General features: G+C 34.2%; 11 protein-coding genes and 1 long non-coding RNA gene across 22 annotated transcripts; 6 read left to right on the top strand and 6 right to left on the bottom strand.

Annotated features, from left to right (window-relative positions):
- Positions 1-18,732: 18,732 nt before the first annotated feature.
- Positions 18,733-21,060, bottom strand: LOC112273163 (uncharacterized). Its single transcript, XR_002966930.3, has 2 exons — positions 20,219-21,060; positions 18,733-19,947 (listed from the first exon to the last, which is right to left on the bottom strand). It is a non-coding gene; the product is annotated as an uncharacterized LOC112273163 (long non-coding RNA).
- Positions 21,061-50,373: 29,313 nt separating this feature from the next.
- LOC112273292 (uncharacterized) lies at positions 50,374-53,203 on the bottom strand. Of its 4 annotated transcripts, none has more exons than XM_073529379.2 (3): positions 52,215-53,203; positions 51,712-51,863; positions 50,374-50,871 (listed from the first exon to the last, which is right to left on the bottom strand). In XM_073529379.2, exon 1 carries the CDS (start codon positions 52,726-52,728, stop codon positions 52,393-52,395), a length of 336 nt encoding a protein of 111 aa, XP_073385480.1. In that variant the 5' UTR covers positions 52,729-53,203; the 3' UTR covers positions 50,374-50,871; positions 51,712-51,863; positions 52,215-52,392. The 4 variants fall into 4 exon arrangements, with proteins under 4 accessions (XP_073385480.1, XP_073385482.1, XP_073385481.1 ...); XM_073529381.2 differs by having other exon boundaries at positions 50,374-50,868; XM_073529380.2 differs by lacking the exon at positions 50,374-50,871 and adding an exon at positions 50,891-51,579.
- A 5,348-nt stretch (positions 53,204-58,551) lies between these two features.
- On the top strand, positions 58,552-62,156 carry LOC112273291 (uncharacterized). The gene is made up of 2 exons (XM_024501892.3): positions 58,552-59,292; positions 59,573-62,156. Exon 2 carries the CDS (start codon positions 60,054-60,056, stop codon positions 61,434-61,436), a length of 1,383 nt encoding a protein of 460 aa, XP_024357660.1. The 5' UTR covers positions 58,552-59,292; positions 59,573-60,053; the 3' UTR covers positions 61,437-62,156.
- An 8,095-nt stretch (positions 62,157-70,251) lies between these two features.
- LOC112273002 (GATA transcription factor 26) lies at positions 70,252-73,712 on the bottom strand. Of its 4 annotated transcripts, none has more exons than XM_090245255.1 (6): positions 73,577-73,712; positions 72,347-72,532; positions 71,844-72,191; positions 71,529-71,696; positions 70,913-71,294; positions 70,252-70,799 (listed from the first exon to the last, which is right to left on the bottom strand). In XM_090245255.1, the coding sequence occupies exons 2-5, from the start codon at positions 72,384-72,386 to the stop codon at positions 71,281-71,283; spliced, it is 570 nt and encodes a 189-aa protein (XP_090101381.1). In that variant the 5' UTR covers positions 72,387-72,532; positions 73,577-73,712; the 3' UTR covers positions 70,252-70,799; positions 70,913-71,280. The 4 variants fall into 4 exon arrangements, with proteins under 4 accessions (XP_090101381.1, XP_090101382.1, XP_024357053.1 ...); XM_090245256.1 differs by having other exon boundaries at positions 71,529-71,693; positions 73,577-73,707; XM_024501285.3 differs by having other exon boundaries at positions 73,449-73,703.
- Positions 73,713-76,256: 2,544 nt separating this feature from the next.
- Positions 76,257-82,004, top strand: LOC112273055 (uncharacterized). 3 transcript variants are annotated; one of them, XR_016499128.1, is made up of 3 exons: positions 76,257-76,394; positions 77,902-80,708; positions 81,661-82,004. XR_016499128.1 is itself a non-coding variant. In XM_024501398.3 (2 exons), the coding sequence occupies exon 2, from the start codon at positions 78,019-78,021 to the stop codon at positions 80,572-80,574; it is 2,556 nt and encodes an 851-aa protein (XP_024357166.1). In that variant the 5' UTR covers positions 76,318-76,946; positions 77,902-78,018; the 3' UTR covers positions 80,575-81,227. The 3 variants fall into 3 exon arrangements, 1 of the variants encoding a protein (XP_024357166.1); XR_002966874.3 differs by lacking the exon at positions 81,661-82,004 and adding an exon at positions 80,936-80,993; XM_024501398.3 differs by lacking the exon at positions 81,661-82,004 and having other exon boundaries at positions 76,318-76,946; positions 77,902-81,227.
- Positions 81,916-83,651, bottom strand: LOC112273056 (uncharacterized). Its single transcript, XM_024501399.3, has 4 exons — positions 83,396-83,651; positions 83,069-83,174; positions 82,765-82,891; positions 81,916-82,411 (listed from the first exon to the last, which is right to left on the bottom strand). The coding sequence occupies exons 1-4, from the start codon at positions 83,503-83,505 to the stop codon at positions 82,116-82,118; spliced, it is 639 nt and encodes a 212-aa protein (XP_024357167.1). The 5' UTR covers positions 83,506-83,651; the 3' UTR covers positions 81,916-82,115.
- A 7,025-nt stretch (positions 83,652-90,676) lies between these two features.
- LOC112272945 (putative methyltransferase PMT23) lies at positions 90,677-96,076 on the bottom strand. 3 transcript variants are annotated; one of them, XM_090245470.1, is made up of 10 exons: positions 95,911-96,076; positions 94,886-94,982; positions 93,820-94,661; positions 93,512-93,673; positions 93,043-93,313; positions 92,642-92,752; positions 92,257-92,431; positions 91,825-92,097; positions 91,348-91,542; positions 90,677-91,232 (listed from the first exon to the last, which is right to left on the bottom strand). In XM_090245470.1, exons 3-10 carry the CDS (start codon positions 94,639-94,641, stop codon positions 91,025-91,027), a joined length of 2,217 nt encoding a protein of 738 aa, XP_090101596.1. In that variant the 5' UTR covers positions 94,642-94,661; positions 94,886-94,982; positions 95,911-96,076; the 3' UTR covers positions 90,677-91,024. The 3 variants fall into 3 exon arrangements, with proteins under 3 accessions (XP_090101596.1, XP_024356918.1, XP_024356919.1); XM_024501150.3 differs by having other exon boundaries at positions 95,984-96,076; XM_024501151.3 differs by lacking the exon at positions 94,886-94,982 and having other exon boundaries at positions 95,984-96,076.
- Positions 96,077-99,128: 3,052 nt separating this feature from the next.
- On the top strand, positions 99,129-100,863 carry LOC112273190 (small ribosomal subunit protein uS10c). Its single transcript, XM_073529541.2, has 3 exons — positions 99,129-99,326; positions 100,096-100,242; positions 100,363-100,863. Exons 1-3 carry the CDS (start codon positions 99,207-99,209, stop codon positions 100,675-100,677), a joined length of 582 nt encoding a protein of 193 aa, XP_073385642.1. The 5' UTR covers positions 99,129-99,206; the 3' UTR covers positions 100,678-100,863.
- A 1,196-nt stretch (positions 100,864-102,059) lies between these two features.
- LOC112272946 (NADH dehydrogenase [ubiquinone] 1 beta subcomplex subunit 8, mitochondrial) lies at positions 102,060-103,739 on the bottom strand. The gene is made up of 4 exons (XM_024501153.3): positions 103,536-103,739; positions 103,047-103,133; positions 102,552-102,647; positions 102,060-102,380 (listed from the first exon to the last, which is right to left on the bottom strand). The coding sequence occupies exons 1-4, from the start codon at positions 103,665-103,667 to the stop codon at positions 102,327-102,329; spliced, it is 369 nt and encodes a 122-aa protein (XP_024356921.1). The 5' UTR covers positions 103,668-103,739; the 3' UTR covers positions 102,060-102,326.
- An 11,716-nt stretch (positions 103,740-115,455) lies between these two features.
- LOC112273498 (fruit protein pKIWI502) lies at positions 115,456-117,767 on the top strand. Its single transcript, XM_024502389.3, has 4 exons — positions 115,456-116,037; positions 116,306-116,558; positions 116,682-116,914; positions 117,116-117,767. Exons 1-4 carry the CDS (start codon positions 115,603-115,605, stop codon positions 117,359-117,361), a joined length of 1,167 nt encoding a protein of 388 aa, XP_024358157.1. The 5' UTR covers positions 115,456-115,602; the 3' UTR covers positions 117,362-117,767.
- A 14,706-nt stretch (positions 117,768-132,473) lies between these two features.
- Positions 132,474-136,260, top strand: LOC112273025 (vacuolar lysine transporter YPQ1). Its single transcript, XM_024501338.3, has 9 exons — positions 132,474-133,472; positions 133,696-133,738; positions 133,908-133,934; positions 134,101-134,387; positions 134,509-134,683; positions 134,828-135,046; positions 135,245-135,324; positions 135,459-135,549; positions 135,698-136,260. Exons 1-9 carry the CDS (start codon positions 133,237-133,239, stop codon positions 135,791-135,793), a joined length of 1,254 nt encoding a protein of 417 aa, XP_024357106.1. The 5' UTR covers positions 132,474-133,236; the 3' UTR covers positions 135,794-136,260.
- Positions 136,261-139,191: 2,931 nt separating this feature from the next.
- Positions 139,192-140,152, top strand: LOC149987277 (uncharacterized). Its single transcript, XM_090245088.1, has 3 exons — positions 139,192-139,279; positions 139,510-139,654; positions 139,933-140,152. Exons 1-3 carry the CDS (start codon positions 139,192-139,194, stop codon positions 140,012-140,014), a joined length of 315 nt encoding a protein of 104 aa, XP_090101214.1. The 3' UTR covers positions 140,015-140,152.
- Positions 140,153-144,179: the final 4,027 nt, after the last annotated feature.

Raw genomic sequence — 144,179 nt, 5'->3', positions numbered from 1 at the left:
ATATACCCGTCGAATTCAAAAATCTATGCTAAAGTTAGTATTGTTTGGATGACCAAGTATGATGTGTACTATGTGAGTGCCCTGGACACAAGATTCAATACTTCACATATGTTGGACTTAGCGACTGATTTGAAACAGAATATCGTCGTTATACCTTTATGTCAAACTATCAACTTGGCAACCACAGCATAGCCTCGGACAATTAAGGTCTACGAAGGTATTAAGGAACAAGAATTGACCTGTGAGACAAAAATTTTCTTGCATCATAAATCTACTTTTGCTTGGACTTATGATGATCTAAAAGGTATCTCCATTGAAGTCTGTGAGCATCGTATCATTTTAGAGGAGAACGCTAAAACTTAATGCGGCGACCAAGAAAGATTACTTCCTATTACCTTTCACGGATAGTATATTGGATGTCATAGTAGGTCACGAATGTTATTCATTCCTCAATGGATTTCTTGGATATAATCAAGTTCAAATTGTACAAGAAGTCCAGTTGAAGACAACCTTTACTACAAATTGGGGCACATTTGCTTATCGTGTGATGTCTTTTGAGTTATGCAATGTCCCAGCCATATTTTAGAGAGTGATGACTCAGGCTTTTTAAGACTATCTCCAGATGTTTATGGAGATCTTTTTAGATGACTTTTGTGCATTCAGTAGAAAACAAGATCATCTTAATTGTCTGGGCAAATGTTTGGCTTGGTGCATTAAGTTTGGAATATCGTTGAATTCGAAGAAGTGTTAATTTGGTATTCCATCCAAAAAATTACAGGGACATATTATCTCCAGCTATGGTATTGCTATGAATCCTGACAAAGTGCAGTATATAATGAACTTGCCCAAACCAGAGATGGTCTCCAGTATTCGAGGGTTTGTCGGCAATGTCAGTTATTATCACCGCTTTATTCGTTTCTTTGTATTTATTTGTCAACCTTTAATGAAATTACTGAAGAAACCTCCGTTAGATGGATCTAGTCTCCTTTGGACTATGGAGTGTACTATGGCCTTTGAGGCATTAAAGTCAAAATTGGTCTCTGCACCAATATTGGTGGCACCTCCTTGGATAGAGCATTTTCATGTTTATATTGATGCATCCAATGTGGCTATTAGATCGGTGCTAAGTTAGAAGAATGACTAGGGTCTGGATCATTCTATCTATTATACCAATCGATAATTGGTGGCTGGCGAACATAATTATACTACTACTAAATGCAAAGCGTTGGGCATGTTATACTTGGTTCAAAAGTTTTGATATTATTTGCTTGGATATCTGTTTGTATTTTATGTGGATCATGATGCCCTCAAATACATGATTAATAAGCCTCAATTGAGTGGGCGCATTGCCTGATGGATATTACTTCTACAAGAATTCAATTTTACGATTGTTGTACAACCTAAGAAAAAAACATGCAAATGTTGATCATTTATCTCGGTTGTCTAATATTCTTGGCAACGAGCATGTCCCTAATGCTCTATCCAATGCCGAATTATTTGTAGTGGATGTGATTTCCTCCGAGTATAGTAAAATCATTCAGTTTTTGACCTTCCACACTTTTCCACCAACTTTCATCGAGAAGCTTAAGAAGCGACTCATTCTGAAGAGTGTCCCGTACACGATGATTTGTGATGCTTTGTATAAACAAGGCAAAGATGGCATTTTAAGACGTTGTATCTTTCAAAGTGAAGTATAGTCGATACTAGAGGGTTGCCATTTGGATAGTTGTGGTGGTCATTTCGTGAGCGACAACACTGCTTGCAAGGCTTTAATGGCAGGATATTGGTGGTCCACTATGTTTTTTGATGCATACCAATTTGTTCGTCGTTGTGATCCCTATCAATGAATTGGTCAACCCATGAGCACTTCTGCCATGCCGTTAGTACCAATCTTGGGACATGCACCGTTTAAAAAATGGGGTATTGATTTTGTCGGTCCCATCGTACTAGCATCAAAACCTGTCCAGAAGCGATATATTTTAGTTGCCACGGACTATGTAACAAAATGGGCAGAGGCTATTGCTACCTGCCATAATAATGCCAGTACGATGGCCACTTTTTTTTATGAGAATATTATAACTCGATTTGGATGTTCAAAAGAATTGGTTAGTGATTCCGGCACCCATTTCATAAATGCTACTATAGCTGCCTTGACGAACACATATGAGATTAAGCATCAAAAAGCTACTCCATATTATCCTCATACAAATAGACAAACAAAAAAGACCAACAAAATTTTGTGCAAGGTCTTGACTAAGATAATTTTGGGGGTGGGTATCGATTGGGAGATCAAACTCTTTGCGGCTTTGTAGGCGTATCATACTGCATATAAAGTAACTACCAATACTACTCCGTTTCAACTAGTTTATGGATGAGAGGCAATTTTACCTATCGAGTTGGAGGTTCAAAGTTTGTGGATTGCCTTAGATGAACATCTCAGTGACAACAAGTCGTTATACTCTCAATTGGTAAAATTGGAGGAATTGGATAAAATACAAGCTACTACTCTTTTCTACATGGAAGCAAGTCAAAAACAGAGGAAGAGTTACTATGATAGTAAACTGCGTCCGAAGAATTTTATGCCCAATGATTGGTATTATTGTATGATAGCCGGTTTAATCATTTTTTGGGTAAATTTTAAATTCGCTGGCATGGGCCGTATCAAGTGATTGAAGGTTTTTCCAATGGGTTTGTTTAATTGGAGGATTTCATGGGCCATCGATTCAGTATCCGCATTAATGGAAATCGATTACGGTTATTTAATATATAAAAACCTGGACGGTTTTTCATTATTTTTGGAAAGAAATAGACAATACGGGTAACGTCTTGTCATTATCACCAGGTAGTAAAAGAATAGGAGTAATGTACCAGTTAAAGTCATTCTGTGGTGTTGTTTTGGATTGCTTGCAATGCCATTTCTTGTGTTCCTTGTGTATTTGAGAGTAGTAGTTTCAGTTAAGAGTTAACAGTGAAGAGTTAACAGTGAAGAGTCGGTCACATGTATCAATTGAAGATATTGCAAAATGGATGAGTTAGTAGCAACATCAGTTAGAACTTTGAGATGTCCAGATCTTGAAACTAGAGGCTCAAGTCAGTGAATTGGGAGAGTATAATGAAGATCTATCAAACCAGTTGAAAAAGGAGTGGATGGAAGGATTGAACAAGGAGGAAGATTTGCATTTAGAACCAAATTCGGTGGAACCTACATTTGATAATGCAGCAAATGATCAATTGGGTGGATTAGAGGAAATAGTAACTTTGTAGAATTTTATTAAGTAGTTTTTAGATAGAAATCAATTGAGTGTTTGCGACGATGTTGCACAAATAGGAGTGGGGCTATGTAGAATAGATATCAGTTTGTTTCTGTAAGATATTGATAAAATAGACTAATAATCCATAGAATAGTCAGTTCAGAAAGATGGATGATTGATTTAGTTATTAAAAGCGGTTAATTACAAGATTGCGATTAAAATCTAGAAATCAGGAGCAATTATATAGGAGTTGTAGAAGTTTGTTGGAGTACTAGACTGTGATTGTTATGAGCCAGGATAAGCTTGGTGCTACCTCTTTGTCTCTTTGTTTTTTTTCTTTGTTGTTGAAAAGTAATAGATAGTTTCTAAATACTAAGAAGTGAGTCTGTGGAATAAATCAGAGATTGATTTATGAGTTATTGATTATGTAATTGGAGTATTGAGTGATTGAATTATATTAGGAGTTATTAGAAGATTATGATTGTTCTTTATTGAGAGCTGTGTGTGTTTTGGACAAAGGGAGATGGTGATTACAGAAATTCTGTGAATTCAAATTGGTTGGAGTGAAGTCTGTCATTTTTGGTGTTGGATGGAAATTATGTGTTTTGAGCGGTCTTTTGAGAGTGCAAGGTTGCACACTGCTGTTATCAATTGATGAAGGAATATTGTTACTGGAAGAAAGCATTGCAGTGTTTCTTAGTATTTTAGTGGTTCGGAATACGGTTAGTTGTAAGATCCTAACAAGTAAAACTCATGCACTTAGTCTTTCCCTGTGTTCGAATTCCTCTATATAAGTTTATTCTGAAAGGAATTATAGAATAAGTAAAATGACAATCACACCTTTATTAAATTAATATTTGGTTTTATGTTATAGGAGAGATAATCAAGAGGCATACCTTGATTTGTATGGATAGGAATGCAATTAATAAGTTGCATAGCAATATAAGCTGCTTTAATCTAGAAAAATAAAGGTATGCTTTTATTTATGAATATACTTATAATTTTATTTTATATATATATATATATATATATATATATATATATACATAAATATATATTTAATACTTCATTATATTAGAGTGTATAAAAAATAGATAATAATTGACAAGTGATGCTATATTTTTGTAAATACTTGCTAAAAACTTGTAACATGAACTCACCACCTTAATCATATTGGTTAAAGAATATAGTTAGAGGTTTGCCTTCAACCATGATATAAAATTTCTTAAATATATTAAAAGATTGATCTTTGAAGATCATGAAGTAAATCAATGATTTTTTTAGAAATATCATCAATAAACAAAATAAAGTAATATGAATGAGCCAAAGATTTAATTAGAAAGGGCTTGTATATATCTATGTATATAATTTCTATCAATTTTATAGGTCTAGTCTCAGCTTATTTAAGAATTATATTTATGATTTGTTTATCCTAGTAGCAGTGACTACAAATTTAAGTTTGAATAAGAAAAGAATGGAGTTTTAAAACTACATGGTGTGTTTATAAGTGTTTAAGGCTCTTATAGTTTAAGTGCCTCAAATGTAAGTGCTAGACGTAAGTAAGGAAATCTGTAATTTTGGTAGGAGTTTTTAATTTAAGAAGTTCTATGTTCCACTTAGATAGTGATGTTGTCCTAATGTTAATGTTAAAGTTGTGTGTAGATAATTATTCTAATTTGTATAGTCTGGTTTTAGGATCCTATTGATCTTTTCTTACAATTCTATTTGGCTTTGTGGTAAAGATGATAACACACTATTCAAGTCCAAAAATACAAAAATTGCTAATATTTGTGATTTGATTAATAGATAGTATGTTTCTTTCTAAACTAGAAATGTACCAAAATTCTTTGAAATTTTGCTATGAGAGTGGTCTATTTGATTAAAGACAAATTAATTGCTAATAAAGTGCTTTGAAGCACCAAAATCTAAAATGCTAGTAGATAAAAGATTTCTAAGATAGCTGCATCATTTAATAGATGAAATAGGTTAAGATCACTATAATATTTTTTAGTAACATTAATTCTATGAGTGTTATATATTGGTGATATAGAAGAGAACCTACTTGAGTCTCTAATGAATAAATGATTGTTAGTATAGCCTTTGTGAAGAATCATATTTGCGAATTCATGGGAAATATTTGAGATGTGCCCTTCTTTGTCACATTATCAATAAATAAGTGGACTTTGTCATGGTTATTAGTAATGATAGTAAGGTCCTTGGAGGCCATTTGTTACATTACAATTCCATTATAGATGATACAAAGAATCTATGTGAAGTCTGCTGTGGTAGATGTTTTGAATCTATATAAGAAAGGCTTTGATTAGTAGGTTCCTAAGATTTTTTGAAGACTATGTTAGTTTCTTCTATATGTAATTGATTCCATAATTTATCTAAAGATAGTAATTTTTTATTTTATATGTATATTACAAGTTTTTAGAAATATTTTAATAAATAATTTAGTATGCTATGAATTATGAATTTTAAAGATTTCTTTAGATTGTCAACTTTTACATGTCTAATAACATCATTTACATATTGCATAAAAAAAAAATAAAAAATAAAAAATAAAAAACATCTTGGTTTTCACTCATTTTCAGATGTTCCTAGTAATTGAATGTAATCATGATGTCAAATATAATATTAATATGGAATTTTTTCTTGAGGTGATTACAAGCAGCTCTAAGAACTTGAATGTTGACAATGGTAAGGCAAAAATTTAAAACAAAGAAGATTTAGAAGAAGGCCATAGTGCATCTTTTGTATTTATAATTGATGCCAAAGATTCTAGATATTGCAGTAGTATCCTTTATTGCTATTCCATTGCCTTTCTTGTCTTGGTCTAGAGAAGAATTATTAGATTTAATGCAATTCCATAAATTTTCTTTTTAGGAAATGATCTATATCATCATAGTCCAATATTTGTAATTTTTTGGATCTTGTTAAAAATTATTTCTTACAACATATACTTTTTTAAGTACTTATAGTAAGTTTTATTTTTGTAAGTATTGAGATACACTATATGATATACAAAGAAGACAATGAAGTAGAAGAAAAAGATAAAATATTATTGTATCATAACAAATATGTAATTTGAAGGAAAGAAAAACATGTATATATAGAAGCTTCGTATTGCATATATTTTAAATAAATAAATAAATAAATACACTAAAAAAAAAAAAAAAAAAAAAAAAAAAAAAAACAATATTTGTAGATGCTAGTTTATTATAAAATGAGATCTAGATGGATAATTTAGAAAAAATACCATTATAATGTTAATATTGCAAAAGAAAAAAAATGAAGGAGAAAAAAAAATTGATAAAAAAAACTTTTAAAAAAAATATCAATATTTTAAAAGAAAACTATGCAAGGAATTTTTTTTAAATACCATGAGAAAATAAACACAAGATGAACAAACTATAAGAAATCAAAATAGCAATTCAAAAAACCAAAGAATAACCTATATATTCAACATAAATCCATTGTGGTACTACAAGGTATAAATGCAAGGATTAAGATTCAATACTTTTAAATCTCAATGGTTACAATATGATGTGGACCAATTATATTCTTTGTCTATGAATGAATGGTAGATAAGAAAAAAATTGAAATCATTATTCTAATTAAATGCAAAGCATGTGATCCGCCACCTAGGTAGAATAGTATTTGGGGATCAAGTAATTGAGAAAGAGCAGTTTAATTGTAAAAGCTCAACCAATTATTGGATTAAATTGCTATAAAAGTAAATGTTTGTGCTCCTGAAGCTACTTTAAATTTAGTTATAATTAAAAAAAAAATTGAGATTGAACTATTGAGATAATTAGAACAAATATAAGAGCAAAGAGAAGATGTTAAGTATGACAGAAGTGCTATAAAACTAGTTGAATTTAGGAAAAAAAAAATAAGAAGAAATAAATATTTAATTTTTTAAAATGAGTTGGTAAGGTGATTTAGCTTAAGATTGTGGAATTTTTTTATTTTCTTTTTTATTTTTAATAATATTTTCAAGAAGTAATTAAGATTATAATTTAAAAAATTAAGGTATTTTAGAATTAAAATTAGAAATATTATTTTAAATTAATTCAAGTTAGTTTAGATTTAAAGTTAAAGTTTTTTATTTTTAGGTTTATAAACTATATATTTATAATTTAATAGTTTTTAGAATTAACTCAAGATTTTTATCTTAGAAAATAGAACAAATTTAGTACAGAATCGAAAAAATATATTTTAAAAATTAGATTGTAATGTAGAATTTGGTAGATATTCTAATCTTTATTTTCATATAATTTTACAATTAGTAAATACCTTTAATTATATTTAACATATTTATATCTTATTAATGTATTATTTAAGATGTACATTAAATTTTTTAGGATAGTGGTTTTTTAAGTTTTATGCTACAATACACAATGAGTTAGGAATAGAGTCATATTTATAATATTAGTAATATTTGTATTATTATGATAGATTTAGATTAAGTCATTAAAATATATATATGATAATTAAATAATAGTTTTAAGATTATTTAGGATTAAAGGTATATTTTGATATGTGTAGTATGCATGATATGAAAGCATATACTTTTCTATTATATATATTTTTTTAACATATATTTGAAGATAATGCTTTGTAAGCATATCTCTTGTTATCTCACAAAAATACTTTGAATTCCAAAATAAATCTCTAAAATCTTTTTATTCTTCAATTGGATCATTGTTTTTTTATACTAATTTTTTTTCCACAATTCTTTATCAGTAAATAAGCTTTATTCAATGTAATATCTTACTCAATACAAGCTTATACTTCAATCCATCTTTATTGAAAGTCATTAAGTAGTAACATACCTTTATGACATATTTAATATTCTTGCATAGATTTGTACATTAGTTGTTATTTAATATATTTTTTAAAAAATAAAATCTTCAATACTATAGCATAGGCTTAATATTCTTCTTTTCTATTATATATTTATTTGAAAGATTAGAAGGTAAAATTACTCTTGAAATAAAAAAATATTTTTAAAAATGTAGATTAGTGAAGTGTGAGTCACTGAATTGACTCACTAGGGTATTTAGTATAAAAATACACTTATCTTGTTTATAATCACAAATTTTATGAATAAGTAGTAGAATTCTTTAGAAAAAATAATAAAATAATAATAAAATAATAATAAAAAAATAGCAGATATACAGTCTAGGATAGAATTTATTAAGACAAATTTCTATGGTGGATATGTTTTTTGTAGCTCACATTGGATGATGGCTCAATGGGAGTAGCCTCATTCTCAAAACAAAATAGAACTTTAGTATTAGTGGTTAAAAAGATATATATATATATATATATATATATATATATAATTAATAGAAAAATAAATGAAGAGAACTGTAAGTTAGAAATAAATCAAGGAATAGGAAAAATATATATATGATAGAAAAGAAGAAGAAGAAGAAGAAAAGGAGGAGAGAAAGAGTAGGAGAGAAGATAAAGAAAAGAACAAAAGAAAAGAAAAAAGAAGTTACCTCACATTCCCGTAAATTTCGGAGGGAGGTCTGATCCAGTTTCTTGGGAAGGATTCGCTGAGGTCCTGTGAAGTGCGCATGTTGCCTCATGGTTCCCTTCTTTTTCTTTTCTTTTATGTTTGTGGTAGTGCTCCGTGAATTTTACTGTGACCAGGCTCGGAGAGCTGGGCCATTGTAGTAGCATTAGTAGAAACTAATTTTTTTTTCTTCCTCCTGTGTCACTCTTAACGCACTGTAGAAGTGCGACAGTTTTTTATCCGTTTAGACTGTTGTATGTGTTCTGTTGGCGGCTTGGCATGCCTAAGCGAGGCAGCTGGAGCCATTATGTGTTTCCGTTACAACGGCGTGGCGACTGAAGGTGCATTGTGGAGCTCGTCGATGCAGCCAAGGGTGGTCGACTTCCGTGTTGTTTTCTTTTTTCTTTCTAGTGGGCTGAGTTGATATTGGTTCTGGTTTTAGCCGCTGAAGATCAACGATAACCGGTAGTGGTTTTTTGCTTCTTTGGTGGTGCAACAACATTCTTAAATCAGTGCTTCATGTTCTCGTGGACTGTGGAGTGGCGGTGCTGCGGTGCAACTCAAGGTCTCTTTGACGTCGTTTCCGAGCGTGGAGTGGAGGTGCTGTGGGATCTAGCAACGGCTCAGCTTGTCTTTTCCTTGTGGTCCTAGTTGTTCTCTGCTCTGTCGGTGGCGAAGCGGATGTAGTGGATTGCGATATTACAAGGAGTGCAGGAGTTTTGGCCAGTAGTCGGCGACACGGCTAAATTCGGAACCAAGGTTCACCTCGTGGAAGTCGCAGGGCTCTCCCCTACAAGCCGTCTTCGCGTTTTCCTGGTCGATTTGCTGCACTCTGTTCGGAAGGGCCAACAATCTGATCACAATTGTCGTGAACGAGTTTTGATCCTCCTCTTCCTATTGGTGGTGCCACGTTGAGGGTAGAACTTCTGTTCTCATCTGACCAACATAATTCTCCTCGTGAAGTTTCTCGCACTGCAAATCAAAATTTCGAGGGATTTTCCTTGTCGGCATCTTGTGCTCTCCATCGAACCATCGCCGTGGAATTGTTGTCTATAACCTTGGCTTCTTGATCACCGCATTGATAGCCGCAATTATCGTCGGTTTTATGATACGACAAGTTGCTGATCAAGAACTGTTCATCATCAACATCGACTGTTAATTCCTGTCGACATCTCCAAATTGCCGGCTCCTAAGCGGTGTTTGTCTCATGTCATTGGGATCCGATTGTGACTTACTAGGGCTATAGCCATCGTCAAGATCAAGTTCCGATTTCCGTAGAGAGTTTTGAATGCGTTACAGTAGCAAGTAGGAGCACGGTCCATTGTACTAGGTTAGGTTGCATGCTCATTGTTGGATAATTGGCCTTACTTTCAGTTATTAGCTCCTTCATGCACTGGAAGGGAAGTCCATTCACAAGCTGAGCAATTGGGAAGGCCACTCTTCACATGGGAGGCTGTTGCAAATTGCCATTCCGAAAAGTTTTAATTGAAGGAGGACCAACAATCAAGCAAGGGAGCGTCGGGTGAATCCAAGTTGGAGTTTTTGCGAGTAATCTTCTGTGGTCGTGCATGTTTTCACCGACATAACCAATGTGGTTGGTTCAAGAGGGAAAATCATTGCTAGACGCCCAGCATCATCAGTAAGGAGGGTGAAGGACTAGAGCTGCGAATTGGGAGGGAGTGAGTCCTCCTACTATACACAGCGAATTGTTTTTTTTTTTTTTTTTCGATCCTTCTTAGCCGTTGTAAATATATATCTATATATATATATATATATATATGCCAAATTATTTATATACAATCAAAAATTATCAAGCGATGCCTTGAAAGTGGTGTATGAATTAGGTTTAAGTTTGACGAATTTAGGGTTTAATTAGATGATAAAAAATAGATGAATTTTCATTCATGAATGATTTTTTTGTTAATGGATGAACTTGATTAAAATAAAATAATAATAATAATAATAATAATAATATAAAATTAAATTTTAATTAAAAAACATAAAGAAAATTAACTAAAAGATGGAAATTTTATTGCATTAAATTGTTGAGTGATGTATTATTATAAAGATAAATTAGTTGTAGTATTTTGGTTTGATTGCTTGGATTATTTAAGAAGAATAAAGAGTGATTGATTAGAATCTAATTAATAGCTATAACTACTATAATTTCCAAAGTTAATTCACTTCTTGTGAACTAGAATAAACTTTCAACTAGTGGAGGTTTATTTTAGCTTACATGAAGCATCTATTACAAAGGATGGAAGACTTATGTTAGAAAGAAGATGGAGAATTGGATAATTTGAAACTATTGTTAAGCACCAAAAGTCTTAAATTTATGTAACACATATACAATGGATTCCATAAAGAAATATATGAATCAAAGTGGTAGGAACTTATATATGCAACAAAAATGATGAATATATAGCATGACAAAGCTTTTATTAAAGAAATGATCATTTTAGAAGATGTAAGCCATGTCAACATAATAACATATTATTTTGCAATTAGAAGTAAACTAAAAGAAAGTTGTAAATCTTCTACATCTAAAAGTGAAGTAAGATGTTTGTACTTAGGAATAGAATTGATGCAATTAAATTGAAGGTATTTATAGAAAATCAATAAAGAAGTATCTTATATATTGTTTATTAATATGATGTATTAAATTACAAAAAGAATGTGCTACTTACATCACATATACATTTCACATTGTAATTTGAATCTTAATAAAATTTTGCAAAATGTTGTGGAAACAAAAATCATAAATTAGATTATTCAATATGCTATTATAAAACTTATTGGCTTTAGAATATCTAAGATTGAAGTTAGAACTAATCCAAAAAGCAACAAAAAAAAAATTATATTTATGATAGTACTACTTGTCTATCTCTTGAAGTATGGAAGAATAAACATCAAAGAATGACAATGTGTCCTTTTAAAATGGATTTATATTCATTTGCAATAGTATGTTTTAAGATTCTTAAAAGAGATCGATATGAAGTTTGTAAGAAGTATGAAATAATGGAAATAATAGAAAATGTGAGAGATCAAAATTACCTTCAAATTGTAATAAATTGATTAAGCTTATCAAAGAGTATTGGAACTTAAATCCTTTACATTGATCAAAGTTTGCAAATATTTGTGAAAGATTACTTTTGTTAAAATAAAAAATATATATAGGAATATTATAAAAAAAATATTATATTTTTATATATCAAAGAATAAAAATTTTCAACATAAATAACTAATATAATTACATTCAAGATTATTAATACTATAATTTCTATTTAAAAATATAGAATATATTGATTTGATTTTTTATTTTATAATTTCTATTTTTAGAATATTTTTAATCCATTATATAAAAAAATTAATGTTACATTTAATGAATAGTCAAATCTATCAGTGGTAGAATTTTATAATACTATACTAAATTAGATCAATATTGACTTCATTATGATATACATTAGATAATTTATTTGTTATCACTAGTTTACAAGTAGGAGTGCATATAGAGGTTTCTTTAATTAAATTTATATAATCAATTCTTTTATAAAACAAATTAAATCATTTATAAGAGATAGTAGTTCTAATATTATTACAATTATTAGATACTTTTTATCTTAATAGAATAAAAATGATAATCCTATCATAAAATATAATGAATTCTTTTGAAATATTTATATATATATATATATATATATATATAGATATCTTCAAATTTTATTATTAGTTAATTTGGTAATAAATGAATAAATAAATGAAGATTCTAAATAATTTGTACCAGCAAAGTAAAACAAACTATATAGAGTTGTTTTATTCAAAGTTCCTTTAAAATAATTAGAAAACTTTCATGCTTTGATTTATTAAATAGATAGTATTTAATTTATATCATGTGCAAGAAAATTATTTCCCATCTCAATTATTAGATGTAATATTTAGCTACTAGTAATGTGTTAATATATTATTTATTTATTTATTTATTTTTTTTTACTACTATGATAAAAAATGATATAAGATATATGTAATTCTTTAAAAATACTAGCAAAACTTTTTGATAATTGTTTTGCTATTATTGTGTTGTAACACTACCATTAGGTGAAAAAAAAATGAAAGATTATCTTATAGAAGAGTTTAAATGAAAATATTTTAAAAAATTGTCTTAAAAATATAGATAATAGACAAGGAGGTAGTAAAGATTAATAAGTGTTAATACTACCTTCTTATAAAAGAGGCTTCTACTTACTTTGTAAGATCATAAATAAAGTAAAATAAAGTAGATTAAGAAAAAAAAATTATACAAGCATCTTTAGAAAAGAATTAAAAATAGGTTTCAGTAAAAATTACTCCAAAATACTAAGAATTAATACCTAGAGAGGATTGATTGTGAATATGGATCAAAATCAGACCTTGAGACACAAAATTGGACACCTACACTGATTTTGGAAATCTTTGGATGATTAGAAAGTAGATTTCAAGAAGAGAGTAGTGAGAGGTTTTTTAAGAATTGGTTTCATATGATTTGAAGACATATTCAGTTTTTGAGGGATTTTCAAAAAGAGCGATGTACTCAACAGTTTTGGATTTTGAAAAATAAAGAGATTTTTATAAATTTTAAGTATTTTGTTTGTAGTAGTACATTTATAGATGAAATTTTTGGGTGTTTGTTATTTTTCTTGTTTTCAATACATTTAAGAAATTTGATGTCAATCAAAAGATTAGATTGAAGGATATGAAAGTTTTATTGGATTAGAATCTTGGATATTTGAAATTTAGGATCTTTGAGGGTTTTTATGATCTTAAAAAATACTCTAGTTTAATTGAAGAAAAAATTAGTGAGAGCAATCTGGACTTAAAAATCTACACAACAACAAATTTTTAAAGTAATTAAAAGGTTCAACAAAGAAAAATTGTTGCTGAAAGATCAACACTAAATTGAAGAAGGAGGGCAAAAAACATCTAAGAAATTTAGGAGTTATTTCTTTTAATTAGTGAATTTAATTTTTTTCAAGTTTTGTGGATGAAATTTAAGTTGAGATTGACATTTTGATTAGTATTTATTGAGATTTTGAAACAATTGTAGGAATTAGTTATGATTTTTTTTGAATTTTTTTGAATTTATTTAGGATTTATTTAGGATCTTTAGGATTTTATTAGGCTTTGATTAGGATTTGATTTGGATTTTAGTAGGATTTGATTATGATTGAGGATCTTATTAGGATTGATTTAGAATTATATTAGAATTTGATTAGAATTTAGAAACTTTTTAAGATTGGTTTAAAATTATATTCGAATTTGGCTAGGATTGGTTTGGGATTTCATTAGGATATGGTTAGGATTTGGTTAGGTTTTGGTTAGAATTGGTTTAAGATTTCATTAGAATTTGGTTAGAAGTTATTTAGGATTATATTAGAATTTGGTTAGAATTTATTTAAAGTCTATATTTTTAATATTTAAAAAAATGATATTTTTTTAGGATTTTTTTCTTATATATATTTCTTTAAGGATAATTTATAATTTTATTATGTTTCTTTTGAAATTTCTTTAAGACTTCTTTTAAATTGATTAAAGATTAATTATCATTGTTAAAATTGAATTAGAGCTTATTTAAAATTGTGTTAGAGTTGTTAGGACTTTCTTGTTGGAAATTCTATTTTACCTTCCATAATCAAGTACCTGGTGCATTTTCAAGCAAACTTCATAGAATATGATACTATTGTATGGTATTCAACATTGACATGTGTCATTGTAAATAAAAATAAAACTAAGTAATATTACAAGGTTATTTTTGTTGAGACCCATAAGAATAATGTATTTAAATAGAAACATATTGAATACTATATTTTCATTGATAATATGATATTTATTTTAAATAATTTATATATATATATATATATATATATATATATATGTAATACAAACCTCAATATCTACAAATAATTGACTTTATTGAGAATTTTTATCTTCTTTGCTATCAACCATTAAGTTAGAATTTAGTAACAAATAAGTATGTTATAAATGATTAAATTTCTTTTAAGATTGAGATTTGAGCACTAAATATTTTATCATTACAATCAACTAACAATTTACATCAAATAGCCATTATTTGTAAGTTATTAGATGAATTCTATTAAAAAAAATTCACCAAGCCAAAATAATCAACATTATTTTTTAATAGATCAATTGCCAAAATATAAATTCTTTGTTATTTTAATCTACAATAGGTTACATACAGATCTATATTATATTAATTCTACCTAAAATATTTACTAATAATATAAAATATTTTATAATTTATAGCAACTTTAAAAAAAGAATTTTTTAATTTTTAATTTATACTTTTTAATAATTAAGAATTTAAATTAAACTTAATATAAATGTAATATACATTGTGAAGATTGCAAAGATAGAAATTTATGAGTTTAATAATTAAACTATACATGATGATGTCATCACATGATTTTCTATAAAAAAAATACTATTATTGAGATAAATAATTAAAAAAATCATTGCAAAATGCTATAGATAATTACATATATTTGCACCAAAAAGACAATTTTTAGTTTTCTTTATAAAGTTGTATTGGAGAGAATCTTGTTTAATTGATTTTATTTTATTTATTTTTATATAGAACTGTATAATTTGGTTATGATTTGAATATGTTTAATATAAAATTATATGGTTTAATTTGGACTTAATTTCAAAAATCTATTCTTAATTTGATTTGATTAGGTTTAATTTGATAGTAGCTTTAAACAAATCGAAATAAATCACATAAATCAAATTATTTCAATTTCAATCATAAGTGTAATCTTTGGTTAAACTTGGTTTAATGGTTGATTAAATTATTAGCTATGTTTTTTTCTTAAATTTGTACAATAAATTCTTTCAAATAAAAAGGATATTGTATCTTTATATATATATTTAGATAGCTTACAATTACAATTGTGTCTAATATTTTTCTTTCTATCTTAATATAATTCATTAACCTCATTGTTCTTAAAACAAAAGTATTGTAGCCCTTCATTTTTACCAATTAGCTAGGTATATATTGAATGATATTTTTTTAAATTAAGATAAGTTCTTATGGTGAATTATTTTTTTTAAGTATTTTGTAGTTAGATTGATTATTTTATAAAATTATTGTATATTTTTATAATAAAATAATTATTTATTGTGGTTTTTATTTTTTGTTTGTATTCAAGGCTTAAAAAATTATAAAAATATAATGGAATATTTTCACCTAGTCTATCAAAATTTGTCTAATTTTGTATATATACATTTGGTTGCATATCAGGCAATAGATTCTAATTTCATAATTTTATACAACATGGTTTTTATTCTTGGTGGTGATAATATTATATTCATTAACTTTAATTTTGTGTATTAATAGAGCTTAAAAATTAAGAAGTCAATTATGGCCCAAAAAAATAATATTTTTATTTTAAAAATTCAATCACAATAAAATTTGTGCCCATTGCATTAATTATATTATAGTTTATACATATCTCTCAATTAAATTTTATGTTATTTCTAGCAAAAATAACTAGTCTAATAGAATAGATCTAGCAACCTTAGTCTTTTTTTAATCTTTTTTATTATTTTTATTTCTTATGGTATTATAATTACACAAATCAATAATCATCTATTATGTTATTTTTTAAATGTAAAGTTTAGGTTCTATCTTTATTTGTACTTTATATTGGTCCAACATTATAATTCAATGGCATATTATATTGTTGGCTATTGTAAATAGGCTTTGAATATTTAGAAAGTGTTTCAATTTGGTTTTTCTTGAAATTAACTATTCTTAATCTTATAGTTTGAGTCTTGGCAAAAACAGCACCATACTAGGATGTTGTTACATTCAATAAAAACACTCTTTATTTTCATTATAGAGTTGGTCACCACTATTTATATTACTATTCTGCAACAAATATCAAAGCCACACATATTAAGGTTTTCAAATTTTATTAATTTTTTAGAATTTATTTTAAATATGCCCCAAATTAGATATATTCCATGTAAATATTTTTAAATATTCATCTAGTAAATCCTTTAGAATTATCTATACTACTATTTATAATATTTTTTATTCTTTTTTTAATTTTAAAATTTTATGTAAAATCAAAAATAAAATCTAGATTTTTAACTTAGAATGTAAATAACATTAAAAGTATAAAATGAAGTGAAATAAATAATGTCTTATATTTAACATCTTCAAAGATAAATTTGAGATAGAAATAATCTTTATCTATATTCTTTTCTTACTAGTTACTACTACCCACAACTTTTAAGAGTTTAACCAGCCATAATGCGATTTTTTTGTACAAAAAATTCTTTTCATAAAATAGAGAAATTTAACATATTTTATAAAATATCCTATTTTTTTAAAATAAAATTTGAAAGTGTAGTTTCTTAAAGTTAAATACCTCATTTACTTCATTTCATACTATTAAATTTTTATTATCAATTATCTTTACAATTTTAATTTGTATTACTATAAGAATTATGAGTTTTAAAATTATACTTAAAGATAATAAATCAATACTAAAAATATCTTCTAACTAACTAAATATTATACTTAAAGATAATAAATTAATACTAAAAATATCTTTTAACTAACTAAATATTTAAAAAATATTATTACTATATATATATATATATATTTTAGCAATAGAGTCTATAAACCAATCTTATTGACTATGTTCTAATTTAATGATGTTTTCTTTTATATTTTTATTTAATTTCTACAAATCATATTCATCTTTATACTTGTTGTTTCAAACTTAATTTTCAATTCAATAAATCTAAAGACTTCTTATATACAAATTGATAATTCACGATTGCATATATTCAATGTCTTTATTAAGCTCTTTCATGTCAATTTTTTTTTCCTAATGGTTGGTTTTTTTGCAATAATTACATATTGCTGCACAAAAACCATATCTAACACTATTGTTTTTATTGTTAGATTGTAGTGAATAAAAAATTTGAAACATATATCTAAATACTGAGTATAAATCCAATCTATATAATATATTTTATTTGTATATATTTACAAGCTCACTTCTACAACCACTACCATGTCCAAAGAATTGCCTTTAGACTAGCATCGCTTTTTCTTTCATCCCATTATTGCCTCTTTACTTCTACGAATCTTCAATATGCATTTGTAGATCAATGTTGGCATATGTAGATAGGAAGTATATTTATAAGATCAATGCTAAAGATTGAGATAAAAATAGACAAGCTTGAAGGCAATCTATCCAAAATAATGTACATCAACTTCATTTCATCAACCATTGCATTGAATCTACCTAACATAGTATTTTTAGATTACACATCATATAGATAATTATCTATTTTATGTCTTTTTTCAAATACATCATTTATTTTTCTATCTAAAACAATCATGTGCTAAAATATATCTCTTATACAATGTAGCTTAAAGTAATTTCAACACTCTACAATATCTAAGTCAAATATATTAATACTAGTGGAAAAAAACTCTTTTTTATTATAGACATCAAGTGAAACTTTTCTTTTATCTTCAATTAATTGACTTATTTAGCAATAAGTGGTAGCTTTGCTTCCTCAATAGCTCAATTAAGATTGCTTTCTTCATTTGAAAGCTCTAGTTTAAACTTCAACTTGTCTCACATCTCATCTCTTTAAAAAAGTGCCTTAATTTAAATTTAGAAAAGTGTCTTAATTTAAATTGACCATGATACATATTTGCACCCTCTATCTAATTGTTTTATCATAAAAAAAAAAAAATGCTTCACCAAATATAGTGATATTTTTATACTATTTCCTTTTCTTTTTTTTAAATTATCTCTCTCACGACATGGAGTTCTATAATAATCTACAGAACTCAAATGCATGTAGGAATCTCACTCATGCCCAATTGATGCTTTGGGCTCATTCGATTGCATTGCTCTAATATCATAAAAAGCGACATCATCTCACCTTTATTTATTGAGAAATGAACTGCAGGAAATAGTGGCAACATCGCCTAAGTAGAGCTTAAGTGAGACCGACTAAGTAGAACTTGATCCTAGCTTTACCCTAAGTAATGTAAGCGTCGGATGAGTGAACTAAACAGAGGAAGAGCGCATGTGTGCTTCCGACACAAACATGTTTAAAGTCTTCGCATTAAGACATGCGCATCCAGGATACAAATCTTTCACAGCTCATAACTACTCATACCAGAACGTCGGAATGCAAGCCAACAAAAGCAGTACCCAGGCCACGAATCCTCGAGGTTAAGTTGTTAGAGAGTACCTTTGCCTGCTACTACAGATCGACACTGACGTGTGAAGTTGTCAGCCGAAGGTGATACCAGAGGCGCTGCGGGCTTGTAAATGTTTAGAAGAATGCCTGGGTAGGGGTCGATGCAATGAATTACTAGAAGAAGAATTATGACGGTGCGTAGCGGAAATATTAGCGAAGTGAGGAAAGTGGCCATAACAAGGACGCCAAACCAAACCTAATCATCAAGTTCTCCTGAGCAGATGCTTAGGTACACGGTGATCTCATATGAGCCACGCGCTCTTGAAGGATGAAATGTCTCCTCGACGAAATGAATCGAATTGTAACGGTGCAGAGGTTCCCTTCAACTTTTAAAGTCATCTCGGTACCGTATGCAATGCTTTGAGAGCTTAGCAGGAATTGAAATATTAGAGTTGCGCATGCTAACCTCTCATGTTGTTGACGTTTGTGAAACGATTGCAAGAGCTGCTCATCATGAACTATCTATCACCCTAAATCTATCGCAAGTACCGACGAGAAGGACGAAGAGTAAAAGTATCAGGGACGATTGAGTCTAAGAAGCAGGAGAAGTCACCGACGAAGTCAAATCAAGTGGCGTCAGCATCAACCACACGAACACAGGATGAAGTACTACGAGTAGTATGTCATAATCGTCTTCATTACTCAATCAATTACAACCGACAATTTTAAATTCCGTCTGGATAACTATTCACAAAAGAATTCTAACCAAGGCATAGTCTCATCGTATGCTTAATTCTTAGAAACCTCTAGAATGTAGGTGTACAACCGATGGTCCAGACACATTCCCCTTCACCGTGCCATCATACCATGAAATCTAACGATGAATCTGTTTGAAAGAAACGTCTCCCACTGTATGCACACGTGAAAGATCTGCCATAAATGAAAGGGAAAACGGGTAAGTAATCAAAGCTCGGAGCAAACGAGAAAGGGCCTAATAGCAGCCTTAGAAATTCCGAGATTTCGGCGCAGTGGCTATGCCCAGAGGGATGGCCGACAAGTTGGAGGGTAATCTGGCATAAAACCATTCCGTTAATTACGGTCGTGAAGTCACGGGGACACCAATGTGCTGCAAATGTGGATCGCTGACGCGAATAGCAATTCCTTCAAAGGCAGTTCAATCAAAGCCCCGCCTAATTTGTACCTGGCATTGAAGGCGCACTCTCGTGCAGAGCATACTTTCCACCTCCTAGATATGACAGCGAACGTCGATTGTTGACAGTGGATGAAATGCACCGTTACAATTTCGAACCCATGTTGATCATCAGAGTTAGAGTTTTCAACAATTGTTGTTAGATTGTTGAATAGGAATCCTGATTCGTACTTTTTGCTGCAAAAAAATCATTCGCACGCAGACCACCGCACGCTTCAAGCTCACGGAATGCTGCAAACTTTAGTCTCCGCACATTCGACAAGCTGATCACCATGGAATCGAATTTCGAACACAGAGTATCAGACATCCGATGAGAAGCTGAGCTTGAAATCAATGTAGAGCAATCTCGATGCGCGTAATCGAACATGTAAACGACAAGCGAAGCTCACCGATGGGAAGCATCGCACAAGAAGACCTTACATAGAAACGAGCTTCGGCGCAAGAAACTCGTGAATCGATATTTCGCCGCGTGCGACCAATTTCTCCGCAACAAATAAAATTATGAGGGTCCAAAGCTGGATAGCCACGGCCAAGACCACGAATAGGCGTGCAGAAACGCCGAAGCTGTGAGGGAGCGTTTGCAACGATCGATCGAGCTCTTCCATGAAATGACCTCGGAGATGAAGGCACAAATCCCACAAACAAACAAAACAAAGTCAAGCAAAACAAATTACAAAAAACAACAAAAAAAATTGTGGCAAATCAGCAAAAATGTGCATTCAACTAACTAAGTTTTTCGAAGAAGTTATAATAAGGTGTATGCACATACACAAATAAATGATTATATAAACACATATATATAAATATATATATTTTTAAGTTTGTAACATCTAAAATAGAATAAAAAAATACACATCATAAAATTTTAAATTAGCAAAAGTTAGTCTCAATAATGATTTGTCATATATATATATATATATATATATCTTATACAGTTATGTATAAAATATTAATATTAAAATATATTGATTTTCTTACATTGATTTTTTGATACCTTACTGAACTTACTTATTTGCATCAAAAATTCTAATATGAAAAAATTTAAGAACTTAAAATGTTATGTGTTGAATGAACAAAAACGTTCTATTGAAAAATTACTTTTAATCACAAAGAAAATTAAGCCTCTTTCTTTTTCACATAAACTCAATAATTTAAATGTAAGTCTTAGAATCTATTAGAATATCACTTATAATCTAAGTTTGGTGATGATGTTGAATAAACAAACATGATTGAATGTTAGTTTGAAATAGTGATTATACACTTAATTACCATAATTTTTCTACTACACCCTATATTTGGTAATAACAAAACAAAACCAAAATATGATTCTATATAATAAAGCTTAGAGAGAATGGCAAAGTGGGAGTTGATGTATTCCTATTTCTTCTCTTGGTTTTTATTTCATCTTTCTAAAACACATAGAATTTGTGAGAACTTTTTTGGATGTTTTTAATGTCAAAATAAGAGTTCAGAAAAAAAAAAAAAAAAAAAAAAAAAAAAAAAAGATTACATCTAGACTTATTGCACATAAGTGTAAGTTGAATCTCTGTCATATGTGCAACAATTGTTCAACACAAGTAATACATTTGAAATATTAGGTTTTAACTATAAAAGTATGTGTAATTTAAACAGAATATTTCAAAATATAACAAACTTATAATTGTTGAATAAATATTTATCAATACTCTTGTGCTTGATTGATTGATATACATAATACTTATGTCGATGTTGTATTATTCATAACTAGTCATTTATGTCTAAAAGATTTAGCTCAATGCATTAAAAATGTAATTTCTCTACATTTATCTTCATTATGCTGAAACACAATAATATAATATGATACATCCGTGCATATACATAGAACATGTAGTGTTATTTGATGTACAACTTTATTGTGAATATTTGACTACAAATAAAGCAATTCAGAAATCAATTAAAATTATATTAAATTAAATTAATTTTTTTGTGGTAGAAGCGTTTTATAAACTATAATTTAAAATATCAATATTAATAAATTTCTACTTAATTAACATGTTTAGATTATAAAAGGTATGTTGCAATCTTAATTGTCTAATATCAATGTACTCACCTTTAATAAATTGACTATACTAATATTTTCATGTTTTGTAAAATCTATCATAGAAATTAAAATGGTTTTTTTTTTTTAATTTTTTTTAATTTTTTTTTGCTTTTGATTTTAAAATTTTACACAATTATCTTTTGAGTTTATAAGAATGGTTGTACCAGAAGAAAAATATTTCAAAATACAAAATAAATGAATTGATGGATAAACATGCTAGCTAAGAAGTATTATGAAGTTATTTTTTTTGCAATTTACTGTACCTCAAATTTTGTTTCTTCTGAACCTACAAAGTTTATTGTTGTAAATAATTTAAATTTTCATAATAATAATGCATGCAATGTAAATGCATTTTTTAATTTTTTATTTATTTATTTGTATGAATTTATTTATTTAATTAAAAAATATCAATTTATGATTTGGGATTAAAGATTTTAGTAGACTTGAAAGAGTTGATTTAAGTACCATATTTATAAATCCATCTCTTATTTTGTACTTTTCTTAATCATTGAAACATATCACATTAGTTGTAAACTTATTTCTTGGTATATACAAAATATTAAAATATCTAATTATTATCATATTGAAATAAAATCAAATCAAATAAAGTATATTTTTAATAGAATAGTTAACTTCTTAAATTGTGACTTTGACATAAAATATCATGGATTTTATAACAACAACTTCTTATCATGGACATACATACTTATTGTAATATTTATCCATATTTAATTTATCCATATTTAATTTATTTATATTTAATTTATTTATATTTAATTTATCCATATTTAATTATCCATATTTAATTATCCATATTTAATTTATCCATATATAATTTTAGATTTATTTCATTATATTTTCTAGATAAACTTCCTAGAAGCTTCATAGACACTACTTTGACTTTACATGTGTTTGTAGTCGATTGATAGGTTAGATCTTGGTCAACAAGTTAACTATGGGTAAGTAGCTTACAAAACAAGCTAACTATATGGCACATATATAGAAAACTTGCCTTGCAAGCTAAGATATGTATCTTGTAAAGTCAACACATTTTGGAGGTTTTATAGGACATTATTACATAGCTCCTAGTAAAGAATATATATAGAGGCAAGAATGAAGCCTTCTTCATTTTTCTCAATGTCTTTCTAGTCCTTAGTCTAGTCTCAAGAATTTCTAATCTTCTTGTCTTTAAAAATAACTATTCTACTTCAATATGTTTCCATCTTTGAGTAATTTTCTAGTCTTTCTAAGTGACACAAGAGTGTATTAAAGATTTTTTTTTTTTCAAGATTCATATCTTTGATAGTTTGATAAGATTGCTAACTTATTATTCTTGTCTTGTTTTTAAAATGAATAGATTATCTTATTTATATTATTATATTTTGAAGCTTGTAGATTATCCACCTTTAAACAAATTGTTTGATTTTCTAACACCAATTTTTTTCCTTGAATGGAATAGACTACCTCTTTTTGTGGAAATTTTCATTCAATATTAAAGGTTACAAATTACCTTCTTCTAATTTGACTTGTGGATTTGTTAAGTTGTTTGAAATAGAAAGAAAAATCATGGATGCTAAATTTGATAAAAGTGAGAATGAATTTGTAACTATTTTAGATCTTCATGAATTTATTAATATTTTTAGAGTGGAAATTTTACACATCATTAGTACCAACTACAAAATTACTAATCCTATGCCTATGGAAGAAGATAAGAATCTACATCAAGAATTTGTATAGTAGAAAGAAGAAAGTAGATTGATCTTACAACCAAATCTAGGAAGTTTTGCTTCTATAAGTACCATGGAATACAAATAATTATGCCCAAGAAGTTTGATGGAATGAGATCAAAATTTTGAGGATTTTTGCAATAAGATAAATTCTATTTAAGATTATATTTCTTCTAATATTGTCATGGATTTACTCAAGTTGGATTGATAAGTGTACTTCTATCTAGAAGTGCTCTTTCTTAGTTTGCACTTTTGATGGAAAATAATTCATAATTCTTTTATGATATGAATTCATTCTTAAAAGTATTTAAGGCCACATTTAGAAAAAGTGATCAAAAAATAATAGCAAAAATAAAGCTCTTGTATTTGTGACAAAGATCATAGTCAGCCATAATATATGCAGTTAAATTTTAAAAACTTTCTTGCAATGTAGACTAGAATGATAAAGTCCTTATTAATCAATTTTGATATGGATTGAATAATAACATTAAAGATTTATTATTTACAATGACAAAAGTAAATTTTTTAAAATAATTTTTACTTAAGCCACTACATGCAACAATTGAGTATTTGAAAGATGTTAAGAGAAAAGACTTGGTTGAAGAGGAACAAGTTAAGTATTAAAGATAGCTCTTAAGTTTTCAAAAACTTATTCATCAAAGCCAAAACCAAATCAAATTGATATAGTACATTTTAAATCTTTCATTGATTAAGAAAAGTTTTGACATTATCAAGAAAATTTGTGATTATATTATGGAAAAGCTAAGCATATAATTTAATATTATTCAAAGAAGCAATAAAATCACAAAATGAGAAGCATGATTACTAAAGAAGTTAAGATATCAAAAAACAAGTTTTTTCAGCTACCATAGGAATCATGTGGCTAAGATCTTATGTTATTCCTAGTAAAGGTCTTATTCTCTTCTCAGATCTCTCATCTTGTTTTATAATAGAAGTTTATTTAGGACCAAAATATCACAAAGTCTTGGCCTTGTTAGATTCAAAAATCTTAGCATGTTTTATAGACAAAGACTTTATCAAAAAAAAAGAAATAGTATTAATCAAAAAAACTAAATTTGTACATATTGAAGTCCTAGATGGTCATTTGTTATCTTTTAGAGATGTTACCCATAAGACTATTTCTTTAGATGTAGTAATTAAAAATTATAATAGTGTAGTAATATTTAATATTATAAGATTTTCCTCTAATTTAGTTATTTTAGGATTATCGTGGTTAAAAAAGTATAATCTTTAAATAAATTGGATTTCTTATAACCTTAATTTTTTTGATAATTTAATCCAAAAATTTAATATTGAAGTAAAAATAGATAAGCTCAATACATCCAAATCCTTATTGATAGGTGTAAGAGTTTTTATGCATGTAGCAAAAGAAGTATCATCTTTTGTTATACCACACTTATTTTTGATGGTCAAAAGATGTTAAGTGGTATTCTTAGCCAATATCAAGATTTCTAGGATGTTTTTAAAAAAGAAAAATACAGGTATTCTTTCATGCCATCAATCCTATGATTGTTCAATTGATATACAAGAAAGAGCTCAACTACCATTTAGACCAATCTACATCTTATTTTAAAATAAGTTGATTTCACTAAAAGAATATATTGACAAAAACTTGGCTAAGAACTTTATATACTATTCAAAATCTTTCATAGGAGCTTCTATCTTATTTGTGAAGAAAAATAATAGATTTTTGCAAATGTACAAAGACTATCAAGGATTTAATAAGATCACTATTAAGAATAGATATCTCCTACCTTTGATTTCAAGAATTTTTTACCAACTCAATCAAATAAAGACCTACTTAAAAATTGATCTACAATGAGTATACAACCTGATTCATATCAAAGAAGATGACTGGAAGACTATTTTCTGAAATAAGTATGGACATTTCAAATATAATGTCATGCCTTTTGGACTCACAAATGTACTAATTACTTTTCAACATCTCATGAATGGTGTCTTTTGTGAGTTTCTTAATGATTTTTTTGTTTGTTATTTAAACAACATTGTCATCTACTCTAACAATACAGAAGAATGTGAACTTCATGTTTGTTGCATATTACAAAAACTTAAAGATATAGGATTATATTCTAAGATGGAAAAGTGTATATTTTACACTACTCAAGTTGATTTTTTTAGATACATCATTTTCAACAAAAGATTAATGATGAATCTAAAGAAAGTCTAAACTTTCATAGATTGAAAGATTCCAAAATAATTAGAGATGTGTAATATTTTTTGGAATTCACTAATGTCAACGATATGAATTAAAAGTAGATGCATAAATAAGAGGAATCTATATCAAAAGAAAAGTAAAAAAAATAAAAATAAAGAAGTATGTATTTTAAAAAGAAATAAGAATAGCTATTGCTAAAAGACAAAGAAATTAGGGACTCTTAAAACTAAGCTAGAAATAAGAAAGGAATTGAAAAGTGTGAAGAAAGCTTCACTCTTACTTCTATATATACTATCTACCTAAGATCTATATGGTGACAGTCTATAAGACCTCCAAAAATATGTTGACTTTGCATGACACATATTCTGACTTGCAAAGTAAGTTTCCGATATAGAAGCCACATAGTTAACTTCTACTATAAGCTACCAACACATGTAGTATATGGATAGCTTTTTGATCAAGTTTCTAATCTATCAATCACCTAAAAACATATGTAAAGTCAAAATAATGTCTGAAAAGCTTTTCTAAAAGGTATTATAAAATTATCCTATTTTTATTAAATTCTACCTATTCATGTTATTTAGGTAACAATTACAGTAGATATATATCCATGACATTACCTCTCTTTTAGGAGACGAATTCTACAAGGAGTAGTGATCATATATTGAGGAAGTCTAAGATACAACAAATTCTATTTGCCACGTACTTTGATCTTTATTTTTTTAAAAGGTAGTTGATAGGTCCTCTCAACCATCGATAATGTCTCATTCCAAGGTGGAAAGACTACCCTGTGATTTGATCATTATTGAAATCTTTGTAACTTCTTTCAAACAAAGCATTTGTAATACGATCACGAGTCATGTCTACTTCCAATAAAATCACCAAACATTGAAAGTCTTTTCTTAAGTCATGATACTAAACTTGTTGTATCTTGCCATCTATTTTAGAGAAAACGTGTTGTTCTTGCAGGTCTTCATTCTTATTATATTATCTTGAAGGTTGTGATAATTACAATGTCTTGTTTGAAAAGTCAATAAATGATGGCTCTTGAGTTGAATTTGTTGACTGTTAGTTCTCCATCTCCTTAATGTCACAATTATATAAAAATTAAAAACAAGAATAGAAGGTAGAATGTAATCTTTTCTAGACCTTGTTTCTTTTATAGCAAAGACTTACTATTCTTCATCTTAATTTTGATAAATATTGTCGATGAAAAGCCTCTATCACCTTTGCTACATTTGCAAGATAATTTGCAAGTCATGGATGATAATTATAATTGATAAAAAAATAAAAAATAAATAAAATAAATAAAAAAAATAAAAATAAAAAAATGTTTGTTGTGTAGAAGAATACTTTGTATTATTAAAAACAAACTTTGCCAATAGAAGAAGGTTGTCCAATCATCTTGTTCATAATTGATGGTATACCTTAAGTATTACTCCAAAATTTGTTTATGTGCTCTATCTATCTATCAATTTAAGGATAAAAGATCAAAGAAAGCTTTATGACTACCTTTAGAATCTTTAAAAAGAATTGTCTAAAATCTTCATACAAATTGAGTACTCCTATTCAATATAATATCTTTTGGCAATCCATGATACTAATAGATATTATCAAGGAAAAGATTGACATTTTCATTACTTATAATAGATTTTGTATATGATACAAAATGTATTTTTTGGTGAAACAATCTACTATCACAAATATAGAATCCCACAAACTTGAGATTGAATAATCTATAATAAAATCCATAGAAACAAAAGTTCATGGTTGTTTTGACATAGGTAATGGCTAAAGAAGTCCATAAGGTTGATAACTAAGAGTTCTTGACCTTGAACAAATGTCACATGATTGAACAAAGTCTTTTACATCCTTCTATATTTGTGGCCACTAAAAATCATTGCATATTATCTCCAAAGTCTTGTTGTATCCAAAATGTCTTGCTGCTAGAAAGTCATGATGTGCTTGAAGAATATCTAATTGTGCTTCTCCTTTTGGAACATATATGTGCTCTTCAAATTAAAGTAGGTTGTTCTTGAACTCAAACTTAGAAGTATCACAAAACTTACAAAAAATTATTCTTAATATCATGAACAAGAGAATCAGAGGATATATTTGATTGAATTTACTTGAAAAAATTTAAATCAACAATCAATGTTGATTTCACTATTTGAACATGAAATTATTTTAGCTTCAATAAAATTTACCTTTGTTGATCAAAAACTGTATTTTTTTCTTTTGATACAAGATTAGAAATATCTAAAAAAGATATTAAATAAATTTTATTATTTTCTTAGCCAATAAATAATATTCAAATTGAATCTTGATAAATACATACTCTAACAAGCTTCATTATTCAAAATACATATTAACATGAAATATTCAAGATTCTTGTGATCTATATATACATTAATTAAACTAAAAGCGCCTTCTAGATAATGATGCCATTCTTAAAAAGAATCCACAATTATAAGAAGTTCTTTGTCATAGGTTTCATAGTTAATCTCAGTTGCTGAGAATTCCCTAGAATGAAAAGCTATTGGGTGGAGCTTGTCATCTTTTCCTATTTGTGACAAAATAGCATCCATAGATATATCTAATACATTTGTTTCTATAAAAAATGCCTTCAAAAATTTGACGTTGTCGTACTGTAATTACTTACAGTATGTAAAAATTAGTGAAAACATGTAATATGTTTATAAGTCTTAATGTGAGTTAGAATAGTTAGTATGTTAATTTAAAATGAATTGAAATAAGAAAAATTATTTGGAAGTTAATCTAGTTTGATCATAGAGTTTATATTATATAGGATTTAGATAGTTAGTATAAAGATTAAGGGAAGGGAGGAGTTAAAAGATGAAAATATAACTACAAGGAGGCTTATTGGAAAGGATGAAAGTAAGGCATGGTTGGATGAAGGCAAGGGGTGAAGAACTTCATCCCTATTGGTCGAATACCATGCCCAATGGGCTTTGAGGAGGTTGCCCGAGGCCATATTAGGAATTAGGGTTCCTCTTTCGAGGCCATTCGAGCTTTTGAGGCTAGGGTCAAAAGGTTTAGAGTTTTGGGTATAATTTGGATGAAGATTTTGTGTGATTTCGAGTTTTTATGGAAAAGATATGAATGTTCAAAGATAAGGTGTCAATTTCGTACCTACTGTCACTTCTTTTGGACATCACATACGAATACGGAGAGCAACGGAAGATCGGCGACTAGATTTGGAGGGAGCATTTTCTCGGCTACACATTCTACTTACTGTATAGTGAATTCTAAGATTGGATGAAGGAGTTATGAGGCGTTGAAGACAGCACTTGTAATTTGAAGGCAGTAAGTATATCGTTTTGTTGCTAGTTATGGGTGAAGCCATATCTTAAGTTTCTGGATGAATTTTTGGCTCAAAATTTCCACAAGTGTGTGTAATTGGGTTAAGAAGCTTTAGATCAAAGTTTCATAGTATTTGAATGATTGCTTTGTGAGATATGAAGGAAGTTGTATATGGGTGTAAAAAAGCTAGGGTTTGATGCTACAGTTAGGGTTTTCAAGATATCACAAGATCCAAGATGAATTTACAATTGAATTTTGGTGTGGTAGTTGCTAAAGATATATCAATACTCCATGTAAAATTTGGAGTTGTTTAGACGGTTAGATCGTAAGTTATGAGCTGTTGAACTTCGGGAAAAATTCCTCACAAGGATATATAAGTTTTTTATAACACCTTATCAAGTATTTTGGTGTTCTTTGGATTTTAAGGCTTGTATATTGATGTAATTGCTCCAAAGGAGAGGAGTTTATATATATATAATTTTTACCCTTATATTTCAAACTTAATTGAGTATTTAGTGACAGCCAGAAGCCCAGCACTTTCTTGAGGCAAACTCTCTCTACCCCGACAACGTGATACAAGATTGGTCTAGAAATAAAAGTTGATTTTAAGGCTTCAAAAGATGTTTCAGCTTCTTTGTTGAAATCAAGTTTGACTTTGCATATCAGACTTGTAAGAGAAATTGCAACTTGAGAAAAATTCTTGATGAAGATTCAAAAATAATTAATAAAGCTCAAAAAGCATTGCACATCTTTTATTGTACTTCAAATCTTCTAATCAATAATAATTTGAACCTTCTTTGTATCCATCATAAGTCCTTTATTGGAAATGATATAATCTAAGAAGTCAACTTCAGTTGTGTAGAATACACACTTTTTCAATTTGGTATATTATCCCGCATCTCTAAATTTTTATAACATATGACAAATATGAATTTTATGCTCTTTTATATTTTTAGAATAGATTAAAAGATTATTTAAATAATAAACAACAAAATTATCTAGAAGCTCAAAAAAATATCATTTAAAAGATGTTGAAAAGCAGCTGATACATTTGTGACGTCAAAAGGCATGATATAATATTCAAAGTATCCATATACTATTCAAAATATAGTCTTCCATTTACCTCCTTCTTTAATATTGACCAAGTTATATGCTTCTCATAGATCTATTTTTATATAGATCTTAGCTTAATTTATTTGATCAAAAAATCTAAATATTAAAGATAAAGGATATTTATTCTTGATGGTAATCTTGATGAGTCTTCAATAATCTATGCACATTTGCAATGATCCAGCTTTTTTCTTCACAAATAAGATAGGAGGTTTAGTAGGTGATTTCGAATTGAATATGAAATTCTTGGCCAAGTTCTTGTTAATGTATTTCTTGAATTCAGTCAACTCATTTTGTGATAAACTATAGATAGGAATAAATGGTGGCTAACTTCCATCTATAAGGTCGTTTTAGCAATCATATGAATGATGCTCAAGGAAAATATCTATATTTTTTATTTCAAAAATATCTTAAAAATCTGTCATAGACATACTCATATAAGCTAATAATTACATATACAAGTAAGTAAAAGTAAGTTAATTCTATGGTATTTAATATGCAAGCTTCCTAGAAGCTTTATAGATGCTACTTTGACTTCATAGGTGTCTTTAATTGATTTTTTGGATTAGAAACGTGGTCAATAAGTTGGCCATGTGCCACATATATTGTTGGCTTGAAGATCAAGCTAACTATGTGGCCCACACATAGAAAAACTTGCCTTATAAGTCAAGGCATGTGTCCTACAAAGTCAACACATATTGGAGGTCTTATAGAATGTCGCCGCGTAGCCCCTAGTTAGATAGTATATATAGAGATAAGAGTGAAGCCTTCTTCACTCTTGTCAACTCCTTTCTTGCTTCCAGTCTAGTTTCAAGGGTCTCTTATTTTCTTGTCTTCTGGCAATAGCCATTCTAGTTTCTCTTTTAATATACATATTTATTTATTTATATTTTTTTATCTTTCTTTGAGTGAAGGCTTACTTCTCTGAATTACTTTTTCATCGAGTTCTTTTCCTTGACAGATTGACAAGAGTACACCTATAATATCAAAGCTTTGTCTAATCTTGATTAAGAGTGGATTACCCCTTTTTCTTGATAAAATATAAGCATATTAGAAGTTGCGGATTACCTTCTTCTAAATTGATATTGTCCTTAGTATTTTCTTTGTTCCCAAGTCCTCTCTTCTATTTGTCTTAAGCGATATTAGACATCTTCTCTTTCCTAAGTGTTATCATGGCAAAACTTGTTGAAATGAAGAGTGCAATAGCACAAATGTAAGAGCAATTGAGGGAGTTAATGCTTGCGATGCATCAACTCAATTTACCACTACAAAGAGCAACAAGATTGGCAGAAAGTAAAGATGTAGAAATGGTTGGAGTTGCTTCAACATCTGCACCAAACCATGTCCTTTCTCTTATGGTGGAACGCCCTTCAAATGTTAGAGAACCAAGAATTGCCCTACCCGAGAAGTTTGATGGCATCAGATCCAAGTTTCGAGGATTTATCAATCAAGTGCAACTTGTGATTGAACTTCAACCCCAAAGCTATCCAATTCTAGGATCACAAGTTAGATTGATTGGTATGCTTCTTTCAGATTCGGCACTATCATGGTTTTCATCTTGTTTTGAACAACGAGATCCAATATTGGATAATCTAGAGGCTTTTTTGGCGGAGTTTCGATCCATGTATGGAGAACATGATGCAATTCATGTTGCAACCAATAAGATCTATATTTTACGACAAGGCAATCAATCAATAACATTGTACGCTTCACAATTTTGACAACTTGCAACTGATATCAAGTGGGATGATGCTGCACTTATTATAGCCAATTTCTCTACGGATTATAATATGAGATAAAAAAATTAATGCTCAACTTACCAAATCTTTAAACATTAAGTCAAGCAATTGACTTTGCTTTGAAGTGCGACAATCGCCTTTTTGAATTTCGATGTGAGAACCGCACAAGTAGACCTCAATATTACCATAATTCAATGGCAACACCAACACCTCTTCAATACATACATTCGAAAGTAGAGGATATGCAAATTGATGCAGTATGTTTCAAATCTCTTACTGAGCAAGAAAAGACTCGTCGTCGTCAAGAAGGATTATGTTTATATTATGGAGAACCAAAGCACACTGCTCAACATTGTCCAAAGAAATGATGCAATCACAAAATGAGGAGTATGGCTGTGAAAGAAGACAATATGTCAGAAAACGAGTTTGTCCAGCTACAATAGAGACCGTGCGGCTAGAACCTTGCACAATATCTAGTAAAGGTCCTATTCTCTCCTCAGAACCCTCTCCCTGTTTTACATTAAATGTTATTTTAGGACCTAAACATTACAAAGTCTCTGCCTTGTTAGATTCAGGAGCCTCAACGAGTTTTTTAGATGAAAAATTTACTAAAAGACATAGCATATCTTTAGTAAAGAAAACTAAACTTATTCATGTAGAAGTCATAGATAGTTGTCCATTGTCTTCTAGAGATATTACTCACGAAATCCTTCCTATAGAAGTAATAATCAATGGTCATAATAGTTTTGTAGTATTTAATATCATTAGATCTCCCTCTAATCCAGTCATTTTAGATTTATCGTGGTTAGAAAAATACAACCTTCAAATAGATTGGATTTCTTAAACTCTTACTTTCTCTAAAAGTATAACTAGCATTGTAGTTAATCAAGTAGAGAGTAATAAGTCCAGTTCAATTAAATTCGTATTTATAGGTGCAAAAGCTTTCTTACATGCTGCTATGAAAGAATCACCATATATTATTTATGCCACACCTATTTCTACTAGTGAAAAGACTTCAAGTGGTATTCTAAGCCAATATCAAGAATTTCAAGATATATTCGAAAAAAAAGAATGTGGATACACTCTCGGAACATCATCCCTATGATTGCTCAATTGACCTTCAAGAAGGAGCACAACCGCCATTTGGACCAATCTACAGTTTATCACAAAATGAGTTGACTGAACTCAAGGAGTATATTGAAGAAAATCTAGCCAAGAATTTCATACGTCATTTAAAATCTCCGGCAGGAGCTCCAATTTTATTTGTGAAGAAAAAAGATGGATCATTGCGGATGTGTGTTGATTATCGAGGACTCAACAAGATTACCATTAAGAACAGGTATCCACTACCTTTAATATCAGGACTTCTTGATCAACTGAATCAAGCTAAGATCTATACAAAAATAGATCTTCGGGGAGCATACAATCTAGTACGCATCAAAGAACGAGATGAATGACAATATCTATCGCTATCATGGATTACCCAAGGATATTATATCAGATAGAGAAACTCAATTTGTATCAAGATTTTGGCGGACTCTTTTCAAGATTCTTAAAGTGGATATAAAATTATCTTTGGCATTCCATCCTCAAATTGATGGACAAACGGAGCATGTTAATCAAGTTTTGGAGCAATATTTAAGATGTACCATTAACTACCAACAAGATGATTGGACAACTCTTTTGCCATTGGTAGAGTTTGCTTACAATACCACGGTACATTCTTCTACAAAACAAACACCTTTCTCTATTAATTATGGTTATCATCCACGACTTGATACTTTTGACTTTTCAAAAGTTGATAATTCTATTGTGAAAGATTTGGTGATTCATTTATCAAAGCTACATCCAACGATGAAGGTGCAGTTAAAAGAGGCTGAAGAATAACAAAAGGTCAATGTGGATGTCTATCAAAAGAAACAACCACCATTCCTCTTGGGTGATAAGGTATGGCTACTTTGTCGCAATATCAAGATCACTCGTCCTTGTGACAAGTTGGACTATCGAAGGCTGGGACCATTTTCTATTTCTACACAAATAAATCCAGTTACCTATCGTTTACATCTACCAAAGTCAATGAAAATCCATCCAGTATTCCACGTGTCTCCTCTTGAACCATACAAGATAGTGGACATACCAAGAAGACGACATGCTCTACCTCATCCTATAGAAGTGAACAATAATGAAGAGTTTGAAGTAGAAGAAGTCTTAGATTCAAGGCGGCGCCAAAATAAATTGAAATATCTTGTCCATTGGCACAGATATGATATTAGTGAACGCACATGGGAGCCAATAAAGAATCTTGTAAATGCAACAAAGGCAGTGGAGGCTTTTCATCGACGACATCCATCAAGATTAAGATAAAAACCTTCTTTATAAAAAAAACAACATCTACGCAAGATAACATTCTACTTTCAATCCTTGTTTGTAGCTTCTTTGTAGTTGTGACGCTCAAAAGATGGAGAACCAACAACCAGCAGATTCGACTCAAGAGCCTTCATTTACTGACCTACCGACGAGAAATAACGATAGTCACAACCTTCAAGATGACGTAATCGAGATAAAGATCTTCAAGAACAACATGTTCTTCCTTGAATAGATGGTGAGATACAACGCGTTTGGTATCACAATTTGGGAAGGGACTCCCGATGTTTGGTGATTTTGTTAGAGATAGGAACAACTCCTGATGGTGTTGAAAATTTTCTATTCGAAGGAAGTTATGAAGGCCTCAACAATGATCAAATAATTGGGTGGTCTTCCCGCCCTGGTATGGAATACTACTGATGGTTGAGAGGCCCTATCAATCATCTTCGAAAAGAATAAAGATTAGAATATGTGGCAAATACAATTCATCGCATCATAGATTTCCTCAAAATATGATGACTGTTCCTCGTGGAACTCGTCCCTAGAAGGAGGGGTAATGTCATGGACATACTCATGTAAGCTAGTAATTACATATACAAGTAGGTAAAAGTAATTTAATTCTATAGTATTTAATATGCAAGCTTTCTAGAAGCTTCATAGACGCTACTTTGACTTCATATGTATCTTTAATTGACTTTTTGGATTAAAAACGTGGTCAATAAGTTAGCCATGTGCCACACATGTTGTTAACTTGGAGATCAAGCTAACTAGTGGCCCACACGTAGAAAAACTTGCCTTGTAAATCAAGGCATGTATCCTACAAAGTCAACACATATTGGAGGCCCTATCGAATGTCGCCACGTAGTCCCTAGTTAGATAGTATATATAGAGACAAGAGTGAAGCTTTCTTCACTCTTGTCAACTCTTTTCTTGCTTCCAGTCTAGTTTCAAGGGTCTCTAGTTTTCTTGTCTTTTGGCAATAGCCATTCTAGTTTCTCTTTCAATATACATATTTATTTATTTATATTTTGTTACCTTTCTTTGAATGAAAGCTCACTTATCTGAATTGCTTTTTCATCAAGTTCTTGTCCTTGACAAAATCTTAATATTGACTTGGAATACCACTTGACGTCTTTTCATTATTAAAAATGGGTGTGGTATAAATATCAAAAAATAATCCTTCTTTTGCAACATGTATGAAAGCTTTTGCATCTATAAGTATGAATTTGGCTATACTATATTCATGGCTTTTTACAAATCTCTTAATAATATTCTAAAGGAAGTTAAGTTTACAAGAAATCCAATGTATCATAGGATTATATTTTTCTAGCAATGATAAACCTAAAATAACCAGATTAGAAGGAGATCTAATTATATTAAAAATTATGTAACTCTTATGAGCATTTATTGCTACATCTGTAGGAAATGTTTCTTGAATAGTATCTCCAGAAGATAATAGATGGCCATTTGTGACTTCTATATATACGGGTTTAGTTTTTTATACTAAAAATATTCAATTTTTATTCATAAATTCTTCATCTAAAAAATAAGCTAATATTCCTAAATCTTTAAAAGAAAAGGCTTTGTGATTATTAGATCCTAAATGCACATCTTTTGTTTAATAAAGAAAGGATTTTGATAAGAAATAGTACATTTATTTGTACAAGATTTCAACCGCATGATCCTAATTATAGCTCGATAAATTTATTTTTTAACATTTTTACATCTTTGATAATTATACTCCTCATTTTATAATTGTATTATTTATTTGGATAATGTTGAGCAACGTGCTAAGCTTCTCCTAAATATAAACATAATCCTTTTTGATAACAATGAGATTTTTCTTGTTCAATAACAAGTTTAAAATGTACCACATCAATTTATATGTCTTCTACTTCTAAATGTTTAGATTGAGAAGTCATTGGTGTTGTTATTGAATTGTAATAATATGGAGGTTCTCTTGCACAATTTTCATATTAAAACTCAAAAAGCTAATTGTCACACTTCACAGTATAGTCAATTGTTTGATTTACTATATAAAGATCATGTAAGCTAAGCATCAATTTCTTTACCTCATATTATAAGCCATAGAAAAATTAGCTAATAAAGGCAATACCATCTCACTTGACATTAATTGCTAGTTATCAAAATTGTGAAGTATATGATATTGTTGATCAATTGCCTTGTCCCAAGATACGGATCTTATTAGTTGTAATATATATTACATCATGTTTTCCATACATAGATCAAAACTCTGCCAAAGAAGCCTCTAAATTATCTAATATTGAATCTCATCATTTAAAAAAACATGAAAATCATGATAATACCAAATCTGAAGAAATGTATCAATGAATCTAACTTATGATTCCAAAGTTGGATAGCTTTGAGGTTAAAGTTCAATCACAAGTTGTATTTGGTTGATAAATCCTTAAAACTTAAATCTTGTGCGATCAAACTTCTCAAGTAAGGCAACTTTGGATTTTTTAACATTAGATAGATGTTCTATTATAGGAAAAGGGATGTGATTCAATATAGATATTAAAGTAGCTCCAATCATGTCTATATCTTCATTTCTTGTCATTTTTGTTTCTTTTTGTTGAGATAAACTGAGTTAATGCATCGCAAGCATCATCTCTCTCAATTGCTCTTACATTTGTGCCATTGCACTCTTTATATCAAGAAACTCTGCAATGATAATACTTTTAAAAAAATATCTAATATTGCTTAAGACAAGTAAGAGATAAGACTTGAGAACAAAGAAAATATTAAAAATAATATTAGTTTAGAAGAAGATAATCTTGTAAAATATTTGGTAAATTATTTATTAGAATTACATATAATAATAAAGGTTCAATTAAAAAGAGTTGAAGAACAACAAAAATTCAATGTGGATGCATATCACAAAGAACAACCACAATTCAACATAGATAATAAGGTATAGTAACTCCATTGTAATATGAAGACTATTTGTCTTTGCCACAAGTCGGACTATCTTAGGCTTGCACTTTTTTTTATTTATGAATAAATCAATCTTATTGCAAATCAATTACTGTCAAGGACATGAATCTCGAAGAAAGGAAATCCTCAATACACTCTTCTATTATTGAAGAGAACTAGAAAGTCACTCAAAAGGTGATGTAATATTAACTAGAATGGCTATTGCAAAAAAAATAAGAAGACTAAAAAGTCTTGAAATAAGACTAAGACTAGAAAGGCCTTGACAAGAGTGAAGAAGGCTTAACTCTTGCCTCCATATATACTATCTAACTAAGAGCCACGTTGTGATGTCCTGTAGGACATCCAACATGTGTTGACTTTGTTAACCACATGTCTTATCTTATAAGGCAAGTTATTTATGTATGCACCATGTAGTTGGCTTGTTCCACAAGCTACTACACGGAGGTAACTTGTTCCACAAGCTACCAATATATGGTTAGCTTTTTGGCCAAGTCTCTAACCTACAAACACATCTAAAGTCAAAACCGCGTTTACAAAGCTTTTAGGAAGCTTCTCTAGAAGACTTTATGAAATTATTTTATTTTACCTATTTCTACTTAATCATATAAGTAACTATTGAGGTAAATATATATATTCGTGATATTATCTCCTCTTCTAGGAATGATCTCCATGAGGAGCGGTCTTCATATCTTGAAGAAGTCCAAGATGCGATGAATTATATTTGTTACATACTTTGATCTTTGCTTTCTTCAAAGATGGTTGATAGGTCCTCTCAACCATCTATAGTATCTCATAGGAGGGCAAGAAGACTACCCTATTATTTGAACATTGTTGAGGCCTTCATAACTTCTTCCAAATAAAATATTTGGAATATTGTCAGTAGTAGTTTCTATCTCTAATAAAATCACTAAACATTGGCATTCTCTTTTAAGGTCGTGATACCAAACACATTGTATCTCGCCATCTACTCGAGGAAGAACATGTCATTCTTGAAGATCTTCATCTTGATTCTATCATCTTGAAGGTTGAGACATCGCAATGTCTCGTCTGATAAGTCCGTAAATAAAAGCTCTTGAGTTGAATCTACAGGTTGTTGGTGTTCCATCTCATCACAAATATACAGAAGCTACAATGAAAGATAGAAGGTAGATTTTCTTTTGATCTTGTTTCTTTTATAGCAAAGGTTTGCTATTCTTCATCTTGATTTTGATAGATGTTGTTGATGAAAGACTTTAACTTTTTTTGCTTCATTTGTAAGATTCTTTGATGGCTCCCATGTGCATTCACTAATATCATATCCGCACCAATGAACAAGTTATTTCAACCTATTTTGGCGCCACCTTCAGTCTAAGACTTCTTCCACCTCAAACTCTTAGTTATTATCCACTTCTATAGGAGGAGGTGATATTTGTCTTCTTCCCAAGATATTCACTGTCTTACACGGCGCCAGAAGAGACACGTGAAATACAAGGTGGATCTTCATAGACTCCGGTAGATATAATCGATAGACAACAGAATTTATTTGTTCACAAATAGGAAAAGGTCTGAGCCTACAATAATCTAATTTATCACAAGGACGAATAGTCTTGATATTATGATCAAGTAACCATACCTTGTCGGCCATATTATATTGTGGTTGCTCCTTGCGATAGGCATGTGCGTTGGTCTTTTGTCATTCTTGAGCTTCCTTTAATTGTATCTTCATTATTGTATGTAGCTCTAACAAGCGATTTGCTAAATCTTCCGCCGTAGGATTATCAACTTTTGAAAAGTCAAAAGTATCAAGACATGGGTGATGACCATAATTGCCAAAGAAAGGTGTTTTTTGAGTCAAAGAATGTACCGAATTATTATATACAAACTCTGCCAATGGTAAAAGAGTTGTCCAATCATCTTGATGATAGCTGATGGTACATCTCAAATACTGCTCCAAAACTTGATTTATTTGTTCTATTTATCCATTGGTTTGAGGATGAAAAGCTGAAGAAAGCTTTATAACCACCTTTAGACTCTTGAATAGGATTCTTCAAAATCTTGATACAAATTGAGTCCCACTATCCGATATAATATCCTTTGAGAATCCATGATAGCGATAGATATTGTTAATGAAAAGCTTAGTTGTTTCTTCACCTGTGATAGATTTTGTACATAGTACAAAATGTGCCATCTTGGTAAAACGATCTACTATCATGAATATAAAGTCATAAGAATCTAAGATTGGAAGATCCGTGATGAAATCCATAGAAACAGAAGACCATGGTTGTTATAGAATAAGTAACGGCTGAAGAAGTCCATAATGTCGATGACAAGGTGTCACGGCCATAATCATGTAAGCTAATAATTACATATAGAAATAGGTAGAAGTAAGTAAAAGTAGATAAAAGTAAGTTAATTCTATAATATTTAATATAGAAGCTTCCTAGAAACTTCCTAGACGCTGCTTTGACTTCATAGGTGTCTTTAATTGACTTTTTAGATTAGAAACGTGGTCAACAACTAGGCCATGTGCCACACATGTTGTTAGCTTGAAGATCAAGCTAACTATGTGGCCCACACATAGAAAAACTTGTCTTGTAAGTCAAGGCATGTGTCCTACAAAGTCAACACACATTGGAGGTCCTATAGAACGTCGCCACATAGCCCCTAGTTAGATAGTATATATAGAGACAAGAGTGAAGGCTTCTTCTCTCTTGTGAACTCCTTTCTTGCTCCTAATCCAGGTTCAAGAGTCTTTAGTTTCTTGTCTTGTGGCAATAGCCATTCCAGTTTCTTTTTAATATACATACTTGTTTATATTTTGACTTATTATATCGAGATAGCCTTTTTGTGTATATTTTTCCTCATCGAGTCTTTGTCCTTGACACAAGGAGTTTTTGATCTTAAGCAAACATCACAAGATTGTACAAAATCTTTCACTACCTTCCACATTTGCAGCCACCAAAAATCCTTGCATATTAATTCCAAAGTTTTATTGTATCCAAAGTATCCTTTTGCTGAAAAGTCATGAGAAGCTTGAAGAACACGTAATGAGGCTTCACCTTTTGGAACATATAGGCGTCCTTCAAAATATAATAGATTATTCTTGAATTCAAACTTGGAAGTATCATGGGACTTAGAAGAAGTATCCTTGATATCTTGAACAAGAAGATCAGATGACATCCTTGATTGAATTTACTTCACAGATATTGAATCAACAGTCAATGTTGATTTTATAGCTCGAAGATGAAAATACTCGGGCTTCAAGAGAACTGATCTTTGTTGATCAAAAGATGCATCTCCTTCTTTTGGTGCAAGATAAGAATGTTTAGAAAGAGCATCTGATAGACCTTGTTATTTTTTAGGTCAATAAGTGATCTTGAAATTGAATCTAGATAAAGACATGCTCCAATGGGCTTGACGACGATTTAAGACACGTGCTGACATGAAGCACTCTAGGTTCTTATGTTTGTATATATGGTAACTGGACTTGAGGTGCCTTCTAGATAATGACGCCATTCTTAAAATGAATCCACGATTGCAAAGAGCTCTTTATCATGGATGTCATAATTAATCTCGACTCTTGAAAATTTCCTCAAATGAAAAGCTATTGGACGGAGTTTGTCATCCATTCTCATTTGTGACAACACGGCACCTATAGCAAAATCTGATGCATCTATTTCCATAAAAAATGCCTTGAAGAAGTCAACGGAATATAAGATTGGTGCAGAAATAAATTCTTTCTTTAAAACATCAAATGATGCTTCTATTTCTTTATTCTACTCAAGTTTGTCTTTAGAAGTCAAACGTATAAGTGTAGCTGCAATTTGAGAAAAATTCTTGATAAAGACTCGATAGTAATTAGCCAAGCCCAAAAAACATTGCACATCTCGTACTGTTCTTGGAATCTTCCAATTTATGATAGTTTAAACCTTCTTGGGATCCATCATAAGGCCATCGTTAGAAATGATGTATCTTAAGAAATCAATTTGAGTAGTGTAGAATACACACTTTTCTAATTTGGCATATAATCTTGCATCTCTAAGTTTCTGTAACACGCGACGAACATGAAGTTCATATTCTTCTAAATTCTTAGAGTAGATTAGAATGTCTTCTAAATAGCAAACAACGAAATCATCTAAAAACTCATGAAAAACATCATTCATAAGATGTTGAAAAGCGGTCAGTGCATTCATGAGTCCAAAAGGCATGACATTATATTCAAAATATCCAAAGCTAGTTTGAAAAGCAGTCTTTCATTCATGTCCTTCTTTGATACGAACTAAATTATATGTTCCTCGTAGATCTATTTTGGTATAGATCTTTGCTTAATTGAGTTGGTCAAGAAGTCTTGAAATCAAAGACAAATGATACCTATTTTTGATGGTGATCTTGTTGAGTCCTCGATAATCCACACACATTCGTAGAGATTCGTCTTTATTCTTCACAAATAAGATAAGAGCCTTGGTTGGAGATTTAGAATGGCGTATGAAGTTTTTTGCCAAATTTTCATTAATAAACTTCTTTAATGGATCCAATTCATTTTGCAATAAGCTATAGATTAGTCCGAATGGTGGTTGAGCTCCTTCTTGCAAATCAATTGAACAATCATAAAATTGATGCTCGAGAAGAATATATACATTCTTCTTTTCAAAAACGTCTTGGAATTTTTGATATTGCTTAGGAATACCACTTGACATTGTTTCACCAATAGAAATGGGTGTAGCATATATAGCAAAAGATGATCCTTCTTTTCCAATATGATTGAAAGCTTTTGCACCTATTAGTAAAGATTTGGACGTACTGGACTTACATACTTTTACTTTACTAATGCAATCTTAGATTATACTATTAGGAAAGTTAAGATTATGAGAAATCCAATTTATTTGAGGGTTATATTTTTCTAGCCATGATAATCCTAAAATAATCAGATTAGAGGGAGATTTTATTACATTAAATACTACTACATTGTTATGATCTTTAATTGCTATATCTAAAGGAATAGTTTCATGGATAACATTTTCTAAAGACAACGAACGACCATCTATGACTTCTACATGTACGGATTTAACTTTCTTCACTAAAGATATTTTTTTATTTTTGGCAAAAGCTTCGTCTATAAAACATGATGAGGCTCCAGAATCTAACAAAGCAAAGACTTTGTGATTATTAGGTCCTAAATATACTTCTATTATAAAATAAGGTTAAGGGTCTGAGGAGAGGATAAGACCTTCACTAGGTGTTGCACATGATTCCAGCCACACGATGCCTATTGTAGCTGGAGAAACTCGTTTTTTGACACGCTATCTTCTTTGGTAAATGTGCTCTTCATTTTGTAATTGTGTTGCTTCTTTGGACAATATTAAGTAGTGTGCTTAGCTTCTCCACAATATAAACATAATCCCTCTTGGTGACGTTGAGTCTTTTTCTCCTTTGTGAGAGGTTTAAAACGTATCATATCAATTTCCATTGCTTTTGGCTTTGACAAATACGTTTCAAAAAACTTGGGAGTTGCCGCCATTACTTGACTTGTTCCTCATTATTGTTAATTACAAATCTTTGATACTATCCTTCAATCTATATCGAAATTGGTTGATAAGTGGTTTATCATTCTAATCCACATTGTAAGCAAGATTTTAGAATTCGGCACCATATGTAGTAGCTAATCGTGATCCTTGCCATAAGGATAGAAGCTTAGTTTTTGCTACTTATTCTCGATCACTTTCTCTGAATGTGGCCGTAAATACTTCTAAAAATGAATCCAAATCGTAAAGGAGTCATGAATCTTTTTCCATTAAAAGTACAAACCAAGAGAGAGCACTTTCTCATAGTAGTGTGCCTATAAATCCATCAAGATATTGGAAAGGATGCAATCTTAGATAGAGCTTGACTTCTTACAAAAATCCTCAAAATTTTGATTTTATTCCATCAAACTTCTCAGGCGTACTAATCCTTGTCCTTGTCATACTTGTAATAACAAAATTCCTTAGATTTGGTTGTGACATTGATCTACTTGCTTCTTTCAAGTGCATGATGTCTTGTCGCAAACTCTCAACTTCTTCCATAGGCGTAGGCATAGTACTTCCATGATTCACGTTGAAAATACATGAGATTTACACTCTTAGAGTGTTGACAAGCTCAAGAAGATCTCCTATAATTACAAATCTATTCTCACTTCCATTGAGAGTAGCATCGATAATCTTTCCTTCTATAAACAACTCAAGCAAATTCAAAAGTTAAATTAGAGGAAGGTAATCTACAACCTCTAAAAACAAATCCCACAAAGAAGGATAATCGACTCTCTTTAAGGAAAAGATCAATATTAAAAAACAAGATTTTTTGTTTAAAGGTACATAGTCGACAATCTTCAAAATACAATAATAGAAGTAGAGTAATCCACTCACTTTTAGAATAAGACAGAAAGAATATATTAGTACTCTTGTCAAACTATCAAAGACATGAATCTCGAAGAAAAGAAATCCTCAATACACTCTTCTATTATTGAAGAGAACTAGAAAGTCACTCAAAAGGTGATGTAATATTAACTAGAATGGCTATTGCCAAAAAATAAGAAGACTAGAAAGTCTTGAAATAAGACTAAGACTAGAAAGGCCTTGACAAGAGTGAAGAAGGCTTCACTCTTGCCTCCATATATACTATCTAACTAAGAGCCATGTTGCGATGTTCTATAGGACCTCCAACATGTGTTGACTTTGCTAGCCACATGTCTTATCTTGTAAGGCAAGTTATCTATATATATGCCACATAGTTGGCTTGTTCTACAAGCTATTACACAGAGGTAACTTATTCCATAAGCTACGAATACATGGTTAGCTTTTTGGCTAAGTTTCTAAACTACGAACACATCTAAAGTCAAAACCCCATCTATGAAGTTTTTAGAAAGCTTCTCTAGAAGACTTTATTAAATTATTCTATTTTACCTACTTCTATTTAATCATATAAGTAACTATTGAGGTAAATATATATGTCCATGATAATTATATCTACTAGAATCTATGAAAATCCATCTTATATTCTAGATATCTCTTTTTGAGCCATATAAGATAATGAATATCTTGAGAAGAAGATAAATGCCACCTCTTCCGATAGAAGTGGATAATAATCAAGAATTTGAGGTAGAAGAAGTCTTAGATCTAAGGTAGTGCCAAAATATGTTAGAACATCTTATTCATTGGTATGGATATGATATTAGTGAACACACATTGGACCTAACAAAAAATACATGGAGGCAAGAATGAAGCCTTTTTCACTCTTTTCAATGTCTTTTTAGTCTTAAGTCTACTCTCAAGACTTTTTAGTCTTCTTGTCTTTGGCAATAGCCATTCTACTTCAATATATTACCATTTCGAGTAATTTTCTAGTCTTTTCGAGTGATACAAGAGTATATTAAGGATTTCTTTTTTTGAGATTCATATCCTAGATACTTCTATTGCTACCAAAATCAATTTTGTATTCTTTTATTTATTAATATTTTAAGAAATTAGTCAAAAATATTATATTCTATTGATTGCCATACTATTAAATTTATATACAATAATTATATCTTAATATATTAGTTTTATGAAACAATACAACAAGAAATATCAAGTTTATTTAATTGAATTGCATAGTAATTTACTTAGCTATGTAAGAATTTATTTTGTTTATATTTTTAATATTTCTAATGGAAAATTAAGCCAATAAAAAAAATGAATTTGAATTATTAAAAAATAATAATAATTCAAAAAAATATTATTTCTTTTTAAATCACTAAGCTTGCTGCCACAAATTAAACAATTACTTTTTTTTTAGCTTGCACAAAATCAACAGTTTAAAATCTTTTAGATTTTAAATATAAATTTTAAATATATATATATATTATGTTAAAAAAATGAATAGGTAACTTATCCTTTTATCTTCAATATTTTTATTTTATATTTATAGCTTATAATGACTTTAAGTACAAACCAATAATTTTTATAACTAATTACAAGTTTCAAGTAACATAATGAATCAAACAAATCCTATTATACAAAATGAGGCCTTAGTTGTGTTAGTTCATACAAATGACATTTTTCTTTTACCATACGATAGAGTTTTTTTCAAAACAAAAAATCAGAATATCAAGTTACAGTTCATTTGTATAACTGATACAATACTAAATATACAATACATGATTGCAATTTATTCCATATATCTTTTGTTGACATAATAATCTTATTTTTTTAGTATTATTACTAAGATATTAAAATTAATATTGAAATTTAAAATTCTTGGTAAAAGAATGATGTCAATAATAATAAATACTTTAAATAACTTCTATAAATGTCGTTATATTTACACAAAATTAATTGCCTCATATAAAAATCATAGAAGCTTAATGTTTAAACTATCTTACATTCCATAAGTAGAAACAATGGTGTTTATAATATAATAATAAAATACACAATGTCTAAACCATTGTTCTACATGAATCATTCAAAATTCTTTATCAACTTATAAAAATCTTGATTTACATACAAACACTAATAATTAATCAAAATCCTTTAGTATATCATTGATATACCAATCAGCACTTTGATACAATTTTTGGCATGTTCTTGTACATTTTGTGATTCAAATGTGCTTTTATACTTTGCACAACAAGGCAAACTACTTAGTCAAACTTTTGGGCAATTTCATAATCCAAACTTAAGTTATAATTATAATATAATAATTTATTCATTAAAATATTTTAAAATAATAAATTATTCATTTTTCATTAAGTAATTATGAAGTAAAAAAAAAAAAAAAAAAAAAAAAAAAAACTTGAGCTTAGTATCCAATCTACTTGCTCCAAATTTCCTACTATATCTTATTCAAAACAACTTATTCTAATTAATAAAAATCTCATTCAGCAAAAACTCTAATATAGACGAATCCTACCTTGGATCCAATATATATATATATATATATATATAACTATGATAATAATTTAAGAAATTAAGAACTACTATTTTAGTTACAAAAAGAAAGTATACAAATTTAAGGCATACTTAAGAGGTATAAAGATGTTGCTGCATATTTATAATCTGAAGTTTGAACCGTTTTATGCACTCAACTATGCATACAATCGACCCTAACCTAATAGTCTAATTAATTCATTAAATGTAATACAACATAATTAACCTTAAACTTATTGTCTGTTCCAATGAACATTAAATATAATACAAGTTGAATGGAAAACAAGCAAAAAAATAACAAGATGATACCAGCCAAATTCTTTGAATAAACTTAATAAACAAGGCAACCAAGCTACAATTTCATTGCTAAATATTATTTATTTCAAATATTATGGTTTTACACCTTATGCTTATCAAAATTATGTAAAATGTTACTATGTTCATTTAATTTTACAAATGAAATTTGCTTAATGAACGCCCATATTTTTTGACTCTACCTTCCTACAATATTTTGAATTTTATTGTTTATCTTGACAACAAATAATTTTTTTTATCTCAACCAACATAGCTCAAAAGAAAAGTTGTTTCAAACTTTGTTTACAATTAATTGTCACTGTTATAGTCTAACACCTACAACGTGTCTTGTATTTTATGTCCATTGATCCTTTTCACATATTTATTCCTACACTAAAACTCATGTTTGTAACCCACTTCATGCTAGAATGATTTGCAATACCTAAAACATTCAAATGCAGCTGTCTATATCTTTCAAATTATCTCTTTAGCATTCTATTCATCAAGTAATTATTAGTTCAAAAATAGGTTCAAATTACATCACTCTATTATTATTGGGTGCTAAACCAAATCACTAGCAACAGTTTATGAACAAATTGCACAACTTTTTGCTTTTCGAATTTTGAATTTTCGTGTAAAAGTTTCAAAATTTGATAGTAAAGAACTAAGCTACAAACAACTTACTTAGGTTTCTATTACAGACTATCAACAACAATGCATACTTGAAGATGATACAAACAACGTGTCCATTCATTATATATATATATATATATATATATACATTGATTGCAAGCATTTCTGCAACAATTACTAGCTCCGGGCCAACTTCACAAACGATCCAGTATCATTCAAAAAACATTTAAATTTGACCTTGAAGACTGGAAAGAGAATGCAAATTAGGTTTAGCAGTACAAATTCTAACCAAAAGTTTTGGGGTTCAAATACACTTCTCAGAAGTTTAGCGTGAAACAGGATGCACTGTTCCACAACAATCGATAAAGATCAAAGAATTAATACATGAAAAGTTCTAAAATGTAAATACATTAGTTAATAGCATTTTAGATTAAGATTAGTATTATTATTCAGAATGTATAAGAATGAAGAGAGGTCATACCGGCATCCATCAGAACATTCATCCATAAAGTTCATTCATCCGCATGTGTAACTGTGCACGTGTTCACATTGGCAGCGGCAAAAATCGCCGTCGTTTTCCTTTTATCGGAAATAGTGAAACAAACAAACCAAAAAAAAAGGTTCCGTTATGGTTCACCCGCGTTACTCCGAACCCGGCCCCGCCCGACCCGACCCGGTCAGAATCGGAAACCACAAGGAGATATCGTCTGTTGTTCTATTCTTAATAATATTAGTATTAATAATATTCGCATAGCTGCTTCATTTATAAATGTGGATAGGAACAGAGTTTAGGGGATGGATATGCTTCCGGATTTTGGGAACGCGGTTGGGCTTCTACCCCCAATGTTTTTGTTCTCCGTTCCATTCCTTGCTGGGGGGTCTCCTTGACTCTGTTCCCCGTTCCCTACATTGGGCACAACCCGACCCTAAACTCACTCACTCCATTTGCTTTGTCCATGCTTTGAAAAAGTTTTGAATTGAAGTTTATTATTAATTTGTAGGCTTACAAAAGATGGATCTCCAAGCATTTGAATTGAATTGGAAAGGAAAGCTGAAGAGGAACAAACCCTAGAAGAAGGGATACTTGGTTTTGAGTAGTAATGAATGGATGGATGGTTGGGAGAATATCATTCATTCATGTTGAGTCTCCAGATTACATACAGACATGCATACGTAGGTTTATAAAAGATAGTATATAGTACGAAGTATATAGAGGTATTAAAAAATAGGCTATTTATATATATATATATCAAATGTTCCATGGATAAATCAAACTTATCACGTTTTTGTTTTTTATAAAGACCCACATAAGATTTAATGTATATATATATATAGAGAGAGAGAGAGAGAGAGAGAGAGAGGATATCATGAATATAATTGTACCTTAGTGGTGGTAGTTGTGGAAGTTCATAAGTATAATGGCGAAATGATTTAAGTACCACATTCATGAAATGATTGTACAAGTTTATTGATAGTGTTTGCATTTAAGACTAACCAAATTCCTGTCAAATAAGCTGCAATGTTGCATTAAATATATAAATGCTCATCGACAAATAAATTGATTAAGTTTTAGGTCTTAGAAAACTGGTTTCAGTTCACATCGAAAGTTCTTCAATTAAGTGGAGTTTAATAAAATTTAATTATTTTCACTATTTATCTAACAAAAACAGGAAAACATTTATTTAACCAAGATTTGACGAGTCTCAATTTTTTTGTAAATAATACTTGTGAGTGTAACTCCAATGGTGTCATAGAAGATTTACTGGATTTTTTACCATTAATGATAGTGAATATTCCAATATATTTCTTTGTTTATATTACAAAATCTAATTCTTTAATACCATAATTGCATAAAAACTGTGAATTATCTCTAAATACATGTAAACTATGCATTTATGTTGTAATGATTTTATGCAAAAGAACAGACAATAAAATAAAATAAAATAAAATAAAAAGTCAATCCAGAATTCTTTGAAGTTGCCAGAAGATATTTATTTTAATTATATGTTTGTAATCTGATATATATATATATATATATATAGAAATGCATGTTAACCAGGATCTTTCATCCAATTGCTCTGATATGATGGGTGCTAAACTTGTATTAAATAATACTTGGATTAATGTTTATACATTTATAATCATACATGGGATGGCATTTCTAGTAGAGGGTGTTGTCCATGTCTACTACCCTCTTGCCAAGATACATACAAAATTCTTTTTTTGTTTATGTACTTCAATTTTTTCAAGACATTGATATGTAATAGAGTATGGTGGTTGTGATATGTTGGAAGTGTAACTTAGTCCATTATGTTTGAGTTTGTTTCCTTATGCTAGCATTTAATTATTTACTTACTTGATCTATATTGTAATCAAGGGTGGTTTATTATAAGAGTAGGGAGATTCTTATACTAAATAGACAAGGTGAGAAGCTGCAACTTTTTTAATCTTTCGATTGTTTCAAAATAAGAAGTTTCACTTAGTTGGCTTTATATTTGGAAATCGAATATAAAAAACCTTAAGGAAAAAATAAATTTGAGATATAATGTGTTTTCTTTTCACATGGCATGAATATTCTTGTTCCACAAATTCCATTCAATTGGCCTCAAAAGATGGTTTTTGGAAGAAAAAAAAAGAAGTAGAAAACAATGTTTAAAAGGATTTTTATAATACATGAAATTACAATACAATTACTTATAAAAATTATTGGAATTAGGATGTGAACTAACATATTCAAACTTGTAATAAAACAGTGATTTAGGTCCTTTCATTGCTTCTTCCTAGTATATATATATATATATCACAAGGCAAGACTTCCATTTTTATTTTATTTTATTATTATTTTTTTTCTCCAAACAAGGGACCTTTTAGTAAGGATTTTAAACCATAGTCTTTCAAAATGGACATCTATAAATCAAGACTCATGAGTATCCTCATTCACTCTCATCATCTTTGGGCAAGTAGGCTAACATGGCGTGCTTGAATCCTTGAGTTGGATGAATAGCAATGTGAAAAGGGTCCTTATTGAACTCCTCAACTATATAAAAGCTTTACGAAACGTTTACTTTTAGGGCAAGTTGGTACACTCTGGTCGGCAGGAACAGCATCTCGAGAACCCCCCAACTTCTGCGCCAAACTGGGCTTTGTTCCATGTTCCCATTGAAAATAGAAATGGCCTTTGTGGGGGGGGGGAGGGGGGCTAAATATTGAAGGAAAGAGCGAAACTGTCTTCCACATTTATGTCCATAAATAAACATATATTCCTTTTTCTTATTCTTCATCTTCTTCCTTCATTTGCTGCTGCAAGAATAAGAAAGAAGAATCTGAACTTTGGGCAGAATAAGGGGGAAAATCGTCCACAAAAGTCTGGAGGTTACGGGCAAGCTTTTAATATCCAAAAAAAAAAAAAAAAAAAAAAAAAAAACTCATGGAAACTTGGGATCTGTTTAGATTTGGGTGCTGTTTAAAGATATGGTTATAACAAACTTCTGGAAAGAGATACAAAGCCCTACAGCCTACCCACTGCTAAATTTCCCTGGCTGTTAGGAAACTTAACAACATGAAGTAACAGTAATTGGAACACTTATCAGTAGGTGGCAAAGAGGTGGAACATAAACATAGAGCAAATATATAAAGATGTGGACACAATTGGCCCAGTCTTTGTGTGGTGAATTCTAGTTTCACCAACACCGAAAATGTAAACAGTTGGGGAGTACTGGCAGATTGGTGTGCAGCACTTGGAAGAATGTTATCCTCCCCAAGCTAACAAGCCAATCAAACTCTACTATATCCTCTGGATAGGAGAGAGAAGAGAGAGAGAGAGGCTATTATTTAGCCGCCTGCCACAAATTAAAAAATTCTCCTTTGGTGACTGCCTGCATGAAATAATAACACCCCTCTTTCCTTCACCCACCCATCTTCACCCTTTTTCCAGCTCATATTTAATGGTGCATGACATTCATGTTTGAAACTTTCTGGTACAAACAGCACAGCTGCCTACAAAGAAACCTGAATAGTAAGTAGAATACCGTTCTTCAGATTGCTCATTCACATGTTGCCCGCTTTATAAAAAAAATCGAATGCTCGAAACTAAAAGTTGTGGAAGAAGCTCAATCATGGAGTGGGTCTGATTGGCCATACCTGCTTGTGTGAAACAGACAACTCAGGAAGGAGATCAATTTTATTGGTTCTAGAGAGGTCCTAGTCAGCTTGCACGCCTTCTTCAGAGTTGTTTTTTAATTTATTTTAACAACCTTTCAACTGCCTTCTGCCTTTATAAAGATTCCTCAGGACTGCAAACCACACGAGTATAAAGAGAAAAAAAGTTAGGGATTCCTCCTTTTTTCCATTCAACAACTGAGGCTGGCTTACTACCAATGATTTCACAGAACCAAAACAACATTAATGGAAACTAAAGCTGTTCAGAATGCTTGCTCATTTATCATGAGAGAGGTGGCAGAAGCACACAGTTGTATTGCTGTCCTGCTCATACCGAATCTCAACACTTCTCTTAATGAGACATATTAGTAATATGTCACATTCTACTTAGAATTTAACACTCTCTTATTAACATGCAATACGAACTCAAGTTTAGCCACCCCACACACGTCGAGAAACCAATTTTTAGAGAGCCGAAGTCATACCTCCTCTGTCTTAGGGTTTCCTTCTGAAGCCCCTAAAACTGGGGAAGCTGAAGTGAATATTCCCGACATTTTCAAGTGTGTATCGATTGATTTAAGAACAATGCAGTTGTGAGAGTTGACATTGATAGCAGAATCTGCAGATCACCCCGGACGAGGGCGGGCCTGAAAGCCACTAATCTTACTCTCTTCTCCCCAAAAAGCCCATGAGGGTGGGGTTCGGTGCCAGCTTCGGAGCGCTTACGGTGAAGCAAAGCGCAAGTGAGGCGGTTGGCCAGGAATGGAAGGCGTGTACCGCTTGTCCGGAAACCCAAGTGGGACGCGCCGTTGTTCGACGAGGCAGTTGGATTAGCTTCGTCCTCTGGCCAGCCTGGCTTTCCGTACAATCCCTCTTTCCCCCAAATTGTCGCTCAGCTCCACTTGGGCCACTCAAACGGAACCAACCGTTGCCTGCGCCCATGCTCCTACCTCTGCGCCATCTCCGACAGATGCTCTCCTCCTGCTCCGCAACGACCATCCGCACACTACTCACGAGTAGATGACTGGCTATTTCCAGAAGCAGGAGATTTCCCCGTCCTCTGACAATCAATCGTCGCTGCAACGGGTGCTCTCTCCTAGCCTTCTCTCAAACAGAAAAAGAAAATAAAAGTAGAAGATTTGATGGACAGAATTCCGTCCTCTCCGCATTTGCGAGCAGGATCTATCGCCCTCCTGCGAGCATCCGCACGGCGTCGCTCTCAGCATTCACCCATGCTTGCCGTCAAGAAGTAGCACATTACTTAGCAGGTCCCAAGTAGCACCATGAGTTAGCTAGTGTTGGACCAAAGGCAATGTTATCCCAATTGAGCAATAAACTGGTCATTGACGTTTTTCCCGATCATTGTGTGTGCCTTGTCTCATACTTGCTAGTAACATCAAAATCTCACTTATATATATATATATATATATATATGAATGTGTATATATATGAGAATATAAAATAGACCTAGGTTTTTATTAGATTAATCCACCTATCATAAAAAGAAAAGAAAAAATGATAACTAAAACCAATAAAAATCAACCATATTCATTATGATTATCATATTCTTCATCATGGGTCGGTCAATTTAGCAAAAACCTAGGTTTATTTAACACATTCATATATATATATATATATATATATTTTCATAGAGAGGTGTGTGAATGTCTTCAAGTTGTTCTTCAAGAATTGATTTTAAGAAAGTTAGTAATCATCCTAGAGCACTTTGTTTTAAGTGTCAAGTCTCAACTTCTATATAACTACATACAAATTTAAAAAATAAAAAATAAAAAAATAAAAAAAATCTATTTGACTTTCTTAGCTTGCCTTTGAATAGATCCTTTGAGCACAGAAGTTCAATTTAAAATCGAAAAGCAGATGAAATCAACTTATCAGTATTTGAAGTTATTTTTTTCATATTACATGATTTGAATCCTTTTATCATATGATATTACTGGTTTCTTTAGTGTTTATAAGTGTCTATGAGTGTTTTAAGATTTTGTAACTAGATTAAATTCTTTGTTCTAAAAGTGCAAGCTTTATAATATCTTTTTATGTTTACTATTTTATGATCAAAGGAAATTTTGTATTCTTGTATATTTTTGAAGCACATTTAAAAGATACCTTGACAATGCTAACTCATGATTTGACTTGGTTGAAAGTAAAGTTTATAATTGCATGTATTTTGTAATAACTGGTTCATTTGTATTCAAATCAATCAAAGTCAAATATGAATTGCAATATAATGAAGAAGCCTTTGCTAGCAATTTTTAAAAAATTAGAAAAAAATAACATTGTTGAGCATAGAAATAATTAATGGAGGCACTACTAAATTCAAACATTGAGATAAGAAATTTCATCATAACATCTATAGGCATTCATGATTTAATTATTATTTTCTCAAACTTAAAACATCTCTTGTAAATCCAACCAAACACTAATATTGATGCAAAAAATAAACCAAATAAACAAACACTTACTTTTTCCTTCTATGTTTTGTTTTATTTGTTTGTTATTTTGTTTGTTTGTTTTTGTTTGTTTGTTTTTGTTTGTTTGTTTGTTTTTTTTTTTTTTTTTTACCTAAATGTATAAACTTTTTCAATCCTCTGTCATTGTCTTTGTTGTTTGTCTTCCACACAATACTTATAAAAATCTTCCAAGACCTCAATAGAGAGAGAAAGAGAGAGAGAGAGGGGCTGTGTTCATGATCAGAATGGAATCAAGCTGGTTTGGTGAATCAAACAGAGATGGGGAATGGATCACCACCCTGAGCCAGCCTTTCCACATGCTTCTCCATTAGTAAGAAAGCTCAGTTCACCAAACCAAACCAAGTGTGTAATGATTTTTGCATTCTGCACTGCAAATTGTGTGGAACTGTGTCTTCTCCAGATGGAACTGACCTACACTACTAGACAACACATGGGTCCAAACAACCCAAATCCCAATACAAAGATAAAAAAGAGGAGCAAGGCAAGGTCCACACCACCCCTGGTACTGCTGCATGCATTGCCCCTTTCCTTGACTTTGGGCTCAGGTTTGGGTTGGGTTTGGGATTAGGTTTGGGTTTGGGATTGGGATTGGTCCCTTGTGGAGCTCTCACAATCAGCAAACTCCCACTTCCAGGTCCAGAAAAAAAAAACATTCCTCCTACTCCTCCTTTTTGTGCCTTTTTGGCACTCTAGCTCTCCACCATGCAAATGGACCAACATACATTTATTCATCCTTTATTTTACATCCGTCTTCAGCTGAGTTGGATGGGATGGATCTTTGTTTTTTCAGATGGCAATATCTTTCCAAACTATTGTAAAGTCTATGGGAACATAACACAAGGGGATGTGGTTTTACAATGAATGGGGGGGGGGGAGGGGGTATGGAAAGTTTGTAGGGGGGGTGAATGTGGGGTCAACTCTCCACAGCCCATGTTTTAGGGGAGACATGCCTCCTGTTGAGCTTTAGAATGGGAAGAAAGCACATTGCTTGCATTCCCTCACTAATATTGGATCAATGTAAAGAAATAAAAAAAATTTAAAAAATGGGTACTTTAAACACAAATAAAATAAACAAAACCCACAATTTGAGTTCCAATGCATTGGGTGTAGTCACATGGGAAGAAGGGGCTATGTACCTGGCATTCCATGCCAGTTCCAAGCTCCAATTCCATAGCCCTTCCCTCCCCCCTCCCCCAGTTTCTATCTCTCTCTGTAGAATTTATAAAACTATACCTGGAGGTTGCAGAGATTGCCATTTCCATCTGTAATTGTCACCCTGCAAGCCCCAGACATAACATGTGGCACAACAAGGTGGTGACCATATATATGGTTTCTTCCTTCAAATTCTTCTTGCTCCTTCCCTTGTCCCCATCTCTCTCCTCTGGAAGAGGAAATTTGAAAAAATAAGAATGAAAACAAAACAAAAGACCCCGGAGCAACTCCCAAGGTGCTTTAGGGCACAGAAGATGAGGGATACACGGCCATGAAAGTGTGAGCTGATTGGGGGTGTTTCAGTGGCAGTTACTTTCTGGGTTTTCAAACTTTGGTGATGACTCAGATATCTTAGCTTCTAGGCTTCTGAGTGAGTGAGTGTGTGCCTTTGTTTGTTTGTTTGTTTGTTTGTGGGTAGGTGAGTAGGAGTGGAGAAAAAAAGGGGTTGGAAGAAATGATGAAGATTGAAGCATATTTGCTTTCTCTGGCTTGACCATTTGGGTGCAGCAACAACTAGTTTTTATTTCATTTTTCTATTCTCATCACCCACAGGATAAGACCATCACTTTGCACTGTACATGACTTCTGGAGAGGACAAGAGTTATTGATATTTTAAAAAATCTGAATAAAATATAGGGTCTGCAAAAATAAAACATTTGTGGACAGATTTAGCAATCACCATGGTGAATTATGGCTGTAGTGGAATAGGTTAACAATGTTGCAATAAATAATAATAATCATAGTAAGTGTGCATGCATTGTTTCAGGAAAATACCACACTGATGAACAAATTTTTGACAGTAAAAGTAGCTGGGTGGGGGGGGGGTCACCATGTCATTGAAAAATTTGTCAAGAAGAATTCTTATGTGAAAGCACAGCATGCACTTTGTACATATACACATGGTGGTAACAGTAATATTAATAAACTTCTTCTGTCTAGGAAGCCTTTGTAAGGCCAGTGAACTAATTAGTTTAAAATAGTGAAGCTTTCTTAAGCTGCCCTTCACAACATTTACAAATTTTCCCCAACTACAGCAATTACTGATACCATGAACAACTTGTTTGAGGGATGGGTCATGCTAATTCTGGTTTCTGATTAGTATTAGTTCAGCAACTCCAGGGAGAATTATATATATATATATATATATATATATATGAATCAACCTCTTCTTCAACTTCTACAGTAAAGAATATCACAAAAAAATAAATAAATAAATAAATAAATACATAATGAAAAATATTACCAGTGTGTAAGCTTACAACACATGTCTTGTGTCTTACCAATTGATTTTTCTAAGATGGATTGTATTGAAATGAAAGTTAAAAAAAAAAAAAACTACTGGTCATTTCACGAAGTCAAGCTTGGACTAACTCGCTGAGAACTCATCCAAGAGAATTGAACGATGGATATTCATTAAACTCTGTGCATTTGGGCAAATTGTTTCCTAAATATAAGACCTTTCCTCATTTTTAGAATACCCGCGACTTCATGGATATTTAGGGTGCGTGAGAATATAGTAGAAGGGGTAGTATTACTGTTTAATTTGCTTTTATGAAGCAAGGAATCTGAAGAGAGGACAACTACAGAGGATTATTAGTATCTTTTTAGGGCATCATATTCTACAAAATCCTCCTCCTCACTAAACATAGATAGAAGGGAGTGCTGGAAAGGAGGGTTGTGAATAGGCTTTGCCCAGCCACAAATCCTCACAAGGTAAGCTCAGCTTCAGCAACAGCAGATGTTCATTTGTATTGATGAACGGTTAAAATAGTGACGAAAAATATTAAGATTAATAACTATACTGATAAACACCAAGGCACGAGAAATGAATGAATAAAAAATGGAACCCATGATGTCAAATCTGCTCTTCATCATAATTATGCTTACAGTGCATAAGTGAGATCTATAGGTGAATCACAGTGTTAGAATTCTTAATTTGCCACAGGATTTCTTAAGGGTGACTTCAAGATTACTAATGAATCAATGGCAAATGCATCAAATTTACTTGCTTGCAGGAAAAATGATGTTTAGAGGAGACATGTACAAATCAAAGATTTTTGCATAAATTTCAGTTGAAATTTGATTACTATGCATCATTTTTACCACATTCAATGTTTGTTTAACTTTTAGACGAAGGCAAGAAAAAAAAAAAACAAAACAAAACAAAACAAATCTCACACATTCATTGGTACGTTTTAATGCATCCCTACCAAACATACTAATTATTTGTTTTTTCGAAGGAGATAAAAGAAGGGAGAAATTGTTGTAATTCCTGAGAATTGAATTCAACAGAGTAGAAACATACACAGTTTCACAATGATGGATTTGGATAGTACAAATGGACCTTTAACTCATTAGGGTTCTCCGTTTTGTGAGTGAGTAGAAGTCACGCCCAGCACTGTCTCCTTTATTCCCTCATCATTAATGTTCATTTGTAAGTGAATTATGGCTTAATCAACACGTACGCCTTTAATTATGGTTCCCTAAAGGCTTTGAAATGTCAAAGAATGAGTCACCTATTCAAAAATATTGAAAAAATAGAGTATATATATATATATATATATATATACTTATGTATGAGAGAATTGAAAAGGATTCGCTTGGTGATCAGTGAGGAGCGAAGGTTTTGGGGTCAGTGACGTGAATGAGTGAACAAGGATGACTGATTTCACAAATGAAAAATCTTCCCCTTCACACACACACACACGGAGAAAGATGAAGAGATACTGCGAAGAAGATATTTCATTGCACACTATTATATCAAACTCCAGGTGGACATGTGGTGGAGAGTAAGATAAGGAAGTTATCCCCCCCCCCCCCATAACCAGACTTTTGAAAGGGGAGGCCGCCCGTGTTCTAATATATTATATCAAATATTATATGACATTACATCATCCCTTCTATTTGTGGTATGTAAGGCCTAAATAATGGCCGGTCCTCCAGTTGGAGGTAGCTTCTCAAAGTGTCCTTCGTTTTGATCTTTCCCCTCTACTTCGGGATGTGTGCAAACCACCGTTCACACGTACCCGGACCTCACTGTAACGTCGACCAAGGAATCTGGAGGGTATAGGACGTGTTTATCAGGGTATCAACATGTGGGGTGTGTCGTCGTCTTCCCCCTCGCAGCGTCTCCACAATAGCTAGCCCGTGGAAAGGAGCCCCTGGCAGTGTGTTTCTGATACCGGGGTTTCATTCTTCGTCCTCCTCCCCGCCCCTCACTCGGCCCCGATCGCCTCTTTCTTCCCTCCCGCATCCATCTCCTCGGTGACCTTCGATGCGGCCGTTTTGGTTCCTAGGGTCGTTTCTCTGAGTCGTTCCACTCGTGTGTGTGTATCGAGAGCTTGTGCAGATTTCGTCTCTCTTTTTTTTTTTTTTTTTTTTTTTTTTTTTTTGTTTGTGTTATTTTGATTCTTTTTCCCCATTTTATTCAAAAACAGCATTTCCGACGTTCGTTTTGCCGGGGGGGCTGTGTTCGCGTTGTCATTGTTCCTTGTTTATATGGTTCGTGAGTCTCGAGTGGAGTGTATGGTGTCAAGGGAAGGCGTGGCGAGAGAGAGAGCGACGGCGAGGGTCAAGGTTCGGGGTTTTGGGGTGGGGACATGTGGTGGTGGATACCTGCGGAGATATAAAGGAGGTGTGTGTGTATGCACCGTTAATCGGATTCGATGCGTTTGCTTTCTAGGATGTCAGCGGATGTGTGACGGAATCAACCGCGGTTGAAATCGCGAGTCGGACTGCAACTCGGCCGCGAGTTTCTTCGCTTATGAGCAAAATTGGAACGGATTCTCGTGCCCGTGACAGTCTCCATACCTCGCCCCTCAGTTTCATACCAACACACTCGTTAATCTCGACCGCCTCTATGGTAATTTTCATTAGTGCGCGCGTGGCTTAATTAATCTCATTTTACACATCTTGTATGTAAGTCATCTGCTTCCTGTAGCATGTTAATGTCGATTGAGGTTTGTCATTTGGTCCTGTTCGAAAAACCATCTTTTTCAACTGCACATTGAGGATCGATCAAGTGGAATGCACTAGGTTGCATCCGTAGTTGATAATCGGGGTTACCGGAGTGGAAGCCCAGTTGACGATGTGACATGTTATGCTGACTTCCCCTCTGTGTGCCTGTCACTTGATGCTTACAGGGTCGCTGGATCGGTGGATAACGCTGGGTTCTCGATTTTGCTTCTTCGATTCGCCCACGACTCTGGATTCCATAAGATCTGTTCCCGAGGTAGATCTGAGTTGCCTGTGTGTTTTTAGCCACGCACGTCCTAATACAGAGTGGGTTCTGTTCATACGAGTGTAAATCTCCGAAACGATAATATTCTCGCTGCCCCTTGTAGTTATCGAGCACAAGTCAGTTTCCCTCACATCTCAACCATATTAGTTACTACGATTTGTGGCTTCAACGTGTTGCCCCAGTTAAAGTTAACATCTCTGTACAATCTTTCCCGACGGTGGTCCCGTTTGATTCTTTCATTTTTATCATCGACTCCACATATTGGACGGCTCCTGCACCAACCGCCGTGTCTATTTGCCACTGCGAAACCAAGTTAGTTTGTCGGTCTGACGTTTTTGGAGGTTCGAGATTGTATATGAAGCAGTGGTTGGACCGTGGCGGAAATGGCAATGGGGACTGCACAGCGATGTCATGTGAGCGAGGAGGTCGACCGGATAAAAGGCCCGTGGAGTCCGGAGGAAGATTCTGCTCTGCAGCAGCTTGTGGACAAGTATGGCCCCAGGAACTGGTCCCTGATTGGCAAGGGTATCCCGGGAAGATCGGGAAAGTCTTGCAGGCTTCGCTGGTGCAACCAACTGAGCCCTCAAGTTCAGCATCGTCCTTTTACGACAGTTGAAGACGAAACGATTATAGCAGCTCACAGTCAGCATGGGAACAAGTGGGCTACAATCGCTCGCCTTCTTCCTGGGCGAACTGACAATGCGATCAAAAATCATTGGAATTCAACCTTGCGTCGTCGTCACATGGCGGAGCGACCATCTCGTACCGAATGCGATGACCATCACAACTGCCATGCCGGGCACTTAGGGACATGCGATGATGACGACTCAGGCATCGCCGATGGACGAAAACGTAACAGCAAGGAGATATCTTCTGACGGGAGTGTGCAAGATAAGGGTGGGTGGGAAGTGGATTCTCACAAGGTGAAACGTCTGCATATTGACGGCGATTCCCCTCGAGAACTTCCTGTCGGTTTTGTCGAAGTCCCTCCGGTGTTTCGACCCGTTGCCCGCTCGTTCGCATCTTACTGTCCTAACGCTGCCTACGCGCCCCCGTTGTCCGAGCGCTCTGACACTTCCGAGGTGAATGACCCTCCGACGTCGCTGAGTCTCTCACTTCCTGGGTCAAGCCCAACGAGGAAAGAGCAGTCCTCTTCCGAAGACAGTGCCCTTCGTCGTCAGTTATCTACCTCCTCTCACGCGCCTTGCCTTCCTAATCAGCCCGATTCGCCAGAACTTCCGGCCCACGGACGTTGGGAGAGCGGTACTGCTGTGGATCAGTCGTTAAAAGACAAGTTTTCCGTGTCCTCTTTCCCTGCTCATACTTCCCCTATGGCTACGCAGATTCCTGGACTCTCGAACCCCTCATCCTCTCCCTTGACACCTCCTCACAGCGGGTATGGTTTGCCTGATAACTCCCAAACAGCAGAATTGATGAGTGCTGCGGTAAGAACTGTTGTTGCGCAAGCCTTTGATCCGGTTCTTCAAGCACAGGGGGCAGGAGGCGCTAAGAGTTGGAAAGCTCCACCTGCACCTTTGAGTTATGGTTTAGATGCAGCTGTATACGCAGGTCTTGTGGCACTGATGCGAGAGATGGTTCGAAGTGAAGTTCAAAAGTATATGAAGGCCGTGCAGAGCCCCACTTGCGCTCCAGTATATCCTAGTTATGGATCGGACCATCTTTCCGTGGGGTCTCACAGTAAATTTTCCAACCAATCTGACTTCTTGGGATCCATCGCCACCAACGCCCCTCGCAAGGCAGGGTGAGCGTGAGATTGGAGAGATATTGACTGCCTTCCGCCTTATCTCTCGAGATTCTTTCTCTTTAGTCTCTTCTTGTCTTCTCGTTTTTTGTTTGTTTTCTTGTTTCGTTTTGTTTTTTTTTGTTTTTTCTATCTTTTCTCTCTTCTTCTGCCATTATGTGGACTTTGTGAATTTTTGCTAGTTTTGACGAGTCAATTTGTTTTCATCGTTTTCCATCTGATTCGGATTTCTTCATTACTCTTCTTCGCAATTTTCGGGTGGCCTGTTTTTTAGGTCTTAGCGGATGCCCAAACAGCAAGGGGCAGGCATCTGAGGTCTTTCTTAGTGAGGAGGACACCGGCGGTTTCGTTAGTAGTGTACAGCAGTGGCTGCTCAAGCACCGTGTGTGGAAAGTAGATCTGTGAATATTTAGATCCTGTGAAGAACTTCCAGTTTCTCTGTCAACCAGCACCGAAACTTAACGGAAACAGCGAGAGTCCGGGTGGAGCCTTGCTATTGTATATTTCATTCGAAGAGGAGCAGACCCGGACATTTTCTGAATCGCACTGGAGATGCGTGGGGTGGCAGATGCACCGAGATTAGTTTGTACAGTTATCATGGAAGCTTCTATGCAGATGGCACTTGGAGGTGTCGATTGTTTTCATCGTCAGATGGGGCGGCAGCCGGTTTTGTAGATTCAAAGTGAGAAATAAGAATTTTGTATACATTGATTCTGACTCGCAACCACAATCTCTGTGTCGCTGCTCTTCTTTTGAACGTGGTGTGCCTTTCCTTTCAATGTTACGTTTTTCTCGCATTTGTTACATGGGTTTTAAGTGTGATGGTTTTGTTGTCTAAGACGTCTGATAGAATTTTCTTGAATGACGTCATTGCATAAGCAGAACACTTGTGGCTCTTAAGTCTGATGAGTTATCCACGCCCCTGCTATCAATAGAAACAAATGGTGATGAACCCACTATAAATTATTGAATTTTAATCTATTATCTGAAGCAACCCATCTCTCGTAGAGAGACAACAAAACCAGATGGTAAATGTTTGGCAACTCATCTCTTCTAGTCTTCTACCCTCGTTTCAGAACCCTCTTAATTATCGAAGTGTGACTGTGTTCTCTTGATTTGGTTCTATTCGTCGTAGGTCTTGAGCTGGGAAAAACGTAGAACTTGAACTAAGAAAAAGTTCTAACATACGGCCCTTAAGAACTGTGGATGTGAATTTACGATCTCTTGCATATATAGATTTTTTGTATTTGTTTGTATTGAGGAACTTAGACATAAAATGTTTTATTTCGTTTGAAATGTCCATGTGAGATAAATTTTATTCACTTACATAGAGAAGCAATTACCGCTCACACTAATTATCTGGAAACTGTCCGTTTGTAACAAATTACTGGAAGCGACAGTACACACCTCAACTGCTCCAAAATCAGAACGACTTAGCATATCTTGATTTGAAAATAAACATGTCCATTGGAACAATGACATGTACAGTCCTTGGATATTCAAGTCAATTTTAAGTAGTTTTAATTTTAATTTTAATTTTTTGAAACGAATGAAAGAAACTTCATTGTCATGAAGAACCATAATACAACCAACCCAGCTGCATGTGGCCTGGGTGGAAACAATGTTACGAGTGAAACAACAAAAACAATTGGCACAGCAAAAAAATCCGACCGGACTGATGCTGAGTGGCCTTGGGCTATCCCCGAAGCACTATTATCTACCTCAAAGTTGGTCTTGACAGATCCGCCCATGGAAGTTGAAACACAGAACCTGCAATAGGACCAGAGAGGACCCACTGTGGGTTACCGTTGACCATGGAAGAAAAAAGACCTTGCCAACACCGGCGTTTCTCGCAACGTTGAATTAGCGTGGTCCTTGTTACTGCTCGTGTTTTCCTGGTATTCCATGCTACTGACCACTCAACTCTACCATAGTCAACTAACTCGAGCCATATGCACTGAAGCAATTTGCTAGCGGACCAAGTGATGTTAAAAACAGCATTGTTCCTTTCCTTTCATACCGTCCAAAGAACCACGGTTCTTATCTGGGACCACAAGAGGCTGAATTGATCAAACTTCCGAGGGATGCGATCCAAAAAAAATCCTTGCCTCCATGAGAGTGGCTGCCATGGGCCTCGCGCATCCGAGCCGTGGATTAGCAAGTTGAGGATTTGTGTATCCCACTGCTATCCATGTTGGGCTGAGGAGCATTCCCCAAAGTGGTGAAGCAGCGTTTCATAAAATCTTCGTGGGCAGACCGGGCAATGGAGAGTAACCGCATGATTAATGTGACTGCGCCACACATTGATAGCTATTGCTCAGTGCCACAACAATCATAGAAGGCTCGATTTCTAACTCGTTCGAGTTTTTGTCCATACCGTTTTCCACCGAAGGCGATAGTCTCCCGGAAGTACTCCCTCCCACTTCTTTAACATCGGATTAGGGCCTACATGCTTTCTCTACAAGAGCTCTCTACCGAATTAGGCGATATATGCCATGATTGGTACCACACAATGAAGCACCCCTCTTTTCTTATATCCCGAACACACATCAGACTTGCTCTGTGTAACAAGGAGGCTCGCATTTTTGAAAACCCGGCTTCAATGAAGAACAAAGACGAGGACTACCACAAAGATTTGCTGGCCACTTCCTCCACTATTTGGGGACTTACTGGTTGCAATTTCTTGACAAGGCTCCTCCAAGAGACTCCAATACGTGACCAAACTTTTGATCCTTTCCTGGCTTGGAAGTGGGGGAGGGTGAAGTATTCCAAAATCAGAGCCCATCTCCCATGAGAGTAGGGTTGGAAATTTCTAAGCTGGAATCTCAATAGAACCTGCAGATTGGACATTCTAGGATGACATGCCTTCAGTATCCACTTAGTCATGAGAGCTACCAAAGCATCCGTGGGATTAATCATTCCAATGCCACCATTCTCTCTTGGTTGGCATCATTATAACTATGAGACCTTCATGCAGGTTCTTTACAAGGAACCAGACCACATATAATTATGTACCTAGGATTGAACTTTAGCCATGCCTACTTTGATATCCCCCCATAATGTAGCAAAGAAAAAAATAGATGATAGTAAGATCCTATTAGCAATCACAGATCTCCATGTGGTATTTATATTAGTTGTATTCCAATATTTGAGTTTCTTATCAATTTTGGCTTTCAACAATTCATCTGTAGCTAAAGATGACATCTTCAGCTCAAAGGAATTGCCTAACAACTTGCTGATTTTCCCATCATCAACCAAGGTGATCTTCAATGCATTTGTCCATGCTGGTCAAGGGTCTTCAGCTTGCTAGTAACCGCAAGGCTTGTGCCATTTTAAAATTAGACTTGAGTTTAAACAATGGTTGTTAAGTAAGTGAAACAATCCTTGTACCCAACTTTCTACTCCTCTTAAAGTGAAAGAGGTTTCATTTGCAAATTGTGCAATAACATGTTGTTTATTTTCTACTAAGATGAATGCCAAAGGAGTGATAATTGTATGTAATGCTGCATAAAAGTATGTACAAACTTGTTCCAAATTGTCTTAATTAGTGTGCAAAATTCCATGTTTGTCCTTTAATTCCAAGATCATTGCCTCCCTCAAGCATTCTTTTGTTGCTCTAAAAAATTCTCTTGAATTAGAATTGTCCACATGCATCTACTTAATTCTACTTCAAATCCTTATGCCTTTGGTTTTCCAACTTTTGAGGTCTTGCAACTTGCTAGTCACAACTTCCAAACAACCTTGCAATAACAAATTAAATGGGTTGGATTGTAAGATGGCATTAGTATTCAAAAAGAATTATGTCTACTGAGTTTTTTTCTTACAAAAATATTGAACTTTCTAGATGCAATAACCATAGTAGAATTTTATCGTCTTTTATAATTTATTAAAGAATCAAAGGTGAAGGTGGATAAATTGCATCAGCTCTATCTATTAACAAATTGTGGTACCATTGAGATATGTTGTATTTATCTTAAAAGAAAATTATTAGAGTTGTTGTATTTTGACCTACATTGTGCATTCTACTAGTAAGTAGAAATCAAAAATATAATTACCTTAGATAAGATAATCCACTACTGAATATACTTCAACATCTTCTATCTTCAATGAATAGATTATGTCTAGCTGAGCCATGATACATGCTCTATCCTTTTGACAATTGTTTTATAAACATTTGATTTTATCATTTAGCAGAAACCAATCTTCAACCTAAAGCATCGCCATGAGGGTAGCAAAAGCCTATTTCATTATTTCTTGAATCAACATATTTTTCCTCTTTTCTACAAAGTTCTATTTTTTGCAAAAGATCCATTGGTATCCACAAAGAAAAAAGATGCAAATTTCTCTTTTAACATACCACTTTGAACAGAGAATAGAGATATAGATATTTAGTATTATTACATTGCTTTCTAAAACTCTGTTTAGCCACATTCAGATAGTGCATCCACACCAAGAATGTTCCAAGTCCAAAATCAACAAAAGGAGGTGGAGTGCTACTTATATACATATCTTACTTTTCTCTGCTCCTACATCTATGATGTCTTGATTGTAGTCCATAGATGGTTTTCTCTCTACAAAATTATTTGAGGCTATATTTAATCTTTTAAATATATTAATTTCAATCCATATACTCTATATTCTTATAAATACATAATATCAATGCTTAAGAATAAAATTATATAATAACTTTTTACTTAATCAAATTTTTAAGAATCATTGAGTTCTTCGAGGTTATTGATGATTTTTGTAATTTTCATAGTGGAGGTGGAGGAGGAGAGAGAGAAGAAAAAAGAGTTTAGTAATCCTTAGGCTGACTATTAATATACCTCCTAGTGTTCTTCACCTTTAAAGTACTAGATCATGTTTTTTATTTGAAAATGCTAAATATCTTATTAACAAAGCAATTGATGTTCTATAAGTTGTTGAGGCTAAGGCGTTAGGAATCCACAGTTAGGTTTTAAGATATTCATATTGTTTAACTAATAGTAGAATTGAGCATGAAAAAGCTCAAGGATTCCTTCCGCTACCTTAGCTAACATTCTTGATGTCATTATGTTTTAATAAAGAATTAAAAAGATCTCTATATTAATATGTAACTTTATTAGATAGATATTGCATATATTCTATATACTAGCAATATTTATTGAGTGAGATTGAAAAGCTATTCTATTTTTATCAATATTCAATCTTTATAAGTTGTCCAAAGTATTAGTTATTATTATTGGATAACTATTAATATAATAGGCTATATGAAGTATCAATTTTTTTGTATTAAATGGAATGATGTTAGTGTAGTTGGGAAATGCATAATTATGACTAAATCCATTTGTAATGTGAATAAGAAGGAGGTATGATCAAACTTCATTTTCTTTGCTTCGATTCTCATCTATTGTGGTTTTAAGCTAAATGCCAATAATAGTCTAAGATAAAGTTTCTTAGAGGAACAACCTCAATTCTTTTACTGATAGATTAAAATCTCTAAAATTATCAACAATAGGTATTCCACCTTTTGTGTCAATTTCTTAAATATCTACTCTCTTCATTGCAATAGAAGGCCTTTTGGTTGTTTTTCATGTAAGCTCTATAGGATCTTCATGTATTGATGCTCTATTTAGAACAGTCAAAAAATGAATTATTACAACTTTATTTGTCTCTCTTTGCAATATAAGAAACCATATCATGGTGTTTCTTTCTTTATTTTGAGTTGGAAAAAAAACTCGTAGACTAATCTATATAGGGATCAAAGATGTTGCTACTTTAGTCAATGTGAATAATTAGAGCAGTGTAGATTAGTGGAGTATGGTGTCTTTTATATTGAGGATGGAGGTGGAAAAATTATTCTACTAAGATCTATTATTGGCTTCCTTGACCGTCCTTTGGATGATGGAAGATAGCCCACATTGTATCTTGGTTCAAAGGATCTATACTACACTTCAGTTTCTTTGCGAAAGGACCAAACAATCTCATCAAAATAGTCTAATTTTGTCTAACAACAATTGAGAGAGGAATAAGTAACTTTTCATTGGTAGCAAGAGCATGTGAATGTGGTATTGGTGCTTGCTCTAAAGTTGAGGCAATTGAGTACTCACTTATTGATACAACCTCTTTTGCCTCTATACTTCTTTTAATCCTAGTTGCTTTGCATTCCTTTATCAAATGTTTTGTATTCAAATCAAAATGACAATTAAAGAATAGGTTACAATAATCAATTGTTATTATTGAATTTTTTTTGTTATTTTATTATTGAATGAGACAAGTATATGCTAACAAATTCTTGCTTCTATACTAATACAGAAGCATTGATATGCTATAGTTATATTGTGCATATTACTTCAAAATATTATATCCAATCCTCTTATAATCTATGAAGCAACTTTCATAAATTTGTATGGATCTTTCATAGTATTATATATATAAAAATCTTAAGGTCTTGTCGCTATCTTGAGTCAAATCCATAAGTTTATGTTTACATAATATAGGTCTTTAAATAAAATCATGGTGAGAATAGTGATATAAATAATTTTTCTATAATAGTATTATGTTTGCTGATGAATTTAAAAAAAAAAAAAAAAAAAAAAAAAAAACTTAATTGAGATCCAATCTAGAGTCACTGCTTCATTTCCATGTTTTTTTTAAGTATATTAATTTTTTTAGCAAGAATTTAAGAAATTTGCTTACATCCCATAAAGAAGGCTATTATTGCATTATCATATGGCTTAATTTGTAATTTGAAAATACACTGGATACCTAGCTATAGAGAATTTATCTTTGGCTTACATATGATGTCTTAGCTCTCAAAAACCCCTTTATTTTGTACAAAAGCTCAAATTATAACAAAATTCTTCAAAACATTTCCTTCCCTCAAAGGATATTTTTACTCTAAACTTTGGAAATTCATATCTTAGCATTCAATGGTACAATATGCAAATATTTATGTCTATATTTTATTTATTGATGTAGTAAGATGAAATTGTATTGTAACATTGTGACATATTTACTGTCAAGTAAATAAAGTCTTTTGATATTGTGAAGTGAAAATACATGCAAGCATTCATTTTTTGCATCATCTTACTATCACGGTTTAAAGATGGTAGAATTCTTTGCCTTATGATGTAAAAGCATTGGACACTTTTGCTCAATACATCCTTGTGAAAACAAATACTTTATATATTATGAAAGTATTCATAAGATACAATAATACAATTAGATGTACTCTTATATATGTGCTATCAACAACATGACTGTTTTCATATATAACCAAGCATTTTTGCATTTTATTGTTACTAGTGATTCATTCTCTATTTTGGAATTTTTTCAATCATTCTTTATTATTTTTATATTTTTTTACTTTCCTTCTATTATTTATTTTTAAAATATAATTGCACTTCACAAGAAGAAAGGAGATGTTAGAAGCACACATGCACACTTTCTCTATTCAATACATTCACTCTATTAGTACTTAGATTAAAACTAGAATTAGGCTCTACTTGGCTAGTGTTGCCACTAATTTATGTTAGTCACTTTGTAGTAATTAAAATTGCAATAATGTTGTAATTTAATTTAGAGTTGTTTTAGTTCTTTTAATTTTGTGTATCAACCTTTATCAACTCAAAATTTACTTATGGGTTCCAAAGACACAATTACAACTATATACAATTTCCATAGTCTTTAATTCTTTTAGGAATGATTTGATTTAAATTGTAATATTCAACAATCAAGAAATTATTTGTATTAGTCAAGGGTACACAACATCCATGATTATAACAAATACTTTAAGAACATATGTGTGTGCATATATATATATATATATATATATACAACTAATATATATTGTTTTAGAATATAACTTTAGAAATAATAGTAAATTGAAAAAACGTTTTTGATGGAAAATATATTTAAGTCATAATATTACTAATTATAAATTTTATTTAAAAAGTAAAAATATTAAATGTATATACACAAACTTCTGTATGTATATTTTAATGCAAAAATTAAAACAAATCAATAAATATGATTTGCAGCACAATAATAGTTTAAATACATATTAGAGAAAAAGATTAATAATATTAATAACTTACAAAAGTAAGATATTTTTGCACCTAAAAATCTATCTTAGAAGGTTGGAGTGCTTTAGTCATAAGAGATAAGATAAAGTGAAAATAGCCATAATATGGATCAATTGATTATATTACTACAATTCTAAAATTTTCAACTTATATCTTGGATTTTTAAAAATAAATTAATTGTAACTAATGTATATATTCTTTCTATCATTTGGATTGATTTTTTTCATTGAAAAGTCAACAATGAGACAATCCACAAATATATCTAATTAAAGGATTTAAGGGTAGTGGCCATTCACCTTCTCTACTAAGACTGAATATTATCAAGGATTGTCAAGAACAAAAATCTACCTACAAATACGAGCTTTACTTTAAATTCACTGATAGTAACGAATATAATTAACTTGAATGAACTAACAAAGTATCGAGACATACAAAATCTTTACAGAAACTTTTTAAATATGGTAATTGAAAAGTTAAAATTTTTAATAAACAGCTGCTTCCGGGTATCAAAACATGCTGTCTTAATCTTTAATGAAAATTTCGTTCTGTTATAGGCTATCAAATACCCTAATACTTATAAACATCTCTTTAGAAAGCACACGTCCTTTAAACACAACACTAAAAGTTAAAGAGAAAATGTTCCCGTACATTACGTTTACAGAAAATATTATTGTTATGTAGTTGATTACTTGATTCAATCGTTAATAATGATCCAAAAGATTCATTTTTCCTCATTTGGATTCAGAAGACACCTTTTGGAAAATGCTCTATGACCAGGCAGGCAATTTCACCCTCTCCGAATTCTGGAGATTTTGTCCAAGGTGCAGCTGGAGCACAAAACTTAAGCCATTGAGAACGAACAGAAAACTAGGTCCTGGAGTACAAATGGACTGAAAATTCTTCAGAAAATATAGCAAAAAACGTGGAAGATGTTATGCTCCGAGGACAACATTCTGTATCCCAGATGGAACGGAAACATCTCAGTTTCTAAAATACGATGTAGTTATCATGGTACACTCTGGACAAGAAAAATTGAAACCATCTCCTCATGTAGTAGGGGACTTGGAAAGGATTAGAAGGTTGGAGATAAAGAGATTTGATACGAAACCCACAAAACGATCCGATCATTAATTATTACCCAACGCCAATGAGCACCTCCTCAATTGAACATCCAACCAGGATTCAGTACAGCTCCATTAGGAAGGAGCCTGGTCAGGTCAACCACAAATAAGATCCCAAATCAGTTCCGTGGGGTTGCTTTCTGTGTGTCAAATATCTCTCAGAAGGGTAGTTGTTTCAACCTGCAAAACGCACACGACTAAAACAAGCTTAGAATGTGAACACTAAAAGGACAAGTTTGCATGAAAGCGTAATTGGTAGGGCAAGCAAGGAGGTAAACAGAGAGTTTGCTTACCTCCACATCCAAATCCTTCTTGTCGTTCTGCCATTTGGAATTTTGGGCAAGTCCATTGTCCCGTAACATAATACTCGTTGGATTGTCCAAAAGCAAATTGGCATGTGGTGTGTCATCATATTCAACTAGGACCATTCTACGCGTTCGTTCAGTAGGAAGCAGGCCACTGTATCCATAACAAAGACAGCCGTGCTCCTGTAATCATTAGAGCTCCCCGTGTCCAAAATCTCAGGCTCTGATAAATTTTCTGCTGTTGCACCCCTATCAAAGATAAGTAATTGTCGATGCCTCTGTTTTGATCGACTATACCAGCGAACCTGGGAATTGTTAAGCACAGTGGAGATAAGCACCCCTTCAGTTTCGCCTTGTCAAGTCTCTTGATCTGCAGATCGGCATTGATCACATAACGTTTGAGCATCGCCTGAACTTCTGAAGGCGGTAAATGCATAAATTAACAGGATAAGGTTGAGAAGACATCAGGATAGCCAAGTGTTCAGAGGCATAGGCAATTCTGCATCTATCATGCTATTGATCATACACTTCTGTAACGTAGATTGCCAATAGAAAAAAAATCCAAGACATCTTTCGTCTTTACTGCTGAGGGATTGCTATTTACCAATATCCCCTTTTTCTGATTCACTGGTCAGTGAAGAGCGAACTGGTGAGTCCTCGTACACTAGGTCTTGAAATTGCCTGATAAGCTTATCAACTGAAGTGCATGCCCGAGGCATGGATGAGCGCTTCCTACAAGGAACACGGCCTTCCCATGGAGGGCTGGAGTCTACTGCATAAAAACATCAAAGGGGCTCAAACATAACTCTAACAGTAGAAACAGAGAGCACCACTTCACTCAGCACAACTGTAAGTAAAATCACCATCCAGGCATACTCAACAACAAGCAGAATCAAGTTTTTGAGGCAGATTAGCCAACCTGCAGTATCACTTCGAACTGGTGAGCTCAGGCCATTAGCATCTTCATCAGAATCTGATATATAAGAGCTTAGGCTTGATGCTGAGGTAGAGTCATTTCCAGCAAACTTGCGGATGGGACCTAATTGCAGATGTCCCCCAGATGGTTCCTTTCGCTTGGAAGATCGATATTCAGAAGAACAACTGTTCCCATGTCCTAAAGCGGACACTTCAGGGCTTGCCCACCCTTCGGATCCACCAGAATGCATTGGCGTATGATTGGGAAGGGTCCCCTTGGTACGCCATCTAGAGCCGCAGGCATTGCATAGAACTTCTTTATCTGGAGGTCCATTTGGGCACAAGGGAGTTGCTGCAACAGCAGATATAAGCTCAAATATAAGCATAGATCATTGAATTTCAATTGAGCTGACAATGTTGTAGCACAATAAAAGATTGATGTGAGATACATTGTGTGTAAGTTACGGACACCGTGCACATAACGAAACCGGGACAGAGAGGACATACTGGCAATGCCACAATGGCTACAAGGCCCTTGTTTTCCCATGCGCCTTAAGTACTAGTATCAGGGCGAGCCTCAATATGGAACCCTCCCGCGTTCTTTGAACATCAACCAACAGAATTTTCTTCACTCGATCCTCCTCTTGTACGGCTTTCTAACTGATTCCAGCGTCATTACATGGTTTAAATTAACTGAAAAGGCACAGACACTGTCAATGTAATGGGAACAATTACACAAACAAACGTTCAATCAATTCTGCCTTACGATGCGATTAAAAGTTTCAACGCACTGCATATAATAGCAGAGAGGAAACACAGCGATATGGCAAGTTAGCATTCCTAGAACATTTAGAAAGATCGATATCGTGAAGTACACGAGGTTGCAAACTGGTTTAAACCTAGCAGAAGGAACCACTAAAATTGTAGTAAAACGAAACCCAAGCTTTGTAACTTGGCAAGCTTCTTCTTACAACTGTTATTACTGCTATTGATGCTATTAGCACAGCAAATTGTCACAACATTCACAGACCCAAAACCAGCGCAAGCTATAATGTTAGCAACTCAACGTTGAACACTTTTGCATGTGAACCAAGTGAACTCCAATGCACAGACAGATGAAATTGCTCAAAAATTGCATTAAAAACTCTTCGTAATCTTGTGGTCAAGAAACCCTCCCCTCCCCCCCCCCCCTCCAAAACTAACGCGGTCGATGAGATCATCAAAACGACCACATGACCAAATCTGACGAGGGTTTAGCAACCAGCAAGCGCAACTTGCGATCGGAACTCGGTTAAAAGCATCTCAAAATCTCTACAAGCTGCAAATCACTCTGCCACAACTGTAAAACCTTGTCGGTGTCCTCTCAAACTCTCAACACAGAGAAAGAAGTCAAGAACCAAACCCAGAAACACTGAGAACTAATCCACGGGTTTATTCATCCACCATGGCACCTGCAAGACTCGGAAAGACCCGGACACCACAACAACGACAACAAACCCCACTACAACAGTCTTTTCAAACTCCCAAACCACCCAACACTCTTCTTCAAAAAACTACAAATCGTCAATTCCGACGAAGTGAGTTCCAGCTTCAGTCATCATGAACCCACCTCGTAAATGAATCTCCAACACTGTCAACAAACACCCAACGGCAGATCTTCCCGTCCGCTTGGGGTCCCCAAATCGAGCGCAGATTTAAAAGGACAAAGGACGATGTCAGTTATCAGATAGAACTCACACGCTCTCGATTCGCCGTTGGACTAATCCGGAGGCATCCGTCGACGTCCTGCGGAATGTGTGCGTGAATTGAATGGGTTTGTGTGCAAATCGGGCTCACTCTCGTCTGTTGCGAAGGGTACCCAACCAGAGTTGGCGCAGAAGAAGCGCGAAGGCATGCGAAGCCCAGGAGGAAGACGACGACGACGATGGCAGACGGAGACGTCGCATCCGACCACGAAACCCCTTCGTCAGGACTCCTCGTCCGCTTTCGGACGAACGCCCTTTGCCTTTCTCGACTCTCGTCTGTTTCCAACCTTTCACTTTAAACTGGGCGTTACTTTTCTTTTCTCCCGCCAGGCTGGACGAATCCACGATGGCGCGGCACTTGTTGGCAACAAGGAACCCATGCGGTCTTCATCACCACGTTATTTTTAATTGTGTTGTTAATTAAATCAATAATTTGATAAAAGTAGATAAGGATTTTTTTTATTTATTACCTCGAGATTTGAAGGAGTTGTGAGGTTCACTTTCAAAGGCCATGATATAATAATCTTACAAAGGTTCTTATTTGAAGAAGAAATTTTATTTTTATTTTTCTTATAAGTCTTTATTTTTGGAGATAGTATCAAACAAGAAGATGCAATTAAAGATGCAAAATTATTTATATATTTATGAATTTAATTATTTTATTATTTATGTAATTATAAATGCTATAAAATTTATTTTTATTTGATAATTTATAATAAATATAGAATATTTAATTGAATATTTTTAATGAATGTTTTTACTACTCTTTTAAACTATTTTTAGATAATTAATAATAATAAAATAATGATTTTTGTATTAAAGCTCTCAAATAATATTCATTTTAAGCTTTAAGTACAATAATATATATGCTATAGTAGATCTTATAGTATTAAGGAAATTAAATAAATAATAAAGTAACAAATTTCTATAATACAAGATTAAAAGAGATTAATAAATATTTCCTAACATGGCATATGAACATGATATAGAATGGATCAAACAAAGAGATGGCATTGGATTGGTCTCATTCTTTTGGATTGTCAAGGAACTGAATATACAAAAATATATCACACATCTCTAAGCTTTAAAATTGTAGTATTTTTAGTTCAAATAAAAGTCTTTAAACTCTCAATTGATGATCTCACCACAATATTTGAAAACATTTTAATGCATTTTAATGCAATATTTGAAAACATTTTAATGCTACATCATACACATGGTTATAGAAACTAAGTGAAAACATTGAAAAATAATTTAAAAAAAAAAGAAGCATAACACAAGACATATTTTTTATTATAAAAAATTACAATATTAATATTTAATAGAAAATTTCTTGGTAAAAATGGCTAGAAGTCTGGAATAACGTGTATCTATTGCTACAAGGAGGTTCAAAATTTTAAATGTGACAACAAGTTTGCTGCAATGAAGTTTACACTATTTAATATATAATGAGCAAAAGAAAAAAACGATGCTAGTATATTACAATGATTTTGTTCAAATCCATTTGATTGTTTTTGATTTATTTCACTTTATTAAATATATTTTTTAAATGTTCCAAAAATTATTTATATGCAAACATACATACCCACATTCAATGCTATGTATTTATATATATATATATATATATATATATATATAAAAATTTTAAATGATGTTTATAATTAGATTAAACATAAAATTAAAAACAAATAAAAAAGTCAAATAAAATCATGTTTACAAATATTTCTTAATTCCAAGTAAAAAACTAAAACATAATAAGATAAAATGTATTAAGGTTATATATATATATATATATATATAAGCAAGATTGATTTTCCCTATCTTTCATAACTACTCCACAATTTGCTTGGCAAAATTTATGCCTTTTGCAAGATAGTATCTTTCAACCCACATGCAATACACAACTATATCCAAAAGTGTCAACTACAGTTTTGTGTATCCAAAGGTGAATATCTTTTGAGAACAATATGAAAAACAATTTGTTGCATAACACTTGTATCTATTGCAATACAATATTAGAAGATACAATATCATGTGATTAAATAAAGGGGGCATGTGGTCGATGGGCATGAACACTAGGAAAAAATTGTGTTGGCATTGACAATATATATACATATATATAGATACATACATACATAGGAGAATGTGAAATAGATCCAAGTTTTTATTGAATCAGTCTACCTATGATGAAGAATATGGTAATCATGATGAATGTGGTTGGTTTTCATTTGGTTTTGGATCTGATAGTGGAGAAATGAATCTAGAAGTTTTTTTTTTTTTTTTTTTTTTTTTTTCTCACCTTGGATGGGTCAATTTAATAAAAATCTGGGTCTATTTATCATTCTCCTATATATATTCTCCTATATATATACACGCGGGGGAAGCAAAGTCCGAGGAGGAGGAGAATGTTGTCGCCGACGTGCGGCAGGATGACGCAAACGCGCGGCCTGGCGGTGACGCAAACGTGGACAGAGCAGGGGAGCCAGCGGCAGCCAGTACAAGAGGTACAAGTTTCGCAAGCTGATCCGATCCGTTCCGAGAGAGGGGCAGGCGAGGGAACGAGGGAGGGAGCCAATCCGAGGCAGCCTCCCAGTGTGAAAAGGGACTGAGCGGGCATGGGGCCTCAAAGAACCTTCGGAGCGCATCTTCCTCTTCGTGCTCCGTGTTCCGTCCCCGAGCTTCGGCGATACAGATTTCCAAGTGCTGCCCCATGCTCATCACCAATTTGCATCCCCCTTGCTGTTAGCCTTCACACCACCCTTGAACAGAGCGGACCGGAGCGGACGGACTGACGGAGCGGACACATGCACGTCAGTGTTTCCTCCTCCTGATCACTTGTGTTTGTCTTCAATCGTTTTCTTCGGTCATGCCCCGGGATATGGCGTCTCTTCGGCTTCATTGACATTACGCTTTCGCGGCCTTGGTGGTGGTGGGATTTGGATGTATCTGGTTTTGGTTTTGGGGTTTGGAATTGTGGTTGGATTATTGCATGGTTAGGCGCGAGTGGGATTTGAAAGGTTGGTGTGAATGTTGGTGTTGGTGTTGGTGTTAAGAGGGAAGGAGGAAGAGGAGGTTTTAACGGGGCAGGTTGGTAGAGCAGGGGCTAGGGATGGATCGAGTGAAGGGAGAGTCTGAGTCGGGGGTAAAGGATTGTGGCTTGAGGACGCGTTTTTTTGGTTTTTTGAGGATTGAGGGTATCGGGGGGAGGGGGAGAGAAGGTAGCGCGCGGGTTTGCGTTTCCTAGGGTTCTGGTAGTGGTTATAGAGGGTTTGGTTGGTCGCGATTGGTGAGGTCTGCGGTGGCGCGTTCATGAAGGAGGTCATAGTGGGTGCTTCAGAGGTTTGATTGCGGCTGAAAAAAACGTGAGTGTTCATCTTTACTCAAGGTCCTGAAATTTTTCCACAGTTCTGGAACTGGGTTCGTGGAATCAGTACAGGAGGAGTTCTTGTGTGATTTTTCTGCCGTTTTTGGTGATTTTCACAGAGCTTGAAATTTTTATCAGAAAATTGGCGCAATGACATATTGACTTGATGCACTTTGGTTACTTGTTGCGACCAGTAGGTTTGTCGATCCCTTGTGTGCATATATATATATATATATATATATATATATATATGTGTGTGTGTGTGTGTGTGTGTGTGTACATATATACATGGATTTCCTACCAGGTTAAGACGTTTGCGCTTAGGTTTAAGTTTCATCTTGAAGTGCCTCACAGTGATATTACTTTACTGGATCATGGGATGGATATTCGTGTGTCGTTAATGTATCGTCACATATTCACTTTTAAGTGGATGACAAGCTACATGAATTATTAAAGGTGGTCATAATCCTCTTTTGCGGGGAAGGGCCACTAGTCTCGATGAATGATTGTTTATTTTATTTTTAGAGCCCTTGTTTTCATGTTCTCCTCCTGCTTTCTACAGCCAGTGAAGTCTCACTCGAATATGTACGTCACTGATCTCATCGCTGAAATTACTTATTTATCTTTAAATTGTCTGACTTTTTAGTTGGATTGAAATTATTGGCAGTCTCATGGACGATCGAGCTATGTAGTTGTATTATCTATCCATTTCGAAATCAGCAATTATGTTTTGAATATAGACAGGCCTCCAATGCAATTGCGTTTCTGTTCTTTTCATTACTCCTACTTCCTTAGGATTGAAAAAAATGGTTGCTTCTGATATTTGAAAGTCCGCTGGCATCCTTTGAGAGGAGCTCTTAAGTTTAGCCTGATCACAACTCTGATAATTCCACTTACCGTGAATTTTGCTTCATTTTTGTGACGGGAAATAGTTGTACTCTGTAATGTTTCAGGGCTTTGTTGGAGTTGGTCTTTATTTGTAGGGGCTCGAAATCAAGTTGTACGTCAGCAGTCGTGGGGTAGTGGTGGAGGAGCGCACCTCGACGGCCCCAGGTACTTTTCAAGTTTTCATGTCCAGCTCGTCTGCCTCTGTAGCACCATCGTCTGCGCCACGAGAACAATTCAGAGACACGTCCTTGCGACATGGAGCTGCAGGAGGCAGTGGCCACTTTCATGGGAGTAAAGACAATGAAACTGATGTTGCGAAGGAACAAATTCCAAAGCTCAACCCATATGCCAAAGAGTTTGTGCCAATTCCTGCAGCCTCGGATTCATTTTTCCATGTCGGAGAGCCAATTGACCAAGACATGTTTTCTGGAAACAGCCTCAATTCTGGATCGGGGTCTGGATCGGGACCAGAACCAGGGCGAAAGGGTCGTCATGAAACAGTTCATGCAAGTGTGAGTAGGCCCATAAACGTTAATGGAAAGCCACGTCCATCTTCCAAGTCAATCACTTCTCCAGCCAGAAATGGATCAGGAAAGTCTTGGCAGCACAGTGGCAACGCAGGCACCACTCCCCCTGGCAGTAAAAAGAGCCAAACTTTGAGGGCTGCCAATCATCTTTTGAATTTTCAATATGACCCTATCCAAAGGCCCCCCCCACGATCCCACCACCAGCCTCCTCCTCGACGGCAAAAGCGGATACAACCTTACAACAAGGAGTTGTTTCTGCAGGCGAACTTCAGATTTTTGGTTTCTGATTTGGCCGACTATTCTCTCAATGCAAGTGATCCTGACAAGATGTTGCAGTGGGAAGATGTTGTTGCAGTCAATGTGACAGCTCCAATTCCAGTGCAGTGTCCCATTTGTCTTGATACTCCCCCCTTATGTCCCCAGATCACGTCATGTGGCCACATATTCTGCTTCCCCTGCATCTTACATTACATGATGCTGGGAGATCAGCTCAGGGACCCTTGGAAAAAGTGCCCTCTTTGCTTCGCCATGATCTCTGTGAAGGAAATGCGCACTGTGATCATCAGTTCAGTGCGGCATTATAGTTCGGGGAATTCTATAAGGTTCAACCTGCTCACCCGTGCTAAGAATTCTATAACCCCTTTCGAGAAAAACAAAGGCTCTTTAGGTGCTCTGGCATACAGTGATGAAGGCGAATTTCATCTGTTTTCAAAGTTTACCCTTACTTCTGAAGCTGAGAGTATTACCGACAAGGCTGTAGCGGAGCTTACCGAGTGGGCTAGACGTGCTGAGGTACAGGGTGGTGAAGATCTAGGCGTGGTCCCATTCGTATTTGGAGCTATAGATCAGCTCCATGAACGGAAGCAAGCTTGGATAGAACACCGTAATCTGGACTTTTTATCCAGCAGTCATCCAGTGCGACAGCGTATTCTTTCGCAGCCAAAGGCGGGGCTCTCTAAGTCTCTTGAAGGCAATTCAGTCCATTCACTGAACGGTACGGATGGTGGTGGAAATAGGGTAGGAGTTGTGGGATCTGTTTCAGTGAATGTCGATATAGTAAAGGATGTATTGTCGAAACGGTATCCAGGTGGGAATAAGGGGGTTGACTTAGTAGCTGAAACTGAAGCTGCTATGAGCAAGTTGAAAGAGGAAGCTGGATGGGTTTATGAGAGTGCTTTTGCAGATGATGCAGATATAGTTATCTCAAAAGGAAAAGAGCCAGAGTCTGAGAAAGCTGTTTCAGTACTAGAAGAATACGTTGCTGTAGAGATGGACGGTGATTCAGGCGTGCAGCCAGATTGGGAGGATATTGTTGTGGAGTCTCCAGAAATTACGGATCCCGTGGCAGTTGTCTCCGATGTTGATAAGAAACATAAGGATGTAAAACGAGACCAAGAAGAGTCGGATACGTACACATTTTATCAGTCTGCAGATGGGCAATTCTTGATCCTACATCCCCTCAACATGAAAGTTTTGCTTCAACATTATGGAGACTATGAGTCTTTGCCTTCGAGTATAGAGGCAGATATTGTAGAATTGGAACCTGTAACACAGACGGAGGGAACTCGGAAGCGATATCGCTATCTTAGTCACCTGCCATTAACGGCCAACTTTCAATTATGCGAGGTGGATTTGAATGGGATGCTACCTCCTGAGGCGTTCTCCCCTTTCTCAGAAGAGATTCGCGTTCGTCAGCAGAGACGTCGTCGAGCCATTAAGCTGGAAAAGAACGAGAGGGCTAGAGAGGAGCGTCTGGCAGCTTTCACGGCATCACAACCAAGGGCTCCGACTCCTGCTGACTTTGCAGCATACATGGGATCTTTGCAGATTGAAGAGCCTGTGAGCAGTGGCTTCGATCTTGGTGAACCAACGGTTGTAACCGCAAGTCCACCAAGTGACAGCCGATCGTTGTTTTCCAATGTCGCAAAAATGGGATTTGCCTCTGGCTACGACGCGCCGCAACTTGTTCCTTTAGAGTCGGTTCTTTCTACTCCGTGGGGCTCATCTGCAGCATCCTCAAGCTCAAGCCTCTCTAAAGGGGAGGCAGGTGGTCATGGATCATCTAGTTTGTCATTTGCAGACAAAATTAAAGCACAGGCCCCTGCAAAACCAACTGCCGAAGAGGGTAATGGTTCAGTAGGGAAGAATAGCAAAAAGAATAAGAAAGGTTCCATGGTTTTACTTTCCACCGCAGGCGGCAGGCGATATTGATAAAACCTAAGAGCATTTCTTTCCTAATGAAGAGCACATGCAACTGAAATCAAAAGTTCTGTATCATCATCCTCTGTAGGTGAAGTCCAACCAGACGTGTAGTAATCAGCTGAAGCAGAGAAGAAGATTTAAAGGTAAGATAGTGGTAAGAGTTGGTGTGTTGTGTTTTTTTTTAATTGTCAAGTTCATAATGTTGGCGCTAAAGTAGAAGGGTCTTTTCCAGCCTTTGTAGTTACTTAATAGAAGTATCTATTCCTTGCTGTTTTTCTTAATGTAGGCGACTCAGTTCCTGGCATTGTGCAGTGTAACATGTGTCATCTGTTTGATAACCCTTTAATTGGTTTTTATGTAAAAAATTTAGGGTGTTCGAAGGTCAGACGACAATGAACTTGAGATGCCTGTTATTTGAGGGTATAAAACTGGAGTATAATGTGGACGTATGGTCTGTCGTGACAGTTGGTGACAAAAAATTATCTGTAAGTTAGTTGCCCGTACTCTGGAAAGCTGAGGGTTTTGATTGGTTCGACCTCAACCTCTTGTTCTGCCTTAATATCTTATTTTCCAAGTTTCACAACACAATACGGGAGACTGAATCTTCAGTTAAATTTTGTTGCAAAATCTTGTGGAGTAACTCTACAAGAAAGTACTCACTACACCTTGGGTCCTACGTGAGAGGATTTGAATTCTCGAAATATCTTATATGAATGAGTTATACTTTTGATCCAACGTATCAAACTACTAATCTAGAAGTTGCGCAATTAATATGACATGATTAAAGGAGTCTGAATTCCAAAATTTTGGATTTCTGCAGAACCTCTGTAGTTTCTTGACTCTAGAATTATTATTCACAATGAACAGTGGAAATCTTATTATTGTTTTTTTAACTCTTCTAAGTTCAGGAGTGTACTTTAATCCGAAGATCCCGAAAAGACTAATTTCAATTCGTACACACCGAGTAGCAAGTAATTTTGTAAACAATCAATTGACCAACAAATGCTATTTTATCTCAATGCTTCTCTACTCAAATCAATATGTGTAATTGACATAGAGTATCATGATTGATGATGGCAATGCTTTTCCCTACAGTGTAATGGGAGATAACCAACACATCAAGTACAGATGGTTGGAGTTCATGAATGCGATGGGTTGCGAACAAACTGTAGAAGTATCAAGTTCCTGCGCATCATTGTGGATATGCATGAAGGTTGTACTAAAATCAAGTAGTCTTAAGGAGCATTAAGAATTGTAGGTAAGATAGTTTGCCAGTTAGTGCTACCACAGAGCCTCAATTCCCCATAGTGTTGCCGTCAGCCATTCAGATCCAAATATAAGTGGTGCAAATTATTAGAACTTGATCTCCAATTACAAAGTACATATCATATGGAACATAATACATTAATGTCAACACTCAAAAATGTTCTAGCAGCAAACTAATTGACCTAGGAAGAAGATATTCCGTTATAATCTGTGCCAAATAATACTTGAAACCTTTCTCTTGAAAGCACGAGTGTGTTTGCATGCTATATGTAAATTAAAGCCAATTACTTCTTTTTCCTTTTTCCACCCTTCTTTGCTCTCTGATTCTTCGGCACTGACTTCTCTCGCCTAGTAAGCTTCTTTGTTCGTTTTTCGGATAAAACCTTTTTAGGTTTATTCACTGACTTCGCCTTCTTCGGCTGAGTAGCGCCTAGTGGCACAGACGCTCTCTTACCTAATAAGGTCTTAGGCTTTTGGGTGGATTTCCGTGTAACCTCAAGTTTCTCAAGATCATCCTCAGGATCTAAGCTACAAGTCGTCACCACTATGGTCGAATCCCCATCGTCATACGTGGTTGTCTCTGCAATATTAAACCAATACCAACTTTTTTAGCTTATAGAAAACGATTTGCATGAAAAATCTTGCAAATAAGATTATGTAGACTACCATGACGCCTCCAAAATTACTTGCGCAAATAGGAAAACATTCGGCGTACCTAATCACTAAATTTATATAGAGAGAGATTTCAAATAAAGTTGGTAGATCTAATGCTTACTACTACCACGGAACCCTGGACAAAGACCAACAAATGTCACCAAACTAAGAGACGTATGTGCGATGATAAAAAAGACAGGGATCATGAACTAGAAGGGTAGCCAACATGACGACAGCCCTAAGGCTTCCAGACAAATACAGGAATGACAGCGAACACACCAGCAATTCTTATGGTTCCATTTTCTGCAATCTCAGATTCTTCGGCTTCCGTTTCATTCCCCTCTTCGGCATTTCCATCTGGATTTGGCTTCTGCTCTAATAAAGCCGCTTTCTTTGCTTCTCTCATCTGTAATGCAAGATATCACTCAGTCTAAGACATATACAACATGTCGAATTATGCAATTATGTATTTCAACCAATTCTTAAGCATATGATTAAGAAACCAAAATGACTCCAAAAAACGCAGAATTAAAATTTAAGTTCTATTTTACAAACTATAAACTAGTACACAAAACGAACTTACTTCTTTCCTCTCCTGAAGCCGCCGCTGCCTTTCCTTTATTTCATTCTGCTGAGCTGCTACTTTCCGCCTCTTGTTCTTCCTCTTACGGAACCCAGTCAGGTAGTCCCTACTCACAACAACACTATAGCCTGAGCAATTTCACAGTCCAAAAACGTACTCCACTCAACAGCATGCTGTACTTCCCCAATGCAGCAAAAACAAAACCTCTAATTCGTTCCTGAAACTTCGACCTACTTCTGTCACAAAGCATTCTTCATTCGAGACCGCTGTTCACCCAGAATTAAAGTTCAAACGACAGAGACAGCGCAAGAGGGAGGGGCTACGTACTGGCGAGCTTTCTCATCAAATACCGCAACTGCAAACTTGTTCTTGCGGTACCGCTTGGTGATGTGATGCCCTGTATTTCCAGGCTCAGCTTGAACATCCTCCTCCTCCATGCCAATTTTCTATTGAAATCAAGCCTCTCGACACTCAACTACTCTTAACTCCTCCTCCTCCGTCAACGCTCAACCGAAGAAAGTCTTATAACTACGTACTCAACGACTCAATTTCTCATATTCCAATTAATCGTGCTTCGCTCGTCGCGCACACAGATCGCATCGCAGGACTAGAGGTCTTGCTTTGTGAAGAGGAGCACTAAACCCTAAAACGAAAAACCCTGATCTCTGGGTATCAATTCTCTTATACCCGGGTCGTGTAGGGTAAGGTTGATGCAGCTCTCAACCTTGCTCTCGGCGTCAAAAGGGTAGAGGCTACGCAATACAGAGAAAATGAATCCTTCGTATTGATCTCCGAGGCTTTTTTTTGCTTGCCTTACTGGAGCAAATTGTCAAGTGAAGACCAACTGCCACAGAATCGCGTCGAAATAAACAGAACCAGCATGTCGTGGAGGATCGTGGTGTGCCAGTAATGCGTCCATGACAACGGCCAAATTTTTTTCTTCGCAGAATTTCATTTTGCTGGCATTTTTGTGGCTGATGTCGAATGAGCTGTGAAGTTTGAGACGTTCGGAGAGAGTTGCGTTTTTTTTGTTGTAAAGGTTTCACGAAACTGGTGTGATTCGCCAACAATAAATTGTCAGAAGATTTTGAATCTGGGAGGATTGGGATTGCATGTTGAGTATGAGGCTATTTGCCTCGGTTCTTTGTCGAGATTTTGGTTCATTCACGTTGACGTCAAATTGAGGTGCTTACATGAATGTGTCTGGGGAGATGTAGAGTTTCGTTTTAAGTTATACTCGGAGTGTTTGAATTCACTAAGAGTGCAGGTTGAAGTGCCATTCTCTGTGCGAAGTTAGACGGTGTGAACAGGACGAGAGGAATACGAAAAGTTGGCCGGAATTCTACGTTTGACGCAGATGGACCTCAGATATGATAGTGACGATGGCGATAAAGTCATGAAAGTAGGACGGCATCTGTAATGAAGTGCTTTGATAACAAATCTATTACCTCATGTCATGCTGAAGGTCCACATTGCTCGATTGCTGGTCATTTTTTTTTTCAACTTATCCCCTGTTCTGCAATTCTATGATCACTCTGGCAGTGAATCCTGGAGGGAGAAAGATGAGTGATGAGGTACTATTATTGTTGGACGATACGCCCCCCTCGGTAGGAACATAAAGAACTTAGATATCAATAGGAGGTACAGGAACATAACCCTTGACTAGGTATCTACCCATTGGGGTAAAACTTTTGTATAAGACTCTAATCTTGGACCTTAATTGACAGTTAGTTTGGCGCCTATGGTGGTGTTACCTTTTGCTAATCTCTTGAGTTGTTTTTGCTTGAGTGTGACGTTTGCTTAATGAATGACACTGTGCATCTCAGATACTTATTGCAGTGCTTTATTTTTGGTCATAGAAATTGCTTAGCCTTTTATTGTTGTTGAATGTATCATGGTATCAGAGCAGGAAAATGTGAGTTAGAAACATCAAGTCACGAGAGTTGTGACATGGGCACTATGTACTCTATCATTGCACATTTTAAAATGCTGGTAGGACCAGAAAATTACAAGGCGTGGAAAAGTACGATACAGAGCGTACACGAAAGAGAGGATTTGTGGGACACGGTAGTACCAACTAAGAGCTCACTGAAGAAACCGCACGCAGAGACAACATCATCAAGCAGTGGGACTGCATCAACAATGGAAATCAAAGAGGAAGAAATGAGCAAAGGAGGAACTGAAGGTATTGGAAGCCAAAACTCGAAGATTGCACAACCAACACCATAGGAGTAAAAGAAACTCCGCAGGCGAAAAACACGAGCGACAGAATTTTTCTATCTTTCAATAACAAAAATAGTAAAACCTTATATCTTAAATGCTTTTGATCCTGCAATAGCTTGGGAGATCTTAGCAAAAGTGTATTCCACACAGACTATTCCAAATGTGATGAAAATTCTAGATAGGTGGGAGAATCCTAAAATGTCAGAGGACATGTCGGTACCCACATTTATGCACCATGTTTGCGATCTGTTAAACGATCTGAGAGAGATTGATGAGATGCCCTTTGATATTGTGGTGGTACACAAAATTTTCAAAAACCTTTTGGTAAAGTATGTAACGTTTGTAAGGATTCTGTGAACGGAAAAGGTTACACCTTCCCTCTAGTCATATTTATACTAAATCTTCTCCTATCTATAAAATCATTATCCAACATGAGACAATAGACACCACCAACAAGAAACTAGACTATCTTTATAGTGAATCATTATCTATATCAATATAACAAAGGAAAAAATAATACATCTATTTTGAGCTATATCCTAAGAATAGAAGTTAATAAATGATTTAGCATTAAAACTCAAAATGATGTTTTATTGGTTAAACAAATATATTCTTCAAATTTGGAAACCAATCAAAATTTTCCATTATCAATAATTACACAAGCATGTCAACAAATAAAAACACTAAGATGGATAAGAGATCATTCTATTGGAATAATGACTAAGTCCAACTTAGAACCAAGAATTTATTATAAAGCAACAAATCATCAAAGATGGAAACAAGCTATGGAACACAAAATGAATTTTATATACAAAAATGGAACTTGGACTATTACAAATCTACTTCCAAGTAAATTTGCTATATCTACCAAATAGATCTATTAAATCAAATCGAACATAAATAAACCACTTCAAAAATACAAGGTAATATTAGTCACAAGAGATTTTGAACAAAAAGAAGGAATTGACTAAAAAAAAAACCTTTGCACTAGTAGTAAAATGGATAACAATTAGAACAATGATCTTTATTGCAGTTCAAAAAAATTGGAAATTATATTATATGGATGTCAAAATTGCCTTTCTTCATGGAGATCTAAAAGAAGAGGTATATGTTACAATGCTTTAGGAATTTGAAATACATAGTGAAGAGCACATGGTTTGCAAATTGGGAAAGGCATTGTATAGGTTTAAATAAGCACCTCAGTATGAAAGGATAGATTCATATTAAAAGAAGCTAATTTTTGACTAGTTACATGTGATCATAATTTATATTTAAGATCAAAAGATAAAATCTTCATCTCATTATATGTTGATAATCTTTTTATAATAGATAGTTGCACAAAAAATATGACACAATTCAAAAGAGAATTATATGACCAATTTGAAATGTCTATGCTATCAAGAGGCAAAGTTTCACTCCATATGAAAGTTGAATGCATTCAAATAAAAGAAGGGATTTTAATGACACAAAAGGCCTATACACAAAATATACTACTTACTTTTGGTATGAAAAATTGTGAACTTGCAATAACCATAATAGATGAAAAATTAAAGCTCAAAGCTGATATGAGCAAAAAAGAAGTGGACTCCATCCAATATTGTAATATTGTAGGTAAATGTCTATGCTTAATCCATAATCAACCTGACATTCAATTTGCCATAGGAATTATTAGTAGGTTCATGGCAAGACCTCAAAAATCACACCTACTTATATCAAAAAGAATTTTATGCTATATCAAGTATACTCAAGATTATGGCATATTATATAGAAATAACAATCAATCTTATTTATCATAATATGTAGATTTTGACTAAAGAGGAGACTTAGAACAAGTACAATTAACAATTGGATTTTTTTTACCTTTGGTAATAGACTTATTTCATGGTCATCAAAAAAACAACCAACCATAGCTCTATCATCTTTTGAAGCAAGGTACAAAGGACTTGTAGATGTTTTTAGAGAAGCCACATGGTTATCAATACTATTAAAAGTTTTGTAAGTCCAAATAAGACATTCAATTATCATACATTATAACAACACTAAAAGCATAAGCTTTATAACAAATCTAGGAGTCAATCTACAAACAAGACATATTATAGCACATTATCATTTTACTTGAAAAAAAATCCAATGAGAGAAAATCAATCTTCAATATGTACCAACCATAGAATAAGTAGCAAATATTTTTACAAAGCTGCTAGGATTATCACTATTTAAAAAATTCAGAGAAAGATTGAATGTAACGACCACACTTAACCTAACTTGATAGTAAAAAATAATATTAAAAAAATAAAATAAAAATTTTAAAAAATCTATATATCTACTCCAAAACATATTTCTCTATCTCCGACCTATTTCAAAAGGCTTTGAATTTTGCCCCCTTAAATCCTTTAACCTCAACTTTGCATGCTACCTAAGAATTGTAGACTCTAAGGTAAAATCCATATTTTATTACGTAATACTTACAAGGCATCAAATCTTCTTCAAGTAATTGAGTGGTACTAGAAGTATATTAAGAAGAAAACATTGAACTCCAAAAATGAGAAGGAATCAAAACATTGGTAGTATGATCCAAAGTAGAATCCACTCCAACTTCACTCTAACCACAAACTTCGATTGGATCAAAAAAAACAACCAATTTTCTAATAGCTTCAAAAACCACTTGCAAACACTTGCTGTGAAAGAAAGAAGCCCCCAAATGACAACAAAGAAGGACAAAATCTGAAAATGTCCAAGCAACTCATTATCAAAAGAGAACCAAAACAAAAAAACAACTTGAATCATGAAGGATGACAATAAAATTACCTGCAAGCTATGGCGACAATCCAATCCTTACACCATTACATCACATCATGGATTCCTTGTGAATAGGAAGCAATTCAAGAGAAGAAACTCTTGCAAAGAAATAAAAACTCTACCGTAGATTTAAAGTTAGAAACCTAGGAGGCAAGGGAGGGATATTGGACAATTTGCCCCCTCGGACAAAACACAAAGAACCTAGATATCAATAGGAGGTACAGGAACATAACCCTTGACTAGGTATCTACCCATTGAGGTAAAACTTTTGTATAAGACTCTAATCTTGGACCTTAATCAACAGTTAGCCCGGAGCTTGTAGTGGTGTTACCTTTTGCTAAACTCTCGAGCTATTTTTGCTTAATGAGTGACACTGCATCTCAGATACTTATTGCAGTGTTTTATTGCTGGTCATAGAAATTGCTTAGCCTTGTACTGTTCTTGAACGTATCAATTATAACTGTCAACGAACTCCAACTCCAGCCTTGACCCCAGCCTGTCGCTAAAATAAATGGTCTACTCGGAGGCATCGACGATTTGTAAGGCACCCCCACTGTCTCCTCAGACCCCCATTGCTGTCTGTCCATGACGCCACTACAACATCGTTCTCAAGCCATTCCGACGTCGATGTAATCTTCATCTGCTGCTTCACAAGGATTCTGAGGACCAAATTGATCTCCGCAGAAATTAACAGTCTGCAGTCGCAGGTTTGCTCTGTAGAAGAGTTTGCCAATGCTAACAGTACCATTGAACGGTTTGAGAAGATGTTTTGGCTAGTACTTTTAGCGGTTCAATAATATTACTGCCAGGAGTTCGTCCTGGAAATGATTTTACAAGTTAAGTCCTACCTTTAACCACATATTTGCGATTCAAATAGCTGAGTAAGTTGGTAGTTTCGATTTTTTCACAGGACGTAAAAGAATGGACGAATGAGGAACATCAGCGGGGGCTAAAGGTATGGATGCCTTGCTTGTGTAAGTGAACACATACCGCATCTCATTCATCACGATATATTGGCATTGTGGAATTCCGGGTCAAGCTTGATAAGCATGGAATTCTTTTTACCGAGTTTGTATTCTACTTTCTTACATTGAACCTCCTTTACTTCCTGAGGGTGGAAATACTGTTGTGATTTCAGACGATTTAGGTGGTTTCAGATCTACTTGTTTAGTTGACCGCAGTCGAGTGGCAAGAGTCCCCCACCAAAGGAAGCTTTAACTCTGGTACATAATTGCTGACAGAAGAGGAGAGTGGAGGAAACCCTGCGATGTTGTGGTCAGATGTGTTGGCTGTCGAGGAGTACCGATTCCTCTACTAGGCTTTTAGCGATAGAGAAAGAAAAAAGCAAAAAAAAGAAAAACCTTCATGATTTGCTACATCTTCAACTCCGATCGAGTTCGGTCACGTCGATCTGTGTCTACGGTTCATACTTCACCCTTCTAGTATCTGGAAAGGCCATGTAGTTAAAACATGCCGCACAACTAAGAATTCTCTAGATAGGCCAATGCCACACAATACATTCATCATAAATAGCACACAATAACAGCTGCACACAAATGTGGTATATTACTGTCAACAATCACTATGTCATAATTTATAATTCTTGGGCATAGATTGTGTAACATAAACAACCTTCTTGCAAAGTAAATGATTTTTTATTTCACGCATGAAACAATAGATTTCAGCTGCAGTTGTTAGAATCCGGTTGGCATCTTAAGCTATGTCAATGAACTTCAGATTTAAGATATTTTCCCGGCGACAAAATTTTATTTCACCAATTTTATTGGTTTTATATATTATCTATCATACTTCCCAAAGTAAGTCGAATAATCACAACTTGTGGTCGATCTTCTTTGAACTCCACAATTATTTGGTCATCGCATAGACATTACAAACACCAATAATCACTATACGTATATGAATTCAGGATGAAAATCGAGTTATCTTCGGTCACGAATGCCCACCTGATAGATCGTTTAGTGCGGAGAAGTGCAGATGATGATGACTCGTGGAGCCTACTTGCTGTCACACGTCTGGAAGAACTCGGCACCGACAGTGAGAATTGGGTCCGATAAGGGTACTGACTGCATCAGACAACGAATTTCATTGGCAGATTCGGAGTAGTTGCTTCTAGCCACCGAAGTTGGGGAGTTGTGGCTACTCGCATCTTCGTAACATGCGAGCAACTGATTGGAGATGACGACTTTGTTGAAAACCGATTAGAAGGAATGAAGTCGAGGCAAAGGATTCCTTAAGATGCACAGAAATCAAGTAGATGGTGTACACGTTGGAGCATTCTCTGAGGTCTCCCACAACCAAATCCATCATCTGGGTCGGAAAATGCCGTTTCTACTCAATAGAAAGGATTCGAGTACAGCCACCCCAAACTACGCGACTGAGCGACCTTCAATGAGTGGTTTTGGACGCATTGCAGAAGATTAAGTACTATATTGGTCTTGCGTGATTTCTCAAGTTGCGGTAATGAACATTGATAAAGATGGATGTCAACATTGAAAGAGCTCACAAGGAACCAAGGTATGGAACAAAACCAAATTCGCTCAACAGAACAGAAGATAAAGAGAAAGAATGTAAGGCAATTAAAAAAATAAAAAAAACGCTTAAAATCCGCAATAGCACCTACAATTGCACCAGGTGCAACACCATATTCATCATGCAGATGCATGAAGTGTATCTACAAGTCAAATAACATTGTCTATCTCTTTGTTTCCAACTACGGTCGATCAATTAACTCGCTCATTGTCTCACCTCATGCCTATTTCCAACCGCTTCACTACCGAAATCGAACTACCACATGATAAAGTATGTTGCAGTTGAATTGTCAACCAGCCTGAGTACAACAAGCAAACGAAAACTACGTTAACAATGTCCGGCAGATTTCAAATTTAGTGATTGACAGATTTCGCATCTCATGGGCAATTACAGAGTAGACTCAGGCCGCCAGAACTTCTTCTGTGCAACCAAGAGTGTGGAACCTTCCTCTGAAGAATTGAGGACAATATCCCAATGCAACGACTTTACGATTGCTTCTACTTTGGTCATGATCTCGGCAGTGTCACGGAAAATGGCCCATCCATCTGGCCTCAAGATACGATCCATCTCCATAAGTATGTTCACAGTCTTGCATCTACAAGATTCACACGTTTGAAGTTCTTAGAAAGTTTCGGGGCATTTAAAACATTTGACACTTGCAGAAGGGAAGATAAAACAAAATTATTGAGAGAAAGGATTCACTTATATACCTCTCTGAGAGTGAGCTCAGCAAGCGATCCGAGTGCATCAGGTCGTATGAGCGAGGGTAAGTGCTGTGTGGCTCGCACCAGTCGTGGTACATTCCTATCAATCCACGGTCGAATATGATGGGCAATGTGTCCGGCTCTGTAATTGGGATGATGTTCATTACCCACAGTGGGTAACTAACAAGTGCCGCAGCAAACCTGCATTATCAACAACGCATATTCACACGGGTGAAATCGGAAGCTAAACTTGAGCACTGCTGTCTCTACAGTAGTTGACATTACAGAATTCGAAAATAAGACAAGTTCCTTGTCAACCATTCCCGACTACTGAGAGTAGATACCTTCCAGTATTTTGAACTAAGGCGACTTTTTAAGCCTGGGCAAGGAAAAAAATTGAAATAAAGAGACCGTAAGAAATAAGGCATGAAATTAATATACAGATTGTTACCAATGTACGTCCACAATGGAGCGCGCACTTACCCTCCATATCCAGCCTTCATATCCATAACCTTCCGAATAGAATTCCAGTCAATGCCTAATCCTTTCATGTATGATTTCTCCACCACACGCTTCCAGTGCTTAGCGTCTGCTTCGAAGTCCTCAACTTGTGGCTTTCCAAAGATTCCCTTTTCAGTAGAACTCAACCAGGCTGGTGTAGCGTCCACACGAAGCGGCCATTCTACTGGCCAACTAGCTGCTCGAGAGCCTTTTCCAACGGGAATCCTGTGCATGCACGCCTTCATTGGTACATACCTGCAGCCGAAATATCCCAAAGAATGTTAGTCGATCGTTGGAGAAGAAACTGACAATTGTTACAAACCCAGAATGTGGCAACGCTGAAAAAGAACTTCAAAAGGACGAAGACTCTCATTTTCCAACGTTGCAACGCTAGAAAAGAAATGACAGTATTACCAAGCAGCATCTGGATTGTCCGCAGCAGCACACATTGGTGGAGTTGTATCCCCACGAGAGTCATAAAGGGCATTGTCTGTTGGTTTCTGAAATATGGCAACTCCAACTTTGGTGTCTGGGTCAATTGATCTTGTTATCATCTTCCATTGCATTCTTTTAAGGAGACCGGATACATCTGCAACCAGAAGCATACCACAATCGGGTCAAGAAATTGCTGCAGACTACCACTCTGTGTTAAAAAAAACATAATCGTCGCCTTGTAGCTTATTAGGGGGAATAAAATGTGGAAGTAAATAAGCTTCAAATTAAAAGTAATCAATAATGATATAACATACCAATCACAATAATGTACAACGAGAAGGACACAAATGCCAAAATATCGTACCCTTCCAGATTTGCACATCTTCTTCATTATCCCAATATACAGGTGTTGCAGACCACACGAAGAAACCTCCTGGTCTTAAAAGGCGGTTCAACTCGAGCATAAGCATTCCACCTGTCACCAAATTCAGTCAGCAATGAATACGACGTACCGTTTAGCAGTCTAAAAAGTTCGGTGGGCAGTCAAGATTTCGTAATACAATCTGCAGAAAAATAGTAGGATGTCTTATTCAATGCACAACGTAATGTTATACTTTCTACACCATTAAAATGCCCCTATGGGTGCGCGACGACACTTTTTTTTTTAATCTTGAACACATGCTTTTAGTTGGGCTACTGAATGTACGATATCATGGGACCTAGCTTGTCATAGGGGTATATGACATTGCAGGTGACGATGCCTACCTTCTTTCTCCCAAGGAACACGGCACCTAGCACAATGTACAACATCGTACACATGACTGGGAAAGACGAGGCGCTGGGTGCCCATCACACTATTAATAGCCGGAATGCCTCTCTCCAATGCAAATTGGATCTGAGCTTCATGTTCATCCTTTGGGGCCAATGACATTGCGAGCACGTCCTTATCAAACAAGTACCCTCCAAAGCTGGCAACGCCACAGCCAACGTCCAGAAGAGTTCGGATGTGTTTTCCCCAGGATATTTCAGGGACAATCTGGCGTAACAAAAGGGGGTCAAAATTGTCGAAAAACCAGTTCTGATTACCTAGCATTCCCAAGATATAAACCAGGGATTAACTGCATACAATAAAGACAAGAGATTTTCCAGGTACATCGGTCATACAGAAGAAATTTACAACAATGCAACAATGTCAAAGTCACCTCAAACCTAGAAGTGAAGTGAACATCCGTACCTTCTGGATATATTCTATGTAATGCGCTGCTCCATGTTCTGTCTTAAATTGAGTACCACCACCTGGGAATATAAGCTTCTGTTTGTTGTCGGATAACTTCACCCAGTTCTGATCGGATTTGTATGAAGCCAGTTCTGTGTGTGGAACATTGCTGAACCAGACCTGCAGGGATGACATAACAAGAGGGGGAAGAAATTAAGGCCCTTGAAGGAAAACCCCAATTCCACAAACTTAAGCTTTTGTTTCAAAAAATCAAAATCGAACTCAATTTTTTATAAATCATGGGAATCTCTGTACAGCGCCTATACCGCATCCCTGCTCTCGGGCCACTTGATTGGAACTTTGTAGTTTAAGGGCAGAGGGAGGAGACATTTGGGAAGCTCTTCTTCAGATGGACAATGACGCTCCCTGTGCTCATAATGCGCAGTAGTAGGAAGTTGTTTGATGGCCTTCTGGTTGTCAAGGCAAGGAATATAATCCTGAGCACCTTCGAAGTTACACAATTTCCAGTCTGGAATATCTTCCGACACAGTTTCTTTCAAAGCTGGAGTCGACTCTGCGGGGGTGGTGGATTCTGACTTATCCCCTCCCTCTTGTAACGTCTTCTCGTCCTTCGACTCCTCCACCTGAGTCCCGAAATTCGTCGAGTTCGTCACCTGAGTCTCAGTTGTCAGTTCAGCTTCAGTGCCCGATGTAATATCATCTGGAAGGTTCCCATCGCCTGCCCCTAGTGATTTCTTCACCTCCGTTGGGGTTGGCTCAGACTTCCCCACGGGTGGCGTTGGCTCAGACCTCTCCTCAGTTGGGGTCGGCTCGGGCTCATCCACAGTGGGGGTCGCCGTCTCAGTCGTCGAAGAAGGCTCGGAATCGTCCACTACAGGAGACTTGGTAGCGTCCGCTTCATCTTCTGTTGGGGTAGTCTCGGAGGTTGTCTCTGGGGTGGTGTCAAACTCCTCTGTGGGCTTCCTACTGTTGTCCGTGTTGAGGGACGTTCCGCCCTCGGGAATGGCAGCTGGGGCACTTAAAACCCAGACGGCAATCAAGAGGAACCCAATCACTGCCGAGCCCGTGATGATAAGCGTAACTGAGGGGCCCTGCGACCCCTGCCGGGAATTCCTCGGCAGTGCCATTAGGTTCTACAATGTCCTTCCTGCACAAATTCAGGCACAATTTCCTGCACAGTGATCAACACCTTTCTGGGATCCAACTGAAAGTTATATTTCTCAAACCACGCCACATAAAAAAGTTTGATGAGATCTAACAAGCAAGTACATAGCGGACTGGGTCAACAGATCCTGTTGGTTTTATGAAAATAGAATCTAAGTGAAACAAGCATTGATGCTAAGATACACATTTAGTATTGAACTAATTCACCTGCCACTGTTAACGGAGTTGACGGTTGAACTGTACTGAATCCTTTATTGAGAAGTCAATGTAAAATTCATTGGAACAACACTCGCACGTTTTTTACCTGATTAAAACAATTGCAACGCAGCAGATCAGCGTAGGGCTACTGACTAAAAAGGATTGTAATCTATCACAGTATAATTAAAATTCCCCGGTATTTGTAAGAGGTTCCCCGTAATCTGAACAAGATGGCGAGACTCTATAAGCCTTCTCGCAGCACTTCGCTCAAGCGTTTCTAGGAGACATAAATGACGTCTCATTGTCAAATAATGGAAGGATGTTCATTGTAGAGAATTCCCTCTTTTTTACTCCTCCAGATCTGCCGTATTCACAAACTACAAACCCCAGCAGAAGCCAGCACATAAAACCACTCTAGACACTACCACGAGATACTCAGAAAAATTTCGATCACATCCGAGAAGCCGCGATTCAAGGCTCGGCATTTCCAAAGACCCAGCTCAGGCTTCCTCCAGAAAGCACAAGTACAACCCTACACCAGAACTGCAGAGTCTAAACCACACCATCCCTAGAAATTAACCTAAACAACAATGTATTCTTCAAACCATGGAAACCCCCCACCAGAACCTTGCAGAAACGACAAGGCAATCGCTTCTGCACAAAATGCCAGTACAACACCAAAAAGATACCGAGGGGCACAGGAAGAGGCCAGCAACGTTCGCACCCCCACACCCCACCTCGCAAGACGAACTCAAATGCGAACTGCAGCGGTGACATGCAGTGCCCCCCCCCCCCCCCCCAAAAAAAACGACAGGCCTCAACGATATTGCCACCTCGAATCCAGGACTCGACATTTTCCAGCAAACTCCTCCATCAAAAGCAACGAAACTGAGTAAATCCAGGTGTGGGTATGGAGGGGAGATAGATAGGAAGAGGTAGAGGTAGCGGCTGCGAGAGCAAAACAGCGAGAGACAGATAAGCACTACCTCGAACGCCACCGAGTGACAAACCAAACCAAGAGGTAACTAACTTACAAATTTCCATGAGTCACCGTCAATGCAAAAAACCTCAAACAACAGCACCCCGCAGCGCTCCAGCAGCACTCACCTCAAGCTCGCAGGAAGAAGCAAAACAAAAACGGGACCCAACTCAGCGCCAGTGTAAAGTAACTCAGATCTGAGCCACCATGGCGACGATGCTCGAAGAAGGAATGGCGATCTCGATTCGGGGCGGGTCTCAAGAGCCCATGAAAGCTACGGCCATGCGTGGGGGCACGAGACGGTCGCTTCGGCGTCCTCGTCTCCGAAGCTCCCCACTCCCCACCATGCCGTTCCCCTCAGCGTTCCTTATGTCGTTCCTTATGAGCGTTCCCGTCACCTTCTTCGGAGATCCAGTGCTATGGTTGGCTGGTTCGGAAGCCTCAGGTGCCACTTGGACCCCCCACCTCCAATCATTCTTTGACCCAAACTTCGCCTACGGTTTGTTTAAAAAAGAAAATTGTGTCTACTACTTGACTTTGGAGACGTGAAAAAACAAAAAACCGTTGAAGAGTCTCACCGCGTGATATCACACACTGGATTTCAGTGCTGTATGTTACCATTGGGGTGCACTCAGCTGTGGCATTGATTCTCGGGTTGTAAGCATCAGAAGGATTCTCAGTGTCCAATGCAACGAAATAGATGGGGGCGAACTGTGGGCTCCACGTTCGGACGAGCGAATAACTTCAGAGGAACATGCACCTCATGCGCAACTAGTCCCCGTTTCTACTTTTAATAGCGCGCACGGGTAAAACAGCGAATTCTAGATCGAGGTTTGTGAGTACTCACCCAACTTGTGATGCGACGTCAAAAACCCATCTCCACTTGGGGACTTTGTGTCGATCCCACCTGATGTTTGTTTTCCACCGTGGAGTCGAAGAAGCACAACACAGACAGACAGACAGACAGACAGACAACCAGTGTGGGTGGTTTGAGGGCCGAGTTGATTTGGGCCCCACCTCGGGGAGTCCGCCGCAAGTGGGCCTGCGGCGTGCAACTTCCTGCCCTGGTTGCGCGCCTGGTTGTGCGCCTGCTTGACCACAGTTTCCTGCGTGGTCCTCTGACCCCGTTTCTCTTCAAGCTCGGTCTGCAGTCCCGTCTGCGCGCAGTGTTGGTGACTGGCTTCAGTCAAGTCTTTTATTTTCTATTCTATTTATTAATTTGGGTCTTGGTTAAATATTAGCATTAAAATATAAATAAATAAATAAAGTATGGTGCATCAAATATTGGGATGACTTGGTGTATTTAAGTCTGAAATATGCATACATGGTTATAAAATGGTTGTCTTTATCAATTGAAGCTGTGAAAGAGAAGATGTGATATTAGATATACTTGAGTGGCTCAAAAACTATGTAGAAACAATTAGAGAATATAATTTGCTAGAGGGATGGGAAGAAGAAGATGGAGTATAATTTTATATTGGATGTTAATTGATGTTGTTAAGAATGGTTTTAAAGGTTGTAGACACCATGTGTAAGTTGTTCATCAAAAGGGTCTTTTATGAGTTGCAATAAAACATTCTTAGTTATGGATCAAACAACAGGTGGTATAAACAAGCATATGTTGAGATTGAAGGGAATCATCTTTAGTTCAATGGAAGGACTAATCAAGGGGGACCAAAAACTCTTCCATTCATTGTTTATCAATTGTTCCATTTGACTTTTATCAATACATTATTTTCACCACATTATTCTTCCAATTTTTTTTGCAAAGGACAAATAATATTGATTTCCACTTGCTTAATAATTTAGAATAGACCATAAGAAGAACCAGAAATTTTTTAATATATATATATACACCTAGAAATACATCAAAAGAATTTATGGCTAAATTACTCCTATTAATAAAATATAAATTTCGTATATCTATACATGGAAATACATATTTTGTATCTTAATCATAATAATGAAGTGATTTTATTTATTTATCAACTATTTTATTGTTTGACAATATCATATTTTAATAGACATTGACTAAGGAATGTAGCATCTCAATGTCAACATGGATGTGACATATACAACTCTATTTGTATATGTCGCACATTTTAATGAGACACATAATTGGAAAAATAAATAAATAAATAAATAACCAATAACAACAACAACATATGCATAATTTTTACCTCTGCAATTTGATTTGATTAGATGTATTTTGTAAACACAATTTTCTGCTATGGCACAGCAAAGACAAACATATTCAGAAAAATGAATTGAATAAATGAATTGATAATTGGTTCTTAACAACATTTATTTTTACACAACTCAATTCAATTTGGGAAAAAAAAAATACTTGGGATTTTCTTTCAAATCATATAAAGTAAATTATTTACTTGACTTTGCTATTGAAATGTTATTCCTTTTTTATATCTATATTAATTATTTTGATAAATCATAAATTATAAAAACATTTTTCTGAAACTTTAATTTCTAAATGTATTTCTATGTGTATATATATATATATATATATATATACACTAATAGACATAACTTTGTACTATTTTAAAATACTTCTTTATTACAATCTCTCTCTCTCTCTCTCTCTCTCTATATATATATATATATATACACATATACATGCATACTTAAATTACAAAAAAGAATGGCACAAGGTTACAATATAGCTAGAATATGGCATTATAAAACATCTTCATAATCAAAGAGCTTCTATTGTTAAAACATCGAATTAGTCAGATAGATGTCTCAAAAACAGGACTCAGACCAAAAAAAAAACGATATTTAAATAATTAGATAAGTATGTTATTTCCAATATGAAATTTTCGAAAAATAAAAATAATACTTTCATTATATAACATTGAAAGGGGAACACATCAGCACTCACTTTTCCATCTACACCCAAAACATTTTTCTCTACAACCATTGCTTTGTAGAACCCCTCAATGATACGGTGCAACGGTTTTCCCATCCTCGAGTTTTGCAAATTGCATACCAAATGTTTTACGAATTCTCTATCTCGTATTGTTTTATTATAAAACTTGGATTCCTCAAAGCTTGAATTCAAGTTCTATAAATCCTAAACCCTAAACCATTGGAGCGTGGACCTGTGTGAACAGAGAATGCCGACCGGGTATCATCCAAACCACCCACATACATCCTCTAATTACCATTCATTCGTCGATGAGGGATCTTATCCACAGCGTTGGAGGCTGGGGGCCAGGAAGAGGAGGAGGAGGAGAAGCGTATTGCAATTGTTGTTGTTGTTGTTATTGTTTGTTTGTCTGTTTTGCGATTCCTCGCTCGCAGTTGTTGCGCAGGAATTGCTGTGGGATTGCAGCGATGGCGTCTACTGCAATTCTTGCACCTGCGTCTGCTGCTTCTGTCGTGGCTCTTCCTTCCGCAATTGCCTCCTCCGCCTCCTCCTCACGCGCGACCATCTTCAAAGTCTCGCCTTCCGCTGTGCGTCTGCATCTCATCTTTCGTATTATGGGACATGTTGTGGTTACTCTTGCACGTGAGTTTTGAAAATTCGTGCGGTAATTGATGCGTGTTAGTGTTAATAATTTTTCGTTTTTGTTTTTGTGTTTTTTTGGAGTAGTTTTGAGGGTTGGGTTGGCGAGCTTGATATCTTCTGCTGGACTTCTCGGTGCGCTGTTCTGTGTTGGTGATAATTTGATAGTAGTGTTGAGGTTTAAGGCGAGCATTGGGGTTTCTCATGGGTTTGAGTGGGAATTTGTATGCAATTGGCGTAGGGTTTTGTCCTATCCTGGATGTTTCAAGAGCTTGCCCGCTGCATTTTGTGCTTAACTAGTTTGAGGGAGGTATTTGACCTTTTTGAATTAATCCTGCGCTACTCGGAGAGAGTTTTTGGTCGCGGAAGCTGAACTCGTGCAATCCAGAGCGAATGTGTCTTTCTTGACGAACTATCTTTTGAAGATGCAGAGTATGACAAGAGTCACACAATGCACTGCTAAATTTCGAGCAATCATCCAATTGGAAAACTCGCGAGGGATAGAATTTCGTGATGGATTGTATATACACACGCTTTGAAAACTAAGAAACTCAATATCTGGGGAAACCTTACGCATATCTACTTTCGAGAGAAGGAGAATTGGACTAGAAGTGATCACACTGTTCATCATTCGAACGACCTACCCTAGCATTAGACTCATGAAATTCACGTCAATTGATTCCAGAACATGTCTAATCCAAAGTTTGTCGACTGTAGGCTCATCTATCGACTTTTGAGGGGTTGAGGGCTGACGGTTTTCCCAGCAGCAGCTTAAATGAAGTGTGGCAAACTTCCGCCCAGACGTGGTCTACTCCCCGTCACTCCAGGCTCACAGTGAGGGCAGCAGTTGCCAGCGAAGCTCCGGTATGTTCGAGTCGACGTTTTCGCTACAAAGTTCGACTGCTTCGGTGTTAGTACTGTACAATCTGTCATATCCTTGTTAAGTCTCCACACTGATCTCTAACATCCATCTGTTTCGGTCAGACTGCCACGAAGCAAAAGATCCGCATCAAGCTTCGATCGTACTGGGTGAACTTGATAGAGCAAGCATGCCAACAAATCTTGGAAGCGGCACGGAACTCGGACGCCAAGACCATGGGGCCCGTGCCGCTGCCTACCAAGAAGCGCGTGTACTGCGTGTTGAGATCGCCCCATGTGAACAAGGACTCACGCGAGCATTTCGAGATCAGGACGCACCGGCGCCTCATCGACTTGGAAAACCCTAATGCTCAGACCATCGACGCCTTGATGCAGCTGGACCTCCCAGCCGGAGTAGATGTCGAAGTCAAGCTGTCGTAAACTCTCCACATTCTTTGTTCTTTTATCTTAGTCTTTTTTTCTTATTCTTATTCTTTTTTTTTTGGGTCTTGGTGAGCTGCCGTTGTCATACTTGAAGGAAACCTTCATCCGCATTCTGTACCTTTCATTTCTCCGCTCCAAATGCGGGTTTTCAACCAAGCAATTATTCTGATCATGTTTTATTTATATTTTTTTTGGTTCAGTATGATTTTAATTATGTCTATTGAAGCATCACTGCCATCAAATGTTCCAAGAATGATTTCATTGAGAGTATCTTATGTGTTTCGTAAATGAGTGTTGTCACAAGATAGAACTGTTGCATTGGATTGTGTTGAAGTTGGCACATGCACTATTATAGATGCATATGGGTCATGAGTTTGAATAGTGTATATATATGTATACGTAAATGAATTATATTAAATTGAATCATTTCATTTCTTTTTGCATGAATGTATGTACATTTGTGATTCTATTTATTTAGTTGTTGGACCATTCTCAGTTGAAAGTTGACATACGAACATAAATATGTGGTTATGTTTAGCAAAACACTTAATGAGAGATTGATTAGTCGTACATGTTTAGTCACATATATGAGAGATTGTTTAATTAATTCTCAAGAATTCTTCATCGTGTTGATATATGACATTTGCATCGAATCTGTTTCACCTAGGGTACAATGTCGAGGTCAGCTTTATTTGACTTTTCTACTGCATTTTACAGCTCCAGAGCACTCATTTGCTATTTTGCACAAGCATAAGACAGACGAATATAATGTTTAACAACTGATACAAGAATCATAGTTTATTGTTTTTACAAAAATAGAGAGAATATAATAATATTGATTACATCCAATTTTGTGTGAAGTAGTTGCAATGCAGAGATTTCAATTCAAAATCATATCCAACGAATAATAAGGACTTGAGACAAACAGGACTGTATTTATAATACATTCTCTATCATGTATTGTTTTAGAATGTTGTGCTCTTTAACAGCAATATTTTAAACTTGCCTTCGAATATATAAACCTAACTTATACTTGAGAAAATCATAAACAAATGTAACTTTTAAGAGCTTCATTCCACACTGTAATTTATCTACCCACCTCTCTGCCTCCAAATCCTTCCCTTGTTTTGCTTGTCTGGGCTCTCTGCACCTGAACACTTAGGACACAAGGTTAGTGTTGTATCTCAAAACTGCTGAACAAGGCTAGCTTATCACTCACAAACCACATGCACTACACCATATGAATCATTCAACCTTGATGCTTCTTATCCCGACAAAGACGGAATGTTACAATAGTATTTCAAAAGAATCAAAACAATTGGTATAAAAATTAAACGAGTGTATCAATAAGTAAATAATAAATAAAAATAAGAACACTCTTGAACCTACTATCATCACTTTATTTCAGTCAGCCTGTACAAAGAGATGAGCACGTGGATGTCATCTGCAGGTACTAAGCCATTCTACATGAAGTCTTCGTATGGCTCGGAGGCCTATCTCAGACAACCAACACAGTTTGAGGTTCAATATATGCTCTAAAACTAACTGATAAAGAACTTCCTTCAGTTTAGTCCCTGCAAAGAACACAGCAGATGTAATGATCTGATTCAATCTACCAGCTTTAGGACTGACTACTCTACCAAGGTTCACTCTTTACCAAGCTCCACCTTTAAGTCGTCGTAAGGATACTCCCGTGGTGCCTGAAGAAAAGTTTCAGCAATTTTTAAATGAAGCAAATAAACCACAATAGTGATGTGAAACTACCTTGATCATCAAACGATACTAGAAGACCCTGGTCTAAACAATCAATTACAATCTAAACAAAGGAAAATCAGAATCAGAATCAGAGTGGAAAAATTCAGTGTGTTTACCCAAGGAATTCGTGAAGCTTTGTCATTCCAAGCAGCCAAGCCACCAATCCCGGCAAACAATCCCATGCCTCCCAAGAGCCAAGCCAGCGCTTCATACTGCACCGGTACAAGACGTATCAAATAAACTCCAATTACGAACAATTCTAATCCAAAGAAGCGCTGCTAATTCCATCATTGTTCCACGCAAAGAGTCAGAATTCACATAACATTACAAAATAATTGTGTAATAGGTAGGACTACACAATGTTCCACTCCTTTACAAGATTTAGGAAACAACGGAAAAATGGAAACTGAGCATCGATGTCACATTGGAAGATAGTTTCCGGCAGTACTCAAGAAAAGAGCGACTGGAGTTAACATAAAAAAATAAAAATAAAAAATCACAAGAGAACTAAAACATTATGAACACCATCAACCGCTATAATCCATCTTCATGAATCGAAATCGAATCTTATATCCTCTTAAAATTGGGCTGGCAGCGCAACCTAAACTCACCTTGCCCACCATAGGAGCTACATTGTCAAGACATGGCTCTGGGAACGGACTTCCATCGTCCCAAATAAGCTCTGCGTTCTCAGGAAGCTGCAGATCAAACAAAAACACGACTCTCAATGTTTATCCGCTATCAATGACCTACATCAACCGACAATCACACCTAAACCCCATAATCAGACACTCGTAATTGGTGAGCCAAAACTCAAAACCCTCACTAGCCAGCGATCCATCCGCAAAAGTGGAAGGTTAAAAACCCTTCACATATGTTGATAAAAACGTTGGAAAAAACACCATACTAGCCCCCATGTATACAACCGACACTAAAGCAGTAACCCTAAATCCTAAAAAAACATCCCCATGAGTTGAAATTCTACAAGGGTGTTAGATTCTTCCTACTAACCCTTCCGAAACTAACAAAAACTCCTGAGGCTACCCAAAAATGAACCAGAGCGAGGAGCACGAAGGAGGGCGGGGGAGGAGTAAACTCACAGGATGAGCAGGAACTTCCATGCTACCTACGGGCAAACCAGCGCCTGCTCGCAACCGCATTGCCGACGCCATTTGCGAGGAGCGGAACAAGGCACTCATGCCTCTCGCGGCACTCATCCCTCCCGTAGTCATCCCTGACCCAATCTCTCTGTCGCTCTCGCTCGCTCTCTCACGGCGCTTCCCCGCACTCGATTCCTACGATGAAACAATTTTCTGGATTCCCGACATGCAACGGCAATTTGTGATCGATTGGAGGCTCTGGCACTCCCGAAGCCGTCCTTGAAACTCGCTTTGTTCTGGGTCTCGTGCGCGGTTTCACGCGCCATCACAACGCCGTTCATTTGCGGTTCTGAAGCGCGGTTTCACGCGCCATCACAACGCCGTTCATTTGCGGTTCTGAAGCGCGGTTTCACGCGCCATCACAACGCCGTTCATTTGCGGTTCTGAAGCGCGGTTTCTAGCTCGATCCCGCGCAGGGTTTTTTCAACAGCCATGTCGTTGATGTGAAGGTAATGATATGATTTTGGCGATGCTTTGTACCCAACAGTTTAGTAAATCATGTTGTAAGATTCTGCTCCTCGATGTGTCCATAGTAAAATATGAGTGACGTGGATGATGTTTATAATATTGAGAACATAATTTTTTAAAGATAAAAGTAAACATAAAAGTAAAAGTCTACAATTACATGTAACTATATAATAAAACTATGTATCATTTATTGATACATGTAAATTTTAACAAGTCACCTTTCAGGTGAACTAACTCCTAGATAGTTTTTCACAGATATGATTCAGGTATAGATGTACAAAAAAGAAAGATGATTTATTTTACTATATTGCAGTTTTAAAAAGTTCATTGTACTATCAATGCGAATTCTAAATTTGATATATATTAGGAAAAAAAAAGTTTAATTATTGAATGATATATTATGTTGAAAAGTTACATGAATAATTACTATAGTTTGTAGAAGAGCCAACTTATCAAATAATAAAATTGAAGAGTATCAAAGTATGAGAAAATTATATTAAAAATAAAAACTTTTGTGGTTTGGGTCATTTGTATTTGTAACAGAATTACAACATTTACGTTCATTTGAATCATATTATAGTACTTGAATTTTGAAATTTTTTCTTGTTACTATATTGTAATATGTAAATTTTTATTGTGTACTAATTTATTTGTTAATATTTAGTAAACAATCCTCAATTTCTTTCTAATTTGATAAAAGATAATGTGTTTTAGAAGAATCAAAATACCATTATTGTCACGGACAGAGAAATACAGACTCGAGATCTAACAAGAAGTTTGAGAAGAACTGGCAAGAACTAGATTAATCAGATGAATACAAGAACAACACCAGAGAGGTGAGCTAGAGCTCCAAGAGATGTGTTGTCGAGACTGAAGAACTCTTCAGCCTCGATTCCAATATATACTCCTATTTAGGAAGCTTCTCAAGCAACTTCTACCAACTAGGAAGCTTCTAGAAGGTTCTAGAAACTTATCTCCAGAAGGTTCTAAGGACTATGTCCCTAACATCTTCTACCAACTAAGAAGTTTCTAAAACGTTCCAAAGACTTGCTTCTAGAAGGTTCTAGAAGCTTGTCTCTAGAAGGTTTTAAAGACTATGTCCCTAACATCACCCCCTCCTTTAGCTTCAAGGTCTCTAAGAAGCAATGTTGTTGTTAATCAGTACCAACGCAAGAAAATGAAGATCTGTCGCATAACGTCTGCTATGAACTCCAACTGTTGTTCACGAGGCAAGTGATTCATCGGCCCTTGAAGCAAATGATAGTGGCCCACTCCTTCAACTTCTGACCAAGCATGAACTTCCGTGTCTTCATTGTGAAATTGTCCTTCAAACACGCCTTCTGGCTGACCATCGTAAGCAGGCTCGGACTCAAATACAATCACGAGTGATCGGTTACTCGGTATCCTTCATCGTCGTCGTGGTGTAGGTGGTTCTTCATCTCGGGGTCGCCTTCGTGAGCTAGTCGGTTGAGATAATCTGACTGGCATAGTATCTATCTCTTGGCTATCCATATCAGAAGACCAAACTATGGCTACTGAAAAAATTCTATTTTATCTTAGAAAAAATAACTACATCAACTACGAATTTTGGTGGTGCTCTCCCCTTTTCTTATATTCTTGGGTGAGTAAGCTTCAGAAGCAAGCTATCGTCGAACCGACTTAGGTTTATGAGGATGTTGTTGATGAAACTCCTATACCTTTTGCGGTGCATTGGCGAGATTTTTAACTAGCTCCCACGTTCGCTCATTAATGTCGTAACCGCATCAATGAACAAGATACTCCAACTTGCCCCACCTTCGCCATGAATCTAGTACCTTTTCAACCTCGTATTCCTCGTGATTCTCGATCTCAATACTAGGTGGCGGACATTGCACTCTTTTGGGAAAAGATGACTCTCGATAAGGCTCCAACAGAGAAACATGAAAGACTGGATGTACCTTCATAGAAGCCAGTAATTCTAGACGGTACGCCACTGGATTGATTTGCTTCTGGATGATAAATGGTCCCAATCTTCGATAGTCCAACTTATCACATGGTCGCTTGATCTTGATATTCCATCGAAGAAGCCATGCTTTATCTCCAATTTTGAAAGTAGGTGCTTGATTCCGAAATCTATCTGCAGACGCCTTGTAGGATTCTTGAACAGATTGTAATTGAAGCTTCAACGTATTTTGAAGCTCTGATAGTTGTTTTGCAAATCCTTCAGCTGCTGGATTGTTATTTGTTGACGGACTCAATAAATCAAGCTTCGGATGATATCCATAGTTGGAAAAGAATGGTGTGTATTGAGTTGACACATGGAGGGTGTTGTTATATGCAAACTCGACTAGCGGCAGATATGTGGTCCAATCGTCTTGCTAATAGTTGATGCTGCATCGTAAGTATTGTTCCAAGACTTGGTTCACCCGTTCCGTTTGGCCATCAGTTTGAGAATGAAAAGCCGAAGAAAGCTTGATATCCACCTTCAGTATCTCAAAGAGAGATCTCCAAAACTTTGACACGAACTAGGTTCCTCGATCTAAAATGATATCATCTGGTAGTCCATGATATCGATACACATTATCGAGAAAGAGTCTTGCTGTGACTTCACTAGACGATGTCTTCTTGCAAGGGACAAAGTGCGCCATCTTTGTAAGCCGATCTACCACAACAAAGATGTTGTCAAATGAGTTCGATGATGGCAGGTCCGTAATGAAGTCCATCGGAATTGAAGACCATGGTCGACATAGAATCGGCAATGGCTGTAAGAGTCTATAAGGATGATGCCGAGGATTCTTGGATCTAGAATAGATGTCGCAGGAGAGGACAAAATCTTTCACATCCTTCCACATTTGGGGCCACCAAAAATCTCGAGAAATAAGCTCCAAGGTCTTGTTGAATCCAAAATGTCCCGCAACCGGAAAATCATGGCAAGATTGAAGAACTCGGAGTCGTGCTGGTCCTTTTGGGATATACAACCACCCTTAAAGTATAAAAGATCTCCCTCCACCTTGAACTTGTCGTCATTGGCACGTTGCTTAATATCAATGGCTATTGAATCTTCAATGGTCAAGGCATGTACCTGATTCAAGAAGTCAGCATCAATTGGCACAATAGTAGCACAAAGCTGAAATTGCTCTAGCTTCAACAATGTCGTACATTGTTGATTAAATGCTGCTTCTCCAGCCTTTGGTACAAGATACAATCTCCTCGATAAGGCATCAGATAGTCCTTGCTGCTTTCCAGATCGATAAGTGATAACAAAATCGAACCTAGATAGCAACATACTCCACCAAGCTTGACGTCGATTTAGAACTCGAGCCGACATGAAATACTCCAAATTCTTGTGATCTATGTATACGGTCACTGGGTGTGTAGCTCCTTCAAGAAAATGACGCCATTCATGGAAAGAATCCATTATAGCAAGAAGTTTCTTATCGTGGATCTCATAATTGATTTCAGCAGTAGAGAACTTTCGAGAATAGAATGCAACCAGATGGAGCTTCTTGTCTTCTCCCATTTATGAAAGTACAGCTCCCAAAGCAAAATTCGAAGCATCTGTTTCTAAATAAAAGGTCTTTGTAAAGTCTGGATGTACCAAGATTGGAGCCGTAGTAAATGTGGTCTTCAGGTCTTGAAACGCCTTCTCCGCTAGAGGTCTCCATTCCAGCTTATCCTTGCATGTCAACCGAGTGAGAGGAGCAACAACTTGAGAGTAATTCTTGATGAAGATCCGATAGAAGTTGGAAAAACCAAGAAAGCATTGTACGTCTCTAACCGTCTTCGGAACCTCCCAGGACACGATTGCTTCCACCTTCTTGGGGTCCATCTTCAAGCCTTTCATAGTCACAACAAATCCTAGAAATTCCATATCTATTTGGTGAAATAAACACTTCTCCAACTTGGCATATAGTCCTCGCTTGCATAGTTTCTCCAAGACCAAATGAACGTGCTTTTCATGCTCTTCTTTGTTTTTGGATAATGTCAGAATATCATCCAAATAGATGACAACAAAATCATCAAGGTACTCTCAAAAAATGTCATTCATCATATGTTGAAAGACCGCTGGAGCATTGGTAAGACTAAAGGACATGACATTATACTCAAAATGGCCATACCTTGTATGGAACGCTGTCTTCCACTCATCTCCTTCCTTCATTCGTACGAGGTTGTAAGCTCCCCTTAGATCAATTTTTGTAAAGATCCTTGCACGTCCGAGTTGTTCTAAGAGACCAAAAATCAAGGGTAATGGATAACGATTCTTCTTTGTTACCTTGTTGAGGCCTCGATAGTCCACGCACATCCGCAACAAGCTATCTTTCTTCTTCACAAATAAGATGGGTACTCCAGTTGACGATTTTGAATGACGGATGAAGTTCTTGGCTAGATTCTCGTCGATGTACTTCCGCAACTCCGCTAACTCCATTTACAATAGATTGTAGATTGGGCCAAAAGGCGGTTGTGCTCCTTCCTGCAAGTCTATGGTGCAATCATATGGTCGGTGTTCCGGTAGCATGTCGGCATTCTTCTTTTGAAACATGTCTTTAAAATCCTTATATTGCTCCGATATACTTGTTGTCGAGATCTTCTCCCCGGTAGTTGAAGCCGCATAAATGACAAATGGTGTGCCTTCCTTGGACGATCTTATAAACGCTCTTGCTTCAATGAATAAGGATTTTTCTATTCAGGGTTTTCTACTAGGCTTGCTCTTGGGTGGTTTTGTGGGAAAGGTCATCTTCCACAACCTCCAATCTATAGATGGGTTATGCTTTTCCAACCAAGAAAGACCAAGAATAACAGGATTTGATGGGGTTCTAATAATATTGAAAATAATTTGACTACTATAACCCTTAAACATCACTTCTATAGGTTTTGATTCATGGGTGACACTACCAAACAATAAAGGTCGCCCATCTATGACCTCAACGTGAACAGGTTTGGATTTTTGTACTAAAGGGATCTTATGACACTTCACAAATTCTTCGTCTAAGAAACAAGCAGATGCTCCTGAATCTAATAATGTTAAGGTTCTCAGTTTCTGAGGGCCAATAAGCAAAGGGATTATAAAGCAAAGGGTAGGTTGAGCAGAAAGAAAGGAACCTAGTTGTTGTTGCAATATTTCACTGTTCAGTCGCACGATTCCTATTGTGGCTGGGCATCCTTGTTTTCTTGAATAAACGCACCCCTAGTCTTGACAATATGTCGATTTTGCTTCTTGGGGTAGTTTCCAACTTTGTGGCCTTCTTTACCGCAATACAAGCATAGACCTTCCTCCATACGCCGCTTTTTTTCTTCTAGGGTAAGAGATTTGATACGTACTGCATCAATTTGTATGTCTTCTACCTCTGAATGTGAATTCACGCTGCTTGCCGATATAGTTGGGGCGTGGCAAACCGTATGTTGTCTTGAACATTGATCTTGGCGACGTTGGAATAGGCAATTATCGCACTTTATAGCTTGGCTAATAGCTTCGTTGAGCGTTTGTAGATCAGGAAGAGTTAACAGCAAATCCTTCACATCGTCCCTTAAACCCCAATAGAATTGACTCATCAACGCTTCTTTGTCCCAATTGATGTTGCATGCTAATTGCCTGAAGTCCGATGCATAGACTGATGTAGAGCGCATCTCTTGTCGTAGTGACCGGATCTTTATTGTAGCCCATCGAACCTTGTCGTATTTACCAAATGCTTTCACAAATGCTTCCAAAAAGGTTTCAAAGTTGATTAGTATGGATGATTGTTTCTCAAACAAAGGAGCAAATCATGATAGAGCTTGCCCTGTAAGTAAGGTTCTAACAAGCCCAACACATGATTCCTCCATTGGATAGCGTTCGGGTTGTAAAACTGTTATCAACTTGATTTGATTGACGAATCCTCGAAACTTAGAATGCATACCATCGAATTTGTTCGGAAGGCTAACTCGGGGCTCCTTATGTTGTAGAACCAGCGGTGCTTGTCGAACCTGAGGCAAAGTTGCTTCTCCAAGTGTAGAAGTTTGAGGCTGGTGCAACCTCGATTGTGCCATCTCAGATGCTCCATCATTATGAAGTCTTGCCACAATTTTTTCAATCTCTGCAGTTCTTTGCGATAACGTAGCGAGGACATTCATGATAGCATCCAACTTAGACTCCGAACTTTCTGTCATACTAATGTCTTGGCCTCCGGCCATTCTAAGACAAGGACAGAAATGACTCTACAAGAAGACAATATTGGTTTAGAGGAGGGTACTCCGCAACCTCTAAAATGCCTTAAGAGCTTCAAGAAAAGCAGTAATCCACTCTCTCCAAGAAGAATAAGACTCCAATATTGTAACAAAAGAAGTATCAGTTTAGAGGAGGGTAATCTGCAACCTCTAAAATGCTAGTACACTTCCAAGTAGAGGGATAATCCGCTCTCTAACAAAGAAGAAACTAGCTCTGATATCTGAGGTGAGTGCAGTCTCGACAAACTGTCACGGACACAGAAATATAGACTCGAGATCTAACAAGAAGTTCAAGAAGAACTGGCAAGAACTAGATTAATCAGATGAATACAAGAACAACACCAGAGAGGTGAGCTAGAGCTCCAAGAGATGTGTTGTCGAGACTGAAGAACTCTTCAGCCTCGATTCCAATATATACTCATATTTAGTAAGCTTCTCAAGCAACTTCTACCAATTAAGAAGCTTCTAGAAGGTTCCAGAGACTTGCTTCTAGAAGGTTCTAGAAACTTATCTCTAGAAGGTTCTAAAGACTATGTTCCTAACATCTTCTACTAACTAAGAAGTTTCTAGAAGGTTCCAAAGACTTGCTTCTAGAAGGTTCTAGAAACTTGTCTCTAGAAGGTTCTAAGGACTATGTGCCTAACAATTATAAGAAGTATTTTTTTTTATTGCACCTAATTAAAATATATATGCATATAAAAATTATAATTAGTCTTATTTAGATACATTTTTAACAAGAATTGAACTTATCCAACTACATTATTCTTTTTCATTTTATTATTAAGGTATTCTATGACTTGGTTTAATTTCTCGATTATTTTTGGATCAAAATATTAATGAAATAAACAACACAACATTAATAAATCAATAAATATTGGACACTACTGGTCCAAAGAATATGGTCACCAACAACGAGAAGTTGTAGAAGTAATAATAATAAGCCACTTCATCTAAAAACCATAAATTTATCCATATCTAGCTACAATAAAAAGAAAGGATTTAAAGTTTGATTTCAAAGTCTTAATGTATTGTTTTAAATTTTTACTTTTAAATATCTTCATTTGCTAATTCATTAATTTTAAATATTTTATGTTCACAAAAAAAATTAATTCATATTTCAAATCTATACAAAGATTTTTTTTTTATTATTTTTATTTTTTATTAACTTTGCTATTCTACTAATTATTTATGGTTTCAACTAAAATCTTGACAAGTTGCTTAAGATCCAAATTTCGAGTAATTTTATAATTTAAAAAACTAATCTATAATAATAAAATGAATCATACTTTTAATATATTAGAATGTGATGTTTTTTTACTTTTAAAAGATCATTAAAAAACAATTTGGATTCTAAATTTTTATTCTAAATAATATTATAGATCTAAATATAATTACTTTTGGAACAAATTAAATATTTTATATACATATTTTTTTAGAACTTTTTATTTACTATAACTATGATTAAAAAATAAAAATTATAATGTGTTATACTTAGATATTTTCTAATATTATGCTTCTAATCCTACTATAATACATGTATAATGTAGTTTTTTAACTATTAACTGTAGTTATAATATCTAAATCCTACTCCATATTAAAAAATTAGGGTGCTTTCTAATATTATATTTTATAGACAACAATAATTACATAGATATATTTTTAATGGACTTTTAATTTTTTTATCAGTAGACTTAATTCATATCCAAGGTTGGTAGGTACAAAACCTTTTATATATTGCATTAATTGTCTTATTTATAAAAAAAAACATTTTTTAAAGCTACTTATTGTATATTTATTTTTAATATATATTATAATATCTTTTACCTTTTAATTTCGTTTCTATAGCAAGAATTGTTTTTGAATAATATTTTAAAAAAATTATCTTAATTACAAAAAATAATTTGACATTTATTAGTTAAAAAATAATTAGAATCAAAATACATGTATTTTTCATGTTAAGAGTTTTAAATTGGTTATTTTTTTAATGATCATAAATTATTTATTACCAATTACTCATAATACTTTTCTAATAATTTCTATTATTTTATTTACTTATATAATGGATATAATTAATTGATAAAGATTTTATTCTAACTATTTATTATAGTAGTCTGATCAAGTCTGTATTATAAATATTGTTTTAGAACTAAGTAAATATATATGCAATGTGTTTTTAGTATTAGTATTTTCTTAACTATATTTTAAACTAAATATTATCTAATTTCAAGTAATCAAATTTATTTACTTTTGTGTTTATCTAGAAAAATACAATATATTTCTTTTATTTAGAAAATATGATTTTTTAATTAAAGCATTGTATTTATATATTATATTTTAAATTTAAGTTATCATCATAAACAATAGCGTAATGACATAATAAAGAAATAAATAGTCTTTGATGACTTTATTGATATCTATCATACTATTTCAATTTAACATCACTTTTTCTATTAAATAGCAATGCATTCAATTTATTTTGTTTAATTTTATCTTTTAAAATATTGTATGATAAATATATTAAGTATACATTTGATTGGATTTTCTATATTAAGGCTCCTAAAATTTATTCATAATACTTTAAAAAATAAGTGAGTTGGTAAAACTTTATTATTATAGAATTTTTCAACATAACCTTCTAAAAACAAAAGAATCTATCTTATGCCACAAATTTAATTACAATAATTAAGAATAATATATTATTTATACTTAGGGAACAAGACAAGAGGCTTTAGATTTTAAATATCTTTATTGGTTATATTAAATCAAAATGTGTTTAAATTAGCTTTTTAAATAAGTCCACAATCCTATAATATAATAATTATAATAATAATAGTTGAAATGAATAATTTTCCTACATAGCAAGAATAGTGTTGTTCCTTAGAATTCCCATTAGGTCCATCTCAAAGAGATAGTTTTTAGAAAATTTTGAGATTTTATGTAAAAAATTACATAAAATAAGCATAAAAAAAAATCAAGTTTTTTTACACTTCTAAAAATTGTTTGAATCAAGACATACTATGGAAAATTTAGACTTATATCAAAAGAATAATTTTGTCTATTTTATGTTTCTATTTGGTCAATATTTTATTCAAAGGCCATGGCTTTTAAAGGAGGGGTTTTCTTTATCAAAAGAGAGATCTTAATAAGACTTCTAAAATATGGCTTTTAAAGTGGTCTTTTAGGTATAAAGTCTTCCTATCTAAATTTTATTTTATTTTATTTTCTAAAAATATCAATAATAAAAAAAACACATTTACTTAATCTTATGTTATTTTTAAAAATAATTTAGATCAGTTTTTTTTATCTCTTATATTATTTAATTATTTATTATAAATAGATATTTCAATACACATCTGCATATTCTATGCATTTCATAGATGCTAATATTTTTCAATTGATGTATTTTTATATATTCTACACATTCTATGAATTTCATTGATGCATTTTTATATATTCTACACGTTCTATGAATTTCATTGATGCATTTTTATATATTCTAAAAAATAATTTTTATTTTTAATAAATAAATATCTTTATAAAACTTTAGCCACTATATTTTATTTTATTCAGTCATTGTCTTTTTTAACATGATATAATTTAATGTGAAATTTCTATATGTATAACTAAGAAAAGTATAGATTTTTTTGTTTTTTCTTTTTTCAGTAGCAAAACATCTAATTATAATACAATATAATCAGATTTGTTAGTGAAATTTCTAAAACGATGTTAAAATCACCGAAATTTATTCCAAACTTACTACAAACATATGTTTGCACTTCCTAGAAACTTGTTGCTTTCAAATTCAAGGGGATGCAATTAAAAATATTATTTATTTATTATAACCATTGTTTTATTTGATTTTACAACAAATTATATCCATAAGGATATACATTCTCACTACTTGGAGTAGAGAAAATGTACAAATTAATTAGTGCATATTGAGTGCTGATTATGCTATCAATGAATTTCACAACACATCAAAGATATACTTATATAATGACAGTCATCCTCGTTGTAAAATTTTAGAATGTAATTATGATTGAATTCTCAAATAATTAGCTTAATTCATTTTAAACATGTATTTATTTATTTTAATTTATTTTTATACAAATTTTAGATAAATAAAAATTTATTTTATATATATATATATATATATATATATATGTGTGTGTGTGTGTGTGTGTGTATATACACACACACTCATACACATGCATTTATATATTTAAAACATCCACTGAAAAGAAACAATAAGCATGAATCTCTTGTGAACAATAGAAGAGTATAGTATACAAACTTAAATTTGTATTTTGGAAAAAAGTATTTGTAGAGATAATATCATGCTGTGAGAATGGATGGAGTGAGATATTCATTTTTGTCACACTTTATTTACAAATTCAAACTGACTTAACAAATTTAAGTCTCGCTGTCATCAGTTGTTTTTTAATAGCAGAGATAGTTCTAACAACTAATTGCTGTATTTTCTGCATTATATCCAACAAAAGTATTTTGTATAAGTTGCGAATGAAATACATATTTTGCATAAATTACTTTTTAAGAAACATGAACAAAATTATGAATTGTTGTTTTTACGCAGAATGCTTTGTTTCACAACAATTAGCTTTCTCTTTTTCTGAAGTGGACATGGCCATTCGAGGTGTTTGAACCATCTCATATATTCACGTGAATGTAATCACAGATAAATGATGATAGCAAAGGATTTAATTTTTTTAATGAATTCATTTTTTTTGTTTTTAAACGTTTTGGATACAATTAATACATTATTTATTTACATATATACATAAATACACACAGATTATGGGTATGGGGCACAAAAAGGTAAACATAGAAACGGTGGTTTTGGCAGCCTTCTACATTAAAGCATATAGATTACTTTTCCAATGAAGCCATTTAGAAATATCCAAAGAATCACAACCTTTTTTTGTTCTCCTTTTTTCTGCTTTACCAGTTGGCAATCTTAGAAACACTACAGTGCTCCGAGATATCGTTCCTGCTGCCCAGGACCAATCCTTTGCCCGCGAGCAGGAGGGGAAATGAAAAGAACCGCTGACAGAGAACAAAGTTCAAATCCTTTACGTCGGGGCAGAACCGAAAAAAGATCGGGCAGACCGTACGGCTGGCCAAGCATGGTCCCAGAGAAAATCCAGAAAGGATAAGGCAGGAGGATTGCGAGCTGGGGTCTCGTGGGAAGGTTGCCTCGCGATCTTCAGGACTCCGCCTTGTTGCAAGTGCAAGGCGCAATTTTGAGACGTGGGTAATGTTGCCAAACCGATTTCCTGTTTAGCATTGTTCGCAAAGCCGAGCCGTGAAGGAATCGTTTGATCTGAACCTGATTACGGCGATGGCAACCACGGCGGTGCGGTGTGTAGCTGCTGGCGCTAGCGCACAGGCATTGCGGCAAACTGGTGGCTATGGTGGGGGAGTTGGCCCAGGGAGGACCAGTAAGGTGCAGATGGCGAGTAGTGTCATGGGGACGAAGCTGGAGGTCAGAGGTAGCGGCTCCCTCAAGAGTGCGGTCTCGCACAGGCATTCGTTTCTCGTGAAGGCCAGCGCGACGGAGGCGCCCGCCGCTCAGGTGGAGCTCAGTGCCGAACAGGAGGAGCTTTTGCAGCGGCGGAAAGCCATCATGGAGGCCGAGCAGCAATCCTCGGGGTTCGTGGTCACGGAAGTGGAGACCACGGAGCCCCAGAACTGGTATAGTGCGAAGGTGATGGGCGTCTCTGACGTCGCCGCGGGGGTTCGTTGCATCACCCTCATGACCGAAGTCTCCCGCGAGGTATAGATTCTGTTTTCCATGCTTCTCTCCGAACATCGCCAAACCGTCTCTCACCGTGCTATTCTCATTACCTTTTATTCAGTGGTCCTTTGAGAAGCCATGATTTAGAATTCAAACGGGGTTGAACATTCTTTGTATTCTTGTCTCACAACCCTGATATTCACGAGAATTCTCCTACTTCGCTCCATCACCGATATATGCAACTCGGCTTGAACGAAAATGTACTGAATTGCAACTACGCGTTTTGTTGGTCGTCTCTTGTTCGCAGCTTGTGCCGTTGGAGAATGCCTACGTGAAGCCTGGGAACATTGCCCAAATTCGACTGGACGGCAAGGAGCTAACCGCCGTCCCTTCCAGCCCTCCGTTCTCCATGAAAATCAACATGCCCGTTTTGTACAAGCTCCGAGGGGATATTCCTGCTGGAATGATAAAGCTGCCTCAGTTTTCACTGTCTGTGAAGGCCCCAGTTGAAATTCATGTAGAGGAAGCCTCAAACCCTGAGCTGTACACTGTCTCGGAGGGTAAGAACCCTAATCTAAAACTTCATTACACCTTTTCGTACTCCAAGTGATCTTGCACTCAATTTTTTAGCGTGGCTTCCTAGGTCGAGGAGCTGATGATCTGTGGGATGATTGTTTCAACAGGACAAGAGCTAGAAGTAGGACCATATTTGCAAACAGCAGGGCTTGACTTGAGACCCATTTTGACGCTCTCCCGTTTTCCCACCATTGTCTTCTTCGCAAGAGGTCGAGGTCTGGCTGTAGCACGCGCTATTGTTGAAGCCATAGACGGCGACGTAGGTAGCATGAGCTTGTCATTCCGTGAAGAAGTGCGGCTTTTCTGCTCAGCCTCGAAACCCTCCGAGCTTGCCTACCAGGTTTCATTTCAATCACGTGCTTTTATCTCTAGGGTTTAGGGGTTAAGGGATCATCCTTCCTTGCTGATAAAATGGTTCAAAGTCAGTGCAGGACATTTAAATTACGTGGTTGTCCTTCACATTCAATCCCCGAATTAAGTCCTTTCTCTATCAAAATACTGACCCTGACACTGAACTCATGTGGCTTAATTCATTTTACAGGAGAAGTTTGCCGACTGGGAATCTAGGAGCGTGAAGGTGCGTGCGACAGTTGACGACGCCGCCGGAGAGGAATGGCAAGGGGCTGTGGGCTCGTTCAGGTCCTTGTGGGACGAGGATGACCTGGAGTACGACCCCAATACCACAGCGGCAATCGTATGTGTGGAGGAGGAATCCAGGAAAGAGCTAACAGAACTCTTGGAAGAGGCCGGCATCCCGAAGGAGCAAATTTTGTCCTGGAAATTCTAGCTACACGATTGCCTCTTGTACCTCGGTGAATATGTGTGCAAGCAGAGATTTCCGTAGAGCATTCAAATGTGTGGCAATCGTGAACGGTGCTGAGTTATTGCTGCGGAAGGTCTCGATCTAATCTTTTCGAAAGCTTAGACAGTTTTGCCTGATGGACGGAGAGAGAGAGATGAAGAGAGACAGTATGAAGGAATTGGAGGGTAATCTCTCCGCCGCTTTCAGAGTTGGTGCCCTCATTGTTCAGACCATTCTAAAGTTGTACTGCAATTGGGACAGTGCTTGTGAAGGGCTCTTTCACACTCATAGGTTCATAGTTAATCACTATGGTTTCTTAACTATGTGCCAGCGTTAATGTGCCTGTATTGTTGTGTTTCGACGACATTAATCTATCTTGATTAGCTTTGTATAGGATTATGCCCTGATACACGTGTTTGACTTGCGGAGACTTGAGATTGTGTCCCGTCTTCTCAAAGTTGGAGTCTCGGCCCAGATTCGTGAACTCCCTCCATTCCTGAGAATTCAAGAATTCCTCCGCAAAACCTTTGAGATATTTTGTGACGTACTTTTTGTTGATGATGCTAATACATACATAACAAGAATTTGAGGCCCAAGAGTCTGCATATTAACGGACAATGTGAAGTCCGTCCCTCAATCGATCCTGCTACCCATGTAAGATAATGAAGGGGACATTGATTATGCATTAGAATCCAATGGTCTTATCTTTCAAAACAGTTGCTGCCCCTCTTTCAACCACACTATACAAAAATGCCAAATTCCCAAAAGATCGGTTGTTGAATGCCTTAATACTAAAACCCAACAGTGCAAAATTGGCCGAGGAAGGATAGTTCCCGCCTCCTTGAGCGTAGTTGGCCATGCCCAGGACCCTCTTTCATTGAAACACCCAAACTACATTAAGGAAAACATCGCCAAACCACGTAACTTTCTCTGGCAGCCAAAAAAAATCAACATATTACTCAATTCATTGCCTCCACACCGCCATTGCTTGGAGCTCACGAATACACTATTTTGCAACTCTACAACAGCTTCTGGTCCGTGTTTGCCCCCAGTGCGCTCTCAGATGGAGCACTCCTAAACGCCACACACAGCATTTCACCTAATATATTTTTTATTATTTGTAACATAATTCTATCTTAAAGACTCTTTGAAAGTCTCAAAAAAGTATTAACTAATATAATAATAAAAAATTGATTTAATTACATTTAAAAGACTAATATAAAAGAATATTAAACATATAAAAGAATTAAACAATTATTATTAAATTTAAATTTTATCTTTTGAAATTTGAAACCATTGGCAAATATATAATTAAATTAAATCATTCTTTAGAAGAAGATGTTGAGAAAATAGACAATTCAAATGATAAAATTTACAGTGATTCATCAAGATAAAGATAATGTAAAAGAATAATTTAATGTTGATATGTATGATAATATGATATATGAATTTGTGATCATGAAATAAATTTATAAGTTTTTTTTTTTTTATTATTATTATTATTATTATTATTATTATTATTATTAAAAATACACACATTACCATCTTTCATAGTATTTTTATTACTATGTATTTTAAATATATTTATTTTATATAAGAAAATAAATATGTAGAACATATTTTTTTCAAAGAAGAACATTTTTTGATTTTGTACATTTGATGCAAGTATATTTAACCTAGAAACTTAACAAATGTATTAAAAATCTAAGTAAAATTTGTCATATTCTAGAGATTTTTTATTTTTTTTTATTATTATTATATTATTATAAAGATCATTAAAGTTTGTTGAAAGAAATGATACAAATAATCTATTTTGTAATAATAAAAATAACAACTAATTATCATATTCAATCAATATTAATTAATTATAGAAGCATACTATCTTAATATTACTAATAGATATTTAGTGTTTAAATATATAATATACTCAATAGAAGAAAGTGTGATAAAATATGAAGAAGTATAAATAGAATAGAACCAGAATATAACCAGAATAGAAGTACAAATATGTGAAGAGAAGAGAATTAAAATTACTTGACAAAATGAGCTTGTAGTTTGAATTCTTATATTAATAGCCTAATATCTAACTACATGGACTTTCTAGTGTGAAGACACAAACCACTAGCGTAGTGAATGATATCCAATTAATATGTGATCATTTGTCTTATTAGACTATATGATGGCTCAGTAGGCTATGGTAGCTAAATGATATTACCACCAACAAATGGTGGCTACAACTTGTCAATCAACAAAGTGGTGTTAACTGCCTTTTTTACATTATGTCTAATAGGAGTTACACACTTTATTAATACTCCCACTTAATGACATATTAGACTAACTCAATTTGATGATGTCCATCGTCTCCTTGAATTTACAATGTTTCTTAAGAATTAGACCTTTGGCCAAAACATCCACAAAATGAGCTTCGAGTTTGAATTCTTATATTACTAGTCCAATATCTAACTACATGGACTTTCTAGTCTGAATACACAAACAACTAGCTATCAGAGGCATATACATTTATCCCAATAGTTACTTATATGATTAGATAGAAGTAGGTAAATATAGATTAATTTCATAAAGTCTTCTAGGAAAGCTTCCTAGAAGCTTCATAGATGCAATTTTGACTTTAGATGTGTTTGTAGGTTAGAAACTTCACCAACAAATTAACCACATGTTGATATCTTGTAGAACAAGTTAATTCCATATAGTAGCTTGTGGAAAAAGCTAATTATGTGGTGCATATATAGATAACTTGCCTTGTAAGTTAAGACATGTGGCTAGCAAAGTCAACACATGTTGGAGGTCCTATAGAATATCGCTACATAGCTCTTAATTAGAGAGTATATATGGATGCAAAAATGAAGCCTTCTTTACTCTTGTCAATGCCTTTCTAGTCCTTAGTCTTATTCCAAGACTTTCTAATCTTCTTGTTTTTGGCAATAGCTATTTTAGTTCAACATTATATCATCTTTGAGTGACTTTTTAGTTCCTATCAATGACACAAGAAAGTATTGAGGATTTTCTTTTTTTGAGATTCATGTCCTTGACAGTTTGAGAAGAGTGCTAGCATACTATTTCTATCTTATTTTAGAAGTAAATATATTATTCCACTTCTATTGTTGTGTTTTGAAGGTTGAGGACTACCTACCTTAAAACAAAAAATCTTATTTTTTAATACTAATCTTTTCCTTAAAAGAAGTAGATCACCCTTCTTTGTGGAAATTTTTATTAGAGGTTGTAGATTATCCTCCTTTGATTTAATTTTTTGGATTTTTTTGAGTTTTCTATGGAAGGAAAGATTATAGATGCCACTCTTAGCGAAAGTGAAAATAGATTTGCAACTATTGCAGAGCTTCATGAATTTGTCAACACTCTAAGAGTGAAAATCTCATGTATTTTCAATGTGAATCATGGAGGTACAATGCCTATACCTATGAAAGAAGTTCAAAATTTACAGCAAGAAGTTGTGTAGTTGAAGGAAGCAAGTAGATCGACTTACAACCAAATCCAAGGAATTTTGCTTCTACAAGTATGATGGGGATAAGGATTACTATGCTTGAGAAGTTTGATGGAACAAAATCAAAATTTTGAGGTTTTTCACAATAAGTCAAGCTCTATCTAAGGTTGCATCCTTTCCAATACCCCGATGGATTTACTCAAGTTGAATTCATAGATGCACTTCTATCAAGAAGTGATCTCTCTTGATTTACACCTTTAATACAAAAAGATTTCCAACTCTATGATTTGAATTCATTTCTAGAAGTGTTTACGGCCATTTTTGGAGAAAGTAATCGAAAAACAATAACAGAGACCAAGCTCTTATCTTTACGATAAGGATCATCGTTAGCTACCATATATGCTATTGAATCCCAAAACCTTCTTTGTGACATGGACTAAAATAATAAAGCCCTTATCAATTACTTTTGATATGTGTTGAAGGATAATATCAAAGACTTATTATTGACAATGCAAAAGACAAAATCTTTGAAATAATTTCTTGCAATCTCAATTTTTTTCATAGTTTAGCTCAAGGTCTTGCTATGCAAGTAGAAATTCATAAGTCTAGTATATCCAAATCCTTATTAGTAGGTGTGAAAGCTTTCATGCATGCCGCAAATGAAGGGCCATATTTTGCTATATATACCATGCCCATTGTTGATGGTGAGAAGATATCAAGTGATATTCCTAGCTAGTATCAAGATTTTCAAGACGTTTTTTAAAAGAAGAATGTAGATATTCTTCTAATGTATCATCCTTATGATTGTACCATCGATTTTCAAGAAAGAACTCAACCACCATTTGGATCAATCTATAATGTTTCACAAAATGAGTTGGATGTACTAAAAGAGTACATTGATGAGAACTTGGCTAAGAACTTTATATGCCATTCTAAAACTCTAGTTGGCTTTCTTATCTTATTTGTGAAGAAAAAAGATGGATCTCTACAAATGTGTGTGGATTATTGAAGATTTAACAAGATCACCATCAAAAACATGTATCCTCTACCTTTGATTTCAGGACTTCATGATCAAGTAAATCAAGCAGAGATCTATACAAAAATAGATCTACAAGGAGCATATAATCTAATCCATATCAAAAAAAGAGATGAATGGAAGACTACTTTTCAAACTAAGTATGGACACTTTGAATATAATGTCATGCCTTTTAGATTCACGAATGCACCAAATCCTTTCCAACATCTAATGAATGATGTCTTTTATGAATTTTGTGATGATTGTGTTGTGTGTTATTTGGACGACATTTCAATCCATTCTAAGAATACAAAAGAGTATAAAGTTCATGTTCATCATGTATTACAAAAACTAAGAGATGCAGGATTATATGCAAAGATAAAAAAGTGTGTATTCTACACTATTTAAGTTGACTTTTTGGAATACACCATTTTCAATGAAGGCATTATGATGGATCCAAAGAAGGTCCAAACTATCATAGCTTGGAAGATCTCAAGAACAGTAAGAGATGTGTAATGCTTTTTGAGCTTTGCCAATTATTACCAAATCTTTATCAAGAACTTTTTTTAAGTTATTGCTCCACTTATACATTTAATTTATAAAGACAAACTTGAGTGGAATAAAGAAGTCAAAGCATTGTTTGTTGCTTTGAAGAAGGAATTTACTTCTACACCAACTTTATATCATGTTGACTTTTCTAAGGCATTCTTTATAGAAATAGATGCATCACATTCTGCCTTAGGTATAATATTGTCATAAATAGGAACAAATGATAAACTCCATCTAGTAGTTTTCTATTCTAGGGAATTTTCAATAGCTGAGATTAATTATGAGATCTACGTTCAAGTTCATATGACTCTGTATTTGTAATCATAGATTGCTTCATAAAAATGGCACATTTCATACCATGTATAAAATCTATTTCAAGTGAAGAAATAGCTAAACTTTTCATTGACAATATTTTTTGCTATTATGGATTACCAAAGGATATTATATCACACAAAGCGATTCAATTTGTATCAATATTTTAAAAAATCCTATTCAAGATTCTAAAAGTGGATATAAAGCTCTCTTTAGCTTTTCATCCTCAAACTGATGGACAAACAAAATGGATGAATCAAGTTTTGGAGCAATATTTGACGTGTACCATCAACTATCATCAAGGTGATTAGACAACTTTTTTACCATTGGTAGAGTTTGCATATAATAATTCAATACATTTCATTTGCAATAAGCATCTATATTTAAGCATCTATATTTGTAATAAGTATCTATATTTAACAAACACTTTTCTTTGCCAATTATGGTTATCATCTATGACTTGATACTTTTGACTTTTTAAAAATTGATAATCTTGGGGTGGAAGATTTAGCAAATCGTTTGTCAGAGCTACATACAACAATGAAGACACAATTAAAGGAAGTTCAAGAATGACAAAAGGCCAATATAGATGCTTATTGCAAATAGCAACCACAATTCAATGTAGGTGACAAGGTATGATTATTTCATTGTAATATCAAGACTATTCGTTCTTGTGATAAGTTAGACTATTATAGGTCGCAACTTCTTCTTATTTGTGAATAAATCAATCATATTGCTTATTGATTATATCTACCAAAGTCTATAAAGATCCACCTTATATTTCACGTGTCATTTCTTGAGCTGTATAAGATAATAAATATCTCCAGAAAAAGACAAATGCCACCTCATTCTATTGCAGTGGATAATAATCAAGAGTTTGAGGTGGAAGAAGTCTTAGATTTAAGGTGGTGCCAAAATAGGTTAGAATATCTTATTCATTTGCATAGATATGATATTAGCAAATGTACATAAGAGCTAGCAAAGAATCTTGGAAATGCAACAAAGAAGATTAATACCATTCATTGATGACATCCAAGAAAATCAAGATGAAGAATTGTAAAGATCGATGAAAGATGATGATCGCTGCTTGTGGAACTCATCCCTAGAAGGAGAGGTAATGTCATTGACATATACATTTATTCCAATAGTTACTTATATAATTAGGTAGAAGTAGGTAAATATAAATTAATTTCATAAAGTCTTCTAGAAAAGCTTCTTAGAAGCTTTATAGATGTGGTTTTGACTTTAGATATGTTTGTAGATTAGAAACTTGGCCAACAAATTAATCACATGTTGGTAGCTTGTGGAATAAGTTGACTCTATATAGTAGCTTGTGGAACAAGTTAACTATGTGGCGCATACATAGATAACTTGCCTTGTAAGTTAAGACATGTGGCTAGCAAAGTCAACACATGTTGGAGGTCCAATAGAATATCGCCACACAGCTCTTAATTAGAGAGTATATATGGAGGCAAGAATGAAGCCTTTTTCACTCTTATCAATGCGTTTCTAGTCCTTAGTCTTATTCCAAGACTTTCTAATCTTCTTGTTTTTGGCAATAGCCATTCTAGTTCAATATTATATCATCTTTGAGTGACTTTTTAGTTCCTATCAATGACATAAGAGTGTATTGGGGATTTTTTTTTTTTGAGATTCATATCCTTGATACTAATATAATCAATAATGTCCAATTAATATGTAGACATTCGTCTGGTTAGGCCGCATGATGGCTTAATAGATTACAACATCTAAATGATATTACCACTAACAAATGGTGCTTACAACTTGTCAACTGGTAAAACATTGTCAACTACCCATTCTACATTATGTCTAATAGAAGTTAGATACTCTATTAACAAAAAATATATTTTATTTATAAAAAATATATATATATATATGTATTTAAAAAATATACAAAAAATTGGATGAAAAATTATAATATTGAATTAAAAGATTAATTCAACATTAAAAACTTAAATATATAAGAATCTCCAATTTAATTTTTAATCTTTTAATAACAAGAAATATATAAATTTTAAAATATCTTTCACTACAAATTTGTAATATTTTGTAGAAAATATTTTATAATATTATATTTAAATTAAAAAAAAATTGTGAAAAAGAAAAACAAATAGTTTTTATTAATTTTTATACAATTTATTATACACATTTTATTTATGTATTAGATGGCTTAAAAACTAAGCTATATTAGGTGATACTCTAAGAAACTTCTAGAATAGCTTAGAAATCAAGTCATGGATTTAATATGGATTGTAAGTTTTTTTTTTTTTTTTTTTTTTTTTTATGAATTTTTCTTAAATCTTGCAAGTAGTATAAATAGAGACAAGACTAATGCCATTTTTACTCTTGTCAACTTAATTCTCGAATCAATTGTTCTTGTGGCCTTTAGGCCTTCTTGTTTTTGATATCAACCATTGATTATTGTCTTCTTAGTTATTCCTTCTTTTTCACACACATCTTAGCTTTTGGTGATTGAAACTATTTCTTCTTGATTGAAGTTCTAAATATTTCCTTGATAATAATTATATAAAATATAATTTAATTTTTGTAACTTTTATTTTATATTAATTATTTAAATCTCACTTTATTTTAAATAAAAATTAAATTTATTCCTTATAATATAGATAGAAGTTTTTAAATATTTTTATTATTTATAATATATCAAATTTATGAATGAAATTATTAAAAAATAAATTAACCATAATATATTGAAATATCTCTTAAAAATATTATTGTATCTATATTAATAAATATTTTATCATTGTTTGTATTATAATTGATATATATATATATATATATATTTGTCTTTCTATATTTAACTATTAAAGTTCTTAAAATTAAATTTAAAACTTTAAAAAAAATATATAAAAAGTATGAAAGTTTATTTATCAAATCATAAAAATTATAAATTATCTATATTTAAAAATTAAATTTATGAAATAATTTGACTAATTTTTTTATAATTATAGTAAATTTATAAATTAGAATTATATTTTATAATTATATTATATTATACTATTATATTGAACGTATTATGTTAAAAGCATAAAATAATTAAAATTTAATTTTATGTTTATTTAAATTTATTTTGTTTTAACTTATTATTTATTATTTATTATTAAAAATAGATATTGCTATCCAATTTAGAAAAGACGTGAAGAACTTCTAATAAACTAAAGTTTATTCTAAGATATTAAAAGATATCTAAGTATTGCTCGGAATTGACAAATAAGCATTTTGAAGCAATACATAGAGGTTTCAAACCATTTCATATTGTGAGGCAATACAACTCCTTTCTAATGAGGTGATTATTTTGCCTTACATGAGTGAACAACTTTAGGTTAATTCGACTTGTTAAGTAATTGCATCTGTGTCCAGCTCACTAAGTCACTTTGATTGATATATCTTTTAAGAGATATTATACATTTAATTTATTAATCTACAGAGCATCAATTCTTAAGTTGTCTTATAACTTATTTTAACTACTAAGTCAATTATCTCTTAATATTAGTATTATTATTTTTTAAAAAATTTGTATTATATTTTTATAATCTTCCAACTGTTCTACTTTTTAACTTCAATTTTACTTTCGGATTATTATGTTATTGTTTCAATTTTCAATTCTCACTAATTTAATGGCATTTAGTACTGGTATTATTTTTTATTTTACTATTACTTTTGCTTGACTTACGTTTAACATCAAGAAACATATAATCAAAATTAGTATACACGGATCATGATTTTGCACAATTTGAGCCTTACAATTGAACATACTTAAAAGTTTCCAACTAACCACATTCAACTATACAATATAGTCAAGAATAAGAGACCGTAACTTCGGAAGATTAAATCCCGTTTTTCAAACTGACTTAAAGCCAAGTCTAGACTTAAACATCGAATTCCTGTCTGCGATCGAGGTATAGGACCGTGTTCCACCAACACAATCCATAATGCTGATGGTGCCAAAAAAAACAGAACTGAATGAATGAGGTATTTAGGTTTTTAATTAACGCATCTCCTGATTGCGATCGATTGACAACCTCCAAGGACGGACAATCAAGCTGGAGCTTTTCACCACACTATCACCACAACTCAATAGCACGACCCAACAAAGCTCATAGATAGACCAGCTAGTGCACTTAGGCATCCGAGCATCTCACAAGCGAATGGAAAACATGCATTACTCATTAAACAAGACACGGTCACAGTAGGGTCGGAATGTAGTGTTGGGCATCACGATCAGCACCAAAACGGCGAGGAGAACAACAGGTTGGCGATCAGCATGGGCGGTGTGAAGAACAAGGCGAGGCCGAAGAGCACAAAGATCAGCACAAGAGCAACACAGAGAGTCGATCCGACACGAATAGAACCAACAAGTGCCGGATTCAGAATGCTGCAGGAGAAGGAGAGGTGGCGAACTTTGAAGATCTGGGTCGGTGCCAAAACAAATCTAAATATGGCGTGGTGCCGGCGACGAGACAGTGGCAAACAGCGGTGGCATTGATTAGACCATTCGGCGGAGTTTAAATTCGTGATCAGGGCCGTAGATAAGGTGGTAATCATGGTTAGGGCTTCCCTGATCCATGGTTAAGGGCCCTAACCATGAAAACGACTAATGTTCTTCTCCATAAAATTAAATTGTCTTCTAATTCACGAATAATTTGCTGGATTAACTTGAACACGCCAGTAAAACAAAATTATTTATTAAATTTATATAAATCCTTTCGATTAGGATTTTACCTATTATTTTAGTCTAAACTTGCCCTTGTATTACTAAATGTGTAATTTTGTAGAACAAACAACCAATGTGCCATTTTGGGAGCTCACATATGTCTCTCTGCTTATAATATGTAGGTAATAATAAAACTATACATTATGTCTAATAAAATTAGGAAATCAAATAATTGTTTTTATAGTATTGTAAATTTGTTACTATATCCACTACTTTCATCTTCTTTATGACATTATAATTATTTTAAAAATATGATAGAATTAGGTAATTTGACTAAATAGAAATTGAAATGCATTTTATGAAAAAAATTTAAAGTATCAAAGCTTGGAGGTTGCTTTGGAACACAACAATATAAAAGATTATATATATATATATATATATATATATATATATATATATACCAAATAAGATATAGAAAAGAATTTAATACAACACCTTTTTTATTATAATTTTTTTAAGCTACTTAAATCAATAAAACTTTGTAAAACATTAGAAGAAATAACATCAATATACTAAAACACATAAATATATTCAATGTATTATCCAACATATTTCAAGCCAACATCTTAGAATATTGTATTTAAAGAGATGCTATACTTTAGAACTTCTTTTATTTAATCTTAATATTCTATCATTTCTATTCTACACATTCTTAATAATTTGTAAATTTGATGATAAATGTTATTAAAGTATAATAACAAAATCATTGTCAAAGACCTACAAATATAAAATAACAATATATTATTTATAATCAAAATTTATAAAGACTTATAAACATTTTTGCAAGGAATATATGTCAAATTTCAAGTAAGGAGAAATAGAAGAGAGACTTAATTTTTTAAAGAATAGATTGCATGAAGATCTTAATATCCAAAGAATTAAAAAATCGACTTTAAATTCTAAAAAAAATATAGAAAATCTATTAAAAAGAAAAGGTGAGATAGAATATAATAAATTTCTAAATAAAATCATGTTTAAGAAATTATTCAAGAAAATAAAATAAAATAAATAAAATTTATACTAATAATATATATATTATTTAAAATAAAATTATATAAAAACTAATTATTCCATAGAGTTGATTGAAATCAGATTTGATTATTTTAAAAAGCTACATAGGGATAATAGAATAAATTATAAGATGGAATTTTTAAATATACTTAGTTAGAAAATTATATCTTAAAAATCTAAATTTAAAAACTATAAAATTTGTTTAAGACTTTGCATCTTTGATCAAACTATGTAAGGCTATTAAATGTTTAGCCGAGAAAAAAATACCTCATTTTAATTGAATTGGATTTGGAATTAAAGTCTTCAATTGTTATAGTCTACTATCAAATAAGAAAACTCATAATATTGAAAGATTTCATACATAGAGATATCATCCCTTAATCAACTATTCAGAGCTTTATTACACTTAGATTTTTAAAAACAATTAGAATTGTTTTTAGAAATTATAAGCCAAATAGTTTTTTGAATAATACATAAAATACCTTTACAAAAATAAAAATTATTAAAATTTAACTCATTATTTTACATTTAATGAACCGTAATTAAAAAAATATTTTTAAATTTCATGTCTTAAAAATTATGATTCTTATACTCAAAGTTTAAGAATAAGCAAAAAAAATCAAAAAAAGACTTGTTTCTTTTTAATTTGTATTTAAAAAAAATACTTGATTACATCTAACATGACTTTTTATATGAAAAAATGTTGGTAATAGGCTTTAGAACCAAGTCTCTTAATAGAACCAAACTATTCTTTAGTATAATAAATAAGTGAAAAGTGAAAATAGCACTCTACATCCTAAAATCAATTCTAAAAAACTCTTGAACCAAGATGTATATTAGCCCCATATTTTTCATCATTGCTAAAGTGGTTTTTAACTTTAATATTATAATTTTCTAAAATAACTCAATTATTAGAAATCTAAATACACTTAGTAATCTAAATCAATTTATTATTATCCATCACATAACTAATTTAACTATTTTTTTTGAAAGATTATAAAGAAAATTTATATATTATTATGATGATTTATTTTTTTTATTTTTTATTTTTTTAGTTTTTGTTATATCCTTTGATCTACACACCAAATGGAAATTAACAAAATCCATGTTGTTCACGAAGAAATCTCAACCAAAATAGCAAAACAAGAATCAAGAGACTTAAACAAGAGAATACAAAATTAATCTATGATTAAAAACATTCTTTGTATTGGAAGTTGATACATTATTAATAGATTAAATTGTTAGCAATTAAATTCAAGTTATTTCTAAGTATATAAATTAAACCTAAAAAACTATATGAATAATGTTTAAAAAAATCTAAAAATATTTTGGATGTAACAAAGAGATTGATTACAAAGTTGAAGTTATTTGAACCATTGCTAACTAAAACACATCTAACAATGGCTTAAATCTTTTTGATCCATACCATGTCTTTTAAGCCTTTATAATTTGATAATTATTAAAGATATTTATATCAAGATAACCTAGCCTTCTAGTGTTCTTTAAATATTAAGCCCAATTTACGTATTCTTTTAAAAGCTTAGAATGATATCTAAAACACAAACTCCTAATAACATCGAATTTAATAGTTAAATTTCTAATTTTAAATGAGATGATTCTCTCATAAATTGGCATAAATTAAACACAACTGCTAAAAAATAAACTAAGGCTTTTGAAATTAAGATGAAGGATTGGATTTCAATTCAATATATATTTAAACTTTATATTATTTATTTTTAGATTAAATTTTAGAAAATTAAAGATTATAATAGAAACTTAGTCTTTTTTTATAAATAAACTACTTCACAATATATATACAATAAAAAATATATATATATATATATAATATAAAAAATATCTAAATTAAAATTAAATATAATTTTAATAAATTAATTAGATTAAATCTAATATTTATAATATATTCTTTTATAATGTAGGATGATTAAATAGAAAAAGCCTAAAATATCAAATACAACATCTTTGATCTTTTATAGATCAATCTATAATGTAGAATGGAATTCTAATATCTTCTTATGGATAAGGACATTCAATCCATAATAAGTTTATGTTAAAAGATGCAAATTCTTGTTGTGAAATGACATTCTTTCTTATTCCATTCAAATTACTAAGTCAAATAGAATTCTATATCTACATAAAATCTTAATTAGAAAATATTTAAAAAAGAAATAGCATCACAAAAAAATATTTATTAATTTGACTCATTTAACTTGTAAAACAATTGTAAATGCATAGAGAAGCAAAACATGCAATGACACTAATAACAAGTGTAATTTTATTACACACAATCTATGAAAATTTTCTACTACAAAACTTTAAGAGTGCCTTGCAACTAAGCAACCATAAAAATAGGGAATGAACTTGCATTAATTTGGTCAACCTTTCTCAAATCACATACCCTAGCCTCTTTTAATCTCAAATCAAACAATGTTTGAAGAACATTAAACTAATCTCTAATGAACTCAAATTCCTCAAGGATTCGAAAACTTGGATCAAAGACAAAAATCTACAAGTTTTAAATTCAAGCTCATACATGAGATGGAACGACTCTCCTTACACCAATGTGAGTATCTCACGCATCCATTGAAACATTGAAGAATCAAGCTCCAGCTTTGTAAAATCTACTGTTATCCTAATATCAAATATATCTATCTTCTTATCTTCTTATTTATTTATTTATTTATTTATTTATTTATTTTTTAATGCCCAGGTTCATCACAAACAAACAAAGCACAGATCTAGGTATCCCGGAAGGGGCACGTTTGATTGCATCTTTAGAGCACCTGCCGAAATCGAAGCCTTCGGATGCAAACTTCTTGAGCATGTGCATGAATCAGAGGCTCAAACGCCGAGGCCTCAACTCCACCATCGACAACGTATGGCCCTCTTCACAGATGATCCAATGGAGCAATGCCAACAACAACCGAGAACCCTGCCAGAAATGCTAATTTTGCAACCCAATCGAGTGCTGCGCGAGGTCAAAAGAGGATGCATTTAATCTGAGTGTGGTTACGAGAATGTGGGGCGACGGTTTCACCTTCACGGCAACTTGCGCAAGCGAACCAGGAGACTCGTTCGGCAACGGATCTGATAATTGCTGGACTGTTCGTAAGCACCAGTCCTGAGAGGCTGACAGTTGCCCGGACGTAGTTTCCTCCGTGCTGGTGAGTCTCGGCTTGTGCGGCGTTGCAAGGGAAAGAATATGAATATATCGGCCGTCAGTGTTTGGTTTCTGGACGAAGGGAGTATTTGAACGTTCTTCACGAACCGTACATTAGAATGGGGAATGGTGCAGCAGAGGATGTGGAAGGATATTTACTGTTGTCGAAACCTTGAGATCGTGGTGGGTCGGAAAGATCTTTCAAGGTATATCTAATATCCCATGACCAACCATTCAACGACGGTTATTCTTTTCTGTGTGCAGATTTACATCGACTAGCGTTCCGCACCCTGATGAGGCGAGAGACGCTGGTTGCTTTCCACATGGAAAGATGTTGTATGAACGGCGGCGAGACTCCCAGGGAGCACAGAGGTGGTCACAACATGCGCACCATTGGGCAGAGCTCTGGCAAGGTTGCAACTGGGGAAGGGAAAGCCCCATCTTGTCAGTCTGGGCAGAAACTGTCGTGGAGGAACTGCATGGCGACGCTCCAGCATGCATAATCGCACATCTGGTCCGTGTCGCAAGCAGGGCAGTTCACGTCAAGGACTGGTCCCCACATCAACTCGCTCCAGCGTTTCATCGGTCCTTGCAGATCCCAGCCCTGTAGCTCTTCAAGTCATGCTCCTATCGAGTAAAAAGCATTAGTCGATGGTCTACTTGTTACAGTCGAAGCGACGCCACAAATTCCATTCCCTTGACTGCGTGGCTGCTTTCGTTGATTGGTTCCGTAGGCCAATTACAGCGTCGCCGTTGCGCTTCCCTGCGGCCTCACAGAGCTGGGTTCTAACTCATCGCTTTCATTATCAATTTATCATCGTTAGATTTTTGATGTGGGGTAGGGCACAGTTGGTCCTGGGTCAGGTGGTGAGACTGCTCACATTCGTCGCTATATCGGCGTCGAGGACAAGAAACTGGTATCAGTTGATCAAAACCTTCCCGTCACTTTCTTGAGGTTTCAGTGGAGGTCTTCGGAGTGAGAGGAGTAAGCGTTAGTGGATTGTGCAGTTTGGACCAAGAATTGGATCAGAGGTAGTCCCGGGGTTTTGAATTTAAGGAGCGACGGTGGGTCGGGGGAGTGGTGTTAAAGTTCGAGGGTTCAAGTACAATTTGAGGAAGCTGTAGAACCTATTACTTCTAGAGGTTTATGCAAAATGTCCGGGAGCGCGACAATGGGGACATGCGCTTAGCTACAAGGAGTAACATCAACCCATCTGTCAGCCGACATTTGCCTATGACGTAAACCATATTTGTTGTTTCATTTGTGTCCTTGAGAGGGTTCGTAGAGCTGTACTCGTGCTTTATCATTTCCACCATCGGATGAGTTGATATTCCTCTACGTGCATGGGCAGCTTGCGGGTAGTGCCATTTTCGAAGCGGAGACGGAGGGTGGTTATCAACGTAGAGTACCTGCAGGCCAGTTCGGGGAGTTTCTGCCCTGTTCTTCAGGGAAAATTAGAGAGCTTGGCTGTCGCGAACTTGCCAGCTCGTCTTTAGAACGGTGGCCCATCTCGACGCCTATTTTAAACCTTTGTAGTTAGTAGTTCATTCTTCTGCGTCATCGGAAGCTCGTGGCGTGGAGATGGAGGGATTTTTAGTGCCGATGCCGCAATGCCCTGCGGACAAGCCGTGCTTGAGATGGGTACAGGTGTACCTGCTCGATTGTGTGTGTAGCACCCGGGACCGATTCTCTCTGGCGCAGGGCTTGATGAGCGTGATAAGCTGGGGCATCGCTGAGGTGCCGCAAATTCTCACGAACTTCCGGGAGAAGTCCACCGAGGGCCTTTCGTTGCTCTTTCTCATGACGTGGGTTGTGGGGTAAGTTTGTTTCTTTCGTTGAAAATTCACCGATTTTTTACAAGGTCACTGTGATCGGGAGCAACTAAATCTTCATATAATTCGCGAATTGAAGCAACTACAGCAGCTTCTTACCCTGTAGCCTTTCGAAGAGGCAAGATAGTAAACATTGCTGTTGTTATCGAATAGTTCAGAACAATTCATCGTAGGTTGCTTGATCAACTGCTGGTGTTTGAATGTGTAGGGACGTGTTTAACCTGATGGGGTGCTACTTGGAGCCAGCTACGGTACGTTGGCTCTCATTTAGACAACTTTTCCAGCTTGCGCATGCTATTTCTATTTCTACTGGGGAAGCTCGAGTAAATGAACACAAAGCCTTCTAAATGACCCTGTACAATTATGACCTAAATTTAACCAAGTTTGTGATCATGTGGGTTTGACTTCTTGCACCTGCAGCTACCAACCCAATTTTACATGGCAATCGTGAGTTCTAGACCTCTTGAACTATTTGCTTGCGTCTTACCATCACTAGTTCTGCTTCAGCTTTCACCATGGATTTTTCTGTTTTACTATGTTTTCTTTTCTCTCTGGCTGAAAGTAGATGGCGAGGAAGCACTTCATTTGTTGACGTCTGTCTGAATTGGCGCAGCTGTACACAATGACGACAACCATTTTGGTACTTCAAACGGTCTACTACGATCATCTCAGGGTACGGTGGAGTGGCGATCGGGTGGCAGTTAAGGACATGTTTCCGGAGATTCAAAAAACAGACATGGAAGCACAGAAACAGATTCCCATTCCAGAGGCTGCAGATGATGCCAACGAAACTGGAGGTGGTATTCCAACATCAAGTCAGCCTACTTCCATCAGGGTGCCCCACCACGTCCACCATCCTCATGGAAACTCTGCAGGAAGCCGTGACCACTTGTACTACCAGTAAGTAACCTAGTCCATAAAAAAATCTTCTCTGTGCTGGGAAATTTACACCTTAAAACAGTGCCAGAAATCGTGACAAGCATTCAGCATTGGCACACAATGACTTTTCGGTTTAGCGCAGGTCTGCAAGATCTCTCGCCAGTAGCTACGCCCAACCCGTCGGCTCGTACAGCGTATCGGGGGCGCGAGGCTCAGCTGGCGGTGGTCACCACAGCTACCTGCTATCCCGGGAAGACTCAGAGTTGCCAGTTGTTGGATCTCGTCCCCGTCGCCCATCCTCCGCGTCGATACAATCGGTGCGAATTATACTTGGCATGGAAACCCCGTTCTATGCATTGCTGCACAATCATGTTCATTGGTCATTTCTTAAGTGTATCCTTCACCATCAAACCGCAGAGTCGCTGAATTTGACAATTTGTCTTAATTTTTGTGTGACGCAGATAACAACTAGTGTGTTGATGGTTGGATCGCTGGGCTTGAGCATGTATACAAGCCCTATCCGCACCGGCGGCAACACTCTGGGCACCACTCATATTGGTCGCTCCCACACCCTTGCCCACCTATTTGCACAACAGGAGGCTTCTCCTCTCGGTGAAGTTTTTGGTTGGATTATGGCAGGGATCTACATGGGCGGACGACTTCCTCAAATCTGGCTCAACGTAAATCCATTCACCTTAATGAAGAAACTGCAATATTTATCATCTCATTATTCTTGGCCTAAATAAAACTGGCAGACTTCGTCTTTTACTTCAGATTTTAATTCCTCAACCAATCTGCACAATCATTATGGTCTGTTTAGGAAACGATGTGAACGTGATTGTGGTTGCCAATTCTGTGCATCTGGACTTGTTTTTCAGATGAAGAGGGGCTCAATGGAGGGCTTAAACCCGTTGATGTTTGTATTCGCTCTCCTAGGCAATGCAACCTACGTCGGAAGGTGAACAAACAGCTTTGCTCCTTTTTCTACTCACTTCTCTTTGACGATATTTTTTCAATCTATCAATACACCTGCCCCAAATATCATCGACGCCTTACATGTCTAGGTTGTGCCTCCCATGTGTTGCTGTGCAGTATTTTGGTGAGGAGCTTGGATTGGGCGCAGCTGAAGCCAAATCTGGCTTGGCTGGTGGACGCTGGAGTCTGCGTCGTCCTCGACATCTTTGTATCCTACATCTTTGCAGCTTTCGATCAGATCATTATGTTGCATTTCGATTTTTGATTGTTTATTTTATTTTGTTATTTCATATCTGTGTTGTATTCTCCAGTCTTTTTCTCAGTAATGGTTCACTTTCTTGACCAGTTTGCGTCAGATTCTGTGCCAGTTCGCGTATTATTACTTGAAATTGAAGGAATTAGACGAAGAATCATCAATTGAAGAGGCAGGGCCATACAAGCCTCTCGATTAACCCAATTGGGAATTTGTAGTGATGTAGAGCTTCTTATGAGACAATATAACTTGAGGTGATGAAGATCTCGATCTTTCCCACCCACAGATATTATCACCTTACCGTATGTCTTCTTTTGATCTGATCATACAATGGTCGGAGCGCAACTTTACTCTGAAATGCAGTATTCGAGGTTTGAAAGAAACTGAATCACAATTGTAATTGGAAGTTGATTCTTTTATGGGCTCTCAAAACGATTTTTACTGTAAGATGGCGTCGGCAGAAAATTTCAAGTGTTGAAATTTTGAAACTTAAAAATAGCCCTTTTATAACATTCGTGTAGAAATGTTGACTGGGGTACTGATTTTGTAAATAATGAAAGTAGAAGATATCTATGGAATACAGAGGTTTGTGGCACCTATTGCATTCTCATTCATATATTTCTGAACTTACGTAATTTAATATTTATATATTTATATATTTCTGAACTTATGCGTAGGTGGCGTTGAATAAGTTTGCAAATTGTCTTTGTTTTGACAACTGTATAGAACAGAGTTCAATTTATGACTAATTCTAAATATAAGCTTTACATAACTTGCGAAATTTCATTGCACAAATTAAACTGATTTATTATAATACATGAGTTTTTTTAATACCGAAATCCATAATATGTTTGTGAAAATCATACTACAAATTTTAAGAAAAAACTTTTAATCAATCTTACAAAGAATTTTTTGTTTTCTTTCTATATTTTAATTTTTTTTCATACTGAAAAAAAACAGAAACTAAAATTTCATAACGTTAAGTTTCTAGTTCACATTTAAATATAGTATATTTAATGTGAATATCAATTTTTAAAAAATTAATGTTATTTTTTTCACAGCATTATTCCCTAACTGGTCCAGTGTGCTAGTAGGTGAATACTCACTTATCCAAGTAAGTGGCTAAGGTATACTTCCATCAGCCTTCTCTACTTGAGTTAATCTACTGTGGTATGCATTATTCCACTTTGCAAAATAAATTCTTTGGTTAAATGGTACACAATCTCTTCAATTTTTCTTGATGTGCATTACAAAATGTTGTGCAAATCTTATGTAAATGTTTTATCCAAAGTTGCATTGTCAAACATAACAAAATAAATTTGCATGTTTAACTATATATATATATATATATATATATATACATATATGTTTGAATTTTTTTTTACAAGAATCTTATAAGTTTTTTTAATAGACATTTGGCTATAGTATGCCAATGCCATGAAGAGTTTGAAACACATATTTTTATTTTTGTATTGTGATGCTTTGTGATTTTTTAATCTATAAAAATGAGATTTTGCAACCTAAACAATGGAGACTAAATGTACTAAGACTAAATGTAGATCATATAATTAGAATGTGCATTCTATCCCATTGCAATTCATATATTTATTACACCTTATTGTTGTAAGTCATTGTTACTCCATTATGTGTCATTGTCTTATCATAGTTTTTCTATGCTTTTTATTTATTTATTTTTAATTTAAAATTCTGAGTTGAATCCAAAATCTTGTGGTTTGCATACAAAAACGTATAAGATTTAAAATAGAAAAATATCCAAGATTATAAATAAATCTCTCTTATTGAAATATTTGTTAAAATTTCTTACCAAATACTTATTTGGATTTTTAAAAATTCCTTAGATGTTATTGCATTATATCAATGCTCTTGTTAACAATAGCATAGTTACATTTCAACTCATGGTGGATTGGTTGAAAAAAGATACTTTATTCAGCATCTATTTGCAAATCTTGAAAAGGATTGGCAAGATTTTTACTTACCAAACTAATAATAATAATAATAATTATTTTAAATTAAATTTAATTATTGATATTCAGATACAATGACAGATAAAAACAATTCTGATAAAACGATAAGAGATGTTTTGATTAATATGTAAGTATGTTTGTGTGGTTTGTATGTGATAAAAGATTAAAAACCAAAGTGTCTTAAAAAAATAATGATAAAAAGAATATATGAAATAAATCATTTTTATAAAATATTTTTTTCATATATTCTTTTTATCATTATTTTTTAAAATATTTTTTAATATGTGGAAAAGACATAATAAATCATTTTTATAAAATTTCGAGACAAATAAATAGAGGTTAATTATATCGTAAATGAAAAAGAAGCTATGAATACAGTTTTTATATTTTTTTTTTATGTTCCTATCATAAAAAAACATTTTTAGATTTATAGTATAGTATAAAATTATTTATTTATGCATTTAAACTTTTGAGTTTTTGATATGTGTATAGTACATGACTTTCAGATTACGTGAATTTTGATGAGTAAATAAACAAATCATTAGGTTTTGTTGGACTTAAATAGAAATTGTTAAATATTTTTTAATATGTGGAAAAGTTACCAGATTTTTTTTCACAACAGGTACATTTTTATTACAAATCTTTGATTAATGGAATTAAAATACTTGTTTCTAGCAAATCAAAATACCAATATTAATATGAAATCCTAGATTAAAATGGTAGATTAAAAAGATGTTTTAGGAAATTTTATAAGTAAATATTTATAGAAGATTGTTTAGTTGCAATAATATTTGACAACTGTTATTATCACTTATTTCATAAATATGAAAGATTAAAAAATTATTCCATTGGCTCTAGCAAATTGGGCCCTTGAACAACCCACTTTTCTGGGAGAAGGCTCTATTCAGCACATTGGAGCAGTTAATAGAGACAAAACCTACGGATCAGGAATTGGAAACGACAGCCTTGACACCAGTGTAACTGTCGTTAGACCAACATCGGACTTGGCTAAACAGTATGCAGATCTTTGTTACATGAGAGAGCTCCCTTACATAGCTGATATTGAATCTTGCTCCAAGTTCCTGGCCGAATTTACAAAACTCAAAGGGTCGTTAGTTGCGTGCAGATCGGCTAATTCAGACACACTGACGCATACACATGCACACTCTCACACATGGAATTTGATGCTTGGCATCAGATAGGCCGATTATGATTAACATACACTGTAAGGGAAAGGTTGATAGGAAGAGGTGGGTGGATATGGAGGTAATAGACATGTAATGTCGATTTGCACGACTTGACTTAGGCAGTGACCATCAGGTGATGAAGCAGACGTGTGTAGTTCTTCCTGCCAAGTGTTTTTATTGCTAGTTTTTGAAGCAACCGCAGAAAAGAGAGAGGCAGAAGAAGAAGCTTGGGTGTGTGTGTGTGTGTGTGTGCTCAGTGGTTGTTCCAAACTGTCTTCCGCAACTGCCCTGTGTTTCCTCTGAGGTTGGTGTGAGGGTTGATCTTCGACGACGTGAGTTGGATTTACGAAACAAGTGTTTCTCGTGAGGGGTGTGAGAAGTCGGAGGGTTGGGTTGAAGAGAATTGAAAAAAATAAAAAAAATTGATGGGGGTTGTTGTGCCTGAGTTGGAGTCGGAAGGCGAGGTTTCAGTGTTGGTGATCAAGGCGTATATTCTTCTTTCTTGTCGAATCTGTTTCTAGCTGTTGGGGATGTCTGAATCCGACATGCACAATTAGTTTTCCTGTCTTCCTTCTCCTCTTATCTCACCCACTACCACTAAGATTTCAGTTTGATGGTTTGAGGGGCTCTATTCTGAGTCGGGTCCCTCGTTGCCTCTTGAAACGCTTTTCCTATGCTTCCAGCTTGGATTCAATCGGATTGTCCATCTACTTGTTCATATTTGCATTGGGATTTCGGTTGAGATGGAGTCCTCGAGCTTCAAAGAGGAGTCGAAAATTACCTCTTCAGTCAGAATCTGAGATCTACTGGCTCTCTTCCTGAAGTCGTAACTTCACCAATTGTACTTTTCGGTACTGGTCTCTTCAATTCATTCGTGTCTGCTGATTGGTAAGTGATTATCGGCGCTATGCCCCTTGCTTGCCTGAGGGGTGCACAACGACGTCATCACATTGTTTTTGCAGAGTTTTGCATATTGCAACCTCAATCGCCTTGATGGATAAACCTACTCGGACCTATATCCTAATCCCTAGTTGGGGATTACAAAATTCCCAGGAAAAGCTTATTAATACAAAAAAGACCGTGGAGCTACTGAAATCGCAAGGATACTTTTTCAGTATATCTGCTGAAATGGGTCACGGCTAAACATTGTTGAGTTTCTGTGGCAGTATGGGCACAGCCTGCACAGGTGGCGAAAACGAGCCCTCTGCAAATAGGACAGTGAAGCCATCAATGTTTAGCCTTGGTTAACGTTGCGCTGCCAAGGAAGAGGCGGTCCTCTAGGGAAGAGGATCATTCAGGAGAGTGCGAACTGTGCTGGCAATAACAGGTTTCGTCTCCAAGCAGTATTAGATTCCCACATGGTGCTCACATTCTGCAGCAGTTTAAGAGTTTCCAGGTTCAGGAGGGTGTAGGCAATCTGGTAACAAGAGGAATGATTAATCCTCGATGACTAGTTTTGAAGATCCTAGTTCTTTGAGAAATCATAGAAATCAGCGCAACCACAGGAGTTGGGTACATGTATCAAGCGTTCAATTCTTGAAAAACAATTGTCACATTCATGTGATTCTGATATGGGCTAAGAGCCGAGAAGTCGAGATGGGTACAGTGAAACTGAAGACGCCTGCATCGACGATGTGTTGGAGATCAAAGGCTTAGACAGAGGAGATGATAATTAATCTTTTGGAGGTTACTAGAAGAGAGGACATGGAAGCCATGCAGTCAGCAGAGCTGGAGAAATCTCCAGCGGCATGAAGATTTTGCATGATGATCACCCTTTCAGTCTTGGCAGCAAAACTGTCTGGCACCAATTTTTTCCGGATAATGAGCTCGCAGAGCAAATCAACCGTGAAGTGAAGAAGACACATTCAGGCATGCAATTCATTTGTAACGACAATGACTAAGCTCTTGAGAACCAAGACGCACTCCAAAATCCTGTTCATTTTCGCTAAATTGAACCCAAGAATCCACCGGGTGCAAGGGATGGACGAAGTCCTAGCTTCTCTATATTATGTGTTCAAGACTGATATTTATGAGGTTTTGTGCATGAAGGTGTTTGGAGCTTCATGGAAGCAGTGGTGTAGCTAGGATTGCTGCTGCTGTTGCTGCAAACAAAGGTAGCCTTCGGATTTTGCCCTCATAATATAGCTGAGCTAGAACTATATCATGTATTCTAACCATAAATCTTCTAATTATAAAAATTTGTAATCATTTTACTTTTACATTAAAAAAAGTTCAAGAAAAAACATGAATTAATTTGCATAAGTATATATGAAAAAAGAAATTACAAATTCCAATGTTAAAAACAATTGTTTATTAGAACCCAACATTAGATATTTATAAAGAAGAAATCATAAGTTGAAGAAAGTAATTATGGTTCTAAAACAAATAAAAAAATTTATAAATTGATTGTTTGGATAGATTTAGTTTTAAAATAATATTTGTATCTATCCAATATGATTTAATATAGTTTAGATTAAATTGAAGAAGTTCCAAAGATATACTACTATTGTTAAATCTTGTAATAATATTATTTCAAATATAGATAAAAAAGATAAAAATTCACAATCTTATATATATATATATATATATATATATATATAAATTTTTATATTAATATATTATGTGCATAACATAACATACTATGTAGTCTAGAATCTATGTAAACTATGCTTGCATTAATATATTCAAAGTGATAAGTATGCATCTTCAAGGTACAAGTGACAATTTTAGAAAACACATTACAAACCACAAATCAAAGCATGAATTGAGTTGTAGCTCAATTCATATTATTATTAAAAAGTAAGTGGAACAATTAACATCATATGTACTATCAAATCAAAAAATTAGAAGAAATTCTAAGTATATAGAGATATCTAAAACAACCAAGGGCAATCAATCTTCTTTTACAAGAAGTTAGTAGAAAAGAATTCTAAGGTATTATAAAATTTTATGATAAGTAAATTGATTAAACCACATATAAATACTGTGGAAGTGTAGTACTCTACAATAAAAAAAGTCACGACACTCTAATCTTCTTTCAAAGACTTAATTTTAAATCAATAAGTATTTTTTGTATTTTAGAATACCTAAACATAATGGAACTTGAATGGCAAATCCAAAATTTCTAGAAGCCCTTTTTAAGATCCTTTGGTAGACTTAAAACTTAAATCTAATATTTATTGAAGTACTATGCTATACAACACATTTAAGCATAAATAATTATATTTTAAATAGTTATTTTGTACCATTATATCATTGTGAATAATACATTAAGTGGTCTAGAATCTAAATAAACTATGCTTCCACTAACATACTCAAAGTAATAAATATGCATCTATAAGATATAAGTGACAATGTTAGAAAATACGTTCCAAAGTACAAATCAAAGCATGAATTGAGTTGTAGCTCAATACGTATCACAATTAAAAAGTAGGTGGAAGAATTTATATGTGTGCTTCCAAAAACAAAAAAACTAGATGTAGTTCCATGTGTATAGAGATATCTAACAAAAACAAGACTAATTAGGCCTCATTTATTTGTTTGATGTACCATTATTAAAGTCTCATTCATAATAGTGCATCTAATCAATATTTACTTGATATAAAATATTAAAAATATTATTTGAAAACTTCTTCTATTAATTTTTTAAGTTTCCTTGAATTTTTCTTTATATTATTGATATATCCATCTTTCAATAGGAATTTGATCCAAAAGTATTCTCAAACACTTCATGTACCAACTTATTAAACAAAGTTCACATAGAATCATTGTTGTAGCTCTTTGAACTCTTTTACATAACATGCATTTTAAGCTAGCTAGAATAACTCTCAAATTGGGATCTATACTGCCATCTATATGCAAAAAATGATAAAGAGTACAATTTTTAAAGTAATTTATTCAAATCCATCTATTATAATCTTTAAATTTTTACACACTACATGAAAATACTTTCTTAATCTTAAAAATAACTCCATCTGCTAATATATCTAATATAGTTGATGCAATTTTTTATAAATATATATAATCACTTTATACAAATCTACGTGACTATAATTTATAGCTTCTTTTTCAAATAATAGCATATTACAAGATATCACAATATTAGGCAATATTAAGATTACAAAATGCCATTAATATGATATATTGAAATAATTTTGTTTGTGTATTATATACTTTTATCCACACTTTATGATCATCTAAGTTAACTACTACTTGTACATCATATTTAATAGAAGTTATTAAGATTAATTGTTGTGTATACAAAAAAATAATGAAAAAATGTAACTAAAGAAGCTTGCTTATTGAAGCAATATCTTATAACAAGCCAAGATAATAATAAATTTTAATCTCCATAATGTCTTTTTTATAAATCATATTTCTTAAGAATCCTCTTGATAGACTACATCATACATTTTGTAAATCTATTTGCCTTAAGATAGTTACAAAATATACTTCTATTATCAATAAATATCTATTCTAATAAAATTAAAAAATTACCTTAGAATTCATAACCTTGGTTAATTAATTTAGTAATCTAATAATGTGTCATCTTCAAAAATATTCTTTATATATTTAGACTTCTATCATTTTTTTATATTATTAAAAGTTTTTATTTTTATTTTTATATTTTTTATTAATTTCTAATATATCAAGATGTAATAATACATGTTAAAATGTAACTTCTTTTTTATCCTATTTAATATGCTATCTAGGTCTTCTAAAATCTTTTTAGCTTAGATAGAGATTTCTATTAATCTATCAACTTTTGTATTTATTAATCTTGTCCTATGCACCACCTTGAAGTAATATTCTTATAGCATTAATATCCACCTTGTAAGTTTTTTAATTGATTTAATTGATTTTATAAGTCATTTTAGTAGTTGATGATCTATTATTAAGAAATTTGTTTTACTACATAAATAACATCAAAAGTATATAATTATCCAAATTACAACTAATTATTATTTTTCATATGAATTATATTTTGTTTTAGAATTGTTATTTGATTTACTAGCATTAGTCATTATAAATTAATTGCATTCATTGTCTATTTTAATATGAATAACTCTATTGCCTAAATTACTTCAATTCATATACAATTGATATGGTATCACATACATACATGTTTACTCCAATAATTATCTATATGATTAGGTAGAATATATAAAAGTAGATTAATTTCATTATATCTTCTAAAAAAGCTTCATAGATGCAATTTTGACTTTATACGTATTTGTAGTTAATTAATAGGTTAAAAACTTCATCAATAAGTTAATCACATGTCACACGTGTTGGTAGCTTGTAGAACAAGATAACTATATGATTCACATATAGAAAACTTGACTTGTAAGTTAAGATATGTTTTGCAAAGTTAACACATGTTGGAGGTCCTGTAAAACATTGCCACATAGAT

Source organism: Physcomitrium patens, chromosome 20 (assembly GCF_059467195.1).
Source record: "Physcomitrium patens ecotype Gransden chromosome 20, ASM5946719v1, whole genome shotgun sequence".
Classification (NCBI taxonomy): domain Eukaryota; kingdom Viridiplantae; phylum Streptophyta; class Bryopsida; order Funariales; family Funariaceae; genus Physcomitrium; species Physcomitrium patens.
The sequence above is the reverse complement of the archived record's forward strand: the minus strand, read 5'-3'. Positions and strand labels throughout refer to the sequence as shown.

Excerpts from the sequence above, each read along its gene's own strand:
- LOC112273291 (XM_024501892.3), top strand. The coding sequence starts at position 60,054 with ATGGCAATGGGGACTGCACAGCGATGTCATGTGAGCGAGGAGGTCGAC.
- LOC149987277 (XM_090245088.1), top strand. The coding sequence starts at position 139,192 with ATGGGGGTTGTTGTGCCTGAGTTGGAGTCGGAAGGCGAGGTTTCAGTG. Across the intron at positions 139,280-139,509 it reads TCTTCTTTCTTGTCGAATCT|ATGGAGTCCTCGAGCTTCAA; the intron begins GTTTCTAGCTGT and ends ATTTCGGTTGAG. Across the intron at positions 139,655-139,932 it reads TCATTCGTGTCTGCTGATTG|TATGGGCACAGCCTGCACAG; the intron begins GTAAGTGATTAT and ends TTTCTGTGGCAG.
- LOC112273002 (XM_090245255.1), bottom strand. The coding sequence starts at position 72,386 with ATGGGAAAACAAGGGCCTTGTAGCCATTGTGGCATTGCCA. Across the intron at positions 72,192-72,346 it reads TAGCCATTGTGGCATTGCCA|CAACTCCCTTGTGCCCAAAT; the intron begins GTATGTCCTCTC and ends CTGCTGTTGCAG. Across the intron at positions 71,697-71,843 it reads AGTTCGAAGTGATACTGCAG|TAGACTCCAGCCCTCCATGG; the intron begins GTTGGCTAATCT and ends GTTTTTATGCAG.
- LOC112272945 (XM_090245470.1), bottom strand. The coding sequence starts at position 94,641 with ATGGCACTGCCGAGGAATTCCCGGCAGGGGTCGCAGGGCCCCTCAGTT. Across the intron at positions 92,753-93,042 it reads TGTTCCTTGGGAGAAAGAAG|GTGGAATGCTTATGCTCGAG; the intron begins GTAGGCATCGTC and ends ATTTGGTGACAG. Across the intron at positions 91,543-91,824 it reads ATGAAGGCTGGATATGGAGG|GTTTGCTGCGGCACTTGTTA; the intron begins GTAAGTGCGCGC and ends TTGATAATGCAG.
- LOC112273498 (XM_024502389.3), top strand. The coding sequence starts at position 115,603 with ATGGCAACCACGGCGGTGCGGTGTGTAGCTGCTGGCGCTAGCGCACAG. Across the intron at positions 116,038-116,305 it reads TGACCGAAGTCTCCCGCGAG|CTTGTGCCGTTGGAGAATGC; the intron begins GTATAGATTCTG and ends TCTTGTTCGCAG. Across the intron at positions 116,915-117,115 it reads CCTCCGAGCTTGCCTACCAG|GAGAAGTTTGCCGACTGGGA; the intron begins GTTTCATTTCAA and ends TTCATTTTACAG.
- LOC112273292 (XM_073529379.2), bottom strand. The coding sequence starts at position 52,728 with ATGGTCGTTGCGGAGCAGGAGGAGAGCATCTGTCGGAGATGGCGCAGA.
- LOC112273190 (XM_073529541.2), top strand. The coding sequence starts at position 99,207 with ATGGCGTCTACTGCAATTCTTGCACCTGCGTCTGCTGCTTCTGTCGTG. Across the intron at positions 99,327-100,095 it reads TCAAAGTCTCGCCTTCCGCT|GCTCATCTATCGACTTTTGA; the intron begins GTGCGTCTGCAT and ends TGTCGACTGTAG. Across the intron at positions 100,243-100,362 it reads CAGTTGCCAGCGAAGCTCCG|ACTGCCACGAAGCAAAAGAT; the intron begins GTATGTTCGAGT and ends TGTTTCGGTCAG.
- LOC112273056 (XM_024501399.3), bottom strand. The coding sequence starts at position 83,505 with ATGGAGGAGGAGGATGTTCAAGCTGAGCCTGGAAATACAGGGCATCAC. Across the intron at positions 83,175-83,395 it reads TTTGATGAGAAAGCTCGCCA|GGACTACCTGACTGGGTTCC; the intron begins GTACGTAGCCCC and ends TGTTGTGAGTAG. Across the intron at positions 82,412-82,764 it reads TGGAACCATAAGAATTGCTG|AGACAACCACGTATGACGAT; the intron begins GTGTGTTCGCTG and ends TTAATATTGCAG.
- LOC112273025 (XM_024501338.3), top strand. The coding sequence starts at position 133,237 with ATGGAGGGATTTTTAGTGCCGATGCCGCAATGCCCTGCGGACAAGCCG. Across the intron at positions 133,935-134,100 it reads CCCAATTTTACATGGCAATC|CTGTACACAATGACGACAAC; the intron begins GTGAGTTCTAGA and ends GAATTGGCGCAG. Across the intron at positions 135,325-135,458 it reads AATGCAACCTACGTCGGAAG|TATTTTGGTGAGGAGCTTGG; the intron begins GTGAACAAACAG and ends GTTGCTGTGCAG.
- LOC112272946 (XM_024501153.3), bottom strand. The coding sequence starts at position 103,667 with ATGACTACGGGAGGGATGAGTGCCGCGAGAGGCATGAGTGCCTTGTTC. Across the intron at positions 102,648-103,046 it reads TAGCTCCTATGGTGGGCAAG|TATGAAGCGCTGGCTTGGCT; the intron begins GTGAGTTTAGGT and ends GTACCGGTGCAG. Across the intron at positions 102,381-102,551 it reads AAGCTTCACGAATTCCTTGG|GCACCACGGGAGTATCCTTA; the intron begins GTAAACACACTG and ends ACTTTTCTTCAG.
- LOC112273055 (XM_024501398.3), top strand. The coding sequence starts at position 78,019 with ATGTCCAGCTCGTCTGCCTCTGTAGCACCATCGTCTGCGCCACGAGAA.